Consider the following 121,896-nt stretch of genomic DNA (forward strand, 5'->3'; position numbering starts at 1 on the left):
TAGTTAGCTGTATGATCGGTGACCGAGCACAGTCCAAGACATCGTTGCTCCTTCCAGTGCCGCATTTGCTTGGGTCTCTCATGCTCCCTGTACTCTCTTTAAAGTTTTCAATTTGTTTATGATTTGGTCAATCTTCCAATTGAAGCCGGTGTGCATAAATTCTTGCCATATCTCTCTAGTTTATCTTTGATCTCCATAAAAGACCACATCGCAAGTAGAACGCTCGTTTCCTCTGCTTTTCCTGAATGCTTCTAATGTGTGACATTTTTGTGGGGTTTTTAATGTTGTTATAGAGTGAAAAATACTTCTTGCTGCAGACGGTAGCTACTGTTAATGTTTAGAAAACTACCTTGTGACAAACATAATCATACCCTCCATCCCCCGAGCCAAGTCAGAGAAAAAGGGCTATTACCGGCCCAAGTCAAAAGAGCCCACCCCAAAATTCACTGATAATCTGGTACCCTAATATGGCTCGGTCCCTTTTGTAAGTCTAAATGTAAATCTATTGGAATGTTAGCCTCTTTTTCTTTGTCAGCCAGGCAAAAAAGTCTGATTGCTTAGGAATGTAATAGCACACCTTTCCTTAACAAGATGCATGACCTGGAGAATCATTCATGAACTGAATGTTAATACTTACAATCTAGGGTTTGTTTAAATCCCTAATCCTAATCATGAGTAATACAAATTGTGAGGCTTTCCTAAGCAAGCACCACTAATTAGTTGTGACTTTAAAACCGTTAAAGTCCCAGGAACCCTCCAGTTTGTGTTTGAGTCTAGACTTAGAGCCACAGCCCTAATTAGGAAGCCTGTGTGAACAGTCAGCCCATGTTTGACTTTGTTTATTTCCTGGAAAAGCACTTTATTTTTTAGGCGGTGTAAAGACAGAGTAGCCCTCAGTTCTGCGGCCCTATCAGATGCCTGAGTCAGCCCTTGGGAAGAGACATTGGCCCTATTTGGATCTGTATCAAAATGTTGTTTATTGAAGAAAAGGCCAGTGCTGTGTTCTCTTGAGGGAGTGGTCAGTCTGTCTGTTACTTTTTCCTCCTCCTCACCCTCTTTTTCATCAGTTCACGGGCACTTTTAGCCACATGGCTGACAGGGCCAAGCAAAAGAGAGAGACTCTGAAAATAAGGTTGTTGTTCCATGTTGGCCTTCAAAAAGGTTACTCCATAAAACCAGCAACGCCTGTTGGTCAGTGAACAGTGAGGCTGTTTGTTAGCTTAATGTTATTAAAAGGTGGTCCAAATAAACACCCTCACCCAAGGACTCCAGAAACTCCACAAAACTTTAAATCGTGCCATTGACAAGTAACAGTTTATAAAAGCATATTACTGTGAAAAGGGTAATGGAAATTTATTCTGCTGTTGATTTACATAATGTGTAAGATGTGTTTGTTTTGTGAACACATTGCACTTAATCAAACTCATGGGACATGTACTGGGTGCTGGGGACACATAGCAGCATCTTCTTGGCAAGCAGGAGTCTGTCTAAATCAAACTAGTTCATACAAACCAGAATAATTGAGACAGGTCATTTTGGCAGGTTGTTCTCTTTCCCCTCAAGCTGATTTCCTGTAAAATAAACACTCCACACAGCAGCAGCACTCTTCACTTGTCTCTCCTCCTCTACTTCCAAAATCTCCTCCCTTCCCCTCTCACTCCCTCAAAAGAGGTGTGCCTGTCTTGAGTAATCTAACACCTGCCCCATTCAGGGTTGTTACACGAACTGGCTAAACAGCCTGGACCTGTGAGAGCAGACAGAAAGCATTGATACACTTCCCTCTCTGAGTCAGAGTTGAGCTTTCATACTTTTTTACTTCATACTATAGCTCTCATACAGAGTAAAGAGGGAGGGAAATACACAAAAAGAAACAAATAGAAGAGACAGAATTAAAAGATAGAGCTCCAAGGAGCTACTCTGGAAATCTGTATCAATGCTGATCCGTAGCAGGTGAAAGCGGACCCTCTCTTTGTTGGCTGTTTGTCGGATATGTCCGTAGAGGATGTCGGCAGCACTGGAGACATGGTGGATGGTAAGACAGACCCTGGCGACACTCAGAACCAGGATGGGATTGTTTTGGTCCAGATGGCTAGTCTTTCCATGCATATGTTCGCTCCAGCAGACTTTAAAGGGAAATTCAGGAAGATTCAACCAAGAAAAAGACCCACCATCATCAAAGAAGGTACTGCTTTTGTAGTCTTTTATCTGTAAGCTGCTTTAATGTCTTGATTTGCCCTGCCTTTTTAATTTGTTATGTGAGTCACCTTTTGAAATTGGAGATTTAATATGATTTTTCCCCTTTAATGTCCTACCAAGAGGTATACATCAAACTTGTGTTTCTTGTATTTTTTCTTTAGTATTTGCTGTGAATGTTCAGTCATTTGGTAGCCTACAATTTGTATTAGTGGTACAGCTCATCACAAGAAATTTTGATGTTATTGTGCAGTGACTGTGTTTCAAGAAATTCTGGTAGCCTTGAGGTAAAGATCAATGATGCATGGCTTTTGAAACACCTGCTTTTGGTTGGCAGTTAAGTATCACACCTGACTGCCTTTGAGTACAGTGAAAGCAGGGGTAGGCAATATATGACACGCGGGGTAATCACTGGCACGCGACAGCTCGAGAGGGAATCTATAGTATTTTATTTATATGAAGTCCCTCACACCTGCATGCCAATCTGTCTCTTGATGTACCCTGCTGAAAACCTGATTGTGTTGTGTTTTGGGTGCTGGTTCCCCAGCATGGAATGCTGGTGTACTGGTGTTCCCACCAGGCTTTTAACTATCTTAACCAGCTTCATCAGAATGACCATGTTGGTCAACAAGCTTCACCAGCAAGGTCAAGCTGGTGAAAAGAATGGCTATGCTGGTCCACCAGCTAGACCAGCATGGGAATTGCATGCTGTTTAAGCTGGTCTTTTCAGCAGGGTAATCCTTATTCATAATCATGCAGAGTGTTTTATGTGGCTAAGAACTGAATGGAAAGCTAGTAAGCACTATTACATTGTGTCAAGACTGCACTATTCAGAGGATGAGCACTGCTTGTGCAGACCATTCATGCATGACAAGCCGCTGATACCAGAGTGCAGATCAATTCATGTTTATGCACAGTGATTAACAAGAAAAAATAAGAACTTCAACTTCATGTCAAAAAAGGTTGTCGACCCCTGATGTACAGAATGTTTTTCCTGAAACTTATTTTCAAAAAACTGTGGCAGAATAATAGATTCACCCTAATATTGTTCCAAACCCACATAACTTTTTTCTGTGGATCAAAAAAGGGTTTTTTAGTAGAACATTAGTCTTAGTCACCATTTCATTGGCATATGGATTTGGAACAACATATTGTAAGGGTGAGTAAATAATGACAGAATTTTCTTTTTTGGGTGAAATATCCCTATAAATGTCTGTAAGGCATGATAGTTAAATTAACTTAGTAGACGTTTCGTCTCTTGTTGTTAGTTTATATTCTCAGTTGATCACAGTTTGGCAGTTAGCTTTAAAGTGATATGTTTGGAGCAGCTCACCAGATTAAACCATGAAAGCGTTTCTGTGTGGTGGGAGTGCATGGGTGTGAGCCCAGCTGCTGTGGAGATGCACCCAGGACAGCTGGGATCAGCTGTGTCAAATGAGAGAACTTTGCAGTAGCAGCCCCTCAGAGATCCAGACACTCCTCATCTCAAAACACAGCAAACAGCATATTCCCATAGTTCTTCAGAGCAAACACACTTAATTCATTTTTCACTCACTACAGTACTTTCACCCCTTTCCCTGTTTTAATGCTGGCTGTGTTTGCCAAGCTTTGTGTTAGGTGCTTTGTCAAAAGCAGGACAATTTTATGGCTCTTTGACTACTAAGCAAGCAGCTGCTTTCATATGCTAAGAGTAACATCTAATTTAATAAGCATTTTAAAGACACAAACAATTTACTCAATAAGAATATTTCATCTGCCTCATTGCTGTCACCAATGAGTTGCATAATCTCATAATATCTTGAATAATAATAAATTATTTGGTAATGTATATCCCAAAATAATTATCAGTTCACCTCTGTTTCACATTTATTTGGATGTGACAGGATGTTGGTGATTCTAGGCCAGCTCTCTTACATATATACACTACTGGTTAAAAGTTTTGAAACACTTGACCGAAATGTTTCTCATGATCTTAAAAATCTTTTGATCTGAAGGTGTAAGCTTAAATGTTTGAAATTAGTTGTGCAGACAAAAATATAATTGTGCCACCATATTAATTTATTTCATTATAAATCTAAAATTTAATTAAAAAAAAAACCCTAAAAAAAAAAAATTGAAATTGATGACTTGGACCAAATAATAAAGAAAAGCAGCCAATAAGTGCTCAACATAGATGAGAACTCCTTCAATACTGTTTAAAAAGCATCCCAGGGTGATACCTCAAGAAGTTGGTTGAGAAAATGTCAAGAGTACATTTCTGAAAATTCTAGGCAAAGGGTGAGTACTTTGAAGATGCTAAAATATAACACAGTTTTGATTTATTTTGGATTTTGTTTAGTCACAATATAATTCCCATAGTTCCATTTATGTTATTCCATAGTTTAAATGACTTTACTATTATTCTAAAATGTGAAGAAGAAAAAAATAGTAATTATAATAAAGAATGAGTGTTTCAAAACTTTTGACCGGTAGTGTAGCTATACATTGCACTAAGTACATGCTCTGTCAATCAAGCTGTCATACACAACAAGCTGCTCCATCTAGAGCCAAAACTGTTCATTTGTGAAGTTGTGCGAACACAGTGCATTGTAATCTACACCCTTCAGTTCTAGAACCAACAAGATTGTCTAGCACTATTAGGATACGTTCACACAGGATGCGTTTTTGTGCTAGGCAAACATATTTGAACAATGCACCGGGTGTCGCTGATTTTTTCAGAGTTTCAGAAAGGAGCGTCATATTTTAAGATGCCATATCAAGTTAAAAGAACTTTAACTTTTAAAAACACTTCTCGAGTAGGGCCTGGGTAGCTCAGCGAGTATTGATGCTGACTACCACCCCTGGAGTCGCGAGTTAGAATCCAGGGCGTGCTGAGTGACTCCAGCCAGGTCTCCTAAGCAAACAAATTGGCCCGGTTGCTAGGGAGGGAAGAGTCACATGGGGCAACCTCCTCGTGGTCGCTGTAATGTGATTCTCGCTCTCAGTGGGGCGCGTGATGAGTTGTGCGTGGATGCCGCGGAAAATAGCGTGAAGCCTCCACATGCACTGTCTCCGCGGTAATGCGCTCAACAAGCCACGTGATAAAATGCGCGGATATACGGTCTCAGACACTGAGGCAACTGAGATTCGTCCTTTTGCACCCCGGATTGAGGCGAGTCACTACACCACCATGAGGACTTAGAGCACATTGGGAATTGGGTGTTCCAAATTGGGGAGAAAAGGGGAAAATATTTTTTACAAAAAAAACACTTCTCGAGACACCCAAGTCATGTTCCATTTGTTGCACTGTCACTTTTTTAATGCAAGAACACATGTGAATGGTCTGAATAGCCCATTACCTGTAAAATCGTAAAAGCATTTTTTAAATTGGCCCCATGCTAATTCTTTTGATGAATTTCTTTCTTTTGATGTAGGAATGGGGAGGGCAAAAGAAAGTAAAAGACAAAGAAAAAAAATAAAATTTCAGAAAAGACAAAGAGGGGAGAGGAGAACATTTGGCAACTTGCCAGCCACTGTTAACTAAAATTAAATCCAACTGCTTTCACTTGCAAAGTATTTACTTTAATCTTTTCAGAACTCTCTGTTGTAAGTGAACATCTGGTAGATAAGCATCACATTCCTTTACTGATGTATATCGGCCATTAACGCAACATGCCGCTGTTTTTTCCATTCCCAGAATATGTTTTGTAAACAAGGTTCTTTTGTTGAATGCTACCAATCATACGTGTCACGATAAAGTATGTAGCAAAAGTGTAAATACCACTATACTATGGTAGAAAATAGAGGTACAACATTTCTGTGCCGATACCGATTATTTAGAACAACATCTGCCGATACCGATAGTTTGGATGTTCTGCGTTTTTATGTTACCTTGTTTCAAATCACTGACAAAACTTTGAAAGAAATTTAAATTATAACTTTATTTTCTGTGTCTCTACATCAGTGGCAGTTGCTTTAAGACTACACAGGAAGCATGGCTTCCCTTAAAATTTCATTAAAATTGCACAATGACATGTTTATCATGTTGCATATAACCAGAGGTGGGTAGAGTAGCCAAAAACTGTCCTCAAGTAAAAGTACAATTACTTTAAAAAAATAATTATTCAAGTAGAAGTAAAAGTGTTAACATAAATAATTACTTGAGTAAGAGTAAGAAAGTATCCAATTAAAAGAGTACTCAAGTAGTGAGTAAATCGTTACTTTCACAAATTCCACACAAATTCCTACATTCCATTACATAATACACATTTAACATGTATTACAGAGTTATTATTATTATTATTAATGGAAATTCTGTCATCATGCACCATCATGTTGTTCCAAACCAGTATGACTTTCTGTCTTCCATGCAACACAGTAAGGAGATTTTAGACAAAATGTTAGCCTTGGTCACCATTTAGTTTCAGTGAATGTGTTTTTTTTTTTTTCCTTTATATTTTGAAAGTGAATGGTGACTGAGACTGTCAGTCCCTAACGTTCTTTCTAACATATTTTGGGTTCCACAGAATACAGAAGGTCACTCAGGTTTGGAACAATATGAGGGTAGGAAAATGATGATGGAATATTAAATTATGGCTGAGCTATCACTTTAAAGGGGTAGTTCACCCAAAAATGAAAATTCTCTCATCATTTACTCACCCTCATGCCATCCCAGATGTGTATGACTTCCTTTCTTATGCAGAACACAAATTAAGATTGTTAGAAGAATATTTCAGCTCTGTAGGTCAGTACAATGCAAGTGAATGGGTGCCAAATTTTGTTATGCTCCAAAAAGCAAATGCAGGCACCATAAAAGTAATCCATACAACTCCAGTGGTTAAATCTATACCTTTAGAAGTGATATGATAGGTGTGGGTGAGAAACAGATAAATATTTAAGTCATTTTTTGCTAGACATTCTTCTCCCAGCCCAGCAGGGGGCGATATGCAAAGAAGAATGTGAATCACCAAAAACACAAGAAGAGGAATGTGAAAAGTTATTTGTTTCTCATCCACACCTAATATATTGCTTCTGAAGATATGGATTTAACCACTGGAGTTTTATGGATTACTTTTATGCTGACTTAAGTGATGTTTTTGAGCTCTAAGATGTTGGCACCCATTCACTTGTATTGTATGGACCAAAAGAGCTGAAATATTCTTCTAAAAATCTTCATTTGTGTTCTGCAGAAGAAAGGAAGTCATACACATCTGGCATGAGGGTGAGTAAGTGATGAGATAATTAATGGCTACTTTCGGTATTTCATAGCTTTTATTTGTTAGCTCAGTGTAGTTAGAGTTTTCAGTGTAGAAAGAATTTAGATCATTAGTTCCCTAAACGCAGAGTACGCGCATGTGTAGGGCACCACGCGCAGAAATGCTGTCTGTGTAAATACTGCTTATGACATGCAGGAAGTGGGACAAAGCACACTGATATATTGCTGCAGATTTAAAAACTTAAAAACTGATGTCACAAGAGCCCATATTTACAGAATCACCCTGAAAATGACCATCACCATGTCACAGAAAAGCCAGCTTTATCATTAGAGCCAAAACTTGCATCAGCGTGCTGCCTTATGTTGGAGCTGCAATTATAATCTTGAAATATCTGCTTGTCTTGGTGTTAAATGAAGGCATTGCATGACGAAACTATAATTTTTTTTTTACTGTGCAGCGCGAAGAAAGTGTTTCACTTAGTTTGAAGAGCTTGATGCTGCAGCAGTGATAGACTCCTCTTGAGTGGCAGTCTGTGTCAGCGTGCGCAGCTGTGTGAACGTCCGCTGTCGTGAAAGTTCTATTCAGTAATCTCTCAATAAATTACACATTAATTAAAATTAAACCCAGTAATGTAACTACAGGAACGCCACCCATTTTAACGAAGTAAAAGTACAAAAATTTCATTCTAAATTTACTTGAGTGAAAGTAAAAAGTACCCACTTTTAAACCTACTCTAAAAGTCCATTTTGTTCCAAAAAAGTTACTCAAGTAAATGTAACGGAGTAAAAGTAGCATGTTACTACCAACCTCTGCATATAAACGCTCTATAATTCAGATAATTATTGTCCCATCTCAATATTTAGTGTAACAAAATTGTACAATAGCATACAACGCTTTCGTGATGTTCGTTCCATTGATGTCCTGCATGATTATGTCCGTCCAAAGTCTTTCTAGCAAGTTGGTCCACTGTCAACCATCTTTGGATTGCTCTCAGGAGGCTATTTCATGCCAGTGCAGCTCCTATCTACTTGAATGGGGAAAGACCGAAATCTCAAAACGGTTGGTCAAGATTATGATCAAAGAACATATTTCAAATCAACAATAACATTTCATAATATTGGAATCATAAATTGTGCTTCTTTACTAGAGGTGTGAATCTTCACTGCCCTCACGATTCGATTCGAATACGATTCAAAGGATAACGATTCGATTATAAAACGATTTTCGATGCATCTTGTCCTTCAATTTTTTTCTTTTTTCAGTTTCTTCAAAATTAATTTTTTACTCTATTTTTTCCCTTTCATCTTTTTATTTAACAGCTGTTTTAAAAAATCAGAAGGAGTCACATTACATAAACTGGCCTTCTACATTCAATATGAGCTGTGAACAAAACATGGAACATCCACAAGATTAAATAAATGGTTCTACAGTTTAAAAGAGTATCTCAGTTTTTCAGTTTCTTCCTGTAGAAGCTTATATTAAATCTCTTAAAAGCACAAGAAAAAAAATATTGGTTCTCCATCAAAACACACTGAATACTATTCTTCAACTGATTATATTATTTATTATTATTATTATTATTATTATTTTGTTTTTGTTTAAGCATTGTAAATCATTTAATAGTATTTAATTATTATTTAAAATTAATCTATGCCATGCTATTCATTTTAATTTTTAACCATAACTGGAAGTTGCTGGTCCAGGATGAGAGATATATCTGCTTCTATGAGAGTGCAGCTGTCAGCTGCTCCTCTCCTCACCTGCACAGGTGATAGTAAAGCGGTTTAAATAACGCAGTTGTTGCTTCAGAAATGTATCAAGCGTCTCGTATGCACTGTTCCATCTGTTTACTCTGCGAGTAGAAGATCGCATGGCCCTGTCACAAAAGCTACGATGGATTTCAAACCTTTATCATCAGGTGTGCGCACTGTCCTGACAAGCGAGTAGAGCCGGCAATAAAGCAAAAGCCAATGAAATGGAGAGCGTAAGAGTAAAGAGAGGCATCGATAAAAAAAAAAAGAATTAAATGAAAACATCAACAACATCTCCCGAACTGCTGCCTCGTCATTATTTTTTTCTGTGTTTTCCCCCGTTGTGTGCAAATCAGTGCAATAATGGGTGCGAGCTCATCTTTCATGTTGTTTGTTGCCTTGTTATCACGAATAAACGTTCCTGTTGCTATGTGCGTTGGGTTGTGAAAGAATTTTGGGATTGTAGATTCATTCGGGCACAAATGGTCATGTGTTTGATACAGCTGGTCTGCAAACAGTCGTGTTTGTGCACTTGACTTTAGTGTATGCACTTAACATCTAGTGTATACATCTGTCTTTGGTGCGTGCCACTGCTCTGCCCTGATTTAAACTGAACTCAGAATCTATTCTGATTCTTTTGAGAATGAATCACGATGCATCGCTGAAATGATTTTTTCCCCCACCTCTTTTCTTTACCTCATATTATGCTAAAACACGCAATTTTCTCAGCTTGTATAGCTAATGCACATGCACGTTAGTGAGTTTATTGACAGGCGATGTCTGTGTCTAAAAGGTGATTGGCTGTTTTACCTGTAAGGCAGGACTTCCTTTCTGCATCCATTGACTGTTGGGCGCTAGAGCTTCTTGGTTGGGCATTCCAGTTTCTCCAATTCATTTAAATAGAAGTGTCTCGTCTCTGCTAAATAATCTCTGGTCTGTCGGAGCTTTTGGACATACAGCCCATAGAGACCATAGAGTCCAAGGCAGAGGCGTGTCCCATTGTATTCATTGGAGCAAAAGAAAAATGTTCATTGGACGAGGCTCTAAATGCGTAATTTTGGGTCCCGACCGGACACTGTGTCTCTGGGGGTCTGTGGGAGCTTCATGAGTGCTATTTGCATGAGGGAAATGATCTGATTGTTGATTGGACAGTGGGCTTTCAATCAATGTATTTCTATCCCGCCTGGAAGCCTAGCTTCTCTGTCTGATGACTGGTTGAGCTCTCAAACTGGCTGAACCATGTAACAAATGGCCAATCATTGAAACAGTGATGTGCGTGAGTGACAGCATTTCGGATGACGGCAGTACAGAAGAAATTGTTTGCGGTTTATTTAAAACAATTAATTTAGTGATTATAAATCATCACTTTTACCATTGGCAAATGTATATGTTGTAAATAAAATTGTAAATATAAGGTTCTGTATTTTTGGTATTTTATTTTCTTTCAGTTAGCTCACTAGTTAATATATATATATATATATATATATATATATATATATATATATATATATATTTTTTTTTTTTTTTTTTTTTTTTTGTGAGTTGGCCAAAGCTGCTTTCGGGAGTAAAATGGCAGACACTGCTAATTTTGTTGTCAATTTTGGAGAAATCAATCAAATCAAAATGGACCATTTCATTAAAAAAAATAAAAATAAAATACAAATAGGAGAACAGACTTCACTTTTAAATTGCCTTAACTAGACCAACAAAAAACAACAACAGAGAATAATAAAATAAATAATAATATTAAAAATGAAAAATATGCAAGTTCACTTTTTTTTCTTACCGACATCTGTGCTTCCCCTCTTTTGAAAACCACCAGCTGCCACTGCTCTACATGTATTCCATGTTTCAAAGTACCTGGTCTCAATTATAAAAAAAATACTGAAACAAAAAGTACAATATTAACTGACATTAATATTCTGAACTCAATATTATTATCTGAATGATTAAGCTTTTCCCTTTTTAGCTGAAGCAGCCTCCGCTTTAGTTTTAACAAACTCGTCTTATTACTTGCTTTAAGGTGAGTAATCACATTAGTTCCACCTCCTGAAATTCTACCAGTGCAAATCTTACTAATCGCAAGTCTGCTGTCATTGTCACCCAGTTTAAAGTAATTTCACACATGAAACATTTTCTTTCACACACAGCACGAGTGATCCAACACATTTTTACACCCTCTTTTGACAGAAAATAATTGTTTTTAAACAATCAGACGAACTCCAATAGTGTGTAAATAATTTCTTTAATTGGCTGATACTGATGTTTGTCCGATACGTTCATGCATCTCTAGTAGAAAATCCGGACCAGGATTTCCAGGTTTCTCTCCAGGTCTCTCTCAGGTTCATTTCCAACTAAGGTTGGGGTATGCGAAAAGAATTGGTGTTTGCTTTGTTTAACCTGTAAAACAGAATGTATAACTTAAAATAAAAATAATAGTGATTAAGGCTGGGTAAATAATAGATGATCCGATTAATTGCGATCTTCATTTCTTAAAATCCCAAGATCAATCTTTTAATATGCAAAGTTAAGCACTGAAATCTTTTCACTGCGTGTTGAGGGTAAAAGTTTGGTTTGACTAATTTCTCTTAATGCGTGTCCAAAGATGAGATCCATGCAATCCATTTGTCATTTATAATATCTCTTTTAATACACTGAAAAAATTATTTTCAAGACAAGTATTTTTGTCTTGTTTTCCAGTAAAATTTTCTAAACGTTCTTAAAACGTGATTTATTTACTTGACAAGCAAACTGGCTTAAAAAAAAGATTTTAAGTCTTGTTAGTGTGTAATATAGCTGTTTGTGCATGTAAAAGGTCTGCAAAGTTACAAAGCACAAAGTCCACGCAAAAGGGAGTTATTCTCTCCCACAGATAACACTGCTCAAAAACTACAAGAAACGGCTGGATTGTAGTCCAGCCATTTCTTCCGTAAAGTATCTACATCACTATGTAACACATTTGCATAATGCCCACCAAAGGGCTACTTTGGCCCACCCTCAAACAAATGTAGTTATAGCCGGGATGAGTTGGGTTAGTGTTGTCGCGAAGACACAGTTTTCTTAGCTGTGAAAGCAAAACATCTTTGTTTGGACTTCCAAAGGCAGACAAATTGAAGAATCAGTGGTTAAAATGTATTTTTACCAATACTCCTCAGCAGTACAACCACAGCCAATGCTGGATTTTCAAGACGGTTACTCCTGAAATATGGTGCAGTTCCCACTTTGTTGGGATAATCTAGCGCTTCAGAATCACTTACTGATGGTGCTGTGGGGATACTTACAGCAAAAAACACTGGTCTAGAGAACAGATTCCCAATTGGTCTTGTACTTTGATTCCCTTCATTTGAAATCACATACTGGCTACGTTTACATGCACCCTTAAACGCAGTTATAATGCTATTAAGGTAATACTGCGATTAAACTGTAGCTCATGTAAACAGAATATTGCGATTATGATATTGCAATTATGCTCATAATCAGAGTAATGATAATCGCAGTAAAGGTATGTGGAGGACTCCTATTATAATCGCTTTAATACTGGCATGATATAGCTATAATCACATTTCTTCCACTCTGACCAAAGTACACCTGCGTCAGGGCTACAGACGGATGATGTTCCACTCAAGCACAGATTCAAAAATATTGCGAAAAAGAAGCACTTACTTTTCAGCTTCATTTAAAACGGCAGTTCCGTGCACTGTTTTCTAGAAGTGGTGCTCCACCATCTACAGACCCACGGCAAAAGAAAACATATTTTCCAAAGTTGTGAATGTCTGTTTGCAGTCTGAATTGAATGTTAGACCATATGCTGCAAAATAAAGGGAAGGAAACCCATCTTTGAAATGAGTTTGTCCTCGTGAGGGAAATACAACAACATCCATCGCGTGTTTTCCAATTCACACACAAATGATGACTCTTCTGAACCGATTCTTTTTAGTGAATCAAAACAGACAGCGCATCCAGTGTAGTTGAAAATGACTCTTATGAAGTAGTTCATTTAATAAATCGATCAAAAAGACTGACTAATTTTCCTTATGCCAAGCTGTATTTAAAGAGACATATTTGCAACAAGTTGTTTTTTTGTAATAAATATTCATTTATAAAAAAGCAATACAACATCACATTTCTCAGCAAATAATCAGAGTAATGGCAAGTAGCATGTAAATGGGATTGAAGTGGTTGGGTCCCACAACTCCCTCTCTCTCGCGACATCCGCCACTCCATTCTCCCCTGTCGACATACGCGGGAGGAGCGTATCTAAGTGCATTCAGCAAAAGACGCTGTTATAAATATGGAGATGGTGCGCAACCTCAAAAGCCGTCTGTGTTGTGCATATTCATAGAAAAAAGTCCTGTCAACCTGTTATGCCACAGTCGCTTTAAGCTTGCTCACTGGGGGCCTAAATATAAATATAATTATTTTCTATTATTTATTTAGAAATTTACAATCATGTTTTTTGTTTTGTTTTCTGCACTATTATGACTAAAAGGCATTACTATATTACAGCTTTTTCTGTTGAAGCATAATTTTCTGTAAAGCTGCTTTGAAATGATGTGTGTTGTGAAAAGCGCTATACAAATACAAATTACTTGACTTGAAGCATAGCTTTCAATTGTCATGTGCCGAGGGGCATTATCCAGTGATGACACCACCATCATGGGTACTGTCACGCTCACTCATCATCCTCTCATGCACAGATCAGAGAATACCCCTGGGATCACATGATCTGTGAGTGACAGGCTAGTGTCCAGTCCACCACCTCTTTCCCTGGGCATGTTACGTAGCCTGGAGCCTGTGCTGAGATATGTGTCGCTGCAGCTGCTGCAGAGACATTTTGATACTGCTGATGTTTTGAGCAGAAACATCTGTGACAACTGATTCAAAATCCCTGCTTTATTTAGTGGTTTAGTTAGCTGTCATTTCCAAATATCAAGGTTTCTTACTGCATCGAGGCTGTTGTATGAGAGCATTGTATGTTTGTAAGATTGAATGTTGTATTCTATAGAGACCAAGCACAAGGTTATCATGACCTTAATTTTCTCTAATTTTCATAGTCAGAATTTTGTCTTCAGTTTGAGCCAGTCCAATCCTCCACCGAGAATATTTAGTATTGTTTTTTTTTTTTTATTTAAAGACTCTCATTTGTTTTTCATTAAGCATAGATCATTGACAATCAGTGTCAGATATAAGCTTGTTTATCCACAATTTTCCTGACCAAACATTAGGTTGCGCCTTGATGATTCTGATTGCCGCTGGACTGTTTACTTGTTCCGGTCTCCATAAGAAACAATGTAAAAACTACCAAAACGACTGTCATAACAATTTGAAGTAGTTAATGATATCAACGTAACTAACCTTGGGTAGGGCTCTATGATTTCTGCAATGCGGAAAACATGGACAGAATTGCGGAACCCTGTCATAAAAACGAAATTACCTATAAAATGTGGAATGTCATGGAATTTGACATAATTGGGATAAAATGAATGTATAAATGCACAATTAATTAAATTAAAGTAGTGATATCTCCTAGTGTGATGCTTAATCCACAAACGGCTGAGATGTAATAAACAAATATACGGTTTGCATGAGCTGTGTGCTTCAGCAGTAAGTGAATTTGGGGAAAAAATAAAACTGAATTTGAAAAAAATATTTAAAACGAATTTCATTGGGCCCTACAAACTTGGCCTATTGATTCATATTAATATACCTGCTCAAGTTTGGCACTGTCAGTAGATGGTCATTGCAGCACTGTAAAGTATCTACTCAATGGACCCATACACCTTTTTTTTTGTTTTTTTTTGGCAATTTTTACACATATAAGATGCTAAACATCACATTATCCACAAACAATGTGAGTTATACACATCTTTTATAACATCAAAAAGCAGATGTGAGTGAAAGCACTGGAGACCTGGAGAACGAAAACAGGTATCTGTTATAAATCATGGAACAGGAAAAAGGTGGACAGGATGCAACAGTCAGGTACCGGAATTAAAAATCCCCTTCATTTTTATTTTGGTATATGCTTCTGTTGAAGCCAACAGTTCACGCTATTTCATCTTATTTCATTTCATCTTCATTTTTAAATAATCGCCCACTTCCATAACACACTGTGAATGACACAATTGAGTCTCCCTACACCATCAAACTACATATATATTTGTAAATATCAGAATATTATTGTAGTAATCCTAAAATATATTGTTTCTGTACTTATAATCAACAATCTAAAATCAATATTTCAATAAAATCAGGTGTAAAAAAAAATAATATTAACGGTGAGAAATTGTGGGGAAAATTTGCGAATGGTGTGCAAAGGCCTTAGGATGGACGGGTAAAGCTCTTCTTAACTACTAGTTTTTTCATTTCCCTTCATTAGCATAATACAAGGGTGGCGAATGAGAAAATTAAGGTGCGATTGTTCTGTGCTGACCTGGTCGGCCAGTACTGCAGTAAACAAACAAACCCATACCCCTTCCTTATTCCTCCTTAATGTCCTTCTAATGGAGACCGGACAACACAAACAGCAGCTCTCTCTCTCTCGTGCTCTCTCTCTCTCTCTCTTTCATTCTCATTCAGAGAGCCAATCCTCTTAATACAGAGTGAGGGAGAGAGAGAGTTTGAGGGAGGGAGGGGCAGGAGAGCAAAGGCAGAATAAAGAGATGTAGAGGGAGAGAGCAGTTGGCGTTCAGAGCTGACACAGGACACGTAGGGAAAGAGAGTGCTGCAGCGTTATGATGCTGTTGAATAGCCTCTCTCTCTCTCTCTAGTTGTATCTCTCTGCCTGGACTCTCTCATCACTCCATCCCTGTGTCGCTACGGCGAAGCAGCCTGCTTCACAGCCATGGCCAGCCAGCAGGACTCAGGTTTTTTTGAGATCAGCATCAAGTCTCTGCTGAAATCCTGGGGCAGCAGTGAGTACAAACTTAATACCCACGCAATGTTCTACATCCATGTGAACTGCAGCTGCATATGTGTGTGCTGACTCAGTAGGACATTGTGATTCAAAATTGTTTCATTATCATAGATCTGCCGAAGATGGTTTTGTTGTCAGATACTTTCTCCCTCTTTTCATCTCCCCTCTTTGCATCAGAAATCATCCTCTATTGTGTCTTGATTTTACATAGCTGGCATCTTTATTGCTAGTGGCGACTTTTAAACCCCCCCCAAGAGTCTCGATCCATCCATCTCACTTTGGGATGTTAACGTCCTGATGTTATTTCTGTTTTAAATGGGTTAACTGCTTTACTCATATAAAATACTTGCTCAAAGAGGCTCACACGCACTTACTTTGAGGATGTTACGGGTAAATGGATGTTTTCTGATGTGCGTGCTTGTGTTCGGTTTATTAGTGTTTAGCTGGAGAGGTTGAATTATGTAATGACTGCAGACCGAAGAGGCTCGTGACATTACCGGGAGGATTTGTGCTATTGTTTTTCATCACGTGCAGTGTGGAGCAGTGATTGAGCACATCAATACCTCTCTGTGTGCAAACGTTTGTCTGCATGTGTTTATGTGTGTGTGTGTGTGTTTGTGTGTGAATGTGCACCATCTGAAGGTTATTTACTTTTTCGGAAGATATGAAGATGATGATGGTGACGGTCAGAAAGCATCAAATCATTCATCTTTTACAATGTCTTGAGTGTTATTGTTTTTTATGGGTTTAGATAGGGGAGAACGTTTTGTCCAAATGCAGACATTATGTACTTTATGTCCCTGAATATTTTCATGTTTACACAACTAGTCGATAATGATGTTTGCTCTCAACTGTTTTCATTTTCGATTTTTATTTAAATTTATATAAAAAAAATTATTTGAATTTATTTGAATCTAATTTGAATTTGAATATACGACATTACACAGCATCTTTTACATCAATTACAAGATGTTGTGCAATAATGCAAGGATTTCTTTGAATTCTAAATTTAATTTAGTTCATTTTGGTGCTAAATGAATTGTGTCACTGGGGTGGGGAATATTGCCTCACTTAGTTTAAGCTGTATAAACCAGGTCTTAGCACAGTCCCACTAATGACCTCTTCAAATACATGTTAAATCACTATTCTGCAATGTGTGTGTGTGTTTGTGTGGAGGTTTGCTAACCTGCATCATCAGCAGAGTTTAAGCTGTCAGCTGAAGGTGATAAAGATGTGTTTTCCTTGTACAAGGGAAATGTGCTTCTGTCCAGTGGCCATTTATTTGTTCCCATGTGTTTTAAACATGCTGCCGGATCCCTGTAAACTAGAACAGGTGGCATGATAACAGTCTGTTAACTCACTCTAGTAAATCCACTCAATGCTCTTGTCTAACCCCCTGATCTATCTCTTGCATGCTCTCTTCTCCTTTAACCTTTTACTTTCATTCTTTCCATCGATTTGTATGATTTCCAGATGCTGTGCCCCTTGGTCCCTGTTGGTCCAAAACCTATTTATAATAGCTCAACCTGCTCTCTTTTTGTGTCACTGTGTTAAAAAAAGTGAATTTTGCTGTCTCCATTTCAGCTTGCACATTGCACATAAACATGCTCATTATCGAGTCCCTGGTGCAATTGCCATTACTGCATCATACTTTTCTGCCGAGCAATCGCTGGGACCGGATCCGTTAGTCATTATGTAGAAGATGGTGTGTCCTGACTTGCCTAGCACTGATTCATAATGATTTTGTGTATTTGTAGATGCATTTTATTATTATTTTTTTTTTAAATTATTATTATTGCTTTTAGTGCAAAACATTAACAGTGCACATATATACATAATGTATACATTGTGCAATTTGAATATTCTGTACATAAATACACTCACTGAGACATAAGACAAAAAGAAATAGACAAAACAGAAAATAAATAAATAAATAACGTATAAAAAAAAAAGGGAAACGTATAAGTCATGAGACAGGAAAAATCTCATCATAGCACATAAGAAAAAATATACATTTTCTGTTATTAATTACCCTCAAAGACTTGAAAGAGTTTAATTTTAAAGAATTTTTGCTTATGAATGTAATATTTCACTACAAGAATAAGAAAATTAACAGTTGACTCCAAAGCCTTGTTTTTGTTTTCATAGTAGCAAATTATATCTTTAAAAAAAAAAAAAAAAAAAAAAAAGAAAAAGAAAAAAAATGTAATCTTACACAGAAAAAACAGGTAACTGAGACTTTCACTCTCACTTTTACAAAAGGTACATGTATCTCTCACATCACAGTACTTGGATAGAAGTGCATTACATGGGTAGATTTTGTGCAGTATTTTAAAATGAACTTCTTTATTTTATTAGATATACAACAACCATGTTTTCCTCCAATGCATATTATTAATAAGAGAAGTCCAAAAGAATTTCCCTCTTGGGGAAACTGAAGTTCAGGAATGTAATAATTGCAGAATAAACTTATTATTACAGGATTTACTCAACAATGAGACACCTTCCAAAGACAGTTGGGGAAATTGTTTATGGTATATCATAACTTAAAGAAGATTTCATAAAAAAAATTACACCAATTGGAATGGCTTTTATAATGGTGTGGAATTCTTTAAAGGGAACAGGGTGTTGGTAAATCTTCATAAACTCCTCATATGATAACAGATCACCTTTACTATCAAATAAGTCAAGCTAACAAAACTTGCTGGTGAAATTGAGTCAATTTGATAGGTAATTTGGCTATAGAATAGTTACATTTCATTTGAAAAGAGAGGCCATAATTTTTTTTAAAGATATTATTGGGAATAAAATACCATAAAGAGCCATTGCAAAGTAGACATCTTTTCAACCAGTTAACTTTGAATGTGTTGTTAATATCATCAAAATAAAGTATTTTGAGCCCCCCTTCATATTTTTTATTTGCAAGAAATATTTTTTTTAGTTTGTGCAATTTATTTTTCTGATAAAATCAAGGAATACTGTATTATTTTCTTTTGAGATTTTGTTGTCAACATGTAAAGATAAGGACGTCCTGCTTCATCAGGGCCTCCTTGATGCAAAGCTTGTTGTCGTTCAGGTAACGAGAGTCTTTAGCAGCCCACCACACCATGTCTCTGTACATTCGCATGGTAAAACGCATGACAATATTGCATGGTGTACCATCGGATCTCTTCTGGCCAAGACAATACACAACATCAGTCATGTCGTCCAGCTTGTTTTGGATGCTAGGGATCACCTTAGCAAGGATGTCAATGGTAACTTTCCTGACATTTTCCCCATCACATTCAGGAACTCCTTGTAGTTTGAGGTTCCATCTACGTGAGTATCTTTGCATTTCTTCCAGACTTTCTTTTAGATGTTTTTTTTTCAGTTTGTAGCCTCTTTACATCCTTTTCAAGTTGTTCAAAACTATTGGCATGCTGTCTGATATCTTTACCCATCTGGGAAACCGTCTCTGTCAGCTTGTCAAGTTTTTCACAAGACACTGCGGTTGCTTTGTCAATGGAGGTTACCTTAACATGAGTGGCATCAAGCTTCTCTGTTAACTGTTGAATGGCACAGAAGAGTGTAGACAAAGAGATGTCATCTTTAGCTTTTTCCCCAGGAAGATTTTTGGAAGGAGTGGAGCAAATGGGAGTTGCAAAAATCTCTTCCTGGGCACTAATTTCAGTCTCTCTGCTTACAGTCTTTGTCCACGAGGTGTCCCATCCATATGGCGCTCTCTTGGAGGGATTGTTTTTTTCTTTTTTTGCCCATGGTTTCGTGTCACCGTTTAAATTATCATAACTCGAGTCTTAGAGACGAAGTTTCAACTTGTTAGCCTGAAACTCCTCGAAAGGATACTGACAGATGAAACGCTACCATCTACTCTGACGCCATTCATGGTTGCCCCCCCATTTGTGGATGCATATGTGTTAGTCATTATACTAATGATTACATCACTGTCTATGTGTTGGGTGATGTCATGACTGGTTTTGACACAGCTTTAGTTAGTTGTGGACCATCCACTGGGACCTCACTCAGATTTTTGTGACCCTAATAACAGTAAAACTTCTCTAGATTGTTTTTTTTTTTTTAAATAAATTATGTGGTTTGATCAAGTCTCCCACTGGCTAGATTGACTCAAACTGATTACTTGTGAGTTTGTGAGTCTTTTTGACTGATTCATTAAAAAGAACCGACTTACCGAGTCATTTATCTGTGAAACAGACTACATTGGTGGCGCTATATGAATGCCTATGTTTGGAATAGAATATTCGCTTACTACTTTACTTACTGAATACTGTGAAGTATACACTGTAATCTGCCTACCTAAAAAAAACAGTAAGTGAAACTGTAGGATTTAACAATTATAACCATCTTAATATGTAGAATACAACACTGTCAATTTACCTCACCACTTTGCATGATGTGAGTGGCATCCAATTCTCACCTTGAAAATAACTTATTTTGCATTTTATTTTTATTTAATCTTGTTTTTTAATCTCATCTCATTCATTAAATTTTGTGTAGCAAACTATACAGTTGTATATCTTTTACCGCAATAAAATACTGGTATGTAACAGAAACATTCCTTCCTGTCAGTGTGAAATATTATTTAACAGTGCACCACCATATCTGTGTGCTTTCAGACAGACAAACAGACATGATGGATAAACAGCAAGATAAAGAGAGGGAGAGAGGACACAGAAACACAGAACTCAAATTTTAACACAGTGAAAGACAGTAAAGAAGAAGTAGACTGGATTAAGAGCTTTATTGACAGATGCAGTAAATCATTAAACGCAATGACTGTGCATTGCTATTTCTGCTGACTCACGGTCAGCCGCGGGCCGTACATTTTGTGTCTAGGCTTTCAGTGCGATTCATGCCATTAAGAAAACACAGTTTCACAATGAATAAGACATTCATACATTACGTGGCAGTCAACTAATAATACCAACTGACATTTTAAAAATACGTCCACACACGAAAGCCAGAACTTGAAACGACACTCAATGCTCAAGCAAGCATAATTTTAACTGCAGCATGACTGTTTTGTGAAATGAACGTCAAAAATCATAATCTTTCATATGAATCTACCAAGGAGGTCTATAATACCTGGAAAAATATATCTAATAATATTTGCGATTTAAATGATGCTTGTAATAAATTTCGTTTTGTCAGGGTACACGGTTATGCTGTGTTCCATTCAAGTTGGATGTGGGATATTTCTACTTGATATCTCCGACCATAAATGTCCGATAATATCATTCCCCGATATTCAGAAGATGACGTTTAAGGAAACAAAACTGCAGTGCTCCCGTTAGCTTAGCAGGGGTTTGATTCTCATTAGAAATGTCTCCTAGCATCCCAACTGATAAACAATGCTGCAGCGCTAGCATTTGTGCTTCAGGTGTACGATTATCAAAAGAGATTATAATGTTTTATACACCTATTTCTGCAAGCGTTTGTTAAACAAGCTTTAATATCATGTAATGTGGAAACAAACTCATTTATCAATATTACTTAATGAAGTGAATGTTAATCACTCACTTTGTATATCTGTATATCTGTATAAGTGAAAATCAGTCCTCCTTTCCTGTTTAATAAATTAAGCAATCATACAGTCATGCAGAACATCTCATGTTTTTAAATCTATAAGGATCTCTTTCTCAATGGCGATAGTGGCATTGATGATGTCACGCTCTTCGCTTTCGAATTACGTACATCACTTAAAGCGTGATTGCGTCACTCAAGGCCAGCTAGAAGGACTCGACCGGGACATACACTATATTGCCAAAAGTATTCGCTCATCTGCCTTTAGACGCATATGAACTTAAGTGACATCCCATTCTTAATCCATAGGGTTTAATATGACGTTGCCCTACCCTTTGCAGCTATAACAGCTTCAACTCTTCTGGGAAGGCTTTCCACAAGGTTTAGGAGTGTGTTTATGGGAATTTTTGACCATTCTTCCAGAAGCGCATTTGTGAGGTCAGACACTGATGTTGGACGAGAAGGCCTGGCTCGCAGTCTTCGCTCTAATTCATCCCAAAGGTGCTCTATCGGGTTGAGGTCAGGACTCTGTGCAGGCCAGTCAAGTTCTTCCACACCAAACTCGCTCATCCATGTCTTTATGGACCTTACTTTGTGCACTGGTGTGCAGTCATGTTGGAACAGGAAGGCGCCATCCCCAAACTGTTCCCACAAAGTTGGGAGCATGGAATTGTCCAAAATCTCTTGGTATGCTGAAGCATTCAGAGTTCCTTTCACTGGAACTAAGGGGCCAAACCCAGCTCCTGAAAAACAACCCCACACCATAATTCCCCCCCAACAAACTTCACAGTTGGCACAATGCAGTCAGACAAGTACCGTTCTCCTGGCAACCGCCAAACCCAGACTCGTCCATCAGATTGCCAGATGGAGAAGCGTGATTCATCACTCCAGAGAACGCGTCTCCACTGCTCTAGAGTCCAGTGGCGGCATGCTTTACACCACTGCATCCGACACTTTGCATTGCACTTGGTGATGTATGGCTTGGATGCAGCTGCTCGGCCATGGAAACCCATTCCATGAAGCTCTCTATGCACTGTTCTTGAGCTAATCTGAAGGCCACATGAACTTTGGAGGTCTGTAGCGATTGACTCTGCAGAAAGTTGGCGACCTCTGCGCACTATGCGCCTCAGCATCCGCTGACCCCGCTCTGTCATTTTACGTGGCCTACCACTTCGTGGCTGAGTTGCTGTCATTCCCAATCGCTTCCACTTTGTTATAATACCACTGACAGTTGACTGTGGAATATTTAGTAGTGAGAAAATTTCACGACTGGACTTGTTGCACAGGTGGCATCCTATCACAGTACCACGCTGGAATTCACTGAGCTCCTGAGAGCGGCCCATTCTTTCACAAATGTTTGTAGAAGCAGTCTGCATGCCTAGGTGCTTCATTTTATACACCTGTGGCCATGGAAGTGATTGGAACACCTGAATTCAATTATTTGGATGGGTGAGTGAATACTTTTGGCAATATAGTGTATCTTAAGATCACCCCCACCAAGAACAAATAAATCAATCTGATTGGCTGATGAATCTGACAATCTGACTGTAGTTGCTCATTCATTTGCACTGTTGAGTGATTCTGTGGAAATTCTGAAGGCTTGACGGGGTGGAGCTCAGACTCACGCACTGCTTCGGGGCTTTGCGATTTGTGAAACAGCCATCACACTTCACTTGTACGCATCAAGGAATAAATTCTGACTGGATAAACTTTTCTTTTTTCTTTATTTGTAGATTAAATAAGAGTGGAAACGATTAAAAATACATGGTGATTGAGAATGAAATGATGAAAAATATTTATTTATTTGGCATGTTAGGCCAGCATAGAAGGCTTTGCTGGCCCTGAGAATTCGCCACTGCTCATGGTTTGTGTGGTTTACAGAATCAAGTTGGGGAGACAGAAGCAACTTCCTCCATTGACCACGAATATGGTTAATTAAACCCAGAGAGTCTTCAACCACATATGCAAGATATGATGAACACAGTCTGATTGGTGCTTTGCATATTCATTAATGTTTTTCTCCTGGGGATGTCAGTCCATAAGGAAAACATTGCACAAACAGAGACAACTACATGTAGTTAGTAAAAGTCGTTGATTTGTGGAAGTTGAGGAGAGGTTGATATTCTGATCTGGTTGCTGATAATGTGTGGTGATAAGTTTTTTATACAGTAAGGTTGTTAACGTTAGCATTAAAGCAATAGTTAACATGGACTAACAAAGAAAAATGCTTTAACAGCATTAATTATTCTTGATTAGTGTTCATTTCTACTAATACATTTTAACATTAACATTTTATGTTAATGATTGTGTTAACATTTTTCATTTTGAACTGACATGAACCAACAAAGAACAATAGTATACTTATAAAATGAGATTAACCAAGATTAATAGACCGATGAGCCAAAACATTATGACCACTCACAGGTGAAGCAAATAACGTTGAACATCTCCTAACAAGGCCACATGTCAAGGTCTGGGTAGATTAGATGGTAAGCAAATAGTCAGTTCTCATAGTCAACGTGATGAATGCAGGAAAGTAAAGACCTGAGCAACTTCAACAAGTACCAAATTGTTATGGTCTGATGTCTGGGTGAGAGCATCTCTTAAATGGCAAGGCTTGTGGGGTGCTCCCGGTCAGTAGTGGTGAGTACCTATACCGACAGTGTTCCGAAGAGGGACAAACCACAAACAGGGCGCCCAAGGCTCATCGATGCATGAGGGCAACGAAGGCTATCCCGTCTGGTCCGAACCAACAGAAGGTCTACTGTGGCACAAGTCACAGAAAATTTTAATGATGGTTACGGGAGGAATGTGTCACAACACAAAGTGCATTGCACCCTACCTCGTATGGGGCTGCATAGCCGCAGTCTGGTCAGAGTGCCCATGATGACCCCTGTGGACGTCAGTTTGACAAGTGCCACCTACCTAAGCATCATTGCAGACCAGGTACTCCCCTTCATGGTAATGGTATTCCCTGATGGCAGTGTCCTCTTTCAGCAGGATAATGCGCCCTGCCACACTGAACACATTATTCGGGAATGGTTTGAAGAACATGATGAAGGGTTCAAGGTGTTGCCCTGGCCTCCAAATTCCCCAGATCCCAATCCAATTGAGCATCTGTGGGATGTGCTGGACCAACAAGTCCGATCCACGCCGGCTCCACCTCAAAACTTACAGGATTTGAAGAATCTACTGCTAATGTCTTGGTACCAGATACCACAGGACACCTTCAGGGGTCTTGTAGAGTCCATGCCTCGGCGGTTCGGCACTGTTTTGAACGAATTGAGTATGCTTTATCACTTGCGCATCTGTAACGCTATAGCATTGTGTTTGTGTTTTATTGTGTACAGTACATAAAGAACATAAAAGAGCCATTTGCTTAGCAACGTCTTTTTCAAGACGCCGTTCTGCAAATGTTCCCACCTTGTGAGCAATATATCCTTGTGTCAGACAGGAACGAGTGCTGTTTTCCATATACACCCGAAACTGATCCCCTCTCCTCCTCCGTCAGCTGCAGAGGGACACCCAAGGGAGACGCACTGAGATTTGAGGAGAATTTGTCGGCGGCTCAGCCTTGCGTGCCTAGGCCAGGGCTCGCTGAGATTGTTTGTGAGCGCTTGAAAACTTGAAACGCTTCACTTTCGTTTTCAATTTGAATAAACAACTAAACTCCACTGCATCCATAGTAACGCCGCTCACTCAACTGCCATCGGCTCATGTGTCCTTTATATGCCATGGTGGTTTGTTAGAGCACATGCTCATTAGCTGACACACCAACACACTTAAAAGTACCAACATAGGAACGTAATACATTTTAAAATCACATTCTACTTAATTCATATTATTGTCTTAGCAATAAATGTGTAATCCAAGTAACATAATTTTATTCATGTCTGTAACTGTAATTAGATTACTTATGTTTTGAAGTAACACGTTACATTACTGCGTTACCGCAAAATGTAATCAGATTACAGTAACACGTTACTTAGTAATGCATTACACCCAAAACTGGTGTTAACATTGGTTTGTTACTCTTCCTCCTGCAACCCAGCAGTGTCTAGTATTTTGATAGGCTAATGTCTGGCTGCAGTTTGTGTTTCAGCGTTGGAATCTAGACTATCCGCATGTGGTTTCGGAAAGTGGTCAGCAGCCAGATCGATCATTTGTGTGTGTGAGAGTGTGTGTGCCCTAGAAGTCATTGAAATAACAGGTGTTAACAGGTGATAAGGTTGTAATTTCTGTGCTTTGAAATCATCGCCCAAATAAACCTCATGAAATGTAGACGTAGTTCATAAGTGATGAAAATAGCATACATTAATCCTGTATGTATGCATATTTTTGTAGCATAATCGTGTGTGTGTGCTTACAGAAATACAAGAATGAATGTGTTAGAAGAGTGTGTGTGAATGCTGAGGGTAAATATAGCCTCATGTTGTTCCTCCCACTCTCTCTCTCTCTCTCTCTCTGGGCTTTGCTAAAATTCCAGGCTGACCTTCTCCTCAGTTAGGGCTCGTTCCTACAGTATCAAAAGTCTATGAGGAGCTACATAAGAAGGCTGTGTTTCCTTAAACCTGCATTCCCCTACTTCTATAAAGTGGCTCTTTGATATAGGGCTGCCTAGTATGGAGCAGGGTGGAAAGACAGATGGGAAGTTCGGCTCACCGGTGGTGGTAGAGGGCTAGTTTTTTGTCGGATTACTGGAATTGACTCGGCCGCACCATGGAGCTTTCTCCCGTGCGGTGGAGTCGGGCTAGCGTCATCAGCTTCATCAAGGGCCTTGGTAGGTGCCACTAAGTGAAAGCTCTGCGAGTGCGTGGATTTTGTTCTTGTTCTCAACACTTGCTTTAAGGAGGTTGCATTCTGCAGATTCCAGATATTATGGTCAAGGCAAAATATTTCAAAATTGCTTTCCAGCAGCTTCCCTACTTTTACTACTCGTTCTGTTCGCACGGCTCAAACTCGAGTGCAACTTTGGAGCTGTCAGCTGACGGATGCTGTTTGTCCATAAATAATGTTGAAGTTAATGTTATCTGCAGATGACTGTCAAGCCGACCATATGTAGTGATTTTAAATAGAACATGAATCAATTTGCTACTGATGTGTGTTTCGGTCTCTTTTGATGGTAGGTGACTTGCTAGATAACTGGGTTTCTGTCCAGGTGGTTTGTATCTCATGTCATTAGCGTACTGAAGTATTTGTTGCTCCGGTTTTCCTACCCTTGACCTAAGCAGTGAAACATGCTGTCGGGGTCATGAACTCCTGTTAACAGGGTGTGAAATTTAAACTTGGCAGGTAATGAGGGCTGCAACTAATTTTGTTGACCTGGTAAATTTTTAAATCGTGAAGTATCAGCCTGGTGTGTTCATGTGGCCCTTTGAGGAGTGGTGTGTTCTTGTTACTTTTCTAAGCGATCAGACTTAGCCTGCATTTTCTGCCTGGTGGATAAGAAAAGTGGTGAAAGATAGACTTACATTGAAGGAAGGACTCCTGCCATATCTAGGGACCAGAATATCAGAGACTTTGGGAGAGACTTTTTTGTAAGCAAACACACTAGCAACCACATAACAATGACCTGGCAACCACACATAGCACCCTAGAACCAGGGCAGCCAGTTTTGCGTGGGCAAGCACCACTCATGTTGACAACATAGTGATTTAAGCAAGGAAAAATGTCATATTCATTTTGTGGAGGAATTATCGGCTTTTGATGCTGTTTGTCTTAAATTACCACCCACACATACAAGTTCAAGAGGGGCCCATTTAATGGCCTAGACTGTGGATTCTTATCCTCATTTTAAGCTAATTGCCACAATTTAAATAGCTGCACCCAGGGGTGGACTGGCCGTCTGGAGCACCGGGTGTTTTCCCAGTGGGCCGCTGGGTAATTTGGGTCAGCCCAGAGCTGCACAAGTACCATCCTGTCCTACAGGCGATATATGCAGCCACCCTGGGCTCCAACATGCCCACGCAGACCCCATTACAGAGTGAATATTCAAAAAACATTGTAAGGCAAAGCCAATACAATGGCTTTTATTTGATAAAACTGATATGACTTTTATTTTGAAATTACTTTGACATCGTAGCACATTTCCTTATAAGCACATTAACTCCGTACCTCGGGTGGAACTCATTATTTGATATACAAATCACAATAAAGGTGACAACCAAAGACAACATATTAAGTATAAGATGAGCTCTGAATAAAAACAAATGACAACAAATACAATAACAGCAGCATATTTAATATTTGCATAATTTATTCATACCGCAAAGCATTAGTGGAAGTTGAAGTGCGACTTGCTGAATAATACTCACGCCTGATAAAAATGCAGAAAATAACTCAAGAAAAATATTACTTTGAGGCTATTTGAGTCTCTGAGGCTTACTTTGTTTAAAGGAAAGCAGAAACAGCGCTTGTCAAAGCATTGGGCTTTTCACTTTTTTCAAGAATAATCTGGGGGAGGAATTGAATCACTGCAGATATAAAGATGCAACAAACTCACATAGAGTGAAAATATGAGCAATTAATCTGCAAAACATCTGCAAAGTTCTACACTTTAACAGGTATGTTTATTTTATTTTCAATATATTTATATTTGTTTATATTTATTTATATACATGTTCTGGCCAACTTTGTTTTCATTGATTTTTTTTTATTTTAAATAAAAATTACACATAGTTATGTGAGTAATTGACATAAGATTTTAAGCATTGTCATTAGTGTTCTGCTGTGTGACACTTTCTTCATCCAACTATTTTAAACAACATTTTATGATCTTGTATAGCTCTATATACAAATATAATATATTATTATTATAATGCTTGTTGTTTCCACAACCTCATGTTAACTAAAACAATAGTTTATTTGCACATTTAGAAAAAGTTGAAAGGTGATTAAGATCTTTAAAAACTGAAGAAATGCTGACTTGTCAAAGCACCTAAAATACACACTTTCCCTTGTACTTTCGTGTACATTTTAACCTGACATCTGTATGTTGGGAAAAGAGTTTTCGGACATGTTATTTGTCTGAGCTATAAAGTGCTTATTTTAGTGCTTTCTCTAAAAAACAAATCCACTCATCACATTTTATATGTTTTAAAGTTATGAAAATGTTTGCACTGTTAAACTACGTATACTGCTGTTATCATATCAGTTGGCTGAAGATTGTGTTTTTCCATGCAGTTTGTAGCTTGTGACTTGTGAGGTTGCAGGGGTCTATTCTAAGAGGAGCACATGCTAGAAGCCCCTGCAGCCACATGACGTGGGCTCCCCCAGCCCTGGCCAGCCGACAGATCCCCCCTTCCCCTTTGGGAGCAATGACATGATCATACCAAAAATGAAAATACCAGCTGCTCCAGCTCTTGCTGAATGGATCATGTAGATTTCTGAGGCATTGACTCAAGCCTCAATGCTGACATTTTACATTGACTAGGGGTGGGACGATATAGTTATCTCTCGATTCGGTTTGATGTGTGATATGAGGTTCACGATTCAATATAATCCAGATTAGATATGACAACACTTAAATGACAAAGAATGACAGAAAATTGTGTTTATTTTTTAGGAAAATGTTTGAACAAAATGCACATTATAATTTCTCATCAGAATTAAGTTCTCAAGTACACAAAATAAATGCTCAAATTTCAAATAAGAGTTTCTCTTTAAGAGAGATCACAAAGTTTACAAAGAAATGAACCTTCAAAAATAGCTGGCAACATTCAAGCTGATCAGGTGCATGACAGGCAGTATAACTGAACAGAGCATGTCCTGAAAATATGTGTTGCAATCAGAACTCGTCTATAACATGCAAGGGACAGCTGTACTTGTTTTTATCCCTTCCTAGCTCAGGGACATATTTTTTTTTTGCTATGAAATAAAAATATGCATGTATATATACATATACAGTACATATATAGTATGTGAAATTTATTTTATTATTGTAATAATCTGTATGTCTTTATTATTATAAGCACATTTTAGCTTTTTAAAAATGTAAAAATTCTATATTCTAACAATTAATGTTGTCATGAAATTGCATGTATAATAATGATATGATAATGTGTACAGTTTACAAGTATTTACATTGAGTTTACATTCATTTGTATAATAAGCGCTAAAATGGTACTGGAAGAATAGAGGCTGTTCAGTAAGCGTCACAGAAAAGTTTCCAGCCTGATCTTATGAAATTTACATGACAATGGTAATGTTTTTGCAAACCAAAATTGCGTGCTTCATTAAATTTTTCGCTAAACCAAAAACGAGTGAAATAATCAGTGAAGGTTTGTAAGGTGAATATGAGATGGATGTTTCAATAAGAAAACGTACCTTCCTAACCTAAAACGTTAACATAAACCTAACCAATAGTGTTAAAAAAAATCAATGAGAGGTGAACAAAACAAATAAACACCTAAACCTAGCCGATAGTGTTTTGAAAGCAAATTCTGCATTAAAAGCATATTTACACCATCAGGTGAGCTACTGTGCAAGCTAATCATGTTGGAATAAGTGTGTAATGTAGGGGGTCTGGAATACTAGCATTAAAATGAATCATTTTTCAAATTATGAGTTAAAGTGTTTTGATATAATAACATAGCAGGGTGTGAGTAATAGAGTGAAAAATAAGCATTTATAAAGTTATAAACAGCCATAGTGCCTGTGAATTGTGCAAAAGTAAATAAAAAGTACTCCAGTGTTGTTGTAGCACTTCTAGTGTTAGTTTCACCAGGAAACTGCAGCAAAATTTTTAAAGCGGCATGTAAAACTCAGTTTACAGAAATGTAGTTATTGTAACGTTCATTCTATGAGACTAGTTTTAAAGTTTCAGTCCAGCAGACATTAACGAGAGAAGAGTCTCAGTTTTTTTTTTACCACATCCGTTCTATGTGTTATTAGAATTTATGTTTCTTTTTACTTTAGTTTTAACAACTGACTGTAAAGAACAGTGAGACTATTTAATGACATTATTCAATCGACTACCACCCCTGGAGTCGCGAGTTCGAATCCAGGGTGTGCTAAGTGTCTCCAACCAGGTCTCATAAGCAGCCAAATTGGCCCGGTTGCTAGGGAGGGTAGAGTCACATGGGGTAACCTCCTCATGGTCCCCATAATGTGGTTCTCGCTCTCGGTGGGGCGTGTGGTGTGTTGTGCGTGGATGCCGCGGAGAATAGCGTGAAGCCTCCACACGTGCTTCGTCTTCGCAATAACGCGCTCAACAAGCCACGTGATAAGATGCGCGGAGTGATGGTCTCAGACGCGGAGGCAACTGAGATTTGTCCTCCGCCACCCGGATTGAGTCACTACGCCACCACAAGGACTTAGAGAACATTGAGAAAAAAAGGAGAATCAAGAAGATTTTCCAGGTATTCTAGTAATTACACTTCTAAAAGCTAAATTCAAGCACTTTAAAAGCACTTCAAGGGCCTTGTGTAAAACCCTGTAAATAGTGTAGAAAAAAGCCACAGAGAGATCTTGATGCTTGACAGTTCATTTCATTTATGATCACATGAACAGAAAACAATGTTGTAAATTTCAAAATGTTGATTTTGTCTCAGTATGGTTTGTCATTTATTTTGGTTTGTGATATTTCAAAATTGGATACATTGCCCCTTCCCTAATATTAAAGGAGACTTATTATTGCCCTTTTTACAAGATGTAATATAAGTCTCAGGTGTCACCAGAATGTGTCTGCGAAGTTTCAGCTCAAAAAACCCCACGGATCATTTATTATACCATGTTGTAAATGCCTCTTTTTGGGTGGAATCAAAAACACGCTGTTTTCGTGTGTGTCTCTTTAAATGCAAATGAGCTGTTGCTCCCCGCCGGACATAGCTCTGGTCTCCGTGAGTACAATCAGAGACAATGGTAACTTTAGCTGCATTAGCCGTGGAATCAGCTAACAAGCACATTCAGAAAGGCGATTTGCAAACATTCACAAAATATAAAGTGCGATACTTACATCTTCAGGAAGATACTTACAAGCTGGAACACGAACAGTTGGTACTGATCCATGCTTGAGAATCACATTTTTGGAAAATCCTGCTTTATATTGACCCTCATTCACAAAGCAGTCCGGTGTAAAATGATTTGCACAAACATACACGAATTTTGGTATGTTTTGGGGCACATTTGCTTCAAAAACAAAACTTGTCCACTGTGTCTTCTGTGGCTCTGATGCCGGGAGTACATGAAGACTCTTATGTAACAACAGAACACTTGTGACACTTACGAAGCTGAGACATTATTCTTCTCACCGTCTACCTCTCAAGGTTAAAGGTTCTAAAAGACAGATACACTCAAAGCATTTGATATACCGTACCCACTTTTTGGGGAAATGACCCTAGCAGGATTCAAATGTGTACTGCCCACTAAACCATGTCCCCAGTGATTAGCGCAACAGTTGACTCGTCCTCAGCCACGAAAGTTCGTAGCATCTACAGATTTAAAAATGATCAAACTGTTGCATTGAGACTGTATTTTTGTTTTTTACCAGCATCCCCCGTAGGAAAGCGCCCGCTCCCCCAAGTGAGCAACGCTCCGGGCGAAAGGAAAGGTCCCGTTGCCACAATGCCAGTTACTGTGGACCCCGAGAGCAAACCGGGCGAGTATGTCCTCAAGAGCTTGTTCGCCAACTTCACCACCCTGTCTGAACGTAAGATCCGCATCATCATGGCAGAACCACTGGTAAGATACTTCCTGTTCAACTGAAAATGTATGAAAGTGGTGGTATGTCGGCTAGAACACTTCCTATGCAAGGCTAGGTTTATTATCTCCTGAAAATGAATTATCTAAAGCATTTACATTCAGATCTTCTGAGATACACATCTGAACTCAGATGCAAGAAAATAATGTTTAGCTGCTATTAAAAACAGTCACAACAAGACAGAGTTTTGTTTGAGGCTTTTCCTTGTTTGTTTTTTTACTGATTCTCTAGTACAGTTTGTTGAGTAGTCTAGAAAAACAGGAAGAGTACAGTATGCTGTCTAAATCAATTAGTCAGTGGAGAGGAGATATCTAACAGCCCTGTCACACAAGTTATTAATGACTCAGCTGTGGCTTTTATATGTAATTGCTTCAGCTGGGAGGCATATCAAACATTAATACAGAAAATATCTTCAAACTCCCCTAATAGCCGTGAGATATTGTGTCTGTTTTTGCCGCAGTAGCTCAGGTTGCCGGGTCTCTCTGTACCAATGTAATTCCATTATGAAAGAGTGGGGATTTAAGTGGACAGGAATGGGTTTCGTCAGCTCACAGTCCTAACAGGAAGCAGTTAAATCTCTCAGCACACCCATTACGCTAATATCTCTGTGCTTAATCCCTGCACGACCAATCCATGCTTTACACAATTTAATCAGTTTTGTTAACAATCATCAGTGTTGAGTTTTTTCAGAAGAAGTTCAGAGAAATTACTTTGCTTTTCAGTTATTTGTATCACAGTTGCACAAAGGCGTTTTCAGCTGTTTTCCTAACATCTGCCAGGTGACTTTCCAAAAGAAGGAGATGGATTACGGCACTCAGAAGCAAAAAGATCTCAAATTTACTGTCAACTCCTCAGCAGCTATATATGAAACCTCACAGTTTTGACTAGTTTTTAATGTCATGTTAATTTGACACAAAATACAGTGATAAAAATGTACTTAAAGAAACAATTTTTTTTATTTTTTTATTTATGTTCGCTAGATTTACCCAGCTACACGACATAAACAAAAAGCAGAACTACGTCACCAGACTCATCAAACAGTATCGGCTTCTGTCCATCCCTAAATGTATTGATCTTCTTGATAGCATTAGATCTGTTGTTTTTCATAACAAAGCCAAACATTGCAGTAAAGCCGTAGATAAAGGCTAAGGGACATAAAGTTCAACAATTCAAGAAAGTCATTACCTTAAGATGCAGGATGCAAGCAAACACAAGACACTCTTGACCTAGAGATCTATGTCCAACCTGTTTGTAGAATCCTAGCTCTTCTTTCATCTGACCCTGTACACTCTCTTCAGCCACTGTGTGGCTGTGCGTATGCTAATGTGTGTGTGCATGTGTCCGTGAGTGTGTCTGTGTGTTACAGGGGTTAATCACTTAATGTGACCTCCAGACCCAGCCTTAGTTAAGTTGTTCTTTTGGCTCCATGGCCCACTTTCCCACGCCTGCTCTACATGTACATGACAGCTGTCTTTGTGATATACTTCAGAGGATTACAATTGTTATTAGCAATAGGAATCAGTATAAGAATCTTCACTGATTGCTGCAGCCTCTTTGAGTCACTGATAATGCTTTAATGAGTGCATGTGTTATAGGCAGGCCAAAACAGAATCTGCAGAATTGCTTTGCTTAATCATGGTAAACAGTTTTAAACCGAACTGAGAGTACTACGCTCTTATCGTTAGCTGACAGCATGATCAAATTACCAGTAGTCAAAATATTTAAAGAGATCACACTTACTTGTGTCATAATTTACTCATTCTTATGTTGTTCTGAACCCGTATGATGTTCTTACTTCAGTGAAACACAAAAACAGATGTTAGGCAAAACGTTAAATGTAGTGAAAAAATGCAGTGAAAGTGAATAGTGACTGAGGCTAACATTTAGCCTATTTTGTTTCATGTTCCATTGAAGAAAGAACGTTATATGGATTTGGAACAAAATGAGGTTGAGTAAATTATAAAAAAAATTCATTTTTGGGTTATCAGTAGGCTTCATATACTTGATTCATATTTCTCAACACAACTTTGGTAAGGTGAAAGCAGCAGGGTAAATTAAAGGGGGTCGCGCACCGGACACGTCTGGCAGATGACATGGTTCATTCTAAAAGTCGTAACAATTATTTTCTACAAAGGTATGCACACACCGCCAATGCCAGCGTCAAAATTCTGCAGTGCCACGGAGCGCAACTCTCATAGTTTTCCATTAAATTCGACCCAAATCATTATCAAAGGACAGGGATTATTTACTCTAGCCATTGCTGGATGATATATTGTTTATATGTATCTTTCATATTGCCTACACAATGTATTTTCAGTTACAAGTATGTCGTTTGTTGGTTTGACAGCTTGAAAGAATGACCTATTCAAGGGTACATACAGAGAAATTTCATAATAAACCTCGCCATTTCTAATCGTTCAGTTTGCGCAGTTACACCAGTTTCATACACTAACCTGCAAACTCATTCTTGAACTTTCTTCATTTTTGAAGGACAAAAACCTTTGTAACTTTGGACTGCCTTCTGCTTCGCCACATCAGCTCGTCCTCTATGACCCGGCTTCAGTAAATATTATATCACTCTCTTGTGGTTTCCCAACGCTAATACGCCACACTATTAAACAGATGGCCAATTGAGTGAATTTTAAAGCATGCAAATTACGTTTCTAATTTAAATGTTGGCTCAGTGTAATACCAAAAATATATACATAAAATTACGTGCTGATCAGTAATCGATATATTTATATTTTATGACATCCGTAGTTATCAGGGCTTTTTAAGTTCATGAATTACAAAAGAAAGATTGTTTTCCAGCTGGGAATCTGCAGCCGTTAATCTAAACCTCATAAATTCTCTTTGATTTTCTGCAGGAAAAGCCCCTCACCAAATCTCTACAAAGAGGAGAAGACCCACAGTTTGATCAGGTAAGATCAGGTGCATTTCTATATCCTCCCTGACATTTAAAACTTGCATGCTGCTAATAAGCTTCTTACCCTTTAAATCCAGTCGATCACTCTTGATTTTATGAAATAATACAATGATGATGTGAAAGAATGACAAAAAGAAGAAACAGTATGTTGGCCTAGAAGTGCACAACACACCCAAATTAGCAAACAAATAAAAGCCGAAAACACAGAGAAATAAGCCACAACACAACAAAATAAAGCCACAACACAACGGAAATAAGCCACAACAACACAACGAAATTAAGCCACAGCACAGCGAAATAAACAGAAAATAAACAAATTTTGGCCACTGTATTTTAAGTCATGTGGCAGTCTCACTCAATGCATGAGAGATCATGAGGCTGCTTGGAAGATGCAGAGATCTGCTCGTCCCACTGCAAGTCACTACAAGAGTTCCTCGGTCAATGCATCACAAAAGAGCGTTGACCAGGAACTGAGCGCTTCCCTGTCCAAACGGGGGCTACAGCCTGCATACAGCCCATTTTCGCAGGAGCAGGTCACCTTATAAGAGCTGCCGGTATGCAATAGCTGCAGGCACTGTGACGTCATTTTCGCATCATTGCCCAGTATGGATTTGAGAAAATGTTGATGAAGCTATGTGCATTGAGTTCTGGTAGAAACCCAACCAGGTATTGGCCAGAGCACTGGACAAATAAGTACAGCATTTTTATAACTATTTCTTTTATGATAATTTTGTTGTGTTGTATCTTATTAATTTTGTCGTGTTGTGGCTTATTTCGGTTGTGTTTTCAGCTTTTGTTTGCTTTGCTAATTTGGTTGTGTTGTGCACCTCTCGGCCACTGTAAAATAGTCTAGTCTGCTCCATTACAGTCCAATCTTTCCTGCTCATGTCTATTTGTAGATTAATTTTTGGCATCATCAGTCAGACTCTAAGAATAGCACTCCTATAGCTGGTGCTGTGCTGTCCCCAATTTACCCCACTGTACTGAATTTTTAAGCAGTGTGAATGTGTGTGTATGCTATGAGGGACAGAGCTATGAACATCTCATGATGGGTGCGGGGAATACCAGGCCGCTTCTGCCCACACACCCCTCCCTCTCTCTGTTTGGTTTTAGCCCATTCTGTACAACCACATCCCTCCCTGGATCTCAATTCTGTCTGTTTTCTGATGATCCCAATTCCACCTATAATATAATTTCACATGCATTTGTCAGTTACAGTCTAATACAATACGTTGTGTGTCAGCACATTAATATTCCATTCCGAACGCAATCTCAGTTAAACCTCTTTGCATCCATTGCTTTAGAATTAGCTCCTGTGAAAAATCAATGCTAAGAAGTCAATGACCAGTTTGATATGTTTTCTTCTAATATTTCTACAGCTGATCAGCACTATGAGCTCTCTTGCTGAGTACTGTCTTCCCTCCATTCTGAGGACGCTGTTTGACTGGTATAAAAGACAGAACGGTTTGGAAGACGAGTCCCATGAGTACCGCCCACGCGCAAATACCAAGTCCAAAAAGTGAGTTCCCTTTACCTACTGCAGATTCTCTTCCTCAGAGTCACAATTCTAAAGCAACTCTTTTGGAACTCGTTCAACACTGTCAGTTTTACTTTCACTCTGAAAATCAGAACTGCAATAACTGGAATGCCGTAAGGAGTGTGTGGCCTCATTAACACAAAATAATGCTCCCATTTAATGTCTAATGTCTAACTCCCTCAACACTTTGAAACTCTTTTATTATATGTAATGTTAAGCCACAATGTTTTTGCTTAACTTTAAGTGATTGTTGTGTGTCATTTTGTGTCTTTTTGAAAACAAGACAAAAATACTGGCTAAGAAAATGAGGCCTGTTCATTAGGTATCTATTACACAATTATGGTTTGTTAACTCTAACCCTAACCCTAAATAGTGTATCCTGTAGTGTATTCCTGAGCTAAAACTAGAGCACACAGGAGCCAAGTGACTGCTGATCTCATTGCCATAAGTCTGTCAGTATAATCTGATTTAATGTCTCTTGCATAACTGTGTTAATGGTATTCTGTTTAGTTGTGCAAGTGTGCATTTGTGTGTGTTAGTGTATCTAGTGGTGTGGATGAAATCTTATGATTGATGGCTATCACCAGGAAGCCTCGCCTTCATATGATGAAATACAATCTCTAATCAGAGTTCTTCAGCAGCGGTCCAGGCTGCACTGTGCAGTCATCTATGTTGCAATTCATCTGATATTAGGCCAGTAATAGCTGTAGGGCTGTGATGATGTGCTGTTTTCGAACAGCTACACTAACTAGATTTACAGCATGCACTGAATGTTCTTCTTGGGGATATTTTTAAGGAATATTCCGGGTTCAATCCAAGTTAAGTTCAATCGACAGCATTTGTGGAATTATGTTGATTACCACAAAAATTTATTTAGAGTCATCCCTCCATTTAAAAAAAATCAATAAAAAAAATCAAGGCACTTATAAAACTTTATAAAAGCACTTAAATTAATTCTTCTGTTGTTTTTATGGTCGTTTTAGGGTTTATGGCATTACTTCATCATGGCAACGAAGTTGTAAAATTGGATATAACTTTACACAGAAAACATTATTAATCGATTTTTTCACACTAAACCATGTTTACATGCATTTTGTTTATGTCTTGTGGCTATACTTTTGAAACGGTGAGTATTTTCATGCTTACAGATTGGCCCCATTCACTTTCATTTTAAGTGCCTCATTGTAACTTAGATTTTTGCTTACTTTTAGGGTTTTTTAAAGAAAAGAAGGGACAAGTTGAAATTATTTGTTGTGGTAATCAACACTATGCCGCAAATACTGTTGATTGAGCTAACTTGTATTGAAACCAGAATATTCCTTTAAGCCTGTTGTCATAATAATGCTGGAAATGCTATGACATTACTGTATGTATTTTAAAAATGAGTCCCATAAAACACTTTCTTTCTTTAAATTGTTATTTTACACAAGTGATTTCAGCTGTTGTTTGGCCAAGACATATGAGGATATACTGGTGTTTCCTGTGCAGCTATACAGTAATAGCACTGTCTACAGCACTCAAAAGAATATTTCATTCTGTTTTTAAAATGTACGCATTTCAATTGAATAACAAATTTCCATTAAATTGAAATTAGTGATCTTTAATGGTGCACATATTATAAATTCAGTTTAAATGAGAAGTATTTAATTACAATTAATGAGGAGTATAAACTTTTAAAACTAAATAAACAAAATGTATTAGTTTTAAACATACAATATTATACAATTATATTTGCTTTTGCATTAATTGAACTATTTTATGCTTAAAGTTAAACATATTTAAATAAAATAGTTTTAATCTTACTTTTGCCAGGGATCATTTTGTGTGAGTTGTAAGTTTGCAGTTTGAATAATAATACAAAGACAATAATAGCACATTTTTCTATTGTGCTGTCTTTATTGGCTGTAAAACAAATTTATAGCATGACCAATGTAATCGGAAATACAAATTAATGAACGAAGAGCTGTTTTTTAATGAATTGCTCAGAATGACTCACAAAGTCATGAGTTACCGATTTATCAGTTATCAGTTTGAATCAGTCTAACAAACTGCGGAATCCATCCGAGCGGTTACTATTGACTGAAAGTTTATATACAGTGACAACTAGAGCTGAGAATGGATCAGAACATTTTAACTAATTTATTTGCACAGTTTTCTGTCATTCGCAATTAATCATGGTACATTAAAACAAACATTAAAATATAATGAGAAATATATTTACTCAAAGAACTTATTTTAATTATTTATATATGTTCAAATATTCCATTTTTTGCAGATTTTTTTAAAGGTAAACATCTTTAATTCAAGTGTATGTTTACATGCCAAAAAATCAGTGGACTGTCTGTAATTAAAAGCAAAATCTTCTGGTGTTTTCCAGCGGACTATTTTAATATTAAGATCAAATAGGAAGATTCAATTCATATCATGCTTTACTGGCAAGAGAAACTTAAGAGTATATTACCAGTGCATTACAAGACATTATACATACAGATACAGTATACAGTAAAACATTTTTTTTTGAAGTTTAATTCGCTGAAGTTTAAAATCTCAAAACTATTATTTTCTCTGGCTGCTGTTCAGTCTCTATCGCACACCCTGTGTTTCTTGCATAGTTTCGTTTTTGACACTGGTTAAGATGACAGTGAGTGAGCGTTTTCAAGCTTGCCCGTAACTTTCCCACACCTGGCTCACTGCTTGCGGGTGAAGTCTTCAGTCTCCATACAGTAAATCCGCTCCCGTGTATATTATGCCCAGGACATGCGTTGCCGTTGCACGTAATAAATAAGCGTGCAATGCTCCACACAATTAGTTTCTTTGCTAGAATGTGCAGTCAAGCCAAGTGTATATCGAGGAAATGTATATATTCCAATTGTAGCCACAGGAAGTGGGGGGAAACAGTGTATTTTCAGAAATTTTGCGCTAATTTTTAAACTGTCAACTATTAGTCGCAGAAATTAACTTGTTACATTTCCTATCCCTAATAAAAACATATAGTTAAACATACACTTTCACAAAAGACAAAAAAAAAAAAAAAAAAAAAAACATTAAAATATGGTACAAAACTAGTATTATTTTGTTTAGTTTGTAGTTGATGCAAAAACAAAATTATGTGGGGAAAAAAAACACTTTATACTCGCATTCTAGAGGTACCAGAGAATGAAATCTGATATTCTGATAGGAAATTTACCATATACATTAGTACAAGCAAGGTAGAAATACCTCTGCATTGATATGGTGCTATCTCATGTCAGGGGACCGTAGTCAAATAATAAACCATTGGCATTTGGGTTTTATTTCATTTGTGCTTCAGAATCAAATACAGATTCTGGTTTTCAGAAGCTCTCATGGATCAAACTTCAGAAGAATGTTATACAGTATATAACTGATTTCAGCAATCAGTGATTGTGCATCAAGATGGGATTTACTGAATTTCTCCCCACTCTCTCTCTCTCTCTCTCTCTCTCTCTCAGTGATGAACAACAGAAAGATTATCTGATGGAAAGGAGGGATTTAGCTATAGATTTCATATTCTCACTGGTGCTTATTGAGGTTTTAAAACAGGTAGGCTATGACTTGACATACCCACAAAACTGACAACCTTCCTTGATAACTTCAACACAAAGGTTTATAGCATACTATATACTGTACTATCACTTACCATGTCTCTGTCTCTCTTACTTTGTAGATCCCTCTCCACCCTCTTCTGGATGGCCTCATTCAGGAAGTCATTAACCTGGCATTCAAACACTTCAAGTACAAAGAGGGGTAACAATCAATTTTAATTATTTACAGCACTGGCATAAGCAATTATGATCATGCATGTGTGTGCATGAGTAAGTCTGCCTAATAAGCAATTTGCATAATTTTAATTCTCAGTTATACTAGTATAAATCAAGTATAATTGCATGGAGTAATGTAAGTGTAGTTAAGTGTGATTGGATTTTACAGTAGAGCCCCAGACATGAATGAATGATGACATTTATGTGTCCTGCAGGTACCTTGGGCCCAACACTACCAACATGCACATAGTGGCTGATCTGTATGCAGAGGTGGTCGGTGTCGTGTCCCAGTCCAGGTAAATTGTTCAGTGCCACAATGTGTCCTAACAAGGTGCAATGCAACAACTTTCAAGGATTTTTTCATGTTGTTTGTCTGACCTCACTAAAAGTCAAATATTGCATGACTAAACATCTAGCCCTGCCAATCACAGTCAAGGGTACTGTACATACAGCCAGTTCTTTCGGTATTCCACATGAAAATGTGAACTCGCAATAAGTCTGTTTGGCTATTCCCACCTCACTAAAACTTAAGTCAGCGACCTGGTTTTGAGCTCAAAATGATGGTGGTATTTTTCTTCCTGTGACAGAGTATCTAGTGTTAGATGAGGCACTAATGGTAGGCCATTACTCTGATAGACGAGATGTCTAGTCATGTTCACAGGGAGCTTCATCAGTGTCACAAAAAGATGGAGTCTTTCCCTATCAGTATGAGGGGACCAGTCCTGACAGTAATAGCCTATTTCCATTTTTAATAGTGTAAAAAATGTCTTTGAGGCTGTTCTTATAATAAGGAAGTCTGAAAGTTGCATGTAAGTCTCAAAGTGAGTACATGTATCTGTTGAAGTTGAGTGGAAGTAAGGCTGCTGTAAGGAGGCCTCCAAATTCTATGTGAAGATAAAATGTAGCATAAAAGCCACATTAAATATGCCAGCTCCGCTGCCGGCCGCCGAGATTCGGAGGAACTGCTGTCATCCGCGGAGAAAGGGGAGGAGCCGTTCCGTCCGCCAGGGGTCGGAGGACTCACTACCGTCCACCAGGGGAGGAGCGAGCTGTCGTCCGCCAGAGGTCAGAAGAGTGGCTGAGGACCAGGCGACGGCATGTCCGGTGACCGGCAAGCCAGTTTTCTCTCTCCTCTCTCTCTCTCTGTCGCTCCGCCTCACTCTTTCCCTCTCCCCTCCCCTCTCCCAGCACTCCAGAAGGCGGGGAAGACCTGGCAACACCCCCTCACTCTAGGAAGTATGTCATACCAGGGGTTTCCCCGGCCTGAGTCGGGCAATGGAGGAGTGTGACAAGGAGGAGTGTGGGGCCTGGCCGTGAGGACAGATGCCCAGCCCTGAATCGGGCTATTCAGCTGGGAGGGGATAAAGACAAGCCGGAGACCCCAGTTCGAGAGAGAGAGAGCCACATGCGGCCGCTGTGTGTGTGTCTATGTGTTTGTGTTTAAGTTGATTTAAGTTCATTTATGATATTAAAAGTTATGTTAACTGTTCAGCTGGTACACGCCTCCTCCTTGCCCACCTTTACCCCGTTACATTGGTGCCGAAACCCGGGAAGGAGGAGGAAAGCACTGTCGCAGAGTCCTCACCGCTGCCATCCGCCAGGGGAGCAGCCGCAACCGTCTGCCTGGGGATGGAGGGGTCGCAGCCGGCTGCCGAGAGTCGAAGGAACCGCTGTTGTCTGCCGAGAAAGGGGAGGAGCCGTTCCGTCCGCCAGGGGTCGGAGCACTCACTGCCGTCTGCCGGGGAGGAGCGAGCTGTCGTCCGCCAGAGGTCGGAGGACTGGCTGAGGACCAGGCGACGGCGTGTCCGGGGACCGGCGAGCCAGTTTTCTCTCTCTCCTCTCTCTCTCTCTCTCTGTCGCTCCGCCTTGCTCTTTCCCTCCCCTCGTCTCTCCCAGGGCCCTAGAAGGTGGGGAAGACCCGCTGGCAGGCACGGCCAGAAGGGCAACACCCCCCACTCCAGGAAGTGGGGGAGAGTATGTCATGCCGGGGGTTTTCCCAGCCTGAGTCGGGTGATGGATGAGTGTGACGAGGAGGAGGGTGGGCCCGGGCCGTGAGGACACACGTTAGGCCCTGAATCGGGCTAATCAGCCAGGAGGGGATAAAGATGAGCTGGAGGCCACATGCGGCCGCTATGTGTGTGTGTTCATTTATGATATTAAAAGTTACGTTGACTGTTCAGCCGGTTCCCACCTCCTCCTTGCCCACCTTTACCCCGTTACAACAATATAGCACGATGGCTGAAAGTCAAACGGATTATCTGAAAAAATTGGGGCATTATACAGAGTGATGATTTTTTGAGAGATACATTCTCAGATCTTCCAATGATAATTTTTAAGAAAAGCACTACCTTAGGTGACAGATAAGTACATCGTTTCTTGAAAATCATTGGTTAGGGGATAAACCTAAGGGTTGATTTAAATGCCATAGATGCAATCATTGCAATATTGTAGTACAAATTTGTAGTACAATGTAGTACAAACTTTTCTAGATGGAAAAACAAATAAGGTTTATTCTATCAAACACTTCATTAATTGTAAAGATACTCATGTTATCTACAGGTTGGAATGTCCACAGTGTAAGGTTTTCTATATTGGGGTAATGAAGAGTATTCTATGGCTAAACATTTTAAATCAAGGCACAACTGTAATCCTTCTACTCTTAAAATACAAGGTGATTACCATATAAGTATTTCAATCAGGAAAGGTAGCAGGGCTGTTTTACCTTTTGTATTAAGCCATGCAATAATAAAGGCTTTTTAATTAATAAGAGTGCCATGGTTATCCAGCTTATTGTTTTTTAGTCTGTGTAAAATGTTGGGTATGTGATTGTCTGTGCTTTTAAACCTAAGACAAAATAAATAGAATAATTCATCATTCAAACAGTGTGTACAGTGCATGTCAACAGTACAAATACACAAAGTTTCTTTAATTCTTAGTTCATTTGTAGCTCACCTAAGACAAACATCGCACCTTGCAGAGAGAGAAGGATAAAGATCCCTCCCTTTCCCTCTCCAGATGCCTTTCTAAATTTAGGGTTGAAGAACTCTCCCTCTGTCAGCCCAGGCAGAGCAAACTTACAAGAACACAAGAACTCCTTAACACACATGTATACAAGCAAACATCTTACCCTGGTTTAGCACTATATTAGTCTCCAGCTACAATCATGGGTGTCTTTTTTTGTGATTGCATAGGTAATTATCTCCTTTTTTGGGATTCCAAACTCATTCAGATTTCATGTGGTGTGAACTGGTTTAGGCTGAAGGTGATACCAGGATTTTACACTATTTAGAAGAGTGCTTTTAATTTACCCCCTGGCAGATGGTCACATTACAAGCAAAAACACAAAGAATATCACCCAAATTTCATGTTTTCCACTCTTTAGTTGGTGTATAAGTAAGCACCAGTCCATTAAGGCCCAGATATTCTTCATACAAAATCGAAGAACGTCATTTTATATATGTGAGGGTATGACGTCATTTAAAACAAAAACTGGCCAAAAAGGTGTTTTTGCATTCATTTCGGTGGATCGTAACCAGCTCTAGGCAAACTTTTCAAGTAGGTGTAGCTGTTGACCAGAGACCTCCAAATGGGGGTGGGGTCTCCAAAAGAGTGTGGAGTTACTCTAAAAGGGGTTGTGCCAACTCCAAAAGGGTTAAGGTTAAGGAAAAGGGTTAGGTTAGGTGCTCCCTATATCTTTAATGGCGCTTTAGAGCTCACGCCCATTTTTGGAGATATGCCTGCAGCTATACCCTTCTCAAACTTTTAGGAAAACTTCTAATCAGCAGCTAAACAACTTTTTGCTGCCATTGGTCCACGTCATCGGTAGGTGTGACCTAAAGCTGCACCTACTACTTCGTTTACATTTCTCAGTCAGTATTTATTATGAACACACCGGCATGCAAGACCATGTCATGTGATTTTTTTTGTTTTGTTTAATTAGTCTACAAGAGGAATCAAATCTACTCAAATTCTCTAAAGTGAATTTTTTATTGCATATATATTACTTTAAATCATCGAGTGGTTAAAAAGCATCTTTTACTGATCTAGAGGGAATTCTACTCATAGGCATAAAGTCATTGATAACACATTTTAATGTCACATTAGTTAAGTATCCTGGGCATCCTAATATTTAAATGTACTACTAAACGCCTCCCACAGCGGTGTGGTGGGTGTCTGAATGTTCGCAAACAGTATGCCGTTGCTCAGCTATTTAGAACTTCTTTTTACCCCTGAAGGAAGAAGAACTTCTCCAGAAGTATATCGTGGCCTTAAGCAGGCCCAAATTTAATCTCCAAACTTTTTTATTTTTTTATACTGATCTTGAAGGAAAATGTGGAAAATTCTGCAAAATGGATTTAAACATGACAATGTGTTAAATAGAGCAGAAAATACTACAATCGTATTGGCAGCTGAAAACATGATCAAATTCAGAAACTCTGTGAATGGCAAGTGTTCCAATTCTGCCAAAAGTTCTGCATGCACAGATTCCGTGTGGGTCTGGCTATAAGCTATTAGCATCTTGTTTTGTGATTGCATAGATACTGATCTCAAAGCTTATTTGGATCTCATGTGGTGTGAACTGGTGCAGAGTGATGGCGTTACCAGGATTTGACACTATTTAGTAGAGTGCTTTTAATATTCCCCCTGGCAGATGGTCATATTACCAGCAAACACAGAGATTATCACACAGACTTCATGCTCTATGAGACACTTTAGTAGGTTTAGACCAGAGTTGCCAAGTCGGCTGTTTTCCCACATAATTGCTCTATTTTTAAACTGTTGCCGTGGGTAGAATATTTTTGACTAAATTGACCACGTTTGTATAGATTACATTCATTTTGTATTTTTCTATTTAATTTATATAAAATGGATAACCTGTTCGCATACAGTACATACAATTTAGATATAAATTAAGCATGTAAACCTGGCAACCCTAGTTGTAATCCTCAAATATAAACAAACAAGCACCAGCTTACTGTTTAACCTCATTAGCCACTATAAAATAAGAGGAATTGATTTTTGGTAAAATAAATATTAACCCCCTCAACCTCCCTAGGTTTCCAGCAGTGAGGAAGAAGTTTATCTCAGAGTTGAAGGAGCTCAGGCAGAAAGAGCAGAGCCCATATGTGGTCCAGAGCACCATCAGCCTCATTATGGGGGTAAAATTCTTCCGCATTAAGATGTACCCGGTGGAAGATTTCGAAGCCTCCTTTCAATTTATGCAGGTACACAAAACAGCAATTATTCAAATGTTGTACTTTATTTTCACTACAAAACGTTCGAACTACAAAGATAAATAGAAAGCTCTCTCTGTGCGTTTAAAAAAAAAATACTTTTGTTGTTGTATATTTACAGGAGTGTGCCCAATACTTCTTGGAGGTGAAAGATAAGGATATTAAACACTCTCTGGCTGGACTCTTTGTAGAGATACTTGTACCTGTTGCAGCGGTAAGTGTACAGTTTTGTCCCTGAAAGATCTGCTACTGTGAGCACTGCCAGAATAAATACATTGTTGAAAACTTTGCAATAAAAATGACTTTGATAAGACAGCATATACTAAGCATGTACAGTGGCCAGGGTTGGGAGGGTTACTTTTTAAATGCAATCCGTTACAAATACAGATTACTTGGTAAAATGTAATCAGTAACTTAATCCAGTTACCTCTATAATAAAGTAATGTAATCAGATTACTTCTAGTTCTTTTTGATTACCTCAAGATCGCATATGTGAATAAGGTCAAGAGAAAAGCAATGTGTTCTCGATGACTTTTAATCATGCCTCCTGAATGCAAACAACCCATGTTTGAGTAATGTAGCTATTATTATATATAAGAAAAAAACATGAAAAACAGGGACAGTGCCTCCTTATTAGGAAAACAGAATATGTTCAAATGTAGAATAACTCCACATTTTTAACCAAGTCAGGCAATCTGTTACAGAAAATAGTTTATTTTCTCATCAAGCAAATACAGTTAGATCAGATGCACTGAATTATGTCTTGGTTAACATTAAACAAAATCTGACAGGATATACCTCAGATTTGAAAACACTAAGTTGAAAGTTGAATTCTGCCATGTATTGCAGTTAGCATGTAGACTAATCGGCCTGACCATTTATTAACTTCTGACTGCAATAGGTAGATCACAGGCTTCTTTATCATCATCATCATAATTATTAATGCCCCCAGTGCCTGTCCTCTGCTTGCTCATGTTCCACAGTCAGACGTCACCAGCTAACGTTTATGGGTGATAATGAAAGGGAGATGATAAAAAAATAAAATAAAAAATAAAAATATATTTGTTTTACATTTGTTTTAAGGAATAGATCAAAATAGATTTAAACCTTTTTAGAGTGTTTTGATTTACTTATTCCTACTTTCTATGAGTTTTAAAATGTCACATTTGCCAGTATTTCTCCCTCACCCATACTTTTGAACTTCTAAACCATGGGTGTCAAATTCAGTTCCTGGAGGGCTGCATCCCTGCAGAGTTTAGTCCCAGCCCTGCTCCAAAATGCCTCCTTGTAATCTTCAAGCACTCCTGAAGACCTTGATTAGCTGCTTCAGGTGTGTTTAATTAGGGTTGGAGCTAAACTCTGCTGGACTGTGGCCCTCCAGGAACCGAGTTTGACACCCCTGTTCTAAACAATACATTTATAATAAGTAGCAAAATCATTTGAATTATCCATTGCACTTTCCCCTAAGAACTTAATAACATTTTCAATTCATTTGGTATTCATGTGTACAATCTGGATTATTTTCAACAAAGAAAAATAGAAATGCTATCTCAATTGCTGTTGTCATTACAGCATGAATGCATTTCAGAGAACAATTTTAGAGTTTCAACTTAAGTTAAGATGTAAATGAGAGGTCACACTTAAGTTTTGACAGTAGGCGTCCCGTGTACCGGAATACGGACCGTTCGCCGGGAGGAGTGGTCGTTTCTCCGCTATACGTGCTCACTGCAATAAAGATGGTATTTTGTGAATATCGAACGTCCAACGTCAAGCCATCTTTATTGCATGCGTAAACGATCGACAGATGTTTAGATGGCGAAATACTTATGACTAATTTTAACTATCCTAGCTAACATGATTTTCATGTGGGTCTTACCTTTAAATGCTTATTTAAAATTATATGTCGGGTTCTTGGGAAATCACTGCATCTTCACAAATTGCACTGAACTGTAATGCTGTTTCCCTTTTCTCTATTGAAGAGACAAGAATGTCGGAATTTCCACAAACATTATAATATTTCTCCAGGGGCCATTGCGATGAAACTTTTTATGTGGTTTGACCACGTTTGCCTCGAGAGCGCAGTGTTGATCTGAGACAGGTGTTATTTACACATGCGACAGTAAGTGGCGCCAGATTCACATCAGTCACGAGAGAGAACCAGAAGAGCTCTCTCGAGCGCGCATCTGATCATATCTGTACCACTATAAAGCAAGCAGCGGTCTTTATCTTTTTTTATTTATTTATTTATTTATTTTTATTTTATTTTTTTTATAAAAAATTGTAATCCTGATAGTAATCCAATTTTTTACCAGATGTAACTGTAATCTGAATATGTTGGGGTTTTATGTAACTTTAACGGATTACAGTTACACTTTTTTTTTTAATCCTGATTACATAACGCCTTTACAAGTATTCTGTTACTCCCCAAACCTGACTGTGGCTTACAGTCCTAAATATGAGAACCCTTAAGCTACATTTAAAAATTTATGAATTTTATTGCATTAAATAAAGTGATTTCTGCAAACAAATGCTGTAAGATCTTAATTTTGAACAGGTTTTGAACTGATTCATTCCCTGTCTAAAGTGTAATTCATGTTTGCTTTATGTGGCGTCTCTCTAGAGTGTGAAGAACGAGGTGAATGTGCCCTGTTTGAGAAACTTCGTGGACATCCTCTACGACACAACTTTAGACCTGTCCTCCAGGAAGAAACATTCTCTGGCAAGTCTCGCACTCTTTTCCCACAATTTTTATGGGCTTTCTTTTGCGAGCAGTAGCTGGTGATGCATCTAATTGGCTCATAGCTGACATGTTTTTGCTTTCTGTGATGTTTCAAATACTCCATGTCTAATTGAAATGTTTTTCAAGCCTTACCATAACAACCAATCTCAAGATTTTACACGTTCCAAGCCAGTGATACACAATAGCTGTCTTGTATTTGTGCGAGTTTGTGTGCATGTTGACGCCCCTATTAAAGGGCATAGCTTCGGTTTTAAAGGGCATACCTTCAGTTTGTCACAAAGTGCCACTGGATATTTTACAATCCATCTTAAAGATAACAGCTTATGTGGAAAATTATTGTGACAGGATAGTACTTTCTAAAATACTTGCTATAGTGGTGTGATCGTAACACTGGCCCAGCGGCTTCATAAAACAGTTGCGATTAACTCTCTTTGCTTAGTCACAGCATTACATAATTCTAGTCTGTAATTTATGCACCACTACCTTCACCAAACGGAATTGCAAAATAATAAATAACGGTAGGTATTATATTGATTTGCTCTTTTTCATTCTCAGGCTCTGTATCCTTTGGTTACATGTTTGCTGTGCGTGAGTCAGAAGCAAGTCTTTCTCAACAGATGGCACGTCTTCCTCAACAACTGCCTGTCCAATCTCAAAGTGAGTCTCTGAGATCTGCAAAACATGTATTGGAGGCCACGAGACATCACATTGTGGTTCAACATATGAATGCAGATCACATGTGCAAAAGAACACAAAGGAACACATTTTTGGTGTAAGGGGGTTGTGTAAGCATCATATGATCAGAGGTTCTCATGACGGGATATTTGTGTGTCTTTAGACCAGTGGTGCTTATCAGTCAAGTGCACAGACATTTAAAGTGACAGCAATTACAAGCAAATAGTTGCTAAAAATGTATGAAATGCTGAGGGAGGCTAGCGGATCGCAGGAATGTTTTGTTTGGTTGAAGGGGGGGCTAGTAGGACAAGACAGGCCTTGAACATCAGCTTTAAAATCTCATGGTACATTTTGTACTCTAAGCTCCAGCCGTGTACCTGTGTGTGGGGTGTGAAAATGACAGAAAGTAAGAAAGAGGATAGAGTTAATAACACACATTTTTTACAGTTATAAATCTTTGATACATGCCATAAAATCAGTGGACAAGCTGTAATTAAAAGTTGGGCAAAATCTTCTAACGTTTTACAGTGGACTTTAAAAAAAAAAAAAAAAAAGGATCAAATGGGCAGATTCAATTCATTTCAAGCTTTATTGGCAAGAAAAACTTAAGTGTACATTGCCAATGCATACAGATGTAAAACAAATTGAATGCTGAGGTTCAATGTGCTGAAGTTTAAAATCTCAAAACTATTATTTTTTCTGGCTGCCGTGTAGTCTCTACAAGTATACCTGGCTGCAACTTGCTGAACAGCCAGGCCCTTATCAGTCTCTATCACGCACACGCTGGGTCTCTTTCACACAGTTTCGTTTTTGACAGTGGTTCAAATGCAAGTGAATGAGCGTTTTTGGGCGATGCGAAGAGATAGGGCAGCTTGCCCATAGCTCTCCCACATCTGGCTCACCGCTTGCGGGTGAAGTCTCCATTCTCCGAACAGGAAATCCGCTCCCGTGTTTATAATGCAGGGGACATGCATCACGTGTACTGAATCAGCGTGCTAGGATGTGCAGTCGAGTCGAGCGTTTACCTCCTGGAAATTTATATATGACAGTTTTAGCTTCAGGAAGTGGGGAAAAACATTAGTGAAATTTTAGGAAGTGAAAAACCAGATACTGCTTTAATTGCGTTAATTTCTTAATGTGTTAAACAGCCACATATTACATTTCCTAACTCTTATTTAAATATGTTTATAATAAAATGATTAAAATAAATGATGACTAACTAATTTTTATAAGTTCTTTGAGACAAAAATATAAAGTAAATATATTTATAATTAAATTGTAATTTTTTTTATGTACCATGATTAATCGTGAAAAATCACAGAAAACTGTGCGATTAATTAGTTACAAAAATGTAATCGATTCACAGCCCTAATTTTATTTTAATTTTAATTTAAAAAAAATTTTGTCTATAGGTTAAAAAAACTCAGAGCTCCATTTAATTAATTTTTTTATTTTTCTAAATATTATTTCAGATGTCAGGCTTTATAGGGTTAAATATACACATTTGCAAGAGAGTTCCCTATCTGTCACTCACTCGACGTTGTGTCGATGTAGTGACAATAGGGGTCACTCTTGGGAGCCCGAGACACCTCTGGTCTTTGATAAAAGGCCAATGAAAATTGGCGAGTGGTATTTGCATGCCACTCCCCCGGACATACGGGTATAAAAGGAGCTCGTATGCAACCACTCATTCAGATTTTCTCTTCGGAGCCGAACGGTCATGCTCATTGAGCTGAATTCTACTGTTCATTCACCTCTGCTGGATCTGACGGCGCATTTCAGCAGCTTCTCCCTCCTCTGCACTGGTGCACTGCAGAGAACGCCCCTGGGCACTTCGGCAGAAAACAAGAGAGTATATTTTCTGAAAGAGCTTTTTTCCTCTAAAAGACCATATATTTCTCTAAAAGAGCGGCACACACGGAACGTCTTTTTAAAGACGCGTCTTTTTAAAGATGCCTTTCCGATTGTGTGTTATTCCTGGTTGCGGCCGTTGTCTCTCAACTTCGGATGGTCATGATCGCTGTCTTTCGTGTCTGGGCGCGACCCACACGGAGGCAGCGTTTGTGGATGGTTCATGTTCTCATTGCGAGAACATGACCATGGCAACGTTGCGGTCGCGGCTTGCTTCTACCTACGGGTATGAGGCCAGCGCGGCTAGCACTGGGGCCGATTTTCGGACCCCAATGGGATCGCCTCCGCCGGGTATCCCCCCCGGACCTCCCATTCCCCAGCACGCTCGTCTGCCCAGTCGGGCTTCCGGATGAGTTCGCCGGCTCGTCTCACGGTGAGTCTGGCTTCTTGTTCGGAGCCCGCGAAGATGATGAGCTCTTGAGCGCAGCATTGGAGAGTGGGCTTGTCCAGTCGGATGCAGAAGCCTCAGCTGAGCTTCCCCCCTCGGGGACGATTGCTCAGTCACACGGCGGTGCCGAAATGACGGACATGTTTTTCTGGGCGGCCGCGAGCGTCGGGTTAGTGTGGAACCCTCTGCTCTCCCCTGAACCCTCACGGCTTGATGATTGGTTCCGCTCAAAGCAGCCATGCCCCGCTCCAGTGCCATTCTTCCCGGAAGTGCACGAGGAGCTGACGAAATCATGGGAGGCACCTTTTACTGCCCGGCCTCGATTCCGCAGTTCCCCCGCTCTCACTACCCTCGATGGCGGGGCGGCCAGGGGCTACACTGCGATTCCCCTGATGGATAAGGCGCTCGCGGTGCTCCTGTGCCTGCAGAGCACCGCCACCTGGTGTGGACGCCCTAAGCTCCCGTCCAAGCCCTGTAGGCTCACGTCGTCCCTGATGGCTAAAGCCTACAGCGCTGCTGGACAAGCTGCCCCTGCCCTGCATGCCATGGCTCTCCTGCAGTTCCACCAAGCCAAGGCGTTGAAAGAACTGCATGAGGGTAGTTCCGCCCCAGATTTGATGCAGGAACTGCAATCGGCAACCGACCTCACTCTCCGAGCGACGAAGGTCACGGCGCAGTCTCTCGGGCGGACGATGGCCACACTAGTGGTCCAGAAGCGCCACCTTTGGCTCAACCTGGTCGAGATGGGGGAGGCCGACAAGACACGGTTTCTTGCTGCCCCCATTTCCCAGGCTGGCCTATTCGGCGACACCGTCGAGGACTTTGCCCAGCAGTTCTCGGCGGTGAAGCAGCAGACGGAGGCGATCCGGCACATCCTGCCCCGGCACGGCTCAAGATCCCGCACCCCGTCTGCTCATCACCAAGGGCGTCCCCCTGCGGTGACCGCACCGGCTCCGCCGCAGTCCGCCCCTTCAGCCCGGCCCCAGCGTGGAGCCCACCGCAGGAAGCAGGCCCCACCCGTCTCACAGTTGGTGCCTAAGAACCCACGGAGGTCATCAAAGCGCCCCTGAGTTGGGCGACCCAGGTACGAAGGAACCCACTCACCTGGAGCTCGTAAGAAGACCACTCCATTCCCCGGTGGAGGGCCGGGCGGAAAATATTTTGTTGCCTTTTTGTTTGATTTCGCCGCATGCCCAAGTGGCTGCGGTACCCAACAGTTCAGCAAAAGAGCAGTTTCCTTCCTCCCTGGGTCACATACCCGGTGTGCACTACCGTCCACTGGTTTTTTCTTGTGGGATTGGCGCTCCAGCGGTGGTCTTTCCGCCCCTGAGCACCCAGCTGTGGCACACAGCCGCCCCCGATGTGGCAGTCTCCACGGGTTACGAGGACAGGCCTCTTTCCGCCCAGGTTCAGCGGTATTCACTTCACCTTGGTCAAGAACGAAAACACTGCTACCTTGCGCGCGGAGATCGCTAACCTCCTACGGAAGGGCGCGATAGAACCTGTCCCTCCAGCCAAGATTCAGAGCATCTCTTTTCTTGGTTTGGAGTTGGACTCAGTCTCCTTGACGGTGCGCCTTACGAACGAGCACGCCCAGTCGGTGCTGGCCTGTTTGAAGGCATTCAAACAGAAAACAGCGGTTCCACTGAAATATTTTCAGAGGCTCCTGGGGCATATGGCATCCTCGGTGGTGGCCACCCCACTCGGGTTGATGCATATGAGGCCGCTTCAGCACTGGCTCCAGACTCAAGTCCCGAGATGGGCATGGCGCCACGGGACACATTGCGTGGTCATCATGCCGGTCTGTCACTGTCTTTTCAGCCCTTGGACCGATCTCTCATTTCTACGGGCAGGTGTTCCTCTAGAACTGGTCTCCAGGCGCGTCGTGGTCATGACAGACGCCTCCAAAACGGGATGGGGCGCTGTTTGCAATGGGCCTGTGGAAGGGCCTGCGACTGCATTGGCACATCAACTGCCTCGAGCTGTTGGCAATTCTGCTCGCCCTGCGGAGGTTTCGGCCGTTGATCCAGGGCAAGCACGTGTTAGTTTGGACAGACAACACGGCAACGGTAGCATAAGTCAACCGCCAAGGCGGTCTGCGCTCTCGTTGTATGTCACAACTCGCCCCGCCGTCTCCTCCTCTGGAGTCAGCAGCACTTCAAGTTGCTGCGAGCCACTCACATCCCGGGCAACCTCAACACTACAGCGGATGCGCTGTCATGGCAGGTTACCCTCAGGGAAGAGTGGAGACTCCACCCTCAGGTGGTCCAGCTGATTTGGAGTTGATTCGGACGGGCACAGGTGGACCTGTTTGCCTCCCAAGAATCCTCCCACTGCCGTTTTTTGTAATCAGTGATATTTTGATTATTAAACTATAAATTAAAATATGTTACCAACATGGTATTCTGCAAAAACAGAATTCTGAAGGAAACTGTAGTGAGGGTATGAGAAAGGAGGTGCATTGTAACACAGTGTGCAGGACAGAGAGGCTCTCAGGCAATGAAGTTTAGCAAGATACTTGATCGCTTTAGAGCCACACACATATACACCTCCTCAGTCATCTTCATTTTGTTTAGCACTCTGTCAAGTCTTCGGCAATTATCTGTTATCGCTCAGTGTCTTAAGGGTTGCTGCGCTATTTACTCTTCATGTTCTGCTTGTAACGATCTTCGTCAGTTAGTCTGAGAGCTGCTGACTTGTTATGTAATAGTGGTTTTGACCTGTAGGAAAACGATCCTGCTTGAGACCACATATTGAACACCAAAGAAAGTACAAGAAAGAATAGCTCAGATTTTAAAACATGGATTTAAAAGAAATTCAGTGCAAATTGTGGAAGTGGTGGAAATGATGGATGATTATTAAAGAAACACACATATTTGATGGTCATAACTTGTAAGCTATAAGCTTCAAAGTAAAATAACATGTGACAGCAGAGTTCTTTTATTGCAGAATAAAGACCATAAAATGGCTCGGGTGGCACTGGAGTCTCTTTATCGACTGTTATGGGTCTACATGATACGAATCAAGTGTGAAAGCAACACCGGAACACAAAGGTATGAAAAAACGAAACATACAAGCCCTGAAACACACAGCTTAGTGAATACTGATGGTAATGATAATAAATATTATCATATCCATTAATTTGACATCTTCATGTCTTAATTTTTCTCCTTTTCCTTCTCCTCTCCAGTCGCCTTACCTCCATCATATCAACACTGTTCCCCAAGGGTTCACGGAGCGTTGTTCCTAGAGACATGCCTCTCAATATCTTTGTCAAGATTATTCAGTTTATTGCACAGGTGTAGCACTCAAACACTGACACACACACAGATGGCCATAAATGCAGTTTAACACAAACATGACTGTGCCCATGCTCACAGAGATGGTGTTAATACCTGAAGGTTGTATTATTTTATGCAAATTAATTCCCGATTATTATCTTCCTTATATTCTACTGGCTCCAGGAAAGACTAGATTTTGCAATGAAGGAAATCATCTGTGATCTGCTGAGTGTTGGGAAATCACCCAAAGCTTTCAGTCTAAACCCAGAGGTAAACACACATTTACACAAACATGTTTACATAGCAACATAATAGGAATTTTATTGTTTTTATAGAAACCTAATTATAATGTCTAACACTAACCCAAATCCTAACTCTACTGTAAGAAAACATTTAGAATGTTTAGAATGAAAAAAATATTCTGTTATTTATTAATCATCTTTTCAATAGGGGAAGTACTGGGATGTCCCTAAAGGAAGTTTTTGTATTTTTATTTTTATTTTTATTTTTTTTATTTAGCTTGGATCATGCAATGCCCCGATATATAGATTCTATCCCCTAACCCTACCCCTAAACCTAACCCTCACAAAAAACTTTCTGCATTTTTACATTTTCAAAAAAAAACATAGTTTAGTATGTTATTTTTAAGTGATTTGAGTTATGGGGACACTAGAAATGTCCTAATAAACCACATTTATAGCATAACACCCTTGTAATTACCAGTTTGTAACCTAAAAAAATTTCCTCGTAAATCACCCAAACCCATACACACAGACACACACACACATCCATATTAACACTCTGGGTTGAGATCTTACTATTAGTGAGGGTTTTATAAATATAGAGGTGTAATAGGGTTTTTGTTCACTGACTGGTATTTGTTTGGTGTGTGTGTTTGTACAGAGAATGAACATTGCTCTGAGAGCATTCCTCGTCATAGCCGATAACCTGCAGCAGAAAGATGGCGAACCACCCATGCCAAACACAGGCGCCACTTTACCCTCTGGAAACACACTCAAGAAGAAAAAGACCTACCTCAGCAAAACTCTCACTGAGGAGGAGGCGAAGCTAATAGGTACATACTCTTAGCCTGCCTTTATATGTGATTGAGTTTGTCTGTTTTTGCATGACTTTTCTCCATTGAAATCTGGCTTGTTTCCACCTTTCTCTGCAGGTATGGCACTGTATTACTCCCACGTCAGAAAAGCCATTGATAGCATCCTGAGACACCTGGATAAGGAGGTGGGCCGTTGCATGATGCTCACTAATGCCCAGATGCTGAACAAGGAGCCAGAGGACATGATCACGTAAGCAGTTGTTTTTTGGCCTGTCTCTGCCTATTATTTATCTCAGTGTAATGTGAGTGGGTGAAGGGAATGCTCACTGCCAGACAACTCATGAGTCATCTTTAGCATGCACACCCTGTTTAGACAGACTGACATTCTCTTTTTTCCCCCTCTGTCTCATTCTTCTTCCTGTTTCCTCATGTTTCTCTATCATGATATTTACTTTTGTATAACTCAAGCCTATCTTTCTCTCTCTCTTGGGTCAGGGGTGAGAGAAAACCGAAGATCGACCTGTTTCGGACATGTGTTGCAGCCATCCCCCGTATCCTGCCAGATGGCTTGTCCAAAATTGAGCTCATCGATCTCTTGGCCAGGTAAGAGTCACCAGCCCAAACTTCACTTCCTTTGACCACAGCACTATTTCAGTGCATTTAGCACCGGGTTAAACTGGATTGCAGATGCTTATTCAATAAGACTCACAAAAGTGAAAAGTGGTTTAAAGTTTATTGTATTTGCCCTTTACTAAGTATGAAAATGTAAATCAGCCCACACAATAATGTTCCTTTCTTAGAAATGTGCAAGTCTTTCCTGTTTTGTCTGTATACATTCTTGTGAATGAAAGAAGAAGTTGTAATTGTCATTGATTTTTTTCTTTTTGTTTTCTGAAGGCTGACAGTCCACATGGATGATGAGCTGAGACTCATTGCCCAGAATTCTCTACAGAGTCTGCTGTTGGACTTCTCTGATTGGCGGGAGGATGTTCTGTTTGGGTACACAAACTTCCTGCTGCGTGAGGTGCAGGAGACACAGCAGGGCCTGCAAGATTCCTCGGTTAAACTGCTGCTGCATTTCCTTTCACAGTGGAGGCTGGCGATACAGGCGCCCGGAAAACGCTCTGCAGAGGTATTTAATCTGCTTTATAAGAGAATTAATAAAGGGCGCTTTACAAAGTTTATATTCACTGGCCATTCATACTTCGCCAACTTAAACATTCCTTTGGAGCCGCATGCTGCATCTGATTTTATGTATGTGTACATATTTGTTCACCTCAGATGGGAGGTCAAAGCAGTGGGAGCTCCAGGCTGCCGGCTGAGCGTAGTCCTCACTCCACGGTTCTGCATGCTGTGGAGGGTCTGGCCCTGCTGCTGCTCTGCTCCTGCCAGACCAGCACCCGCAAACTGGCCGTGTCTGTACTCAGAGAGATACGCTTGCTGTTCACAACCATCGGACAAGCCGAGGTAAGACAGACTGCTTGGACTGTTGCAGATTGGGCCATTGAAACAAAACAAAACACAATTGAGTAAAACAAAACAAAACAAGACAGAATAGAATAGAAAGGAAGGGAATAGTGCAGAACAAGACAGAATAGAATTGAACAAGACAGAGCTGAATAGAGTGGAATAGAACAGAACAAGACATAATAGAATAGAGCAGAACAGATAAAAAAAGAATAAAATAGATTAGTTGTACAATAATAGATTAGACCAGAAAAGAACAAGTCTGAATATAATGTAATAGAATAGAACATAGAAGAACAGAACAAAATATAAATAGAATAAAATAGAATTATGTCATGTGAGCAACTGGATTCATCATTAACATACATGCACGTGTAGTTGATTTGAATAGAATAGAATAGAATAATGTCATGTGAACTGGATTCATCATTAACATACATGCAATGGAACAGAACAGAATATAGAAGAACAGAACAAAATAGAAATAGAACAGAATTATGTCAAGTGAGCAACTGGATTCATCATTAAAATACATGCACGTGTAGTTGATTTGAATAGAATAGAATAATGTCGTGAACAACTGGATTCATCATTAACATACATGCAATGGAACAGAACAGAATATAGAAGAACAGAACAAAATAGAAATAGAATAGAATTTTGTCATGTGAGCAACTGGATTCATCATTAACATGCATGCACATGTAGTTGATTGGAATAGAATAGAATAGAATAGAATAGAATAATGTCATGTGAACAACTGGATTTATCATTAACATTTATGCAATGGAATAGAACAGAACATAGAAGAACAGAACAAAATAGAAATATAGTACAACAGAATAGGATAGAATTATGTCATGTGAGCAGCTGGATTCATCATTAACATGCATGCACATGTAATCGATTGAAAGAATAGAATAGAGCAGAGCAAGACAGAATACATTAGAACACAATAGTAGTAAAGTAATAGAATAGAAAAGAGCAAAAAAAGACAGAACAGAATAGGGCAGAGCATAACAAGACAGAACAAAATAGAATAGAATAATAAAGACAAGACAGATCCAAATAGAGCAGAACAGACAAAAAAAGAGAATAGAATAGAACAAGACAGAATAAAATAGAGTAGTAGTAAAATAATAGAACATAACAAGTCAGAATACAATAGAATAGAATGTGAACAACTAGATTAATCATAAATATACATGCACATGCAGTCGAATGGTATCAGATGCAATACTAATTAATACTAGATTTTTTAGTGTAACAGAAACATATCCAACACACAAGCCTTATGACTGTTGTGTGATTCTACTGTCAGGATGATGATAAGCCCATGATTGAGGTTATGGACCAGTTGGCCCCCAGTGTGCTGGACAGTTTCGTTCATGTGGCTGTTTCAGACTCCGTAAGCATTCCCCTTTAAAGCTGTGGATGTGTTTCTCTGTGTATATCCAGATGTTAATGTGTGTAAATGTGTATGTGCGTCTCAGTGGTGTTGACATCACTTGCATTAAATTGATTTGTGCTTTTAGCCACAAGGCTTTTATAGAATTTAATCACAAATGCATAGCTGTAAATATTCTTAACACTCATGCATTATTTTGAACCCTTTCCAAAATATGCTCTGTTCTGTAAGTGCAACTATTAAAACCAGTTTTTGTTTTTAAAGGCTACCCTACCCATGAGTCATCATGTGGACCTGCAGTGGCTGGTGGAGTGGAATGCCCGCCTGGTTAACAGCCACTATGATGTAAAGAGCCCCTCTCATGTGTGGATCTTTGCCCACTCATTGAAGGACCCCTGGGTGCTCTGCCTGTATAGCTTCCTTAGGCCTGAGCACCTCCCCAAACACTGCTCCACGGCGCTCAGCTATGCCTGGCCCTACACTTTCACACGCCTACAGCTTCTCATGCCCCTCATTGACCCAAAGTGAGTCTTCCTACTGTTTCATCTTTATGCTTATAAAATCTCTTGACAAGCACAGGTTTCATATCAAATGGTTTATTCCATTTTTTTAAATAGCCAATACAGCCAATGCAACTAAAAGCCACAAAATGGCCATTTTTATTTAATTGGATTTTGAAGTACTTTTGGGTGAAAACTGCATACATTCTCAGAGGGAAAAGCTTACATTTCTGTGATACGCCCCTGCAGCAGTCCAGTTTATGCCAAAAAGACCAGTACGCCAGGTCCGGCTGATGGCTATGTGACGCTATGGAGAAATTACCTGATACTGTGCCTGGGTGTTGCCAAACCCAGCATCATGAGTCCGGGTCACCTGAGAGCCTCCACACCTGAGATCATGGCTACCACACCTGATGGTAGCGTCACTTATGACAACAAGGTATGTCCTCCACAGTAGGGGATTTCTAGGTATAGTCATTGAAATTAGAATTCAGAAAAGTGTTTGTGTCACTGAAAGTGTATGTGTGTTTGTTTTTGATCAGGTGATAGGTACACCCTCAGTGGCTTGGCTCTTGAAGCAGCTGGTTCCTCTCATGAGATCTGAGAGTTTAGAGATCACTGAGTCTCTGGTCCTCGGCTTTGGGCGAACAAATTCCCTTGTGTTCAGGTAATACCTCTTTCTCGTTCTTATCCTATTTAGCATAATTTCCCCAAAACGTCTCTAGCTTTTCATAACCGTAGGTATTGATATATTTATATATTTTCTAAACCTGGGCAAATTCATAGCAGTTCTAAAGCAGTCATATCAAAGCTGCTCACTGTTTGTGAAAAATTTGAAATGTTTTAGAACAGTTAATGAAAAGAACAGCAGGTAAGGCATGTGCTAAATGAGATAATAGAAATGCTATTCCGACGTGTGCCGTTACTTCCAAATGGACATGTTTCTACAGGTTCTATATGACTCTACAAGTGTCTCATCTTAGCCCAGGTTGTTTAATGCAACTTCAAGGATTTTCAACCCAAGACATATTAATAAAGAACAATCCAGAATTAGATCATGAATCAAAACCTATCAAACTCTTGACACTTTATCTAAGCTTATGTTTTATGCTTTATGTTACAATTATGTCTTTTTGTGGTTTGACAGCTTGAATGAAACTTATTCAATGCTATACACAAATCAATTTCATAATAAACATTGTCATTTCTAGTCGATCAGTTTGCACAGTTACTCCTGTTTCATACACTTACCAGCAAACTCATCAACATCACTTTGTTCATTTTTGAAGAAGTACAAAAACCTTTGTAACTTTTGTGTGTGTATAGTGATCCACCACAACTTAGTTTGGACTGCAGATGTGCCTCTCCTACCGGCGACCAGCTTCAGTAAATTTTATATCTCTCCCTTGTGGTTTCCCAAAGCTGTTACACCATTGGAAAGCACACAAATTAGGCTTCCTATTTAAATGTCAGCTAATGTTAATATGTCGACGCCTCGAAAATATATTGCTAAAATAACGTGTCGATCAATAATTTATACATCTATATTTGATAACATCCCTAAAAACAATGAATGTCTATAAACTACAAAGACACCAGTATTGTAATGGTTTATAATCTGCTGCTCTTGTTACTGATAAAATATTTGCATTGCTTCAACACTGTCAGAGGGTTTCTAATGACGATTATGTACGGTATATGTTATGTTTTTGAATAGGGAGCTGGTGGAAGAGCTTCATCCTTTAATGAAAGAAGCACTGGAGAGAAGGCCTGAGGTGAGAACCCTGTCCCATTGCTCCAGCTGTTTTTTTTAAATGTCATAGATTAACAGAATGTGCATTGTTGGATCCATGTTGTGCATTGGAGTTGTGCTCATGTGGGTGATGCATGTTCGAAACTGGCCTGCAATGTGTTTCACCCATTCCCCCTCTCCATAATGTCTTTTCCCCTCTTCAATGTGTCTTTCTCATAAAGAGGCAAAAATTAAAATACAAAAATAAATAATACATATTTTGCCATTGGGTATGGTGAGTTTGTAATATTTATGGAGAAAAGGTTAAGCTGACCAGTAGACACAATATATTTACTCTTTTCATTTAAGGAAATCTCTCTTTCTCTCTCTCTCTCTCTCTCTCTAGAATAAGAAGCGTAGAGAGCGGAGAGATCTGCTCCGATTGCAGCTGCTGCGTATCTTTGAGCTACTGGCTGACTCAGGGGTAATCAGTGACAGGTGAACTTGTCCGCTGATCTCAGACTAGTTTTGTGTCCTTAAGTAGTTAAATCTTGTGTATAACTTTTTTAACTGATCTTTTACAATTAACTGAGTCCCTGACCTTTGTCGTAATAAAAAGGAAAGGGAAAAAAAAATCCCTTCTCCACCTACTTTAATCTGTATTTTCCACTTTGTAGTACTAATGGGGCTTTGGAAAGAGATTCTCTGGCTCTAGGAGCCCTCTTCCTGGAGTATGTGGATCTGACTCGAATGCTCTTAGAAGCCGAGAATGACAAAGAGCTGGACATTTTGAAAGACATGAGAGCTCATTTCAGTGGAATGGTGGCCAACCTCATCCAGTGTGTTCCAAGTAAGACTGCCAAACACTGTGCATTAAGAACATGGAACTTTCCTAATTTTTTTCATGAATAGTTCATTCAAAAATGAAAATGATGTCATCATATACTCACCCTCATGTTGTTCCAATCTCGTATGACTTTTTCTCCACCTTGAAAAGGACATGTTATGCACAATAACAGCCTCAGTCACCATTCTCTTGCATTGCATAATTTTTCCATAAATGAAAGTGAATGGTGACTGCTAAATATTTCCTTTTGTGAAGACAGAATGTTCCTTTTTGGGTGAACTATCCCTGAAAGGAATAGTTCATCCCAAAATGATAATTCTCTCATCATTTACTCCCTCTTTTGCCATCTCAAACTTATATGAATTTCTTTCCACTGTGGAACACAAACAAAGGCTTCACGCTATTCCCTGTGGCATCCACACACAACTCACCACGTGCCCCACTGAGAGCGAGAACCACATTATAGCGACCATGAGGAGGTTACCCCATGTGACTCTACCCTCCCTAGCAACTGGGCCAATTTGGTTGCTTAGGAGACATGGCTGGAGTCACTCAGCACGCCCTGGATTCGAACTCGCGACTCCAGGGTTGGAAGTCAGCATCTTTACTTGCTGAGCTACCCAGCCCCCCCTCCATAATTGTATGGATATAAACACATCATACATCTATGAAAATATCTTCATCTGTGTTCCATAGAAGTCATACAAGTTAGAGACAGCATGAGGGTGAGGTAATGATGAGAGAATTTTCATTTTTGGGTGAACTATTTCTTTAGCCAAACTTTTGAATTTCATTAGCATCTCAGTACTAACTTTTCCAGTATACTTTGAATACTTAAAATTCTCTAGTAAGGGAAGAACTTAATGAAAGAAAATGAGGTATTGTAGTTGATATAATAAAGACATTGTTACACAGGTAATCCAAACATGCCACCTTTTCAAAGTCTCAATGGGGTTTAACAGTGGGTGAGTCACTTATTAAGGGCCCGGAGCAGAGCTATGAATAGAACTGTCTTAGCTCTGATTAATACGCCACCTGACCAAGGGCCCTCTAACCAGCAAAGCACAACATCCCTTCTCACACACGTCCCAACAGCAAGCAGCCTGTGCAAGCTAACCTCTCTCAGATCGAAAGCTGGTTGTGAAGCAGGGATGTTCATTGGCACGGACGTCTTTAAAAATATGGGGAAAATATGAATCAAAGAACTTGACTAGCATCTTATATGAAAAAATGACAGCTTGTATCCATAAAAAGGGAAATTTATTTTACCAGTCAGTTATAAAATCATGCTTACATAATGGAAAAATGTACCTTGCTGAAAGATGGATGGATGGATGGATGGATAGATAGAAATATTACACAGATATAGAAAATTGTAGATGGATGGATGGATGGATGGATGGATACATACGTACGAATAAAAACAAACAAATCTCTGTATGTAATGGTGTTTGTTCTCCAAAGTCTCATTCATGTGTTTGTCTTTAGTCCACAACAGGCGGCTACTCTTTTCCCAGCAGAGCCTGAGGCATCACCTCTTCATTCTGTTTAGCCAGTGGGCTGGACCTTTCAGTGTCATGTTTACACCCCTGGACCGCTATAGTGATCGCAACCACCAGATCACACGCTACCAGTACTGTGCTCTGAAGGTAAACCTCACAGTCTCGGTACAATAAGGGATAGTTTCATGGGCACTTTCTGCAGAAACCTAGTATATGAGGTCACATACAGTACCATTAAGGAATGAAGGAAGGAACACAGAGTAAGTCACATCCTTGAATGAATGGTCCTTTATTCCCTCATACTTGGCATAAACATACAGTATGTCTCTTAATTTAAGAGGAAGTTTTGTTAAAAAAAAAACATAAGAATTTGTGAGAAATCGTCATCAAAGTTCAGTTAAGTGCAGCCAGTTGTCTCATGTCAGTGGAAGGAAGAAATGACACAGTCATGTTAGTGGTGCTAAATCAAGTGGAAACCTCTGAAATCCAATCTGGAAAGTACAGGAATGCTCAATTAACAACTGGCGAGTGTCTTGCGGAAAATTCCCCAAGCTCACTGCACTCTCTTGTCTAAACAGGCATGGAATTGGCAGGTGCCAGATACTCTAGCTTTTTCAGTACAAGTATTTCTTCCATGCACTTTGGCTCAGTATAAATGATTATTTTAAAAGGTTATACCTGTTGGACCCGTGGTCTAGCGGTTTGTTGTTTGGCAATTCCCATTCTCTCCATTGTTTCCTGTCCTGTACTTTTCTATTAATAAAAACTGGATAAACTAAAATAAGGCTATGCCTATATTAAGAAATCATGCAGTAGGACAAATCTTGTCTTATCTTTATTGCTTGTATTACTTTTAAAGCCAGTTCCAAAATAGGAAGCTGCTTTTGTGTGTTAAACAGTATATGAGATTTATTTTGAGAAAAATTACACACTTGTGTAAGATTTGTACATGTGTGTATGGTTTCTTCCAGGCTATGTCAGCAGTATTATGTTGTGGCCCTGTGTTCGACAACGTGGGCCTTTCTACAGATGGATACCTCTACAAGTGGCTGGACAATATCTTGGCCTGCCATGATCTCCGGGTAAGCAAGGTGTCACTGTATTTATTGCTGGAATGGTTCCTGTCTCAACTGTAGTCCTTTACTGAACCGTGGTGATGTTCAATAGTCTTCCTGTTTAAATTTTATAGCTGCTTTTTCATCAGGTTTAGTACCTATCATTAAAACTAACCTGGAAGCCTGTCTGTTAGGTTTAGCCTATGAACGTATTTTCTTTCATATGCCTTTCTGCTGTATTGACTTTATTGGTTCTGGATTGTCAACTAATTTAATTATAAGTTATCTTGATTTATATCTTGTTAAGTTATTAGTGTTTTTAGTGCTGTCATTCGATTAATAATTTTAAATCGCTATTAATCGCATAATTTTTCATAGTTAATAGTGATTAGTCGTAGATTTTGAAAATGCTGAAATTTTACTCTATACTTGCTTATTTTCCTGTCAAAACACACTTATTTCCTTCTTAGGAAAGAAAACAAAACAATATGTAACAATAATGCTTTATTAACATTTTCCAACAAAATATTCCACAGTATAAAAAAAATGCACTAAAATAGTAGTAACATTAAACGTTTTGCAATGTCTGTGCAAAGCATCTGATTTGAAATTACTGTACATTTAAAAAAAATAAAAATTAAATTCACATGTTAAAACATATAATATGTAATTGTAGTGCTTTCAATATAGCAAAGGGTGAATATAATATACAAATCACTCATTTTTGTTTTTATTAGCATTTTTTATACTGTCCCAACTTTTTCAGAATTGGGGTTGTATCATAAGTCCCATCTGGGTTTGTTTTGTACAACAAACAGCATTAAGAGGTCCTTTCCCCACCATTTAATCACTAACACGGCTGTTGTTTGTGTGTTTTGTGGTGTGTGCGTGAGTGTAATGACGCTAGGCAGACACATCGCAAAGGTTCTACCCTTTTCTGACCAGTGTGTATGCTGGTTTATGCTTAATTAACAGTAAATGCTTTAATCGGGAATAAGAAAAATGTGTAAACTTTAAACTTTTTTAATTAATTGCATGCGTTAACGTGTTAATTTTGACAGCTCTGCTTATTTTATTATTTTAAATGTGTAATTAAAGTTGAATATCAAGTTTGGGATACCTTTAATTGTCCCAAAATTATGTGAAAGGACAATTAAAATACTTGATTTATTTTTATAATTATTTACACCAATGCACTGTGTGCTGTATTTGAGTTTACACTTCTGTCCACTGGACTACAGGTGCATCGTCTGGGCTGTGAGGTTGTCATTTTGCTCTTGGAACTGAACCCAGATCAGGTCAATCTCTTTAACTGGGCTGTGGATCGCTGCTTCACTGGATCATACCAGCTCACTTCAGGATGCTTCAAGGCTATCGCCACTGTGTGTGGTAGCAGGTATGAGAAAACCTTCATCATGATCATCACTATAATCCCTGTTGTTAATCAGCATATCATAGAATGAAAAGTCAGGTTTAAAATCTCAATATTACCTCTGGTTCTTTCTTTATTTCAGGAATTATCCATGTGACATTGTGACCCTTTTAAACTTAGTGCTGTTTAAGTCGTCTGACACCAGCAGAGAGATTTACGAGATATCCATGCAACTCATGCAGGTACCTGACCTTAAAAATACATAATGTGAGGCTTGTTTTTTTGTCCAGAAACAGATTAAAATTGATCTCGGGCTAAATATTTCATCATAAAGGTCAACTCTTAATTCAGAATATTTAAATCAAGGCTTAGTGTTTATTTTTTTATAGTTAAAATAAATTGTTTTATATGGAAGACGTAAATCGCTTATTGCAGCTTACAATTATGACACTGAGACACAGAAAACCTATTTTATTTTTTATTTTTTTATATTTTTCACTCAGGTTTTGGAGACCAAGTTGTCTGTTTACTCAAAGAGGATTGTGGGGCAGAAATCAGGAAACATCCTGTATGGCACACATGGTCCTTTACCACCATTATACAGTGTCTCTCTCTCACAGCTCTCAAACCAGCTGGCCTGCATGTATCCTGAACTCACCTTGCCTCTCTTCTCAGGTAGGGTGTGTCTGTTTGTGTTATACACTTATTCATGCCTTACAAAGGATGCCTCTTAACCAGATGTTTTGACCTGCCACCAAACTGTTACCCTACCAACAGCAAACAAACACCTACAAGTAAAAGAATGAGGCTGTTCTATTACTGTGCTGCTATACAACTTATTCAACTATTTATCCATTTTTTATCCAATACACACATGCACATTCATGTACACATGCATACAGAGGTCAGCCAGAGGTTCTCCACCACTCATCCTAATGGAAGACAGATCATGTTGACCTACCTGCTGCCATGGCTGAACAACATAGAGCTGATGGACACAGGGCTGCTCCCTCCGACCTCCAGCCCATGCACCCCAGAGGAAGAGGCCAGAGAGCATGCCGACAGCCTGGGAATCACCCACAGGCTCAAGGGCAATGGCTGGGGCTCTCTACAGGCCACCTCACTGGTCCTAAACAACCTAATGTTCATGACTGCAAAGGTAAGAAGCGTTTCACTATCGAGAGCTTTGCCGTAAATTTGTTATCTTTGCATTAATGACTAATGATAATTTATTTAAGATCATGTATGATGTTCTGAGATGTTTCAAGGTTAGTAATATGTGAGAGATCACTTCCTGTAAAATAAACTTGGATGAGTACTGCATTTAAATTAGGGATGTGCTATTGTGGTTGACTAACTGACTAGTCGTCCAACAACTGACTAGTCGATTAGTGGGGTCGACTACAAACATTAATATTTTAGTGGTGGTGGTTTTAATGGGGGATGCAATTCTCAAATTAATTGAGGGACGCAACTTCTTAGAGAGCGTTTTTGCATGATGATAACTTACTGTGCATAAAAGTGAATATTAGTCAGCACAGTAAAACCTTCTGCAAGAAGTTTCGTCTCTTTAATGCTTTAAGTTTGGTACATTTATGCACCGCTGCTATTACAGCCATCAAAGCACTGCATCAACAACACATTACAAGACAATCACTGTCAGATGTTAAATCCTCTGCTGTGAGTAATGTTCCCGTAATTGTGACAAACTTTGGAGAGATTAAAGTCTCGCTGATTCTGTCTGACACTGCTTAAATAAATAGTTGCAGTTAAAAAGGTTAAACTGCTTGATGTTGTGAACTACATGTCTACATGCAATATTATCTTGCAGTTTTGCACTTTTGAATGGTCAGCGAGGATCGCCCTGACACTCTCTGTTTACATTGAGGCGCATCATTCTGCGTTCAGCATGCACATAAGTGGTTTTGTGCCATTATTTATTGGAGCCTGTCTTATTTCTTACTTTTCTTACTTTGATTGTTTTGTGCAATAAGATGTTGTAGTTATTTAGCCTATTTATTTGTGGAATATCTGTTAGTTACCATGTTGAAGTGCTGCGCTTAGCATCCGTATATATCCCACTGAAACGTGTCTGATCGGGGTTACATGACCATAACGGAGCCTAATTATACATTATTATCCTTAACACCGACTAGTCGACTAGTTCAAACAACCTACCGACTAGCCAATACTAACAGAGGTCATTTACATATACAGTTCTTTAAGGGACAGTTAAATTAAACAGTCTGTTTAATTTAGAGTCAGATAGTTGATGGAAAATTATTGTGTGAAACTGATTTATGACTTTAAAAATGATGTTTTTGTGCCAAAAAACCTACAATGCCACAAAAGTGTAGAATAAGGTTGGACAATATCTGAGTTGTTTTCTGTGTCTCATCAGTATGGAGATGAGGTCCCTGGTCCTGAGATGGAGAACACATGGAATGCTCTGGTGACCAATGACAAATGGAGCAACAACCTGAGAATTACTCTGCAGTTCCTGATAAGCTTGTGTGGAGTTAGCAGTGATACCACACTGCTGCCATATGTAAGGAGCACACTTTCACAGACACACTCAACTTATCAGAGCTCCAGTTTTCTGTTGTTACATTGTATTAGGACTTCATAATGGACTAAATTTGTCAATAACATCCTGTTTCCAGATTAAGAAAGTGGTAATATATCTGTGTCGGAACAACACCATTCAAACCATGGAGGAGCTGCTCTTTGAGCTTCAGCAGACAGACCCGGTAAACCCAGTAGTCCTGCACTGTGACAACCCACCATTCTATCGCTTCGCTGCCAGCAACAAGACCTCTGTTGTGGCCTCAGGTGAGACTAAGATACCTCACTTAGGCGATGCCCAGTTAGAATTTCCATGATTGCTCAAGTGATTATTTTACAGGTTATATTTAATGCAGTGTATTCTATAACAAAACATATGGTCTTTAGTTAATAATATATAATTTTTTTATTCACAAAGGCACAACGTCTAGCAGTAACACGGTAGTGGCCGGACAGGAGAACTTCCAGGACACAGATGAGGCAAAGATAGTCAGAGAGAATGAAGAGAGGTGTGTATTGCTTTCGATTTTTTTGTAACTTTTACCACATTTGGAATATGTTTGAAAACCTGGTGTGATTCCTTCCAAGGTAGCATTTTTGGGTATCATAGATGCCTTTGATGGACAAAAATGCTGTCTAGGTAGAAATCTCACTAGGTTTTCAAACACAGCCATTGTATACATGGACATTTAATATGCACTTTAAATGTGTATGTAAATTGTATATTCTCTAATTTGTGTTTTGTACTTACATATGTTTCCATAGGTTCAGCAATGCAGCCCGGGCTCATAACCGCCTGGAATCACGTTATAGCAACAGCTCAGGAGGTTCTTACGATGAGGAGAAAAGTACGTCCATAATGAACAATACCACTGACCTGTACATAGAATGGGTTCAGAGGAACGGATTTATGATTGACACTGTAGTACATTGAGCCCTGTCTGCACCTCAAGTCTTCATAGGTTACTGTCAATATTCCCTCTGATTACTGGAACAGAGCAACTGGTGGTTCACAGCTGTGAATCCACATTTTGACAGATATGGCTGAGGATACATTTACTCTCATTGCTCTATGGCTGTAGATTTTCAACTGTTTATAATTGTTCATACTGTATGCTTTACCAGATTTGACACATATTGTATATGGGTAGTTGGCACATAACGTCTTTTTATCTTCATCAAGATTTTAGGTAAAAATGTATATACATTTTTAAGGAAAGGTTTTTCACTCGTTTTAGGCAACTTTTTGCTTTCACTTGTTCATTTTAAATGGTCCTGCAGTGTGACAAATGAATTTCTAAACAAACAAATATTCCATGTAGTCTCTCAATTAATGAGGTCATAAAAACAGCATGCATAATTATTATAAAATGTCAAATTCCTCAAAGTATTTCAAGTATTTAAAAAACCCATATACCAAAAATCTTGTTTTAAGAAATTCTGTATTAAAATTTTGATACAGGTGTGTGTGCGCCTACAAGCATTTGTGTGTTCTCACGTATGTACGTGCAAACAAATTGTGCAATCATGTTTGCGTGTTCGGTGTGGGAGCTGCCAGTTTGTGGCCTGCCTGCATACCTGTCATGACAGCTGAAGGACAGACGGCAAGACGGCAACTTTAACAGAGATAAATGATTGGCTGATTGGATGATGTGTTCTGACTCGACTCACACTGTATGCTCAAATGAAGTGCCTCCTTTCGATGAGAAATTAGTCCATATTCCACCTGCAACCTGTGGATTGGATTGTCAAAGATTTTATTTAGTTTTTGTCTCTCATATATCTCTCCGTTGTCTTTTTCTTCTCAACTGAAATCAATATTAAATGTCAATTTATTTATTTATTCAGCAAGTAACCATGTAATAAGCGGGAAAATTTAGTCAGTTGCTTATTATCATAAGATAAGTCCTGATCACCCTGTTGGCATTAGTTTTACGATAACAACTGACTGACTGACTGTACATAATCCATTACTTCTTATTTTGTGTTTGTGTTGACAGATGACCCTCTGCCTCCATATGCTGCCTGGTTAATAAGTGTATTGGAGAGTAATAGACCTCAGCCTCTTCCCATGCCTGTAAATGGAGGCTGTTGGGCCCCACTGGTGGACTATCTGCCCGAGACCATCACCCCACGGGGACCCCTTCACAGGTATTTCCTTAACCTGCCTTCAGTTCGTAAACTCTTGATTACCACTTTATTTAACTCTTAAATGCATGGGAAATTCCCTTAAATGCATGGGAAATTTGCCAAACATTATTACATACTTGGGTCTTTAGGAACCTGGCATATATATCTATCACAAATGGATCTACAATTAGCCCAGATAGTGTCAAATGTAAAAAGAAATATTTTAAGACGGTTAGAAAATATAATTTGATATTTTATTTCTCATATATCAAAGACATGATGCAACTAAAATGGTAGAAAAGGGTTCATTACTTCAACACTGAGAATTCATGAGATGCAACTGGCTTTCAAACACATATTGAGCTACACATAATCTACACATAAACTATACGTGTGTATTTTCTCTGGCATTTTTTTAGTCTAAATAGATGCACAATTTACATAGTTTTCAGTAGTACTCCCAAATGACAATAGCTAAATCATGCTGTTCATGTGTTAAACTTGCTATAGTTTACTTCCACATTGCTTCTTCGGGAAATAGCAGTGCTAAATATTAAGACAATCACTGAAACAGTGCCACCTTGAGTAAGAAATAGCATGTATAATGAGTATGTGTACACGCAAATGGAATACTGAAAATTCACCATTGTGGTATAGTATTTATTTTAATGAACATAGTACTAATTTCTCTTGTAATAAACAAAGAAATAAATATCCTGTGATAGTAAACATATATAGATATGAAATATTCATAAATATATGATTTATGAAAGCACAAAAAAGCGACACTATTACAAATCTCGGGTCTTTACTTACCTCAAACACTTTAGGTAATTAAGCAGTTATAAAAAATAGATTCTTTTATCCAAAAAAAACAAAAAAACAATTGTTTTGTTTTTACACTATTCAGAGAAGAAAGGTTGAGAAAAACTAAATAGGTCTGGCATAACTCTAAAAAATGGATGAGGTATAAGGGGGTGGAATGAGGTCACGGGTCACTAAAGAGCCAAGGTATGCATTAAAGGGTTAATATATTCCGACTTATTCCGACTTTCAGATTTATGAAAGGTTGTAATTTCCTAGGTTATTCTTCCTTTTGTGATTTAAGTTTACAGCCTTCCTACAAAAATGCTTGTTATTGAAACCACTCTACAAATACATATATAAACATTTACACAGACATGGACACACACCACAAACTCATCCATACACAGGGTTGCTTTTTTTGTTCAAATGCAGTGGATAGATTTTATTTACCCAGTCCCATAAAACCCTCTTGAGTTCATTTGCTCTTGCATTTTACAGCAGTTACTCACAACTCTGTTTTATTTACAAGAGAGGAACTGTTGTTCCATTACCAGCACAACGGTGATTCTTACCATCATCCTAATGATATTCAAGAATTTTTTGGGGGTGGAGAAGTGGACTGTTATGCATGCGTTGGAGAGTGGTACAGCGAGCGTGTTTAGGATTTTTATAAACTATCTTTCAAGTTAATCAGATCTGGTCAGACTCACTTTGAGACCTGAATGAAAGACATACATCACACCTTTGGCAAGACTCCTGAGATATTAAGAATATGAGCAGAATTGCATAACTGAAATACTTTCTAATAATATACATGCTCAAGTCCCCGACTGTCAGTCAGTTATTTCATGGATCTTGAAATTATTTGGGTGATTTAGAATTCCGGAACAGCACAGCTGTGCCAGACCCCATCAAATTGTTCAGCAAAATATTATTTATATAAAATAATCACTTTTATAAATACGATAGTGTAGAGAAGAGAAAGAAATTCTATTAGGAGATGTTGTGCACCACATTCCAACTTGCATCACCCACACGAGTGCCGTGGCACAATGTGTCAAAGCACATGCATTAACCACAATGCCACAGCTTCAACAATATTTTATTATATACAGTACATATTTCAGCTGATGCTGTGAGCAGTCAGGTTAAGGGTGTATCATTCATCCTGCTGTGTTCTCACATGATGTGTACTGTAAATGTGTGCCGACAGGTGTAACATAGCTGTGATCTTCATGACGGAGATGGTGGTGGACCACAGCGTGAGAGAGGACTGGGCTCTACACCTGCCACTGCTTCTTCATGCACTCTTCCTTGGTAATAACGTCTCTTCCCTTCTCAAGCAAACTTCCCTGATATTATGTTCGGTCATTATTTACTCACCATCATTCCAAAACCATATGCTATTAAGCATTTACACTATTAAGTAAATAATGACAGAAATGTCATTTTTGGGTGAACTATTCCTTAAAGTTTTAAATGTGGGAGAACCCATTATATAATATGTCCCTTTTCAACTCCAAAAGCTTTGACCTTGTACTATATGTATGTATGTCTGAGTCTGTCTCCATGAGAATGCACTCACATCTTTGGTCTGGGATGCCCAGTCTATATAGTGCCTGCAATCTCCACTGTAATTCATCCCAGCAGGTTGTCTGAATAACACAACAATGCAAAAATGTGAAAAATGTCTGTGATGAAAAACAAGGGGAGAAGAAGGAAAGGGAAGGGTGCGAATGCCATCTACCCATTGCTTATCTCTCATGATGTCATCAGTGTTTTTCCTGATGGCTGTGATATTTGTTTTTCAGCCAAAAATATTGCAAGAATGCTTTGTGCTCCATGTTGATCCATGGAAATGTGTAAATAATGTCCATTACATATTATCTTAGATATGCAATGTAGTGGCAGTGGAAACACCCTTTGAAAGTAATTCAATTCAGTCTGAATGTGTTTCATTCCTGTCCACTTTATTGTCTTCTGTTCTATTTAGTTCAGTTAATTTACCTTACTTGATCTCTATTCTCTCAGGTTTGGATCACTACAGACCAGAGGTGTTTGAGCACAGTAAGAGGTTACTTCAGCATCTTCTCATTGCCCTCTCCTGCAACAACAATTTCCAAGTCATCGCCTCCGTCCTTTTGCTAACCAGAGAGATTGGTGACAACAAGACCCTCACTGTTAAATCCAGCTACCAGCCTGAAAACCCCTACACAGGTACCAGAAGTTCTCTACCAAGAATCCAATGTTTGAAGTACTTCAAGTACAGCAAGTATACAAAAATATCCCATTACGCCCACCAAAATTCACTACTAACCAATAGAAGATAATGTATACAGTAAAAATTATACCCACAGTCAAAAACAGCAATTGTTGAGATCAGGTCATCATAGACTCAGACCTAGCCACTTCCCATTGGAAAGAAGAATCGCAAATAAGATCTCTTTAATATCTCAATTGTTTCTCCTAGAGGGCAATGAGACTAAATGGAGAGAAAATGCAGACCTTTGCTGATGTCTCCCCTTACTTAGATTTTTCTCCTAAGAAGAATCTGATAATCTCACATTTATCTTCTCAGAAGTTTCAGTAGAGATCTCAGTAGTTTCACAAACTGTGCACATATTTGTAACGATAGCAAAGTATGCAACTAAAAGTCACAAATGTCAATATACAGTTCTGTGCAATGGCTTAGGCACATAAGATGTTTCACAAAAACATTTGTCTTAAGATGGTTATATCTTCAGCTTTAGTTTGTCAATAGGAAATATACATTTTAGACTCCCAAACTTTCCTTTTGTAAATAGAATAGAATAGAAGAACAGGGAGCCCTTCAACAGATGGCATGCCCCCCACAGAGCCCCCACTGAATATCGAGTCAATCTGGGATTACATGAAGTGACAGAAGCAATTGAGACAGAACTGTAGCAAATTCTCAAAGAAGCTTGGAACATCTTATCTGCCATCATCCAAGAAAAACTTGGTACACCTTAATTGGTGGAATTGGTGCTGTTTTTAAGGCAAAGATAGTCACACCAAATATTTATTTAGCTTTTTTTATGTTAACTGGACTTTGTATGATGTTAATTGAAAAATGAACTTTTTTCAGAAGTGCATAAGACTTCTGCACAGTACTGACTTCTAACGTTCTTACTAAATTCTAACATTCACTCAAATCCAAATGATCAGAGCTATCCACGTTCATTTAATAGATCTTTACTCTTTCTATACATCTAATTAGTGTCTTCTTTTATTTCTCCTACAAAATTAAAGGAGAAACATCTGAGACCAAGTTGATATTTTAATTAAACATAAGTGAGAACTGTAATACTGTAAGTGTACTGAGCTATGAAAGAGCAACCTTTACGCAATAAAATTGTCCTTTGGGTGAAACCTACCCAACTCCTGCCAAAGTATATCATATAACCTGCAGCACAGAGCAAAAATGGTATATGATGCACCTACATTTGCTACACAGCTTAAATTTACAATGAAGAAATAGGTAAGATTTGTTAAGTCAAACCCCAAGGGTTTAGATTTTACCAATTTCAAAGCACTGCAGAATTCAAAGTATTTTATTTTATTATTATTTTTAGCAGCTGCTAGTTGTTTTCATTAGATAAAAGACAGAGGTAGGTAATCAGGAGAGACACTATGCCAAGTCTCATAGTTTTCATGATGAGTGAGGATTTTCTGGCATCTATTCTTTCATCCTGTGTGTCAGTCATATTTCTGTTTCCTTGTTTACTAATAGTTGAAAAGGCACACATGTGAAGAGTCACGGTTGTCAATTAAAGCTTGGAATACAACTAGCATTTTTTAGATATACACTATATTGCCAAAAGTATTCGCTCATCTGCCTTTAGACGCATATGAATTTAAGTGACATCCCATTCTTAATCCATAGGGTTTAATATGACGTCGGCCCAGCCTTTGCAGCTATAACAGCTTCAACTCTTCTGGGAAGGCTTTCCACAAGGTTTAGGAGTGTGTTTATGGGAATTTTTGACCATTCTTCCAGAAGTGCATTTGTGAGGTCAGACACTGATGTTGGACGAGAAGGCCTGGCTCGCAGTCTTCGCTCTAATTCATCCCAAAGGTGCTCTATCGGGTTGAGGTCAGGACTCTGTGCAGGCCAGTCAAGTTCTTCCACACCAAACTCGCTCATCCATGTCTTTATGGACCTTGCTTTGTACACTGGTGCGCAGTCATGTTGGAACAGGAAGGGGCCATCCCCAAACTGTTCCCACAAAGTTGGGAGAATGGAATTGTCCAAAATCTCTTGGTATGCTGAAGCATTCAGAGTTCCTTTCACTGGAACTAAGGGGCCAAGCCCAGCTCCTGAAAAACAACCCTACACCATAATCCCCCTCCACCAAACTTCACAGTTGGCACAATAGAGTCAGACAAGTACCGTTCTCCTGGCAACCGCCAAACCCAGACACGTCCATCAGATTGCCAGATGGAGAAGCGTGATTCGTCACTCCAGAGAACGCGTCTCCACTGCTCTAGAGTCCAGTGGCGGCATGCTTTACACCACTGCATCCGACGCTTTGCATTGCACTTGGTGATGTATGGCTTGGATGCAGCTGCTCGGCCATGGAAACCCATTCCATGAAGCTCTCTACGCACTGTTCTTGAGCTAATCTGAAGGTCACATGAACTTTGGAGGTCTGTAGCGATTGACTCTGCAGAAAGTTGGCGACCTTTGCGCACTATGCGCCTCAGCATCCGCTGACCCCGCTCTGTCATTTTACGTGGCCTACCACTTCGTGGCTGAGTTGCTGTCATTCCCAATCGCTTCCACTTTGTTATAATACCACTGACAGTTGACAGTGGAATATTTAGTAGCGAGGAAATTTCACGACTGGACTTGTTGCACAGGTGGCATCCTATCACAGTACCACGCTGGAATTCACTGAGCTCCTGAGAGCGGCCCATTCTTTCACCCATTGTTTGTAGAAGCAGTCTGCATGCCTAGGTGCTTCATTTTATACACCTGTGGCCATGGAAGTGATTGGAACACCTGAATTCAATTATTTGGATGGGTGAGCGAATACTTTTGGCAATATAGTGTATCTCTGCACTTGTTCATTCTTTGTAAATATGAAAGTTTGATTCTTATCCAAATCATACAGACCTGGGGCAAAGACTACTGGCAAAAAGAAAGCCAAGACTCATTTCAAAACCAGACCACAGATACAATTTAACAAAACATTGGGATCAAACCAGCAACCTTCTTCTTATCAGTCCTGTGTTTTAGCCCACTACACTACCATTATTATTATTGCTCATAGTTAGAGTTAGAGATTTTAACAAACTCCTAACCCTTAGTATTAAACTTTGGTGAATAATTCATCCCACACCATTTTTGCTTTGGACATAAATGATACTGTACCTGAAATCGTACTTCTTGATGTTAATGCTAATACTTTTCTAAGATTTTTGTGTCTCGTATAATGAAACGGGCGAAAAAATAGACTTACATTGAAGGAGGGACCCAAGTCATAAATAGGGACCATAATATCATAGAGGGGGTGGGGTCTTTTAAGTTGGCCCAGCAAGTAACCGCTCTATACAACCTAGCAACTGTATAGCAACACACTAACACACCATACAGAACACTTTAGCAACCACATAGCAATGCCCTGGCAACCACTCACAACCCTAGCATTGTCAGCAAGTTTTGCACGGGCAAACACCACTCACATTTTCTTCAGAAAATGTATAAATCTTGTTTCCTTTACTGTTAATTACTTTTATATTGCATGTCAACTAAACCACACTGTGGTTTGAACAGGGGGGTTTGACTTCCTGCGGGAGTGGCAGGCATCACCAGTGGCAGATTCAGGTCTGAGCTCATCCTCCACCTCCTCCAGTGTGAGTCTGGGAGGAAGCATCGGGAACTTGCCACAGATCACAGCCGACCTGGAAGAGCTGGACGAATCCTCCACAGAGTCAGATGAGAAGACCAACAAACTCATCGAGTTCCTAACTACTAGGTATGTGGCAGTGATTATATATTTATTATGATTATATGGATTTATATCAATTATTTCTACATAAATGTGGATGCAAAATCCCATATCAAACTTCTTAAACTCCCATATAAAGTTAAAACCCACAAACAACTTCACATGGAGCCCATATTTGTTTTTGTTTTTTTGGTCTATAATGATCTAATCTGATCAAGAATGCCTTAAAATGTATTTATCAGGATGTGAGAGACAAAAATGGATCATGCTCAGAAATAGCTAATGAAAGTGTCAAGAAAGATCATGTTTTTCATACAGTATATAGTTAGTAATGCTTAGTTTTATCTCAGCTTTCTGCAAATTTCAAAAATTTGGAACTTATGCAATAGTCTACATAGAACATGATGATGTCAAGGATTTCTAAGCTCACACATCCCCTAGTGGCCAAAGAACAAAAAACATACCCCAATATTTTTTAGATTCGTCATAGATACGGGGCTGTACATGGTGCCACATCTCAAAATTATACCCAGGGACAGATTTAGCAAAATTACCATAATAAAAACTATAATTGTTTTACACATTTTCCCACACATGCAATTGTTTTGGCTGAAGTATGTGAAAAATCTCGACCCCAAATAGTTAGCATTTTTTCTCCGGCAAAACTATTTGGCCTTTCCAGACGACAGTAAATCAGACAATAATTGCAGTAGTTTATATATTTGTGAATTTGGTGGTGGTGGTGGTGGTGTTACAGTGCATGGAGTACTGTCCTGTCATTACTCAGGGCTTTTGGACCACTGTGGTGCCACGAAGACATCACACCAAAGAACCCCAACTCTAAGAGCACCGAGCAGCTCACCAACTTCCTGCGGCACGTAGTGTCTGTATTCAAAGAGTCCAAGTCAGGTAAATACCTAGTGTTTCAGTTTGACGGTTTATACCTGATGGAAAATCGTAGACCTAAATCAGTGTGTGAAATATCTTTGCTGCAGTGGTCGGTTGATAATTGTATCTGTCATGTGTCAGATTTCCATCTGGAGCATCAGCTGAGCGACGTTGCCTTGCAGACGGCTCTCTGCAGTTCCTCCCGTCATTACGCCGGCCGCTCCTTCCAGATCTTCAGAGCCCTGAGACAGCCTCTCTCTTCTCACGCAGTGTCCGACCTGCTCTCACGTCTGGTGGAGGTTGTGGGGGAGCACGGGGATGAAGTACAGGTGTGTGTGCATCAGAGAAAATTAAATAACATCCATGCATTAAATGCTATTAATTTTTATTTCATCTTTCATTCCAGGGTTATGTCATGGAAATTTTGCTAACTCTGGAGTCTGTTGTGGATCATTTGGCTGAATGTCTGAACAACAGTGAACTGATGGCAGCTTTAACGAGGTGAGAAATGTATGCTGTCAATTATGCTGTAAAAATTAATATTTTATTGAAACTCACTCACCGAGCACTTTATTGGGAACACTATAGTCCTAATAAAGTGCCCGACATGGTCTTCAGCAGTTGTAACCCATCTGCTTCAAAGTTCGGCGTGTTGTGCATTCTGAGATGCTGTTCTGCTCACTACAATTATACAGAGTAGTTAACTGAGTTACCGTAGCCTTTCTGTCAGCTCGAACCAGTCTGGGCATTCTTCATTGCCCTCTCTCATCAACAAGGCATTTCTGTCCTCAGACCTTCCACTCACTGGATGTTTTTTGTTTTTGGCACCATTCCGAATAAAGTCTAGAGACTGTTGTGCATGAAAATCCCAGGAGATCAGCAGTTACAGAAATACTTATACCAGCCCGTCTGGCACCAACCATCATGCCACGGTCAAAATCACTGAGATTCATTGAGACATTTTTTTCCCCATTCTGATGGTTGATGTGAACATTAACTGAAGCTCCTTTCCTGTATCTGCATAATTTTATGCATTGCACTGCTGCCACGTGATTGGCTGATTAGATAATCGCATGAATAAGTAAGTGTACAGGCGTTCCTAGTAAAGTGCTCAGTGAGAGTATCTGTCTGCTTTGCGTCTGAGACCTGATCAACCTGACAGGGTTTATTTTGTGATAATGACTTCCTGACTGCACATTTTTCTGCTTATTACACAGCTACTTACCAAGTTAATAAATAAATGGACATGAAATATTGATTTGAGTTTAAAAAAGATATATATTATGTGAGAAGTAAGAGACATGCGAAGTCCAGAGAGCTATGCCAGTAAAGAGTCAGCTTTCATCATAGTTTAAAATATATTAACAAATTAACTGAACTGTTTCTGTCTCTTTTAAACTATTTCTCTTCCATGTCCAGAGACTCATCTCCAGACTTCTTGGTGAGTGGGAAGCTAAATCCAAACCGTAAGAGCACAGGGCAGCTGAACCTGCACCAGCAGGGTGGGACAAATGAGCGAAACAGACACCAACGCAGCTACTCCGTCCCCAAGAAGTTTGGCGAAAGTGGGGAAAACTCCTCCTCCAACCCACCTCGCAGCGCCACCCTGGACCGAATCCAAGCCTGCACCCAGCAGGGTCTTGCCCGCTCCGCCCACAGCACATCCTCCAACTCCACCCGGGCCGACACCAGTGTTATCACCGACCCCTCCCACTCCAGTCACCCCACCAACCTGCTCGCCACCATCTTCTGGGTGGCGGTGTCGCTAATGGAGTCGGACTTTGAGTTTGAGTATCAAATGTCATTGAGGCTGGTTCACAAACTGCTGGCGCGGGTTCCGTTGGATCTCCAGGAAAATAGGGAGAGACTAGAGAAGCTCCAGGCCCAGCTGAGGTGGAGTGGCTTTTCCGGGCTGCAGCAGCTGCTCCTGAAAGGATTCACCTCTCCAGCCACGAACGATCTTACACTGCAGCTGTTCTGTCAGCTCACACCTGTTTCACGAGTGCCGGTGGTGGACTCATCGCAGGCTATAGGTGGGCAGGATGGATACTTGTAGAAGAACATTCTTGAGTTTTTAGCACAAATGTTTAAAGACTTAGCAATCATAAATATTGTCCATCCTAAAAAAAAAAAAACAAGTACGGGTTATTTAACAGACAGAAAACAAAGTGGATTATATTCTGCTCATGAATATCTACAGTAGTTTGCTTGCTATTAAATGCCTTAAAACTAAGTTCGATGGTAATTTCTCTGAGAAAAAATGTAGATATTTGAAAAAATTATTCTGCATCTACACAATTGTAAAAAAATAAAAACCTTGCTGCTGAATAAAAAAAGATAGCAGTATGATGTCATCACAGAGTGATATTTCAGACTATCTGTCAGAGTTCATAAAGAAGAATTGTTTCATTTTAAAATTTTGTTTTTGGTGTGAAGAGCCCTTTAATGTCATGTTAAGGCTTTTTTTGTGAAAGAGACTTTAAGTTTGATCATCTATAAATGTATCTGTTATTTAACTTGTGTCATCTCTTATCCTGCTCAGGTTTTCCTCTGAATGTGCTCTGTCTTCTGCCTCACCTGGTTCAGCACTTCGGTAGTCCTACGCAGTTTTGTAAAGAAAGCGCGGAGAGGATTGCACAGGTCTGCCCCGCCTACTTGTCCGTCTATCACTCCTATTTTAAAACTCACTCTGCTCTTCATTAACATTTACCCCTGAATTCTCCTAATCCTGTAAATACAAAAGGATTCTTATTTCTTATTATGCTCCAGAGAGGTCATCTTCGTTTACTACCACTTTTAGTCTCCAGCCTTAACCACCCCCCCCCCCCCCCCCCCCGGATATACAGTTAATTTGAGCTGTGTTTTGTGATGTGCTCTCCAGGTGTGTTTGGAGGAGAAGGATAAGAACGCTAAACTGTCTCATCTGGCCCATGTAATGACCCTCTATAAGACTCGCTCCTACACCAGAGACCCCTTTTCCTGGATTAACGTGGTCTGCCGCTACCTGCACGAGGCCTTCTCAGATATTACGCTCAGTCTGGTGACATATATGGCTGAGGTGAGCTGGATCCTGACTTGCCCAGGTGCTTTAAAGGGATAGTGCACCCAAAAATGAAAGTTCTGTCATAATTTACTCACCCTTATGTTGTTCCAAACCTTTGGGATACAAAAGGAGATATAAGGCAGGATGTTAGCTTCAGTTACCATTCACTTTTATTGCATATTTGTTCCACACAATGAAAGTGAAAGGTGACTGAGACTAGCATTCTGCCTAACATCTTTGTGTTCTATAGAAGAAATAATAATCAATCGGGTTTGGAACAACTTGATGGTGAGTGAATTATGACAGGATTTTTAATTTTAGGTGAGCTATCGCTTTAAACACAATGCTGATATTGTGTGTGAAGCACGCAGTTTTAACATCACCTGACCTCTCACCCTTTTCTCTGTAGTTACTAGATAAAGGATTACCCAGCATACAACAGCCGCTGCTGCAGATCATTTACAGTCTGCTCAGCCACATGGATTTGGCAGGAATTCAAGTCAAACCTTTCAATGTAGAGGTGCTCAAGACCCTCGAGAAATTTGTACAGGTAAGATCCATTCAATGCATTAAATCTAATGGGACCATTAGAATTATATTGGTTCAAATTGAAACTGAGTCTTCTTGTTATGTGTAAGATTTTAAAAGATGTTTCAATCTGTTGTTTTAATACCAAAACATGTTTGTTCTCTAGACTGTTCACTGGAAGGAAGCTCTAAACATTTTGAAGCTGGTTGTTTCTCGCTCTGCAAGCCTTTCCCTACCATCTTACGCCCATGGCGACCTGGCCAACCTGGAGGTTAGCCGTATGATGTGGGATGGCTCATCTAAAGCTCTGCCAGGAAAAATACTGGAATTCCATTTTGACATTTCTGAGGTATATTACTGCACACAATACCTTTCTGCTGCTCAGTTGGCTGTACAATACAGTTGTGCTGCTCAAATGGCTCTGCACAATTGTTCACAAGCATATTGTTTGCTGTTTGCTGCAGGCACGAACAGCTCTTTAAGAAAATCAGAGTGTATGTCAGAGCACAGCAAAGGTGCTGTTGTTGTTTTTGAACATATTTGTTTTGAGTTCCCTTGAGGGCACAGCCTCTTTTCCTTTGTTTTTGGTACATTTTAGGACAAAGGGAGGTAGCTCAAGTTCTCAGTTTGCTTTCAGATGGAGAAATGAGAATAATAGCCGACAGCAATTTGGAGAGATGTGTTTTGACTGCAATCATGATTAATGACCGACTGCTCACAATAAAGAGTGGAGGGGGGAGCCAGCCTCAACAAAGGTTTCTGCTGCAACCACATGAACAACAGGATGTGATATCAGACCTTATAAGGTGACTTCAGGGAAAGTGGCTGCTCTCTGCAGAAATCCCTACTGAAAACACAAACTTAGACCAGTATTAAATATCCATGCTGCTTCAGGCTGGTTTAGCGGATGAATCTTCTGGTTAAACAGTATGATCTCTCCGCTGAAGCTGGTTGACCACAAATGTTTTGTTGGTTAAAGAGATAGTTCACCCCAAAATTTAAATTCTCTCATCATTTACTCACCCTCATGCCATCCCAGATGTGTATGACTTTCTTTCTTCTGCAGAACACAATCGGAAGATTTTTAAAAGAATATCTCAGCTCTGTAGGTCCATACAATGCAAGTGAATGGTGGCCAGAACTAAGGCATAAAGCAAGCAAATCAGTAATCCATAAGATTCCAGTGGTTAAATCCATATCTTCAGAAGCGACAAGATAGGTGTGGTTGAGAAACAGATCAATGTTTAAGTCCTTTTTTACTGTAAATCTACAGTCAAACAGCCCTACTATGCACATTCACAAGAGTTCTTCTTCTTCTGTGCACATCGCCACCTACTGGGCTGTTGTGCAAATTTGATTTACTTTTCCTTTTGCGAATTGGCAAAAAACAGAAGAAGAGGAACTCGATCCTCTCGTGAACACGCATATTATGGCTGTTTGACAGTAGATTTATTGTAAAAAAGGACTTAAATATTGATCTGTTTCTCACCCACACCTATCATATCGCTTATGAAGATATGGATTTAACAACTGGACTCTTATGGAGATTACAAGTTCTGACTACCATTCACTTGCATTGTATGGACATACAGAGCTGAGATATTCTTCTAAAAATCTTTGTTTGTGTTCTGCAGAAGAAAGTCATACACAGTTAGGCAAGCAGCTCTATAAACAGCTTTTTCAGTGTCAGTTCTGGTCATTGTATTTTTAGGGGGCTTTCACGCTGGCAATTTAGTTAGAAACAGAGCACGGTTCGTATGAAAAATTTTGCAGACCGGGGAGCGGGCTGTGGTACCGAACCCGATACTACCTCTAGGATGTGGTATTTGACATGGTTCGCATGAGTGAGAAAGCAACATGTACTCTGGTCCGATGGGAACAATCGCACTCACATTCGGACGGCAGCAAACGTGCCCAGTATGAAAACCACCTCAAAGACAGAACTGATCTGGAATCAGAACTTCTGGAATGAAAACTTTATTTGAGGTTGCCCTCTTGTGGCTTCACATGTAACTACAGGAAACCCTCACTTCCCAGAATTGGTCCTTGCCTCTTATCCGCCCTGATGAAAGCATTGATATCCTGTCCAGATGGAGTGGGTGCAGACTGATAAGGACTACAGTAATTAGGCTCTTTTTCCTCACATGCTAGTTTATCTACTTGAAGGCTGTTGAGGCACAGGGCAGCTATGATTCATGGGTAATGGGGGGTGTAGTACTGGGCAAGAACCATGTGTATATGAGTCTATAAGTGTCTGAAAACTGCACGGACCCCCATTCTCTTGCTTATATGTTTATGTTCATGTTTCTGTAGGTGGATATGTGTGTAACCATGTCTGTTGAGCTTCTATTGCGTTCTAAGTCTATAATGTACAATTGGTTTGATTTTGAAAAATGAATGACGGATGAATTGTATGTATGTATGCATGTGTTTACAGACACCGGTTATTGGGCGCAGATATGATGACCTGCAAGGATCAGGGGGGCGAGATGGGAAAGCCCGTGCCATTGCAGTGACCCGCAGTACATCCTCCACCTCTTCAGGGTCCAACTCAAACACTGTCCTGGTACCAGTCAGCTGGAAAAGGCCACAATCATCACAGGTGTCAAACACTTTACACCTGTTCATGTTAAGAGGAGGGGAAAATCATGTCTTAATTGACTTTTTGAGTTACTCTATACATTGTCAGGCATTTTTTGTGTCATTTGCCTTTTACCGTGACTTGAATGTACCATGGCTCTTAATTTCTGCTATCAGATCAGCACCTTCAAATGAAATCTGATTTTAACTGACAATTTTCTTTTTTCTCCCCAGAAGCGAACAAGAGAGAAGCTGGTAAATGTTCTGTCACTCTGCGGACAGGAAGTTGGACTCACCAAAAACCCATCTGTAAGTTCTCACTCCATCTTTTTAAGTCCACACACTGTACCTTACTTCCTGTCTGTTTCTTTATAAAAAAAAAAAGTAAATGTCCACGTAACAGCTACAAAAGAATCCCCTCTATGCAGATGCAAATCATTCATTTGGCATACTTACCATGCATCTAATGCGATAACAAATGAAGAACCACTTTGGTGTGATCTTTTACAATACCCAAAGGGGACCAGACACCATACTGACCCCACTGTCTCGGTTATGTGTCTCAGGTGATCTTCTCATCCTGCGGTGATCTGGACCTGATGGAGCATCAGCCTAGCCAGGTTTCCTCTGAGGATGGGACCCGTGAGGACACACTTGATGATACAACATCCGAGCAGCAGTTCAGAGTCTTCAGAGACTTTGACTTCCTTGATGTGGAGCTGGAAGATGGAGAGGTCAGTGGAGAACACTGAACATTTGTTTTGTATCTCATAGAAAGTATTTGGCATTAATTGTAGAAATATGATTTTTATTAATTTAATTTTAGCTGTATAGACAACACAGTAAATTGTTACTTAGTGTACCGCCTTTGAACAAAGGCTAGAATTCTTCAACAAGGCAAGAATTCTTCAAAGGCAAATATTGAATGTCATCTGTAGACTTTGGGTCTGTTCCAAAACTTGGTAAGATGCCTCACTGTCTCCTGTCTGCAAAGGCAGCTTTCTTTTATGGCTGCATCCTAAATTAACTGGAGCCTCATTAACAGGGCCAAATGGACCTTGCATTTTCTGCGCTGATTTTTAGGGAAAGTCTGCAGAATTCTGCGGAAGGGATTTAAACATATCAAAATTTATTAAAGATACCTGAGAGTACTACACTCTTCTTGGTTGCTAAAAGCATCATGAAATTAGCCAAAATATTTAATAAACAAACATGCAAGGGATGGGCAATGCGTAGAAATTTTATGAATGACAGACGTCGCAATTCTGCTGTGTTCTGCCATTCAATTTAGGCCTGCTCATAAGACACAGATTTGAAACACTCTTCATACAGGGATGCAAACTCCTCACCTTTCGGCAAATTTGCTATTTTGAAATGTTTTAGTTTTATGTGGGGGGGGGGGTCTCCCACGTAATTGATTACAGCAGCGGCCAATCGCATGCTTGGCAACTGCAGTCCTACTGAGGCAGATTGCTTGATTGATTACAGCTAAAGCCAACCACGTGCTTGGCTACAGCAGCGCGTGCACAGTGATTCTGCTTCTTACAGGAATGGAGCATCAAGGGCCCGAAAGCAGCACTCGTGAAACTTCTCATTTTAAAAACAAACTGAAGGGGCATGTTGTTCGTTCACTTTGGCATCAGCATATGAGTCTACCTTGTTCATCAAGGAGAAAAAGCAGCAGAAGAGCTATTAATGTGTAAAAGTGACTGATGTTTATACACATTAAGGGGCTTTTACATGACTCGCGTTAGCGCTGCTGAATACATTGAAGTCTATGGAGTGACGCATCAGTGCAACACCGGCTGTGACGCTTGTCATATGGAGGATAAAGTGGCACTTGATGCTGCCATTGAACGGAACGTTGACGCCTCGACTCAAGTCATTTGAAAGGCGCTTTACGATGACAAAAGGACATTATTGAAACAAATGATTATTATTATTAGGCTATTATTATTGTCTTTTCTGATAAAAGTCATGCTCGGCAGTTGGAATACTGTAGGAAAATTATAGATATTTTTATTTTAGATTATTGCTTTGTTCTTATAATGCTTAAACATTCTTATGAAGTCAGACATTTACATTTGAATAAAGGAGAAGGGTTAGGACATTATTGAAACTCATTATTATTATTAGACTATTACTGTTGCCTTTTTGGATGAAAAGTCATGCTCAGCAGTTCACAAACTGAAGGAGAATTATAGAGTCTGCTTTGTTCTTATAATGCTTAAACACTGTTAAGGCTTGTTAGATTTCTAATCAAAAAGATTCAATGGCTCACTCTTAGCACATAAGTCGCTCATTTGTCGTCACTTAGTGGCATCTCTAGAAGTGGTCACTGATCTAATCAGTAAATTTATGAAACAGACGAAAGCCACACTTCCCAGTTTCATTAATTTAAATAGCGTTTCTCACACGGTGCACACAGGAGACTAGACTCACAACTGATTTTAATACAAGTGATGCGAGAGGACCGATGCAATACTTTAATGAGCATAAATACTGTATACTGTACATAGCAAACACACATTTTGCGTGAAATATTATTTTTTGTAGATATTTTTCAGTATTTAATGGATTATAAGTATATTTATACTCCAAATATCTCTTGCTTCATTGGCCATCTTGGATTTATTTTTACACCGAGCTCGTCACAGTGCATTCTGGGATCGCCTGGCCAGAGAAGGATACATAAGATACTACCTTAGAATTTGGCCAAAACAAGGTATCTTATGAGGCAACATAATTAAGATATTTACCTTTTTGATGCCTTAAAATGCTGCCTCTGGTGGCAGCTCACTTGGTTTTGGAACAGACCCTTTGTCTTTCTTTCTTTCTTTCTTTTACTTATGCTGATCAGAGACTGCCTGACCCTCTCTCTGTCTGACTAATGTGTCCATTGCGTTTCCTCTGTTCTTTCTCACTGTGTGGCTAACACTCTATCTCTTTCTCTCCTGTGTTGCCTAGGAGCTGCAGGTAAGAATGCCTTTATTAGCATGCGACCTAGTGAATGGCAGAGATCTTGTGTCCATACAGTCACTTTGATGTGTGTCAGGGCTCTCATCTAGGCTCTCATCTGTCATAGGCTGCTGTTGCTCAAGAGATGATTTGTTTCTTGTTGTACAATATGTGGATTTCATGTTACATACTGTAGAAATGCATGTTAATAGCATCTCATGCCAAGGAATTTGTTTCATTCACATTAAATCATTACTCATTACTCGCTGCTGTTTAAGTAGAAAACATCTTAAATTTAGGTGATTACTAAATACTTTCCTATTTACTTGAAAATATGTTTTAAGACCATAAAGCCTTTATAAATTACCCTATTGTTGTGTTTGGCTTTGTTTTCCCAATACTACAAAAGAGGTTGGTGGGTTTTTTTAGTCATTTGCAATGCTGAAACACTATCAGGTATTGGTCTATTGTATATTTGACATGTACAAAACAGTTTACTGTGTTTGCATGTGTTCTTTATTTTTGCATGATCCGGACTTCCTTTGGCCAGAAATGGTGCAATAGTCCAAACATATATCAACTCATGTAGGTGTGTATTGCTGAATCAGTGCTGCATGTGTGTTTTTAGGGTGAGAGTATGGATAACTTTAACTGGGGAGTGCGTCGGCGCTCTCTAGACAGCACAGACCTGACTGAGCTCCTGGAGGAGAGTCAGCACTCAGACAGCACCCCCTGCATTGGCCTCCACGACCCCCAGCAGGACTCGGATGACTCATCTGAGGAAGAGTCCAATTCCACCAGCCAAAGCCTCTCCCACTCTCAACTAGTATGCCTGTCTATCTATCTATCTGTCTGTCTGTCTGGTAAGGTAATTTTCTAAAGCTGGGCTTTTTCTTATATCAGACAATGAACCTGTCCCCATCAGAGGACACCAATCATACAGACTCACTGTCCACTTCTTATGACACCACATCAGCTGATCCAAACTCTCTGAATGCTGCGACACCCTGCTTGGGAACATCACTACCAGATGACCATATCATGCCACGCGTATGTTTAATAGTACATTAAGCCATTTAAAACCTCTTCTCAGAGTCCAAATGCCAATTAACAAACCTAGAACCTAGCTGTGTTGAAACATCTACTTTTATCATGCAGTTTTAAACAATTTTTGGTTTCTTTGTGAGAATTATTTAAGGACTGGTATAGTTTAGATTTGCAGAGGAAAACACTTAGAAGAGAATATTTATCTAAAATGACCCTCTCTCATATTCACAGGTTTTGCCAGAAGATGAAGACTCTAACGTCCAAGAGGATGACTTGTCATTTTGTGTGAGTGAGCTCCCAATGAGGTTTGACTGTGGGTCCAGCACCAATCTGGACCTTCCGGCAGACCAGGACCGCTCTGGAATGAACCAGAACCCAAACTCCCTGCCCAGGTGAAAACTGATACACTGCAGTGCTGTTTTATAGCAGGAGGGAGTGGCAATGAAATGCGTATTCCAAAGCAAACTAGCATGGTTATTGAAGGGTATATTCTGTTTTCCATAGCTACCATTTTGGGGAGGACCGAGATGATCTGGATGAGCTGGGCTTTCCTCCTCCACCCTCCCCCTTCTTCTCTGCCATCTTGGCAGCATTTCAGCCTACAGTGTGTGACGACGCAGAGGAAGCCTGGCGGAGTCACATCAACCAACTGATGTGTGATACAGATGGGTCTTGCGCTGTCTATACCTTCCACGTTTTCTCCGCACTGTTTCAGGTAACGTGCCTCTTGAATATCGACACAGACACTAGTCATGTTTGAAAATATCTTAATTTATTCAGCAGGGATGCACCAATATGAAAATTTGTAGCCGATACCGATATTAACAAACTGTAGGTCGATAACGATATGGATACTGATATTTTGCAACTTACCTTATTTTGTCATCAGATCACTGTTTTACTTAGAACAGCTTAAGAAATAAACAAAGAGTTACAAAATATTTTTACTGTTCTAAAAATAAATAATTTCCATTGAAAATGACAGTCAATAATTTTAAAGAGAGCCACAGTGAAAGATACATACAAGATAAAATGATTCAACAACAAAAAAAAAGAGATACAAAAAAGTACTAAATATGATAACATGATGATTGATATGAAAACAAAAATGTTGTACTTATAAAACATTTTTGCACTTCATATATGTAAGTTCCGCTTTCACATCTGTCTTTCCGCATTAACGTGTGAAGAGACAGTTTTTAGGAGTGCCAACCATTTTACATTCTGTGGCTATTATAATTTCTGGATTGTATAATTTCTGGAGTTTTTACAAAGTGAATTACTAATTAATTATAAATAAACCATCAGTTTTTCATATCTACGCTTTCATGCTTATAACCGATATGCTTATAGTTTTAATTTGGTCAATAATTGGTCGATAAATATCGGCAGCCGATACATAGGTGCACCCATATTATTCAGCAATCCATTTAGGTTTGATTCTAGCCTGGATTAACTCTTGAATGCTAAAAGATTTCCACAGTCATCAAAAACCTGGGAATTTCAGGAAGTTTTTAAATTGTGATTTCCAACCCTGGAAAAATTTCTATTGACATTTCTATTGTGAATATACATTTTTCTAGTTATGCTCAGCTCTAAAGTAGGCTATTTCATTGGCTCTTTGTAAGTAGAATCCTTATTTAGTAATAAAAAACAAAGTCATGGAAATGCATTGGTCAAAAGGAGTGGGAACAATATAAGCACAAATTCAGAAGTAGTTGGAAGATCAGATTTTCAAATCAAATGCAGCTGTCATATTGGTTACTCAGCTACTGTATCATTGGCTAGTGTACAACAGATTGTCCATCTGTAAGATCATTTAACAGCTAATTCGAAATACTCTGAAATATCACAGTCAAACACAGCATGCAAGGAGTGCTACTTGGGTGTGTAATAATTCCCACTGGTGCTCTTTGGATAATGGATATTTTGTTCAGATGCTATAGTGGTCCAAGGCACTCAGAGTAGATATTAAAACATACCACAAACTGACGCATTGTGGCTTACATGATGAAGGCTTTGTAAGCCACAACATGTCGACTTGTGGTATGTTTTAATCCGATAGCCATGACTTAATAAAGGCTTTTTACAAATGTAAACCCTACTCTGAGTGCCTTGGATCACTAGACCATCTACTCTAATTTTTAATTTGTGTGAAATAAACTGTTACACCAAGTAAATTGCTGCAATTTTGTAATTCATTTTCCTCTACAGAAAATCCAGAATAAGTTCTGCTCGCTGACCAGTGATGCTGCCAGTTACCTTGGAGAGGGCCTGAGGGGAATTGGGTCCAAATTTGTACAGTCATCAGAGATTTTGGCCATTTGCTTGGACTGTCCCACTTTGTATGTGGATGCAGAAACGGTAAGTGAATTTATAAACCAAAAAGACAATGGTGCTAAATTAATTGCATGACTACATCATTGACCTCTCAAATGATTGTGAAAAATCATTTTGTGGACAAACTGTATTCTTGTCATCTTGTAGATCATTTCTTATGGGCTTCTAGAGAAGATGAAGTTCTGTGTTCTTGAGCTGCAGGAGTATCTAGACACATACAACAGTCGGGCGGAAGCAGCCATCTCAGTAAGTCATCCTAGTCTGCCACCCATACTCATACTGACGCACTGGAAGCTACTACAGTACATACTGTAGATTGAAGCATTTTTGATCACTAGGTTTGTGTAGGTGCTCCATATAATTCTCTGCAAACCTTTATACATTATCAGAATATGCCCAAATTATGATTTATTTTGGAATAATGGTCAAACAATCAGTTGTTAGACTAACCTGTTTTGATTGAAGTTAGTTCAGTCCTTATCCTCTCCTTTTTCAACAGTGGTTGCAGAACTGTAAAGTGACATTTCCAAGTTATTCTGGTGACAGTGTGATCACCTGCCAGCCTGGAGAATCTGAGGAGAAGGTGAAAACAGCCTCCTATATAACTTCCTTTATGTACATAAGAAAATAAAGCTAAGAATGAGCAGTGTTTGTCCCTCAGTAGCACAGTTTGTCAGGATAATTAATGAAGGCTAGCCCTTCCATCATTTCACTGTATAGGGCCTACTTAAATAAAATTTAGAATACGTACATAGATCCTATCGGATCTGCGCTTACATTTGAGGTTTGGCCTTATTTAAAACAGTCTTCAATATACTAATTGAGTATACTAATCAATATTAGTTATATGAAAACAGACATGTATACCTCCCTATACCTCACTCTTCTGCAAAACCATTTTGCATTATTTTTACTTTTTAACCCTCTCTTCTCCTCTGTCTTTTTACTCTCTGTGGCTCATTCTCTTTATCTTCTAAATGGTTTTATATGGGTCGGTTCTTGACTGCCACTAATCCACTAATGATGTGGATGTGATTCTTGGCACAGTGTCAATGCTACACTATTGGCACACATTGCATGCTGGGTATTAATACTGTCTGTTTCTCCCTTCTCAACTCTTTCCTGTTTTGTGACTTGCTTGCTCTGCAGCAAATGGAAACTCTGGCTGTAAGTTTGACACTGAGAACTGTTCTCTCTTATTCATCTTTTAGAGCGAGTGATCTGTGTTTACAAGGAATGGCTGTTAAAATGCACATCCTTAGTTTACAGCTTTAGAGTTTAGTGCATGCTTTTTTTCACAGTTCAATTTACCTGACAATAACTTAACAATGAATTGAACATGCTTATTGGATGGGAGAGTTTGGTATTTACCATTTGTATCTGTTCATGGCTTGAGCATATGCCTTATTACTTTACCATGTCATGTGACTAATGTATCCCTGTGTCCTCCAAAGCAACTGGAGTTGTGCCAGAGACTGTACAAGCTTCACTTTCAGCTCCTTCTGCTGTTTCAGTCCTACTGTAAACTCATTGGACAAGTGAACACCATCAGCTCTTTGCCAGAGGTACACAATACACAACTCATAATCCTTGAGACACATCACAGTCAGCCCTTTTTCAAAAACAATTGATTGTAATATCTTTCGTATAGTGGGCATTCTTAAAATCAGCCTGAATTAAATCTGAACAAACACTGCGGCTTGTATTTACTTAAAGGTGCATTTAATAACTTTCCAATGTAAAAAATTAATCATTCCCTTTGAAGTGTAGTGATCGACCAATATATCGGCGAGGCCGATAAATCAGCAGATATTTGGTATTTTTTAAATTATTGGCATCGGCCGATCAATTTTTCCGTTTGGCCGATTCGTTTCTTGAGCCACAACAGACAGATTGATAGTGCAACTTCAAAGTAAAAGTGCTTCAATTGCGCTATAAGTAAATGTCATATTCAATGTGCACTATATGTACAATTAGATTGATTCGATCCTTTTATGAGAAATGTGATTGCTAATGCACACATAGAGTTGTTATTTCTTTCTTCCTAACATATTACAATTTCTTTATGTGCAAACAATTACTAAAATGGGAATACTAAAGATAAACCAGGAGAAAATGATATCTACCATCTAAAACACACAAAACATTATTTTTTAATGATTTTATTTTTGCAAAGTTAAAGTTTTGTATGAAAGTTTGAGTAAATGTAATGCTAAATAAATGTTAATTTTTTTAGCCAATTTATGTATATGTCATTTACTATTATATTAAATTGTGTGACATATCATGATTGTATCTGCCTATCTGACACCCTGCTCTCTGGAAATCGGCATCAGCCATTAAAAAAACAATATCAGTCGACCTCTAGCAATAAGGTTAATTATACCATTGGAGCAATTCAAGCTTGAAGAACCACATTCATTTTTTTACCAGTCTCAGTCAGCAGAAGGCAGTAAGCACAACTCAAAGCAATGCACAGCTGGACAGATGACAAACCTCACTCACTGACAGCAGACAGCACAAGATTAGGACACGTTCTTGCATTTAAGCACAGCTGGATGGAGCACAATTCCGAGCAGGGGTCTTGAGACGTGCTTTTCAAAGTTTCAAACTACGTTTAACACCGTGTCCTAAAAACACTACGTCAACGCTGACATGACGCAACCAAAGGCAGATGCTCAAAAAGTGTCCGTCTGCACATGGTCCTAAGAAAGCCCCTTAAACTAATAAGTGTACCCAAATATGTTGACGAATTCAAGCGCAATATGAATTGATGTGAACTGTAAGCTAATGGTGGGCTTATGTTCAATGAAATAGAAATAAAACACAATGCATTGTCTTCTAAAGCCACTGTTTGTATTGCCTAACAATGTAATGTATTATAATTACCTACAATATTTAGAATTATTTAAATATAATTAGTTATAATTATTTAAACAATATATATTGAATAATTTTTATTTGAGGGCCTTACTTGACAAATATTGATATGCGATTAATTTGATTAATCAGCATATCATGTAATTAATTCAATTTAAAAAATTTGAAAAATATGTTTAAATTCATGTACACTCAAAAAAAAAAAAAAAAAAACGTAGAAAATAGAAAATAAAAAAATAAAAAGAAAGCCTTATCCAATCACTAGCCAGAAGACCTTTCATTTTATTATAACGCACCCAGTTCTGATCTTGTGCTTTTGATCTGTAGCTGTGGAACATGTCTCGTGAACTCAGTGACCTGAAGAATTGCCTGCGACTAGCAGAAGCCTCATTAGCTGGTGATGAGGACCGGCAAAGGCATGGCAACCAGTCCAACTTCCCCAGCTCAGAGGTAGCTGTGCAGGCCATCCTCGAGTGTTTGAACAACAACGAGTTCAGTATGGCGATTCGCTACACTCAAGAGTGCAGGTGAGATGTGACACTCTGTACAGTACTTTCTTTGGGGTTTCCTCTGGAGTTATAAAGCCACTAGGGGGAGACAGATCTCTTTTAATAGGGTACGTAAAGGGACAGTTCACCAAGAAAAAGGAAATTCTGCGATCCTGTACATGTTTCAAACCCATATGACTTTCTTTCTTCTGTGGAACTCACTTATGTTAGGCAAAATTGTATTCTCAGTCACCATTCACTTTCATGGCATCATCTTCCATACAATATAGGTGAATAGTGACTGAGGCCAACATTCTGCCTAACATCCCCTTTTGTGTTCTGAAGAAAGTCAAATGGGTTTGGAAGAACATGAGGGTGAGTAAAGGATGACAGACTTTTCATTTTTGGGTGAACTATCCCTTGAAAATAAAATTTTCTTGTAAATGTGACAGTTTTTTGCTGTAGACATACTTAAACTTTTATTTCCTTTTTAGACGTTTGTGGCCGAATGACATTTTCGGTGGTGGCTCAGACGACGAAATCCAGACTCTCCTCTATGTCTACTTCCGGCACCAGACTCTGGGTCAGACTGGCACCTTCGCCCTGGTCGGCTCCAACAAGGACATGACTGAGATTGGCACAAAGCTCATGGAGCTCAACGGAGAAATCCGCGACATGATCCGCCGCGCTCAGGGGTACCAGGTCATCTCATCCAGCCTCCTAGACTCCAGCGTTTCCGGAGTGAGTCTCTGACAGGAAGCCTGCAGCACCCTGGACCAGCCCTGGCCTGGGCCGCCCGAACACTGGATACCCCCATAGTCACCCAACCTCTCCTGCACCATCCCTCATCCCATGATCCTCCACTCCTGCCACCCGCTTCCGCCCAAATCCAGTGCGACATACGGGAGTGCTGCTGCCCTTTAGAGGGTGTATCTAATAAACTTGTGCCCTTCTTAGGGAAACTTGCACGAGCATCGTTGACTGTGTTGAACAGGAAGGGGCTCTTGAAAGTGAGTGTATCTTCAAGTCCTCAGATGTGCAGCAATAATGGAGAAACAGAATTGCTCCTGCGAGATTCCGTGGATTGAGTCACTCAAAACACGTCTTTTACTTATTGCACTTTGTTGATATTTTCATGTTGTAAACCATGAGAAACAAAAAGGCCTACTGAGAGCAAAGCTGCATTGTGGACAGGAAGTACCAAAGTCAGAATTTCTACTGCAGGCATCTGCTCGTTTTGTTGTTAAAGTAATATTTCACCCTAAAATGAAAATTCAGTCTTATTTAATAACCCTCATGCCGCTCCAAACCCATAAGATTTTTTTTTACATTGAACACAGAAGGAAATATTTTTAAAGGATTATACTGGTTTCAATACAAATTAAGCTCAGTCAAGCTCCAAAATAGAGGGAAAAAAATGAAACAACTATTAACCCACAATAAAAATAATCAATATGACTTGAGCACTATATTCCAAGTCTTCTGAAGCCATACAATCACTTTTTTTGTGATGAACAGACTGAATTTAATTTATTCACTTTCAGATCAAAATATTGATAGGCTGAGTATCCAGGTGCCCAAATCAACTACGGCACAGGTTGGACATCATGGTGTTTGGTCAAGACATTTGCTAAGACTATTAAAGGTTTTTCTTTTTGTGTTCCACAGAATAAAGAAAGTCATACAGGTTTGGAACAACATCAGGGTGAGTAAATAATGGCACATTTGTCATTTTTGGGTGAACTATTCCTTGAACGTGGGAAATGTGCAATGACGGATCATTGAAATGGATGCCTTTCTACTGTAATTGTTCAAGAATGTCAATCATATAGCATGTCCTATTTCTGCGAATAGGACATGCTGTGCAGCTAAAGGAGGCTGAGAAGGCCAACACAGTATACTGTCTGTATGTCTTTGGTCATTGTCACCATACTTGTAGCTGTTGTTTGGTTTAGAAGGTGAGAGCTTGTGTCTTTGTGAAACCTGTCCATCACTGATGTACCGCTAGATCAGCTTTTGCATCTGCACATAGAGGCAAGCAAAAATGTTGGCATTCAGCGATTTGTTAGTAAAACTGATAAACTGTTACTGCTGAAGCTGATTCTACTTCATGTGCTGATATGAGATTGTTTGGCTGTTTATCTCAAAGCTCTGCACTCTACTGTACACAGGTTCAAGTCTAGGGTAAATTTGTATTTAAAATATCAGTTTGCATTGAACAGTTTGAACAGAAATTGTTTGTCAAGTTGCCAAGCATGCATTACTGTATTTACTTTTGAATTGTATTTATTAAAAGTTGTATTTTATTAAATTGTTATTTGTATAAAGTGGAAAAGGGAGGCATCACGTGAAGATTAGTACTTGTCACTAGTGCATGCCGAGACCGATTGCACATTGTAAAGCCTCTTTGGAAAACCTGTCATTGTTTTTCCCCCTCCCAATGTAAATACTTAAAAAGCTTTTGTGAAATAAACAGTTTGTGCATTCTTCATGTTACTTTTGTCAAAGTTGTTGAATCTTTAGACTTGCAACAACAGTGACCGCAAGTCCTTCATTTTCAAAGAGAGTGGGGTGATTTGAGGCAACATTAGTAACAGCATACATCGGCAATGTGATACGCTTGTGTCCAACAACACAAAGTTGAGTAAATTTCTATGCAAATTAGTGTTGATGCAGCAATGTTTTTTTACATTTAGAACCTGAATTTAGACATCTCCACACAAATACAAAAAGTCATAATCACGGACATTCAAAGATTCCGTAAGTCATGCATTGATAATGATTTATATTGTCCATGATATGGCGATGCATTATGTGCTGATGCAATTTACATACAAACAGGTTGAAACTAGAATCCTACACAAATCATAAACTTTACACAGACACTGGTATTATGCTGCAATACTTTATTAAGTCTAATAAATGTAGACAATTTATTGGAATACAAAAAATACAACACATCCCACTCAATATAACCTTGGGCCACATATGCACAGACTCTAAAAAATATCGATCAGACCAGAGCAATCAGACTATGTATTTGAAGCTGAAGATGGTGTCGCAGGAAAGACTTTTGCCCTTACAGTGGCCACAATGCTCATGACGGTGAGGACAGCGCATGCCAATGAGCCTTTGCTTCCGTTGATAGCAGCAATGAGTCTTAAAGCAAACCTGATAAACACACCAAATGTAGACTTCAATGACTTGCACAAATGACTTCAAAGCACAAAGAAACTACAGAAGTTGGGGAAAACTCATTACCTGGCACTGAATGGACTCCACCCTATATGGATTAAGTCCTGCTTGGCACTTTCTGCAGTGCTGCTTGAAGTACACCTGTAGGAATGATGCTGTTTAAATATCTGGGGGGGTGGGGTGTATTTTGAATGCCAATAAGACGATGGTTTACCTTGGAGGTTCCCGAGATGCACCACACAAATGCACATTCCCCTCGAATATTGCACTTATTGCAGTGATACAAATAGGGTTCAAAACAGTGTTACTATGAATGCAAACTTTAATACAGTGAAAAAGACACTCTATTAGCATAACATAAATATATATAAATAAATAAAAAATTCCAACATTCTTTTGAATGTCCATGTACTAAAATAAAATATTTGATGCAATGAGAGTACCTTCATTTACTATTACTATTATTTTGAATGGCCATGGAAAATGAAGCAATGTGATAATTTTACCTGGTCGCAAAAAGTAGTCCGTTAATTTACCTGATGAACTTTCACCTTTTGCTGACCCTTTATGCTTGGAAGAGCTAATGTGTGCTTCTAAATCACTTGCACCTTTATTAGCAACTGACACATAAGTGCCAGCTTTACATGTCATACATTCTGCTTCCCACGGATCTCGACCTGGACGAAAGCACGGGAATTTTTTAAATTTGCACTTTTGTTTGGGCATTGTTTCCATTCAGCTGTCATTTGCTGCTACTGTCAAGCAACTGTTTGATGCCAAACACAACAGCGCTTCGCGTGTTCGCGGAGAGACTGACAGGCAGGAATTTGGCCAATAGTTGCTACAAGCCTCTTATAATCGACCAATTGGTGTGCGAGAAGGCGGGACTTACAAAGGGGTTAAAACAATGCAAATATGCGCGCACTCACAATAAAGTATTAGACCAGATGCACATCATAATGCAACTAAAGCTGAATCCCGGACATTTTCGCAAATTTAGAAATCCCGGCCGGACGCTTTTTTAAGGTCCGAAAAAGAGGACATGTCCGGGAAAAAGAGGACGTATGGTCACGCTAGTTTTGGGGCCGAGCGAGCACTGCACAGTGGCATCTACCTTTGAGTTCACCTGAACACCGAACTCCCTTGTGTTGGCTTTGCAGAGGCACAGGGTTAGGTTAGGGTTCACCTGAGATAATATCGCTTTTAACTGAGCACGCTTATAAACGTTGAAATAGTCGGGGGCATCTGGCGGCACATACACGTTGTTTCCCTTTCTGTTCCAGTTTTGGTGCTTGTATTTCGGGTTGTCGTGATAAAAAGAGAAGTAGCCAGGAAACCCTCCACAGTTGTAAAGTGGAATGAAAAACTCCTCCATTGTGGCAAGATAACGAGGGAGGCCGCTGTTAAATATTTATGACCTCTTGGATCACGAGCAGCTCGCTTAATTGGTTTGGAAATGGGCGCGAAAATCAGGTGTGGCTCTCAGGGAAAGAATGCAGATGAGTTCAGTTCATACAGGTAATGGTCGCTCTCCCTTACCAATCTATTTATAAAAGGAATATTCCTGGTTCAATACAAGTTAAGCTCTATTGACAACATTTGAGGCATATTAATCACCACAAAAATTTATTTCGACTTATTTCCCTCCTTTTCTTAAAAAAAAAAAAAGAAGCAAAAACCGAGGTTACAGAATGAGGCACTTACAATGGAACTGAACGGGGCCAATTTTTGGAGGGTCTAAATGCAGAAATGTAAAGCTTATATTTTTATAAAAGCACTTGCATTAATTATTCTGTGAAAACTCGTATCATTTGAGCTGTAAAGTCATTTAAATAATTGATTTACAGTCGTTTGAGGTTTTAGGGTTTCTGGCATTACATTGTAATGGCAGCGAAGTTGTAAAACTGGATATATCTTTGCACAGAAAAGGTAAGTTAGCGATTTTATCACACTAAAATCATGTTAACATGCACATTGTTTATGTCTTGTGGCTATACTTTTGAAACAGTGTGTATTTTAACGTTTACGGATTGGCCCCAAGTGCCTTATTGTAACCCAAATGTTTGCTTTTTTTTTTTAAAGAAAAGGAGGGGCCAGTTAGAATACAGTTTTTGTGGTAATCAACATTATGCCACAAATGTTATCAAGTGAGCTTAACTTGTATTAAACCTGGAGAATTCCTTTAATTTCAGATTGAATTTCTGTTAAAAAATAGACTGTGGTTTAAAGAAATAAACAAAATCTAAGATATCCATTTATTTTTAATACATGATTTAAGACCTAATATTAAAATAGAGACTATGTGGTATATTTGTACTTTTAAAAATTATTGTGTAATGCTGCAGGTCTATTTACAGTAAGTGAACTACAGAAAGGCCATTTGAAAAACCTACAAGATGGTGAAAAACTTACCAGACAGTGTCCAAAATATTCACCATACATACATACACACACACACACACACACACACACACACACACACACACACATATATATATATATATATATATATATATATATATATATATATATATATATATATAGGTGTTTCTTAACCTATTAAACTAAATTCTTCATGTTGAGATAAAAAAGGTCTTATAGACAGCCAAATTAAAGCTGCTCAGTACCTGCTCAAAATTCTTCTGTGCCACCTTTGCAGTGTAAAGATGGCTGTAGACATGTTATTTGCCAACTACCTAATTACAGAATAGTCTTTTACGAAATGTGCTGTGGAGATCATAAACACAATAATAATTTGTGAGGTAATCAGGCTGTTGCTAGGCATTCAAGTAAGTACAGGGAAATAAAAAGTGGATTTTAAAACCCTCTGTTATGATTCAATCTACAAAAGTTAAACAGAACAAAAGGTTATGAACTATAATACAGTAAAAGGTTTGACATTTTATTTTCACTAAAGTAAATACCAGTGGATAAAGGCAAATTACACTGCCTGGCCCAAAACAAATGCATACTGTAATATTAAGTTGGACCGCCTTTAGCTTTGATTACGGCATGCATTCGTCGTGGAATTATTTCGACAACCTTATGCAACGTCACGACATTTATTTCCATCCAGAGTTGCGAAACTTTTTGGCCAAGATCTTGTACTGATGATGGGAGAGTCGAACCACTCTGTAAAGTCTTTTCGAGCACATCCCAAAAACTTTCAGTTGGGTTAAGTTTAGGATTCTGTGGTGGCCAATTAATGTGTGAAAATGATTCCTCATGCTCCCTGAACCACTCTTGAATGATCGTGATCGGAGATCACTATTTTTTTTTAAACATATGCCAGCTTCAAAATTCACATGTGTAATTCATTTTGTAGAACAAAACGTCCACATATCGTCAAGTAATGTGTACCACAGACCTTATTTTTCTCATAAGTTGAAAAACCCATAGGAAAATCCAGAGGGAACCCATGGTGAATTAGATTTACGGGTTCACCTATAAATTGTCATCACGGCTGAACAGCTCTATATACTTCCAGATGAATTTCATTGCACTATGAAGCATGTATCCCCTTAGTCACCATTCATTTTCATTGCATCTTTTTTTCCTCCTATTTGCTGGAAACATGTTTTTGTGATATGGAAAATCCATTATGCATCACCATCAACATAAATTCACACAAGAAACTGACCTTTAACAGGTGACTGAGTGACAAGCCCAGCAACACAAGGCTTGTGATTTCCACTCAAATCAAATCACTTTTATTGTCACACAACCATATACACAAGTGCAATAGTGTGTGAAATTCTTGGGTGCAGTTCCGAGCAACATAGCAGTCGTGACAGTGATGAGACATATACCAATCTACAATAAACATCAGATTAACACAACACAATTAAAGTCTAATATACACATAATTACACACAACACAATATACAAATAATAACATACACTGTACAGTATACAATACACACAATACAATAAAAAAGTATATATAGTATATATAGAATGTACAGTAGGTTGTATTGTACTGTATTGACATTCAGGCGTCGGTTGATAGTCAGTTGTTAAGAGAGAATATAATATAATAATAATATAATTTATGACAGTCCAGTGTGAGATAATAAGATTAATAAAGTGCAGTGCTGATTTATATTGATCATGGGAGATCAAGAGTTCAAAAGTCTGATTGCTTGGGGGAAGAAGCTATCATGAAGTCGGCTGGTGCGGGTCCTGATGCTGCGATACCGCTTGCCTGATGGTAGCAGTGAGAGCAGCCCATGGCTCGGGTGGCTGGAGTCTCTGATGATCCTCTGAGCTTTTTTCACACACCACCTGGTATATATGTCCTGGAGGGAGGGAAGCTCACCTCCGATGATGTGTCTGGCAGTTCGCACCACCCTTTGCAGTGCTTTGCGGTTGTGGGCGGTGCTATTGCCGTACCAGGTGGAGATGCAGCCAGTCAGGATGCTCTCTACAGTGCAGGTGTAGAACCATGTGAGGATGTGGCGGTTCATTCCAAACTTCCTCAGCCGTCTCAGGAAGAAGAGGCACTGATGAGCCTTCTTCACAACGGCCTCAGCGTGGATTGACCATGTGAGTTCCTCAGTGATGTGGACACCCAGGAACTTGAAGCTGCTGACTCTCTCCACTGGTGCTCCATTGATGGTGATGGGACTGTGTTCTCTGTCTTTTCTTCTGAAGTCCACCACAAGCTCCTTTGTCTCACTGACGTTGAGGGAGAGGTTGTGCTCCTGACACCATTCACCTGAATGACACAAGGTAGGTGTTGAAACGGTTGCATGATTTAAGTGAATTTAAGTTATTCCTTGGAAAATGGGGCCCTGCTTTCAGATATGGGATACGTTACTGGACACTGCCTGAAACTTGGACTTAAGATGAACTCCACCGGAAATTAATCTGCCACAAGCTTACAGTCGAACTGCAGAGCACCTTACTGACTTCTGCCTGCATCACCTTGGTCAAAGGATGGACTACACTCTTAAAATGGAATACATAGATAATAAATTAATTGCAGCTTTCATCAGCCAAATAACAATAGACAATGCATCTGTTTGCAATTCCGCCGTTAATTAAGAATGTAAATTCTAAGCCTTTAGTCATTAATATTACCGTTATTACAATATATTTTTTGTTTAAACATTGGCCCCTAAAACTTACTTCGTTTACTCATTTTAAATCTTGACTAGTACTACACATAAATAACTAATATTGATAGGTTTTGTGCTGGGAAGTAGAAATTAATATTTAATCTACAGTAAATAAGTAATGAAAGGTCATTTGGATAAATTCAGATTAAAATGCTGACACGGGTAGTTAATTCACAAATATCCTTGTTTTTGTACTATATATATATGTGTGTGTGTGTGTGTGTGTGTGTGTGTGTTTGTATATACATATATATACAGTATACTATACTGTCAATATATACTGTATATATACTGTCAACTGATAGTGGATTTTGTCGATATCGATAATTAAGGTTGTGGAAAAGGCCGCTACTGTATATATTTAACCAGCTGAGGTTTATTATTATTATTATTATTAACAAGATATGAAGTTGGAGACACAATGTATGTGCTGATTGAGCACGTTTTTCATATAGTCGCATATTTCTTTTTATGCCCTCATTTATGCCTTTTCTTTTTTGGACCACTTGATTTATCTAATCAAAATAACCACATTTTAATTGATGTGAGGATAAAAATATGTTATCAGTCAGTAATAGTTTTTATTTCACCACTGGAGGCCACAGCTATTTTGGCAACTATTGGCATAGATTTTTGCAGATCACTGGTAGTTCAAAAAAGCAACTATCGGCAACGATTTATTAGTAAAACCAATATATCGGTCTGTCTTTGCATATATACAGTATATAACTAAATTTAATTCAATTCAACCTACTTTAATTAAATACATGAATTTGCTTCATATCTCAACTGAAATAATTTGAATGTTTCAATCCACTTTTGAAGGTTGAAACCAGACCTACCCAGTTTGCAGACCCCAGTGTTTACATCTGAAACATTTTGGGTAATGGAGAGCTAAAAAAGGTCCCAGGTGTAAAGGCTCCCGCTATGCGCAGGGCATTGCGCAGATTATGCCAGCATTCGCCAAGAGGTTTCTGATGTGCAGCGCATGCAGGTCTCACACTTCCATTTCTCCCTCAACTGATCCTCCATCATTTCAACAGGCCAAGTGTCTGACCATAACGAAACTCTGATAAGCTACTACCATTGCTTTGTTAGTGAGCTATGAAAGGTAGACGTAACCCCAGTTGTGACCCTTTGGCACCATACTGGTAAACTGTCCAGCCAACCTGCACCCATGAAGGCTAGTGGGGGCTGGCAAAGTGAGAAGACAGTCCAAGCCTTTGCCAATTATGCCAGGTTGTGTTTCCAATGGCTTGGAACTCATGTAAAGCTGTGGATTACGCTGATTGAGCCCAGTGATGAAGAACTTGAATATGCAGTGGGCCATCAGCTTCTCTGTGCCCGTGTGTTAGCTTTGTGCATCTGTAATGGGGAGTTACGCAAAGCTCAAGGTGGTAAGGCATCACTGGTTCTTCATATGGACTGGGTCGAACCTGCATTTTCTTTCAACCGAGAAGACGTGGAGCCTGCAGACCGAGTCTTGACTTTTGAGTTGGCTGGTTTGCGGAGCCCATCTTTGGCAGTGATGATTATCCGGCAGTAATGCGTAGCTGGCTCCAACAGCGAAACAGATATAGATCTCTTCAACTATCACTTACCAACATTCAGCAAAGAGGATCACCAGTTGGTTAAAGGAAACTTTGATTTCTTTGCCATCAGCCACTTTACTACCTCAATGGTATATGATGGAGTAGAGGACAAATACACCTTCAAAGACAAGCAGCAGGTGCAGTTGATATCTGACGTCACCTGGATCATGTCACCGAGACGCAACTCTCCTGTGGTCCCCTGGCGTCTTCGCAAGGCACTTAATTGGGTTAACTCTAGATATAAAAGTGTTCCCATTTACATGATGGCCAGTGGTGTTCAAGAGGATACTGCTAGGTTTAAGGATTGTGCGTTTACTACCTGTACAACTACATTAATGAGGCCTTGAAATGTAAGTCACCTTAAAATGTTGTGTAAACTTTAGGCCTGTCAATTTAATGAATTAATATTGCATGTTTAATTATACAAAAAAGAAAAAATAATGCGATAAGAAAATGAACGCAAATGAATAATTCATGCCCCCTGACCTGTAAGCAAATTCTGCAAAAAGGAATACCATCAGAACAATTCAGGCTTGAACTACCACCTTGTAACACTTCTCAGGGTCAGGGTCACTACCGGATACTTGTGAATATCCCCGTGCACTCATTTCACCCTCACCGTTTTAGTTGTGCCCAAAGCCTCGGGTTGAACCAAGCATTGGTGGATAGTGGTTTGACTACACCCGGTGTCCACCAACCCTTGGTGAGTAACCCTCCTGACACTTACCGGTATCCGGTACGCTCCGGCCCGGTCGGGGGCAGCCTGCAGGAGGTCCGAGACACGCACCACTGTCTCCAGCTCCATCAGAGGGCACTGATCCCGGAAGTGGTCCGGGTCCCTGCACCTCCAGCAGGCTGGCCCAGGCGCTACACCCGCACTTGCTTCGGCAGGAACGGGCCCTGGGGAGAGAGGAGTAAGGGGAGGGGAATGAGACAGGGGGAGGAGAGAGAGAGTAGGAGGTCTCTTCCGCCCTCGGGATCACCGCCATGTGGTCCTCCGCAAGCCGGACGGCTTCCTCCAGCGACGCCGGGCGGTGGCACTGGACCCACTCCGCCGTCCCCTTTGGCAATCGATGTATTAGTTGCTCCAGTACCACCTGGTCGATGATCCCGTCGACACCGCGTTCCCCCGCTAGCAACCATCTTCGGCAGGCGTCACGGAGCCGTTGGGCAAAGGCAAACGGGCGGTCGGAGCTCTCCAGCTTCAGGTTCCGGAAGAGTTGATGATTCTCCTCCGGACTCCGCCCAACCCGTTGTAGGATGGCTTTTTTCAAATCTCCGTAAGCCAGGAGGCTTGTTGCCGGCAGCTGTTGAGCCGCGAGCTGGGCTTCCCCGGACAACAGCGGAATAAGTCGGGCCGCCCACTGGCCGAGCGGCAAGCCCCAGATCTCGGTGGTGCGTTCAAACAAGTGGAGGAACACCTTGGGGTCGTCCGCCATCTTCTGTAACGCAGGCGGGGGCAACGGCATGTGGTTGTCCGGGGTCACGGCTGTGAGTTCCACAAACCAGCGATCCTGATCTTGCCGGAGCTCAAGCAGGGTTTGCTGGTGGTTCCGATGTAAGCCAGCGAGGGCTTGGAGGATCTCAGCCAACTGGGAGGACTCTACGGGGTGACTTCCGTCCATCTTCGAACTAATCCCGGGTTTAGGCACCAGAGTAACACTTCTCAATGGAAGGAGGAGGCAAGAAGCAAGGTTTCCTGGTTCAGGTAGGTGTTTTATTCTCTTCTGTGCAACAGATTCACTCTTTCAGGGTTTTCACTCAGTTCAGTCATTCACTCTCAAAAATAAACAAACTTCTTCACAAAACACTCAATAGCTTCAACATGTAACGGAAACAGTTTGACCATGCTGCACACTTTGTTTCTCTCTATCCCTGACTGCTGGTGGTGTGGCTCTTTCAAGCCGCTCTCCCCATGCTCACTGAAATTAGAGACAGGTGTTAGACATAATTTAGCTCAGGTGTAAGCGCCCTTACCGCTCTCTCTCTCTCCGGAGAGATGCTTGACCACGCCCCCGCTGCCACACACCTGTATCAACTTTTCTCAGAAAATATCTATTATATGTGATTAATTGTGAATAATTGTATTAATTATTTGGCAAATGTCATTTTAAATTGATTGACAGTCTTAGACCATGTCCACACAATTACGTTTTAGTTTGAAAACACATTGATTCTGTTCATCCACACTAGAAAGGCGTTTTCCTCCTCCAAAAACAGAGCGTTTTGAAAGCTTTGGAAAAATGTTTGTTTACTATTCGCAGACCCTGACAAGGACTTATTTACCTTGTCATCTGAATTTGTTTTATAGTTATGTCACAGATACATAGTTGTTAGCATCAGAGTTTAATCTTTTTCTAACCTTGTTTTTTTTAGCACTGGATGGCGTCAATCTAAAAGGCTATTTTGCTTATGCATTCAACAACCAACATGACCCAGGCTTTGGCATGTACAGTCATTTCAAATCTTCACTAGACCATTCTAGAAACATTATCAACCATAATGGCTTTCCTGCCCTGGGCACAATTCCCCAGCAGTGTACCCATTCTTTAGTGCGCTGCTCTGGGTTTTACATCCTAGCCAAGCAGCCCACCGTCAGCTTTCTTTCTCGGGTGACAACTTGTATGCTGATTACAATGTGCCTTTTGATTTACTATGATATCAAGAGGCACAAATTACCCACCAAACAATGAAAGAAAAAAGTTTATTGGCTTGGTTGGACTCCTCTCTTTTTATTTATTTATTCTTCTTAATGGTTGGTATATGGCAACAATGAGAAAGAAGGGTTGAAAATCAGACATTTGCAAGTACAAGCACCGACATTCTGTTAATGTTACATCAGTGGTTATGCAAATCAGTATCCAAAATATTGCAGGAGAATGCTGACTGGCTAATAAATATAAACTGAAGGGGCTAGATTTTAAATAAATATTTTAATATGACCTTTAATGTGAAGGGATTCTCTGCTTACTGCAGTTGTAATCCAGATGTTGATTTTGGAATCATCTATTATTAATGCTATTTTAAAATGACCCTTCACATTACCACTTGTAACACATTCTTAAATTGTGGTGGTTACAGTATTTCCCTATGGACACTACAGGGGCAAAGACCCAGCTATATATTTAGTGTAAAAAGACTACATTTATTTGTTGGAGAAAGATATTTGCACAGCAGTTTAATTAAAAGAACAAAGATGACCGTACTGTGGTTGGAATGATTAAACAGTTTAATGTGCGCTTATTTCATAGTATATTAAAAAGAAAACACTTTTGGATATATTTATCTGCTTAACTAGTTACATAAACATGTCACATCTTGAGGTCTTACAAAAATAACACATATACACTACCGGTCAAAACTTTTGAAACACTTGCCTGAAATGTTTCTCATGATCTTAAAAATCTTTTGATCCAAAGGAAGGAAGGAAATTATAAAAGGAAGGCTGCATGTTCTCAATATCTTTTGCTTCTATGTGTTTATAAATAAGACAAGCATTCATTCATCTCACAGCATAAATTGAATCTTACTTCCAACCATGCAATGCACTACCTCTATTATCACATTCCAAAAGGCCAATAACAAGTCAAAAACATCTGGAAAAACTTTTATTATACAAAACAAAAAAACAGTCAGTTATCTTTATATATCTTATTTCTTTTAGGCTACAATGGCTCAGAACATGAAGTTGTCAAGTCCATCTTCCATAAACTTCTTGTATATTGCCATGAATTTGGCTACAAAGGCCTCCAGGTGGTAAACTGCTTTGTTGCCCAGCTGCAATCTGTGCTCATAGTATGCAGCCATCTGAGCCACTTCAGCTTTCAGGTGCCCATCACAGTTACTAAGCAACTCTGTCACCAGGCCCTGGAATACCATGGAAGGATAAAGTGTTAATGCAGTAATTGGTCACCAATTGGTAACTTTTGACCTAAATCAGACAGTGACTTCTATTCTATTGCACAGCAAAAAAAAAAAAAAAAAAAGCAAATATACAAATGTACCTTCATGATGACTTCTGGTGGGATGCAGTGAGTAAGAAGTTCGTACACTCGTGCCCGAACCTCCAGAAGTCTGCAAGAACATAAATGGAAGACAATTTAGCTGTGTATTTAGTTTTACAAGAGACTTCCTAATTCTTGTGATGTTGATAAGCCCTGCATTTTAATAGACACAGCCAGACAGCTCGAATTTTTACTTTTTGCTTCAACAGATGCATGTTTGTTCTGACCTTTGAGGGCTCTGCTGACTGACAATAGCATTAGCTGTCTCTCTAAGGTACACCTCCCAGTCAGTTTCAGGGATATCTTGGTCTGGAGAGAATGGATACCTGAATAGAGAACAAATAGTCATTAATTTCTATTTAACATTAATATTGATATTGAAGTCCTTCTTAAAGGGATAAATCAGTTTCTTATCATTTACTCACCCTCATGCCATCCCAGATGTGTATGACTTTCTTCTGCTGAACACAAATGAAGATTTTAGAAGAATATTTCAGCTCTATTGGTCCTCACAATGTAAGTGAATGCATCCAAAATTTTGAAGCTCAAAAAATGCACAAAGGCAGCATAAAAGTAATTCATAAGACTCCAGTGGTTAAATTGTTTTCTTCAGAAGTATTATGATAAGTGTGGGTGAGAAACAGATCAATATTTAAGTCCTTTTTTACTATAAATCTCCACTTTCACTTTTACATTCTTCTTCTGTTTTTGGCGATTTGCATTCTTTCATATCGCCACCTACTGGGCAGGGAGAAGAATTTATGGTAAAAACGAACTTAAGTATTGATCTGTTTCTCACCCAGACTTATCATATCACTTTGGAAGAAATAGATTAAACAACTGGAATCTTACAGATTACTTCTATGCTGACTTTGTGTATTATGGAGCTTAAACATTTTGGTACCCATTCACTTGCATTGTACGCACCTTCATTTGTGTTCAACAGAAGAAAGAAAATCATACACATCTGGGATGGTATGAGGGGGTAAACTATTCCTTTTATAATAATTAAAAACAGCCAAGGCTTAGAAATACACAGAAATAAGCCTGACTTCACTTACTGCTGTACCCTGCAGGCCTCACACATCAGCAGGGCTTTGCGAAGGTTGCGGCCAGACTTCTCAGCGATCTGTTTGGCCAGCTCAGGAGGAAGTAGCAGTCCCTCCTTCCTGCACACACCTGACAGAACACTGCACACCTGAGAGGAGGGGAGGAGGAACTATCAGTTTCAGATGTCAGTGAGAAAACACTTAAAAACCTTGAAGGATTATTTATCAAATATAGAAATCCAGTTCTGATAGGGATTTAGCTGGACATACAGCATGTATATGTACTTGTGAGTAAAAATAATTGTTTTGTGCATGGGCAAACACATTATAACATCTTATAACGATAGAAAGTGCATCCGCACCTCTTCCACACTAGGCAGGGAGACTCTTACAGCCAGACACCTGCTCCTGATAGGAGCGATCACTTTAGAGGTGGAGTTACAGCATAGGATCAGTCTGCAGGTAGACATGTACTTCTCCATCGTACGGCGCAGGGCATGCTGCGCATCTTTAGTGAGCCGGTCCACCTCAGTCAATAGCACCACTGTGATAACACCAGGAACATCATTACCATTACTGATAGCTATATATTGTGTCCATGATAACTTTAATGAAATATAATCAAATCAAGTCTTCTGCACAAATCAGATTAATGATCTAACACAGTATGAAGAACTGCCAATGAATGAACAAAGCCAAACCTTTGAACTCCCTCTGAGCACTGGACTGAATCTGTTGAGACTGAGCGACAGTTTTTATCAGCTCTTGAATGACCACACGGTCACTGTTCCCAGCATCACTGAGGAAAAACAGGCCAGACATGAGTGATCTGTTAGTGAAGGCTCAAAACATAAATGACATACAGTACACACCGTGGAACTGCAGTTGAATGCAACTTTTAGTTACCTTGGATTCACCTCTAGATGGTAGTTGCTGGCAATGGTGTTGATTTCAAGTTTCTTTTTAGATGGAGTCTACAAGAGACACACTTATGTTAAGCCATATGATTAATAATTGCTTAAATCATCTGACATCACTGATCAGGAATTGCTTTGTATACCGTGATAGACTGGTGCTCGATCCTGAGTTTCTCGACCCCAGGGCCATACAGCTCCCTCAGCAGACACATGATGCGGGTTTTCTTACCAGCACCAGATGGTCCATAAACCATTAAGTGTGGAAAATCACCGCATTGGACCTGCAATATCAAACCGTAAACGTATTACTTTAAAGATAGCTACCACTTGTTTACTATAAGCTATGTTTTAATTATAAAAAGTATATAGTACATGCATGTAATTAATTAATAGACTATTTCAAAGGACACATTTCTTCAGAGGGCTCAGTGACTTGCACAGAATGTAGTTTTAATTCAGTTATTTGAATTTGAAACTATTTATCTTCTGTTTCTGCAGTCTTACCAGACTTTTGAGTTGATTTGCTTGCTCCTTGTGATAGTCGAGCTTAGCCAAAGACGATGGTCTGTATTTGTCGACCCATAAACTCATTTTGTGCTCTGAATATGGAAAATATTACTCCAATATGACGATGAAAAGCAATGTTGTTGTGAGCCGTCTGCAGTCCCGCGGAACATAAACCCGCGCAACACGCTGTCAACATACCGACTACAGGGTGAGAAGAGGGACATACGCTTTCGCATTTCAAAAATGTAATACATTGTTGTGCTCTTTTTCGGTTTATCGCCATTTAATGAACTCTTTAAGAATTAGATATTACAAGAGATTTTTAATAATTTTCTCAACCAATTTCTTGAGGTATCACCCTGAGGATGCTTTTTAAACTGTACTGAAGTTCCCATCTATATGTTGGGCACTTATTGGCTGCTTTTCTTTATTATTTGGTCCAAGTCATCAATTTCAAGAATTTTTTTTTATTTTATTTTTTTTTTTTAAATTACATTTTAGTTTTATAATGAAATAAATTAACATGATGGCACAATTATATTTTTGTCTACAAAACTAATTTCAAACATTTAAGCATGTTTAAGCATGCCTTCAGATCAAAAGATTTTTAAGATCATGAGAAACATTTCAGTCAAGTGTTTCAAAACTTTTGACTGGTGGTGTGTGTGTATATATATATATATATCAGTTTCTCTGGATTTACTATTTATAGGTATGTGTTTTGAGTAAAATGAATTTTTATTTTTTATTCTATAAAGTACTGACAACATTTCTCCCAAATTCCAAATAAAAATATTGTCATTTAGAGCATTTATTTGCAGAAAATGGCAACTGGTCAAAATAAAAAAAAAAAAAAAAAAAAATAAAAAAAAGCAGTGTTTTCAGACCTTGAATAATGCAAAGAAAACAAGTTCATATTCATTTTTAAACAACACAATACTAATATTTTAACTTAGGAAGAGTTCAGAAATCAATATTTAGTGGAATAACCCTGATGTCCAATCACAGCTTTCATGCATCATGGCATGCTCTCTACCAATCTTTCACATTGCTGTTGTAATAATAATTATATTTATTTATCACACATTCGCACATATACAGTGAAATTCTTTTTTTTCACATATCCCAGCCAAGCTGGGGTCAGAGTGCAGGGTCAGCCATGATACAGCACCCCTGGAGCAGATAGGGTCAAGGGCCTGGCTCAAGGGCCCAACAGTGGTATCTTGGCAGTGCTGGGGCTTGAACCCCCAACCTTCTGATCAATAACCCAGAGCCTTGACTGCTGAGCCACCACTGCCCCTGTTGGGTGACTTTATGCCACTCCTGGTGCAAAAATTCAAGCAGCTCGGCTTTGTATGATGGCTTGTGGGCATCCATCTTCCTTTTGATCACATTCAAGAGGTTTTCAATGGGGTTCAGGTCTGGAGATTGGGCTGGCCATGACAAGGTCTTGATCTGGTGCTCCTCCATCCACACCTTGATTGACCTGGCTGTATGGTATGGAGCATTGTCCTGCTGGAAAAAACATTCCTCAGAGTTGGGGAACATTGTCAGAGCAGAAGGAAGCAAGTTTCTTCCAGGATAACCTTGTACGATGTGTCCTTCGCAAAGACGAATCTGCCCGGTTCCAGCCTTACTGAAGCACCCCCAGTTCATCACCAATCCTCCACCTGGTCGTCTAATGGTCAGACGGAGACCTGGAGAGGCCTTCAAGCCACAGTGTCTCGCACCCACTGTGAAATTTGGTGAAGAATCTGTGATGTTGTCAGTACTTTATAGAATAAAACAAAAATGTTCATTTTCAGAGCTGTATATATATATATATATATATATATATATATATATATATATATATATATATATATATATATATATACATACACTGGTGGCCAAAAGGAAGGAAATTGGTACTTTAATTCACCAATGTGGCATTCAACTGATCACAAAGTATAGTCAGGATATTACTGGTGTAAAAAACAGCACCATGACTATTTGAAAAAAATCATTGGTGATCAAATCTAGACAGGCCCCATTTCCAGCAGCCATCACTCCAACACCTTATCCTTGAATAATCATGCTAAATTGCTAATTTGGTACTAGACAATCACTTGCCATTATATCAAACACAGCTGAAAATGAAGCTTAAGCTAAATGAAGCTTAACATTGTCTTTGTGTTTGTTTTTGAGTTACCACAGTATGCAATAGACTGGCATGTCTTAAGGTCAATATTAGGTCAAAAACAGCAAAAAAGAAACAGCTTTCTCTAGAAACTCATCAGTCAATCATTGTTTTGAGGAATGAAGGCTATACAATGATTGAAATTGCCAAACAACTGAAGATTTCATACAAAGGCATACACTACAATCTTCAAAGACAAAGGATAACTGGCTCTAACAAGGACAGGAAGACATGTGGAAGTACAATGAAAATACAATTTAAAAAGCAAATTCTATTGCAGTTATCACCAGCAACATGGATTTGTGCAGTTTAAGTCATTAAACCAGTAGATGGCGACTCTAAACCATTTAAATATTCCCCTCCATCAAGGTTTATTACCAGACCACATTTTATGGAGCGTTTTTTGTTCTGAAAGTAGAGAGTAAAAAGTATGCATTGCCCCAAAGTCCCAGTGAAGCGTCCCCAATGCATTGTTTTGTACGGGGCTTATACAGTATGTGAGCACGGTTCCACCTCTTTAACAGAATTTCAGTCAGTTATACAAGCTGAACAAGTAAAATGTCTTCCATAAATAATATTATATTTTATATAACAAATATATATAATACATGACCACATATTACAAATGTATACAGCATACAGCTTAAAACTTGTATATTATATAACCTTTTGAGATTTTTTATGAAAGTGCTCATGCAATTTATGACAAATTCGATTGCATTTGATGAGCTGTTTAAACAATATAAGACACAATGTTGAGGCATGGGAGTGAAGGATTTAACCCTTATGTAGATTTGGGGTCAAAAATGACTCCTTTTGAACCTTGCTTCTTTAAAAAACATTGTTTCCTTCATCTCAGTTGTATGAGGTTTGGAGACTTTTCCTACATTTGCTATACACACACATTGGTCACCATTCACTTGCATTGTATGGACCTACAGAGCTGAAATTTTCCTCTAAAAATCTTCTTTTGTGTTCTGCAGAACAGAGAAAGTCGTACACATCTGGGATGGCATGAAAGTGAGTAAATGACGAGAGAATTTAAATTGTTTGGGTGAACTATTCCTTTAACCCTATAACATTAACCCTAGGTAAAAGTAATCATTGGTTATTTCGTCGTGTGTTTCAAATTGCTCAAACTTTACCCTGGGATTTAGGGGTGGGCGGATCGAACCTAAAGTATCGATATTTCATATACTGACGTTGTATAGAGAGGATCGATGCTCACATTAAAATATCGAAACATGGGGGCTTGGCCCACCTTGGCATACACATCCCTACTTGGCCCACCCGGATGGTCCTATCTTACATCTGGCTGGAGCCCGGTTTTTACTTAGCTAGTGGTTTTATTATTTTTCACCATGAAACTTTTCATAAGACTCAAAGTGAAAAAAAAAAAAGGTCTATATAATCAAATAGAATATGAATGGATCTATTTCTCCTTCCGCTCAACTAAACATACAGTCATGCTGAAAGACACATGGAGTCGCAGACAGCGCTCATTTGATAATTTTTTATTAATGTATTTTATTTTAATAGAGTGTGGTCCGACTTGCTCTGATGTCATCATGACATATGCCAAATAACTCTCGCGACGGCGTAGTCGAGCGCAGTTAGGCTCGTTTGAGATGCCAAAGGCATCGCCTTCAAAGTAGAGGAGAGCAGGCTCGTGCAGTTAGGGGAAGAGTGAAATAAGAGCTGTCAAGTCGGACAGTTCTCACTTCTCGTAGTGGATCAGCCGCTACGAGATCAAAGGCAGATATCGCGTGATTCATGTTCAAGTGCTTTGTTGTTAATAAAGGGGATGCAATTTAAATTCTGTTGCTTTTAAATGAAAATAAATATGATGAACAAGACACTCAATGTACCTATTATTTAATTCCCCCATAAGACGTGTATTTCCATAAATGTTTAATTTAATAAAGACACGTATTTTAGATATTTCAATCATACCAATACCAATCACATATCCCATACAGAGATTGCACTGTCTGAGTGTTGGGAATATTTACATATAATTTATACGCATAAAAACATGATATTATAGATTAAAAAAAAAAAAAAAATCTAACATTATAAAAGAGAACGAAACATCACAGTTGTGATATTTTATATAATGTGTTTTTAAAAGTGCATCAATCTGTCATTCATGCTTCAACTCTCTCTGATCTTACAAACCACATGTCATGGCCCCACCGTTTCTCTTTTGGAATGTGATGCAAGATTTCAGAATCAGAATCAGAATGAGCTTTATTGCCAAGTATGCTTACACATACAAGGAATTTGTCTTGGTGACAAAAGCTTCCAGTGCACAAACAATACAGTAACAAGACAGAGATAATAATAAAAATATAGAGTAAAAATAAAAGTGAATATAAAATAAAATATATATGGAAATACACAATAGGACAATATATATATATATATATATATATATATATATATATATATATATATATATATATATATATATATATATATGTGTGTACAATATACAAATACAAATCTGTTATATACAGAAGCAAGGGAATGTAATTGCAGAAGTGGTGTGGTATGTTGGATAAATATAAATAGACTAAGCTGTGAATTGCACATTAATTATTGCTCAATGGGGCATTTTTAACTGTTCGTGAAATGGATAGCCTGAGGGAAAAAAACCGTTCCTGTGCCTGACGGTTCTGGTGCTCAGTGCTCTGTAGCGCCTGCCACAAGGCAACAGTTCAAAAAGGTAGTGGGCTGGGTGAGTGGGGTCCAGAGTGATTTTTCCAACCTTTTTCCTCACTCTGGAAGTGTACAGTTCTTGAAGGGAGGGCAGGGGGCAACCAATAATCCTCTCAGCAGCTCGAACTGTCCTTTGTAGTCTTTTGATATCCGATTTCGTAGCTGCACCAAACCAGACAGTTACTGAAGTGCAGAGGACAGACTCAATGACTGCTGAGTAGAACTGTATCAGCAGCACCTGTGGCAGGTTGAACTTCCTCAGCTGGCAAAGGAAGTACAACCTCTGCTGAGCCTTTTTCACAATATCAATGTGGGTCTCCCACTTCAGGTCCTGTGAGATGGTAGTGCCTAGGAGCCTGAATGACTCCACTGCTGCCACAGTGCTGTTTAGAATGGTGAGGGAGGTCAGTGCTGGGGTGTTCCTCCTAAAGCCCACAATCATCTCCACTGTTTTGAGCATGTTCAGCTCCAGGTTGTTTTGACTACACCAGTGAGCCAGCCATTCAACCCCCCCCTTCTGTATGCAGACTCATCGTCATCTTGGATGAGGCCGATGACTGTAGTGTCGTCTGCAAACTTTAGGAGCTTGACAGAGGGGTCCTTGGTGGTGCAGTCATTTGTATACAGGGAGAAGAGTAGTGAAGAGAGCACACATCCCTGGGGGGCACCAGTGCTGATTGTACATGTGTTGGAAGTGAATTTCCCCTGTCTCACTAGCTGCTGCCTGTCTGTCAGAAAGCTGGTGATCCACTGACAGATAGACATGGGAGCAGAGAGTTGGTGTAATTTAGTCCGGAGAATAGCTGGGATGATGGTGTTAAAAGCCAAACTGAAGTCCACAAAAAGGATCCTTGCATATGTCCCTGTTCTGTCCAGATGTTGCAGGATATGATGCAATCCCATGTTGAAGAAATCTGCAAATTGAAGGGGATATAGAAAGGGTCCAGTGATGTCCTTCAGGTGGGCCAGCACCAGTCTCTCAAATGATTTCATGACCACAGACATCAGAGCGATGGGTCTGTAGACATTAAGTCCTGTGATTTTGGGTTTCTTTGGGACAGGAATGATGATTGAGCATTTGAAGCAGCATGGGACTTCACACAGCTCAAGTGATCTATTGAAGATCAGTGTGAAGATGGGGGCCAGCTGGTTAGCACAGGATTTTAGACAAGTGGGTGATACACTGTCAGGGCCCTGTGCTTTCCTTGTCTTTTGTTTTCAGAGGCCACGGCACACCTCCTCTTCACAGATCTTAAGTGCAGGTTGAGTAGCAGGAGGGGGGAGGAGGGGGGTTGCAGGAGGTGTTGATGTTTGTGTGAAGTGAAGGTCAGAGCGGGTGTGGGGTGTGAGATTGGGCCTTTCAAAACAACAGTAGAACACATTCAGGTCATCGGCCAGTTGTTGGTCCACTACAGTGTTGGGGTAGGAGTTCTGTAGTTAGTAAGTTGTTTCAGGCCACTCCACACTGATGCAGGCTCGTTAGCTGAAAACTTGTTTTTCAGTTTATCAGAATAGCTTCTTTTAACCACTCTGATTTCCTTATTCAGTGTGTTCCTGGCCTGATTGTACAAGACTTTATCCCACCTCTGTAAGCATCCTCTTTTGCCTGACGAAGCTTCCTGAGCTCTGCTGTAAACCACGGTTTGTCGTTGTTGTATGTTAAATAAGTCCTAGTAGGAATGCACATATCCTCACAGAAAATTATATATGATGTCACAGTATCTGTGAGCTTGTCCAGATTGGTGTCTGCAGCCTCAAATACACTCCAATCAGTGCAGTCAAAGCAGGCTTGTAGTTCCAGCTCTTCATCATTGGTCCATCTCTTTACAGTCTTTACTACAGGTTTAGGTTGGAAGAAGATGAACCAGACAGTGATCAGAGAGTCCCAAAGCTGCTCGAGGGACAGAGCGATATGCATCCTTTATTGTTGTGTAGCAATGGTCCAGTAAATTTCTGTCTCTGGTTGGGCATGTAATGTGCTGTTTGTATTTGGACAGTTCACATGTGAGTTTTGCTTTGTTAAAATCCCCAAGAATGATAATAACTGAGTCCAGGTATTGTTGTTCCGTGTCTGTGCTTTGATCAGCCAGCTGTTGTAGCGCTGCGTTCATGCACACGTGTGGCGGGATATAAACACTCACCAGAATAAATGAGGTAAACTCCTGCAATGAGTAGAAAGGCTTACAGTTAATAAAGAGCACTTCCAAATTAGGACAGCACATCTTCTTTAATGCTGTTATATCTGTACACCAACTTTCATTGATTTAAAAGCATGTTCTACCGCCTCTCATTTTCCCCGTTAAATCCACAATGCGAACCGCTCTGAACAGCTGAAAGCCCGGCAGATGTAATGCGCTGTCCGGAATGGCTTCACTCAGCCAGGTTTCTGTGAAGCACAAGGCAGCAGAGGTTGAAAAGTCCTTGTTTGTACGGGTGAGGAGATGTAGTTCGTCCGTTTTGTTAGGAAAAGAGCGTTCGAAAGCCGTGCTGACGAAGCCTGACCAGGGTGCCGGCTCGTTTCCCTCACCTGCGTCTCTTAAACAACACAGCTGCGTTTCCGACTAAAATGTCCAGCAAAGCGTCCGAATAGTCAAAAACTGGGAAAAGAAAATCTGGTATGTTCTGCTGAATGTTCAGCAGTTCGTCCCTGGTAAAACTGATTGGAAAAAGATTACTAAACACAGGACAAACAAACAAAAACAACAAAAGTATTGGAGAGCTCCACACCATGGCTGCCATCCGTGGCGCCATCTTGAACATGCCAGAGTATAATCAATAGTCTGCCGTCCATCACAATGTTTCATTTTATTGGAATTCTGTAAAATGAGAGAGTTGTTGGGACTGTCTATAAGTTTTCTCATCTTGAAATGGCCTATAAAACATGCATTATGTTCCTCCACAACATTAAAGATCACATTTTTTCCTGTCGTGACATATTCACATAATTGATAGTAGGGAGATGGACATTCTCATTCTAGAAAGCATTAATTTGTACACATCCCTTAGTGCAAGATGAGTCATAAATATCTGTGGTCCATTTTTGTGAAAAAGTGTTCACAAAGATTAAAAAAATATATATATCTGCTGAAAATGTGTTTGGTCAACTTTAAGAGGTACACTACCCTATAGAGGGCCTCAAAGCTAACAGACAAAGCCACAAAATCCATTTTTGATTTCATGTGGTCTTTGAAGTTATTGCGCTCTTTATTCAGTATTGTAATTCTTGACCAAAGGAATTCCAGGGGCAGTTTTGGGGCATGTTGTCATCTTTACACTATGGCAGAAAGCTTAATAACATGTTCTGATTTTACGACCTCTGCATTCACCCTGCACTCCCCACCAATGAATTCCACTCCTCTCACATGGCCGAGGGGGCATTACTGCCTGTCCTGCCATTGATGGCGACACCCCCTGAATAGAATCACTGTGAGCAGAGAAAGAGAGAGAGAGCTTTGATGAAGTGGACAGACAGATAGAGAGAAAGAAGAGCAGACATGCTTTTTGGAGGCCCCGGTGGCGACACTCAACACTAGGAACATGCTTTCCACAGTACAAACACTTTCATAAAATAACAATTAGGTTTGTGCAATGGTACTGGAGTTGAGCAGTGTATAAATATATAAATTATATACTTATATACTTAAATATGTAAATGTCTCAATATTTTTCAGTCATTTGAAAATATTCAATAAATACCTGGATATTTAAAAAAAATTCATAATTTCAACCAGATAACTTGGTAGCCAATTTTATTAAAAATGTTTAATGCAAGAAGTGAAATAAAGTCAAAATCATGTAAAAAATTCTCATGTTCATATAGTGAAAAAAAAAAAAAAAAAAAAAAAATCTGACATGGAAGAATATGTAATTAGTTTAATATTATGCACCGATAAAACAATAAATAGCAATATTTACCTGCACATATTTTTACTAAAATATTATAATATACGAAAAATATCGGGAAGTTACCTCATGAACTTTTTTGAGTGATGATGCAAACAAATCGCTGAATCAGAATTTTGAATTAGTTCATTAAAATGGACTGCTTTAACTGATTTACTAAAACAAATCGAACTTACCAACTCTCATGTGTCACAAATGAAGGAAATAAATTAGCAAAATCGCAGAATAAAATAAACAATCATGAAAATGTATGTTTAAAGTGAAAATCGTTGCATTATTCACATTGTTGCTTGCTTTTATGTTGCCAGCAAAATAAGCACAACTATTTTGTGAATTGTTGTACTCATGTCTGCTTGGTGGCATTCACTGCCGGTAGCCACAAAGGGGCCTCTTTAAGAAACTTCTGGGTCTTAAAAAAGAAGAAATTCCCCAATCTATTCCCAGTAATGGCAACAATTAGAAAAAAGAACCCTTGTTTACAGCCTGGCGACGAAGCCACTTCCTGTTCGTTTACAACTCCAGATCTCCAGATTCCCAAACACACAGCTCCAGTGTGTGTGTGTGTGTGTGTGTGTGTGTGTGTGAGTGGCTATTTTTACTCACTGGAGGCTGGGAGAGATTGCATAAAGTGATGGAATGTCTTCAGCTATGAACTGCAGAGACATGCACAGTCACACACTGACAGACATGTTCACATAGACACACTCTGCAGCACAGGCATACACTGCAGTGCTTTCAGCATTCATGAAATGTTGATGTTGCTCAGTTGCTGCAAAGCCCACTGAATCATAGAGGAGAACTCTGCCCACACTTCATTGGCTAGGTTTTAATTATAGAATAGAATTTATAGTGCTCAAACAACACAACCACCAGCTGATTTAAAATGAATGTGAAGTAAAATATAGAAAAATGTTGGCTACTTTAATTAACTCATGAGCAAGATATGATCGGCCTAAGAAATGATCAACTCCAGCCTGTAGTTCTGTTTTGTAGACATTATTTGAAATCCATTAATTGATCTGCTGTTTTTGTCATGTTGTATTGCTTACACTATATAAAAGTACCAAAAGGAACACTGGTAATACCATGGTTTTTTGGCCATGTTCTATTGCAATTCCTTTATTTTATTTTTTAGGCATGATACCATGGAAATACTATCGTTTTTCAGTCATGGTTCCATTGTAATACAATTTTTTTGGAGGTGTGCCATTGCTATTTCAGGGCTTTTTAGATATTGTACCATGGTTTTTGGACATGGTACCATACCCAGCTTCTTAAACATGTACCATTTGTATACCCTATATAATACCATGGTATTTTAGACATTTAGCAAGATAATACCATGTTTTGGATTTCCATTGTTTTTGAACTTGTCTATAGTAGTACCAAGGTATTCTTTAAAGTATCATGGAGTGCCATTAAACTATGGTACATGAATATGGTATTCAGTCAGTACCATGTATACACTCACTGAGGACTTTATTAGGAACACCTATACACCTACTTATTCATGCGATTATCTAATCAGCCAATCATGTGGCAGCAGTGCAATTCATAAAATCATGCAGATATGGGTCAGGAGCTTCAGTTAATGTTCACATGAACCATCAGAATGGGGCAAAAGTGTGATCTCAGTGATTTTGACCATGGCAGTTGGTTTGAGTATTTCTGTAACTGCTGATCTCCTGGGATTTTCACGCACAACAATCTCTAGAGTTTATTCAGAATGGTGCCAAAAACAAAAAAACATCCAGTGAGTGGCAGTTCTGTGGACGGAAACACCTTCTTGATGAGAGAGGTCAATGGAGAGTGGCCAGACTGGTTCGAGCTGACAGAAAGGCTGCGGTAACTCAGATACTGCTCTGTACAATTGTAGTGAGCAGAATAGCATCACAGAATGCACAACACATTGAACCTTGAGGCGGATGGGCTACAATAGCAGAGGACCACGTCGAGCACTTTATTAGGACCATAGTGTTACTAATAAAGTGCTGAGTGAGTGTATATTAAAGTACCATGATATTTCCTCTCATATCATCTCTGTAATATGGTACCACAATTAGTTTTTTGGATGAGTATACTGTAATTCTAATGGTTAGAATTTACAGATTTATTTTTACCTGAAGTTAATTGTCTAGACATTCTGGCCTCAAGATTGTTGCCACTGAAATTTTGGGATCTTGAAAGGTCCTACACTTCAGAAAAGTGCTTGCTTCATTTTTGTATCTCCCTATACACCAGACACATCTTCCATGGAGCCAGTCATTGACCCTTGTCTTTGAGAAGTTAGACAAAATCATCCAGAGCCTCCTGTGTGCACTATAGCAATGTGTATATTGTTTCAATAGATAGAAACCCCTTGTGTGAGGAGGTACTTACAGTATTAACACACTCACAGACACCAGCTCAGCATACTGTACAGTCATTTAGATGTCATAACAGTGCCATGTGTGTAAACCCTCCCCAATTAATCTGATATTGTGTTAAGGATAATTGTTTTAGAGAGAACCTGTGGTGACTTTTCCATGGTAAAATCCTTTTATTTTTCTTATTGGTTGACGTAATATGCCATCTGGCCCCCAGCTGAAAACTCTGAAATTACCACTTAAGGTCCACACTCACACTAGCGCCCTGCGGCACTAACCTAAAGATGCGGCCAATCTGGCAACCAAGTTTATGGAAAGAATTTAAGCTTAGAGCTGATTTGAGAGACTTGGTGTAGCTGCAGTGTTAGCGATCATCTATATCATTTTAATTTCTGGACATTGGATTCAGGATAC

The 121,896-nt window shown here is 39.3% G+C and overlaps 3 protein-coding genes and 1 pseudogene across 7 annotated transcripts; 2 read left to right on the forward strand and 2 right to left on the reverse strand.

Moving 5' to 3' along the window:
- The first annotated feature begins 1,725 nt into the window (after positions 1 to 1,725).
- On the forward strand, positions 1,726 to 96,420 carry LOC127433501 (protein furry homolog). Of its 5 annotated transcripts, XM_051685462.1 has the most exons (62): positions 1,726 to 2,182; positions 32,083 to 32,273; positions 35,160 to 35,213; positions 36,598 to 36,737; positions 40,226 to 40,316; positions 40,441 to 40,520; positions 40,750 to 40,830; positions 45,591 to 45,759; positions 45,890 to 45,982; positions 48,389 to 48,487; positions 49,064 to 49,165; positions 54,432 to 54,535; positions 54,673 to 54,781; positions 54,947 to 55,033; positions 55,667 to 55,838; positions 55,938 to 56,070; positions 56,316 to 56,423; positions 56,718 to 56,952; positions 57,102 to 57,287; positions 58,609 to 58,695; positions 58,960 to 59,219; positions 59,445 to 59,634; positions 59,738 to 59,862; positions 60,913 to 60,970; positions 61,334 to 61,425; positions 61,605 to 61,777; positions 63,263 to 63,423; positions 64,248 to 64,358; positions 65,573 to 65,727; positions 65,846 to 65,945; positions 66,207 to 66,378; positions 66,606 to 66,862; positions 68,105 to 68,251; positions 68,367 to 68,535; positions 68,687 to 68,777; positions 69,034 to 69,116; positions 70,269 to 70,419; positions 72,419 to 72,522; positions 73,237 to 73,422; positions 77,003 to 77,204; positions 77,965 to 78,086; positions 78,207 to 78,394; positions 78,472 to 78,566; positions 79,485 to 80,098; positions 80,608 to 80,705; positions 80,947 to 81,123; positions 81,518 to 81,658; positions 81,803 to 81,985; positions 84,074 to 84,238; positions 84,451 to 84,525; positions 84,783 to 84,950; positions 87,803 to 88,000; positions 88,078 to 88,224; positions 88,453 to 88,613; positions 88,726 to 88,936; positions 90,436 to 90,585; positions 90,709 to 90,807; positions 91,061 to 91,144; positions 91,711 to 91,728; positions 92,016 to 92,126; positions 93,769 to 93,968; positions 94,424 to 96,420. In XM_051685462.1, exons 1-62 carry the CDS (start codon positions 1,990 to 1,992, stop codon positions 94,680 to 94,682), a joined length of 9,165 nt encoding a protein of 3,054 aa, XP_051541422.1. In that variant the 5' UTR covers positions 1,726 to 1,989; the 3' UTR covers positions 94,683 to 96,420. The 5 variants fall into 5 exon arrangements, with proteins under 5 accessions (XP_051541422.1, XP_051541420.1, XP_051541424.1 ...); XM_051685460.1 differs by lacking the exon at positions 91,711 to 91,728 and having other exon boundaries at positions 77,935 to 78,086; XM_051685464.1 differs by lacking the exon at positions 91,711 to 91,728.
- Positions 96,421 to 96,899: 479 nt separating this feature from the next.
- Positions 96,900 to 98,499, reverse strand: LOC127433240 (zygote arrest protein 1-like). The gene is made up of 4 exons (XM_051684955.1): positions 98,197 to 98,499; positions 97,339 to 97,407; positions 97,191 to 97,265; positions 96,900 to 97,100 (listed from the first exon to the last, which is right to left on the reverse strand). The coding sequence occupies exons 1-4, from the start codon at positions 98,497 to 98,499 to the stop codon at positions 96,957 to 96,959; spliced, it is 591 nt and encodes a 196-aa protein (XP_051540915.1). The 3' UTR covers positions 96,900 to 96,956.
- A 1,291-nt stretch (positions 98,500 to 99,790) lies between these two features.
- LOC127433241 (klotho-like) lies at positions 99,791 to 106,529 on the forward strand (annotated as a pseudogene).
- Positions 106,530 to 106,996: 467 nt separating this feature from the next.
- Positions 106,997 to 110,506, reverse strand: LOC127433503 (replication factor C subunit 3-like). Its single transcript, XM_051685466.1, has 9 exons — positions 110,311 to 110,506; positions 109,950 to 110,087; positions 109,796 to 109,863; positions 109,591 to 109,688; positions 109,252 to 109,433; positions 108,902 to 109,038; positions 108,068 to 108,166; positions 107,841 to 107,910; positions 106,997 to 107,703 (listed from the first exon to the last, which is right to left on the reverse strand). Exons 1-9 carry the CDS (start codon positions 110,395 to 110,397, stop codon positions 107,512 to 107,514), a joined length of 1,071 nt encoding a protein of 356 aa, XP_051541426.1. The 5' UTR covers positions 110,398 to 110,506; the 3' UTR covers positions 106,997 to 107,511.
- Between the last annotated feature and the right edge of the window lie 11,390 nt (positions 110,507 to 121,896).

The sequence above is a fragment of the Myxocyprinus asiaticus genome, chromosome 43 (genome assembly GCF_019703515.2).
Source record: "Myxocyprinus asiaticus isolate MX2 ecotype Aquarium Trade chromosome 43, UBuf_Myxa_2, whole genome shotgun sequence".
NCBI lineage: Eukaryota > Metazoa > Chordata > Actinopteri > Cypriniformes > Catostomidae > Myxocyprinus > Myxocyprinus asiaticus.

Coding starts and splice junctions, on each gene's coding strand:
- LOC127433501 (XM_051685460.1), top strand. CDS start 1,990: ATGTCCGTAGAGGATGTCGGCAGCACTGGAGACATGGTGGATGGTAAG. Junction 58,696..58,959: donor ATGTGGCTGTTTCAGACTCC/GTAAGCATTCCC, acceptor TTGTTTTTAAAG/GCTACCCTACCCATGAGTCA. Junction 70,420..72,418: donor CCACGGGGACCCCTTCACAG/GTATTTCCTTAA, acceptor GTGTGCCGACAG/GTGTAACATAGCTGTGATCT.
- LOC127433240 (XM_051684955.1), bottom strand. CDS start 98,499: ATGGAGGAGTTTTTCATTCCACTTTACAACTGTGGAGGGTTTCCTGGC. Junction 97,266..97,338: donor GCATCTCGGGAACCTCCAAG/GTAAACCATCGT, acceptor TCATTCCTACAG/GTGTACTTCAAGCAGCACTG. Junction 97,101..97,190: donor TGGAGTCCATTCAGTGCCAG/GTAATGAGTTTT, acceptor TGTGTTTATCAG/GTTTGCTTTAAGACTCATTG.
- LOC127433503 (XM_051685466.1), bottom strand. CDS start 110,397: ATGAGTTTATGGGTCGACAAATACAGACCATCGTCTTTGGCTAAGCTC. Junction 109,864..109,949: donor TCGAGCACCAGTCTATCACG/GTATACAAAGCA, acceptor TGTCTCTTGTAG/ACTCCATCTAAAAAGAAACT. Junction 108,167..108,901: donor GAGGCCTGCAGGGTACAGCA/GTAAGTGAAGTC, acceptor TTCTCTATTCAG/GTATCCATTCTCTCCAGACC.